The 144,179-nt window shown below is 46.9% G+C and overlaps 3 protein-coding genes, 2 long non-coding RNA genes and 1 pseudogene across 9 annotated transcripts; 3 read left to right on the top strand and 3 right to left on the bottom strand.

Annotated features, from left to right (window-relative positions):
* Positions 1-37,764: 37,764 nt before the first annotated feature.
* LOC133901234 (uncharacterized) lies at positions 37,765-38,644 on the top strand. The gene is made up of 3 exons (XR_009906691.1): positions 37,765-37,864; positions 37,930-38,250; positions 38,333-38,644. It is a non-coding gene; the product is annotated as an uncharacterized LOC133901234 (long non-coding RNA).
* A 7,825-nt stretch (positions 38,645-46,469) lies between these two features.
* On the bottom strand, positions 46,470-48,399 carry LOC133901857 (uncharacterized). The gene is made up of 2 exons (XR_009906781.1): positions 48,161-48,399; positions 46,470-46,685 (listed from the first exon to the last, which is right to left on the bottom strand). It is a non-coding gene; the product is annotated as an uncharacterized LOC133901857 (long non-coding RNA).
* A 1,980-nt stretch (positions 48,400-50,379) lies between these two features.
* On the top strand, positions 50,380-51,756 carry LOC133902450 (iron-sulfur assembly protein IscA-like 1, mitochondrial; annotated as a pseudogene).
* Positions 51,757-61,307: 9,551 nt separating this feature from the next.
* Positions 61,308-64,262, top strand: LOC133902003 (uncharacterized). Of its 3 annotated transcripts, none has more exons than XM_062343569.1 (4): positions 61,308-61,492; positions 61,668-62,299; positions 62,674-62,894; positions 63,477-64,262. In XM_062343569.1, the coding sequence occupies exons 2-4, from the start codon at positions 61,846-61,848 to the stop codon at positions 64,044-64,046; spliced, it is 1,245 nt and encodes a 414-aa protein (XP_062199553.1). In that variant the 5' UTR covers positions 61,308-61,492; positions 61,668-61,845; the 3' UTR covers positions 64,047-64,262. The 3 variants fall into 3 exon arrangements, with proteins under 3 accessions (XP_062199553.1, XP_062199551.1, XP_062199550.1); XM_062343567.1 differs by having other exon boundaries at positions 61,565-62,299; XM_062343566.1 differs by having other exon boundaries at positions 61,308-61,585.
* A 1,402-nt stretch (positions 64,263-65,664) lies between these two features.
* Positions 65,665-69,807, bottom strand: LOC133901769 (uncharacterized). The gene is made up of 4 exons (XM_062343254.1): positions 68,486-69,807; positions 67,782-67,978; positions 67,554-67,671; positions 65,665-65,954 (listed from the first exon to the last, which is right to left on the bottom strand). Exons 1-4 carry the CDS (start codon positions 69,743-69,745, stop codon positions 65,892-65,894), a joined length of 1,638 nt encoding a protein of 545 aa, XP_062199238.1. The 5' UTR covers positions 69,746-69,807; the 3' UTR covers positions 65,665-65,891.
* A 61,928-nt stretch (positions 69,808-131,735) lies between these two features.
* On the bottom strand, positions 131,736-137,479 carry LOC133902387 (uncharacterized). Of its 3 annotated transcripts, none has more exons than XR_009906859.1 (4): positions 136,050-137,479; positions 135,383-135,584; positions 135,066-135,244; positions 131,736-132,017 (listed from the first exon to the last, which is right to left on the bottom strand). XR_009906859.1 is itself a non-coding variant. In XM_062343972.1 (4 exons), the coding sequence occupies exons 1-3, from the start codon at positions 137,421-137,423 to the stop codon at positions 135,100-135,102; spliced, it is 1,716 nt and encodes a 571-aa protein (XP_062199956.1). In that variant the 5' UTR covers positions 137,424-137,479; the 3' UTR covers positions 131,736-132,017; positions 135,066-135,099. The 3 variants fall into 3 exon arrangements, 1 of the variants encoding a protein (XP_062199956.1); XR_009906858.1 differs by having other exon boundaries at positions 135,383-135,509; XM_062343972.1 differs by having other exon boundaries at positions 135,383-135,579.
* Positions 137,480-144,179: the final 6,700 nt, after the last annotated feature.

Genomic DNA, 144,179 nt, shown 5'->3' with positions numbered 1-144,179 from the left:
CTTTTTCTCTTACGCGTCATAGAGCTGCAAGGCAAGTGTCAGCACGGCATAAGATAATCGGCTTACCTTACCATTAGATCAGCATGTGGTGAGTACGGTAAGTGCTAGAGCCAACTATACTGACGGACGGCCTTAAACGATGCAAGCGGTCTATGGCATCCGGGTTCCTCTCCCGAACTACCCAGAGGACTCCTCCTGGGCAGAAGATACCCCTAACACCGCCCACATCTCATCTCAATCTCACATCTCAACCATTCATTTCAACCTTATCTTCGTATCTGTAAACAGTGATTAAGCCCTAAGCTCGCAAACAACGGCAACACCGTCGCTCGACTTCTACAGAGGACCTAAGCATTACTAAGCATTTCGAATAAACCTTGAAGCTAGACACCAACTATATCATCAAGGCTACAAGGATAAGGATTCATCAATAAGTCAAGGTAGAGATAATGCATCAACATAGGTTCTACCCATATTAGCCCAACACTGGACTCAACACATGCAAACGCATAAAGCATAATTTATCAATTTTAGACTCCATTTAATTTGAACAAAGGGTGCAGTATGCTTAGATGCTTGCCTATGGCACCGGGGTTTGCCTGATACTTCCCGAACAGAACTCGCAGAAATGGGGTGCCTCTGTGTCACCTTCGATCATACTCGTGTCACGCTCTGGACCTTCGTTCACTACTGAAGAACGCATGCAATCATGAGCACGAATGCTCCACAGTGCATGACAAGGTGGAGATGAAATGCATCATGACATGAGTTCAAAGCCTCAAGATTTTCTTCACTTGGATTAATGTTAAGCATCTACTCATTTCCTGGATTAATTAAGCTTAACACAAAGCTTAACCCTAAATAGGTATTTAATCATGTATAACATGAGGGTGATTATTTTTAATGATCAGGGAACAACTAACAAGATTTACAAAATTGATTTCATCAATTTTGTAGTTACCAATATTTAATTATGGATTAATAAATCTCAAATCTATTGTTTTTATTAACCCATGCAATTTAATACATATTTCATAGCTCCCAGTATTTTTAACATGTAGATAATGATCATATAAACCTAACAAAAATGGTTTCATGATTTTTGGAGCTATATACAATTTCCTATGCATTTTACAAATTCCAGCCGATTTAATATTGAACAAATATTCTATTTCGCATTTTCTGGAATTTCTCGATTATTAAAATGCCCGAAATACTCTTTGCACTCCCGGCTGGCTAGCCACTAAGGCTGACAGTGGGCCTGGCCGGTTTGACTCGGGTCAAAATCGAAATGGAGCCATGGCACGGCCCAGCACGGCCGGTCGGCGGCTCGGTCGGTGTTCACCAGCGGTGAGCAGCTGTGCTATCGGACCGGCCGAGGACTCCAACACAACCAGCGTGCGAAGAAGAACTCGACTGTACAAGGCTCAGCCAGTGGGCTCATCGAAGCATGGCCGGCGGCGAGAGGCCACGGGCGGCGGCGCTCGGTCGCCTTGGAAACCCGGGCCGGCGACGGGCAAACTTAAAACTACCGCGTGCAAAAGCAAGGAAACGGCGTGGGGGAGCTCACCAGTGATTCAGCTTGGACAGAGGCGGCTTAGAGCACTGGGTTAGCGGTGGAATCCTGGAGCTCTGCGCCGGAGTTGATGAAGAAGGGACGGCGTGACGTTGTAGCCAGTGAACGGCGGCGCCAAATGTTTGGTGGAGAGTGGAAGCGGCAACAGTCCACCACTGGGAACTCCTCTGGGTGGCACTTTGACCGGCGGGCTCAGCTAGAAGACGGTCGGTGGCGAGCGGAGAGGCACGATGGCGCAACGCGCATGAGAGCGGTCGTGCCGGCGTCGGGCGGAGGGCCAACAAGCACGCGCTAAAGCTTTCAGCGGTCGCGGGGAACCGGTTTGAGCATAGCTCGGCTGAAGAGCCCAGCCAGAAAGGTCTGGCGACGAATGCCCGACGCAACGGCGGTTAGAGCTCCGCGGACGGACACGCTGGCTGCAGGCCTAAGTCAAAGACACACGTGCCAAAGCTCCGGAGAGGTCCAGCGATGCTAGCCGAGCAGTGGATTTGGTCGGCGGAATGGCTCGGTGGGGCTTCGCGTGGAATTTGGCTCGGGGATGCTTCATGCGGTGGCGTGGCTGCGCGTGGAGAGGATGATGACCATGAGCTTCATGGTGAGGGACAGACCGGAGCTATGGTCACCGGCTCAACGGGGCGACGACTCTTCTAGACAACAGCTTCTCACAGCGGCGCTCGTGCGGCGGGGTCCTCAAGGATGAGCTCACGGTCTCGTGGGTGTGCTGTGTCGTGGTGCAGAGAGTCAGCAACGCTGGTGAACACGTGCGAGCGTGGCCAGCTGAGGCACTGACCATGCGCGAGCTGGTGAGGTGGTAGCTGCTTGGCTGAGCTAATGTAGTGAGCTACTGCTGCAAGTATGCCGGTGTGTGTGTGGCGTGGGTGATGGCTTGCAAGAGAAGGAAAAGGGAGGAGGAGAGCAAAAGGCTTTTGGCCAGTGACAAGGATCAGAGAGAGAGATAGCCTGCAGCTGGCCGGCTTGAAGTCAAGGAAAACGGCACCGTCCATGAGGTGGCCGAATCCACTGGAAGGAAGATCGGTGGCAGCCGGGATGAAGTCGCTCGAAGAACAGCCGTGGCCATGAACAGTAACCAAGAAAGAAGAAAGCTAGCAACTTCTGGTGTTAGTTTACTTTGTACTAGTGTCTTCATTTTCTCATTTATTTTCTTGAATTTCTCTAGTGGTTGAAAAGTCATCATAAAAATTGAGGATCAATTTTGCTGGATTCTATAATTCATGTGCAACCCATTTTAACTTGTTTGACCCATAATGGTTGAGCCAATTTCAAACTAAAATTCTCTAAACATGCAACCTTTTCTAATTTTTGGTAATTTCTATGCCTTCAAAACAATTCCCAAAAATTTATTAAAAATCACGAAAATTCTTTACATGTCACATACTAATTTCTAAAATTGTTTCCAACCCTATGTTGTATAGCAAAAAATGTGAGTTGCTTTACAAGGCATCATTTCATATTGATTTTAACAACTTACGTTTAATTTAAATTGCATGCCTAAAATTGCTCAAAACCATTAAACATGATGTTAATGATACTCATGATGCTTAATTATCTAATTAAGGATTTTGGGCTGTGACACTGGCTTGCCCCATGCATATCTCTTCCTACTGCAATGGAGTATGTAACGTAGTGAAAAACACAGGACATTGGTTAGGTAGGCATCGCGCGCCAGGGATCCCCTCTTGACTTAATAAATTTTCATCTCCATATCATTTTTTTGTCCCAACATGTCCAAATGCAGCCCATTGAGCTACTTATCATTTTCCCGCCCTTCTCCTGCATCGAGGGTAAATCCCTGACAGTGATTTCAGGGTATGCTGGATAGTAGGTGCGTGAAAGGTGTTTCAGGGACTAGGTGTGCCTGTGTGTAGATGGTGAATTCGGGGACACCAGAGGTTATACAGGTTTAGGTCTCCCAGAGGATAACAACCCTACGTCCTGTGTTTGTGTTATCGTAGATCTCACTTGGTTACAGACGGTGTTCTAGAAGTTTGCCAGAATTGATTTCCCTTGGTTACAGACGGTGTCCTCATCCCTTTATATAGTAGGGAGGGGGAGAACTTACATGTGGGCCCTACACAGATGGCCCCTGCTCATTCTAATATCTAACTCAAATCATTATTATGGAGAACCAAGCATGCCGACTTGCTCTGACAGCATTGTATGTCATGCTGCCGTGCGCCGTCATGCTTAGCTCGTAGAGCCCTACCTCGTAGCATTTAATATGACGGGATGGAACAATGCCCTTCTGCATTGTCCTTGTCCGCTTGCCTCTCCATGCCGTCCTTGTCCACTTGCCTCTCTGCGCCATCCCCGTCCACTTGCCTCTCCGCGCCGTCCCCATCCACTTGCCCTGTCGGGTGGCTAACAATGTCCCATCTGTCGTGCAGCACTGCGCCGGCCTGTAAAGTCTCACTCCATAGCCTTTAATGTTACGGGACAGGATAATGCCCCCCTGCACCGCCCATGACTTTATCTGCCAAAGCCGATGCCTGGTGAAGAGAAGCTTTCGAGCGGTACCAATAAAGGCGCTTCGGATGGGTTGCGTCTAATCCGGTCCCGTGACCAGTGGGGCTGGTCGCGGGTTTATGTGAAGGTGTAGCGAGATTGATCACTGGAGGCCTTGCACTGGTCGTGGTGACCCTACCTTGATCGCGCGACCGATCAGATTTTTAGGAGGCATGTTCCCCTGGCTGCTTACACCCTTCGCAAGGCCAGTTAGCCGGGGTACCCCTTTACTCAATACACCAACAGTAGCCCCCAAGCTCTCTCGTTATCACAGTTTGGCCTAATCCTACCACTTGGGTCCCAAGCCAAATGTAGTTCACCCCAGGAGTGGTCACTGACACTGTTTGTCCTAAAAGTTCAACTTTGAGTTCCACATCACAGGGGGAGGTTTAAGTGTCTTGGGAGAGAGAAAAAGGGGAGGCACATTTATTGCTATTGGACCTGAAGGACTCTTGGTTCTTTCGGCGGGCCCCCTCGGGTTTTGAGCGGTTTGAATGCTGTGTTGGTTGGGATGACGCTGTAGTCTTTTTAAAGGATGGGTGTTTGAGGGTCTTTCGAGTCCTCCTCTTGCATTCCTTCTTTCCTTCAAGCCTTTTGCGCCAAGAGTCCAGTTCTTTATCCTGTCTCATGTTCAGCTCCGTAGTGTAGGCACCCTGAGGCCATGGCGCGCTCCCCTCCTTTCTCGCCGGAGAGGGTGGCGGCCTCGGATGATTCAGCGAAGGGGGAGTTGCCCCCAGCTCTGGATCCACATGTTGTGGTGCTTTCGGATGTAGAGTTGTCCACAGGCGCATTTTGCAAGATCAAAGCTGATACTCGTAACATGGAAGCCGGTGACCATCAAGCTTCTGTTCCAAATAAGGCCGCCTCCTATCGATTCATCTCGCTCTCCCGCCCGGGTGGATCCCTCGACCGAGATCGTCGATGTTTTGGATGATGAGGGGATCGATTGGGACCTTCTGGAGAAGGAGAGCGATGAAGAGCAAGAGTCAGAGATGAAGCAGAATGGAGATCCTCGGGGTGCACTGGAGCTGGTCACTAGCTCTAGCAGGGCCTTTGCATCGGCCACCCTTCCTGGCCCTTATGCAGGTTGTCGTCCAATCCCCAGAGTGGTGAGTTGTCATTCTAGGGAGGAGTATAAGAGGTTCCTTGACTCGTTTAGGGGTAGATAGAGGCGAGAGTCCAGTGGACCCCTTCTGTTAACTATGCGCTAGCTGCTCGAGCTAGTCAGGATAGGACAAGCGTGTAGTAGGATAGTTACTCGATCAGATGTAACTAGCTGATTTGTAACCTATCCTCTTTATGAATGAAAAATGCTGGGGTTTTATGGTGCCCATCTTTATTCTGTCCCCCTTCCAGGGCCTTGCCGATGGTCGGAGGACAGAAATGGAGTCCCGCGGTTTTTTGGATGGATTGGCCTAGACTATTGCTTGGCATTTTTCGGGAAAACCTTCCCTGTGTTGATGCGGAGAATTGGCTCTGCTTGTCCCATCCTGCTCGCTAGTGAGGTTCTTGGCGTGTAGAACGGCCATAGCTCGACAAATCCATCGGTGGTGACCAGCGCTTAGCTCGAGTGAGGACTTGTGGCCTTGTTATCATATTTCCAGTCACTCATACCCCTATTATCGTGTGAGCATACAGGATGGGGCTTCAAACTGTTCTAGGGTCCCTGGCCGCCTTGTTGTTTGGCGCCCTTGTCACCAGGTTTGGTAGTGGTCATCAAGCATGGTCGCACGCTGTGGTCGGAGGACCAATTTGCGGGGAGTCCGTTGCTGGTCGGGAGGTCCTGCAAAACAAGGAGTTTGGTTTTTTGAATTTGAGAACTTACAAGTCATATTCCACGCTCATCCGGAAGGTCCTACAAAATAGAGAAAATAGGCCTATTTTCAAGCGGCCCTACACATAGAACTTGCGCAACAGGGCGATGTTCCAGGAGTTGTGTAATTCATGGCCATCCTCCATGGCTAACTTTACCACACCAGGTCGGGTGACATCGACCTCTTTGTAGGGTCCCTTCCATTTGGGGCAGAGTTTATTCTGACCGGCCTTATTCTGAATTTGCCTAAGGACGAGGTCGCTTAGACCAGTGTTCGTTGTTGTACCTTTCGGTCGTGGTAGCGTCTGAGGCTCTGCTGATACCGGGCGGTTCGAATCAGAGCACGACCACAGAACTCTTCAATCAAGTTTATGTCGTCCTCTCATCGCGCCACTTAGTTATCATCCGAGTAGTTGTTGACTCGGGGTGACTAGAGGGCGATTTCAGAGGGGAGCATGGCTTCCGTGCCAAAGACCAAGAAGAAAGGGGTTTCGGCCGTGGCCCGGCTAGGGGTTGTCCGTAGCGACCAGAGTACTGTGGGGAGTTCATCCACCCAATGTCTTGAATAGCTTTTAAGCTGATCAAAGACTAGGATTTTGATCCCTTGAAATATCATCCCATTTGCCCTCTCGACTTGTCCGTTGCTTTGGGAGTGAGCCACAAACGCATAGCAAACCTTGGTCCCGATTTCCTCGCAGTAGTCTTGGAAAGCACTACTGGCGAATTGAGTTTCGTTGTGTGTGATTATGCGGTTTGGACTGCCAAACCGCACTACCAGCCCTTGTATGAACTTAATCAATGTTGCGACGGTGATCTTCCTCACGGGTTCGGCCTCGATCCACTTAGTGAATTTGTTGATTTCCACGAATAGGAATTCAAAACCGCCTGGGGCTTTAGGAAACGGTCCCACGATATCGAGCCCCCAGACAGTGAAAGGCCAAGGGAGTGGTATGGTTTGCAGTGCCTGGGCTGGTAGGTTGGTATTTCGGCCATGGTACTGACACGACTCGCATTGTTTCACCAGCTCGCGAGCATCCTGGAGGGCAGTGGGCCAATTGAATCCTTGTTGGAACGCTTTTCTGACCAGGGTGCGGTATGAAGCATGGCTACCACATATGCCTCCATGGATATCAGAGAGCATTGTGCTCTCCTCTTCCTGAGTGATGCATTTCAGTAAGAGGCCATTGGTCCCTCAGTGGTAGAGGCGTCCCTCTACCAGGGAGTATCTGCGGGCTTGCTGTGGGACCTTTTCTACTGACACATCATCGTCAGGAACTGCTCAGTTTTGAAGGTAATCCAAGATCTGATACATCCAGGTCATACACGAAACGAGCAGGACGACCACATGATGGTCGCCCAAGGTCAACAGCACCGAAGGAGGCGATTCCTCCAAAGGTTTTGCCTCAGGTGCTCCATTTTCGAGTGGAGCATCCCCTTCACCTTGGCTCGAGACCATGATGGATGGTCATGAGACTCTTTCTTCAAAGACTCTGACTGGGATAGATTCTCGAGAAGAAGCTAGACAGGCCAGCTCCTCGGCTAGGAAGTTGTCCTTGCGAGGGATGTGCTTGACCTCGAAGCTGATGAAGCATCGCTCTAGTTTTCTCACTTCGGCAAGGTATGCTGCCATTGTAGGGTCAAAGCACTGAAACTCCTTTTGCACCTAGTTTACAACTAGTAGTGTGGAGGCTGCTCGCATTCCGGACAAGAGGCCCACATATTCAGCAGTGTTATTAGTGGCTGGAAAATACAATTGAATGACGTACCTGAGGATGTCACCAGTGGGTGAGGTAAAAACCACCCTAGCTCTGGCTCCCTTTAGCGTGAATAACCCGTCAAAATGCATGGTCCAGTGCTCATCGGCCTCCGGTTGCTACACCTGCTCAGGCTCGAAGGATGACCATTCAGCTACAAAATCAGCCAGCACCTGGGACTTGATCGAATCCCCCAAGCTCTACTGCCCACTTTGTTGTTCTCCTTGTTGCATCTTTATTAGGGAGAATTTCCCTAATTGGGAATGAGGAAATCACCTTGATTTTGTGAGCCTGGAAGTAGTGTTTGAGCTTGCGAGAGGCTATCATGATGGTGTATAGCAGTTTTCTGAGGTTGTGGGTACCGAGCCTTGGCATCGTGTAAGATCTCGTTGATGTAGTACACTAGTCACTGGAGGCCCTCTCGCCTGATGATTAGGACCGCGCTTGCGACCTGTGGTGTCGCGGCAACATAGAACAAGAGCTCCTCATTGAGCCGAGGTACGGTTAGTATGGGAGGGGTGGAGAGGTACCTTTTGAGTTCTTGAAATGTTGTTTCCACCTCCGGTGTCCACAGGAAGCTGTCGTTTTTCTTCAAGAGTTTGAAGAGTGGCAGTCCCTTTTGCCCCAGCCTTGAGATGAACCTGCTCAGAGCAACAATGCATCCCGTTAGTTTCTGAACTTCCTTGAACCTGGTCGGCGGCCGCATCTGGTCGATAGCTCTGATCTTGTTGGGGTTTGCCTCAATCCCCCGATGAGATACGAGCAATCCCAGCAGCTTTCCTGACTTAACCCTAATCGTACACATCTCTGGGTTCAGCTTCATGCGGTACTTCTAGAGATTATCAAATGTTTCTTGGAGATCGGCGACCAGATCCGTCTTGATCTAACTTTTGATGACCACATCATCCACGTATGCCTCGATGTTTCTCCCGAGCTGTGGTTAGAGAATGAGTTGAATGCACCATTGGTAAGTGGTGCCGGTGCTTTTTAGGCCAAAAGCATTTTTACATATTAAAAGACCCAAAGGGTGTAACAAAAGCCATTTTTTCTTCATCCCCTCTACACATGCTAATCTGATGGTACCCTAACTAGGCATCTAAGAAGCATAACAGGTCACTGTCGGCAGTTGAGTCAATCAGCTGGTCGATTCGGGGAAGGGGAAAACATCTTTCAGGCATGCCTTGTTCAGGTCAATGAAGTCGATGCACATCCTCCACTTACCATTGTGCTTTCAAACCATGATTGGTTTACCCAGCCATTCTGGGTACTACACCTCCCGGATGAAACCTGCCTCTAGGAGCTTGTCGATCTCCTATCAAAGTGCTTCCTTCTGGTTGGCCGCAAACCGACGCGCCTCCGACCGTATAGATAGCTTATGCTCGATCACATTCCTGGGGACGTCCACATTTGCCCGGAAAAAGGTGATGAGTGTGAGTTACTATTTGGGGTCCAGCGAGGCCCCAATCTGGACTGTCTTAGTCAAGTTGGTGTTGTCCCGGCTTATTACTTTGAGTCGATCGTCTGGGCTGGCAATGACTTAGACTTTTTTTGGCCGTCCGCTGGGTTCAGTGGTCTCAGGCTTCGACCCGGGAGTTAGCTCGACCATGTCGAGGCTCCTCTTGTCGTAGTGCAGGGCCATCTTGGCGTTGCTAGCAATGATGATGGCCCCTGTTGGCCTAGAGATCTTGATTGCCTGGTATGTGTAGTGAGCAACGGCCATGAAATAGGCCATTGCCAGTCGCCCGAGGATCACGTTATACGTAGTCCCAAAGTTGTCCAAATCGAAGAGGACCTTTTTGGTCCTGAAGTTATCCTACAAGCCGAAGGTGACCGGTAGCTCAATTTGTCCTAGCGGCTTGGCCGAGGAGCCCGGGGTGATCCCGAAGAAAGGTGGGGATGGCTTTAATGAGCTTCTTAGAATTTGCAGGGCATCTAATGCATCGGTGAAGAGAAGGTTGATTGAGCTCCCACTGTCGATGAGCATGAGGCCTAGCCGGATGTTCTATCCGTGGGTTCGACTACGATGGGGTAGCGACCAGGGCATCTGATGCATGCTGGATGGTCGGCATAGCTGAAGGTGAGTGGGACCTCCGACCACATGAGGTGTCGGCTCAGGTCTGATGCGGTTTCTCACACTTCCTGGACCACTGACTTGTATTCCCTATTAGAGGAATATGTCACTGCCCCTCCAAAGATGTGATGGACCATGTGATCAGCTTGCTGGTACCCTAGCGCCGATTGGTTGTGGGCAACCTGGTCTTCATCGTTGTTGCCGCGTTTGTGCTTGCACTCTTTGCGCTCTTGCTCGATGATGCCTCGTACGACCTTGCATTCGGTTAGATCATGGGTATCTGTACGGTGGATCGGGCAGTAGCCCTGACCCTTTTTTCGTCATTCTTTTCGAAGCGTCAGCGTGTAAGGCTAGCTTGTTCGACTGCCAAGACCTCGGGAGGTCCGACCTTTCGCTTGCTCTTCTTGTGTTTTCGGTCAGCTCCCTTGGAAGAGGCAGGCCGGTCGGACACCGGGCATGACCTAGAGTCGATCTGCCACACCCGGGCCTCGATGGCCTGTGCACATTTATTTGCAAGCTCGAAGAGCTCGGTGGTGTTTCGGATTACCCAAGTGGCCAGCTTCTTGACCATTTTCTGGACCTTGACCCCCTCTTGAATGCTATGACCACGGATTCTCCCATGATCCTCAGAATGGTGTTCTGGCGCTTAGTGAAGCACTAGATGTAGTCTTGTAATGACTCGTCTTGTCTCCGTTGGACCTGATATAGGTCATCCTCAACCCCTGGTCGGGCGTAGGTTCCCTGGAAGTTGGCGACGAACTGGTCGCACGGGTCCTCCCAGGAGTGAACCGACCCACGGAGGAGATTCATCAACCAAGACTGGGTGGAACCGGTTAGGGCAGTAGGGAAGTAGTTGGCCATAACCTTCCCGTGTCCTCCGGTGGCCTCCACCATGGTGGTGTAGATCTGCAGGAAATCTTTCGGGTTGGTTGAGCCATCATACTTTTTGGCTAGGACCGGCCAGAATTTGTCTAGCAAGCGCACCTCCTATAGCCTGGCGGACAAGGCGTTACACCTTGTCCCGTAATGGGGCGCTACTTGTTGCTGGGCGCGGCACGTGTCCTGTGGGGGAGACGGCGGTCTCTGGGTCATGGCGATGGGGTGGAGCCATCCGATGCCTCCCTGTAGGGGAAGGCGTATGGTAGGGTTGTTTCCCCTTTCTAGCACCTGTCGAGCCCTGTTCTCCTCCTCTCCAGTGGCCACCTGGCTCTAGATTATGCCATGAAGGTCATGTTGGCACAGGGAATCACGTAGATCGAAGGGTTGGCCACCCCGACATGGTGGTGGCCCACGGGTACTCCCTGTGGTTGGGGGAGCATGGGACCTATTCCTTCATGGGACTGGCTGTGACCCATGGCATCCGTGACCCTCACCAGACCTCTCGACAGGTGCGGTGCATGCCGGCATGGTCTAGCACTAGGCGGTCTTGACCAGGAGGGCGAGATCACATAGCCATGGTGCCACCAGCGAGCCCTCTGGTACGAGCACCGGCGGGTGGCTGAGGAGAACCTATAGGGTTTGGAGGTTCTACGCTGGCGTCATGGTCTCATAGTTGAGATGCTGGGTGTGGAGTAGCGATTGGTCGCGAGGTGGGGAGCACCCAGTGTTGGGGCAGTGTGATGGCCTAGGTGAAGACACCACCGTAGAAAATGCCCTATGCAGGGGCTCCTCAGGATGGTGCTGGGAATGCTGGGGCTGTCTTGGAGCACCTGCTAATTCGGCTCCAAGCTGGTTTCCCGCTGGGTGAAAGCCAGGGGTTCTCCACCGGTGTTTGAGGCGTGGGGCCCTCCAGCGCCCCCTACAGAATGGGCCACCATGCAGACCTCGCGTTGGGTCTCGGAGCTCCCTGATTCTGGCTCGGTGTCCCATGCCTAGAGTACACCGAGTCCTCGAAACGAAACTCAGCGGTTGCCGTGGATTCGGCCATGGGTAGCCTGATCAAGTTTTTTCAAACTTGCTGAAATGACGAAAATGCGCCCCCTACCTAGTGTGCCAAATGTTGAGGGTAAATCCCGGACAGTGATTCCAGGGTATGCTGGACAGTGGATGCGTGAACGGTGTTTCAAGGACTAGTTGTGTCTGTGTGTAGATGGTGGATTCGGGGACACCAAGGATAATACATGTTCGGGTCTCTCGGAGGATAACAACCCTACGTCATGTGTTTGTGTTGTCGTAGATCTCACTTGGTTACAGACGGTGTTCTAGCAGTTTGCCAGAATTGATTTCCCTTGGTTACAGATGGTATCCTCATCCCTTTATATAGTAGGGAGGGGAGAACTTACATGTGGGCCCTACACAGATGGCCCCTGCTCATTCTAATATCGAACTCAAATCATCATTGTGGAGGACCAGGCATGCCGACTTGCTCTGACGGCATTGTATGTCATGCTGTCGTGCATGTTGTACGTAGCCTATAGAGCCCTACCACACCGCATTTAATGCAATGGGAATGATGCCATTCTGCATCGTCCCCGTCCGCTTTCCTCTTCGCATTTTCCCCGTCCACTTGCCTCTCCGCGCCATCCCTGTCCACTTGCCTCTCTGCGCCATCCCCGTCCACTTGCCTTGTCGGGTGGCTGGCAATGTCCCATCTATCATGCGGCACTGTGCCGGCCTATAAAGTCTCACTCTGTAGCCTTTAATGCTACCGGACGGGATAATGCCCCCTGCACCACCCATGACCTTATCCGCCAGAGCTGGTGCCTGGTGAAGAGAAGCTTTCGAGCGGGTACCAATAAAGGCGCTTCAGATGGGTTGTGTCTAATCCGATCCCGCGACTAGTGGTGTTGGTTGTGGGTTTATGTGAAGGCATAGTGAGATTGATCGCTGGAGGCCTTGCGCTCGTCGTAGTAACCCTACCCTGATCGCATGACCGATCAGTTTTTTTAGGAGGCATGCTTTACCTGTCTGTGGGGCTTTGACTATGGTCCTGGTTGTTTACACCTTTTGCGGGGCCAGTTGGCCGGGGTACCCCTTTACTCAATACACCGACATGCTCCCTAATTATGGTTTCATACATGCGGAACAATTATTTGTACTGCTGGAACTTTTTTTCTTAAGTTGGAACATTACAAATTTGAAACGGGAGTATTAATAATTGTCAGAAAAATGATTAAGGAGGTGGAAGTGAAAGGGGGAATGGAAAAGATGATAATAATTGATCCAATGGAGGGATGCATGTTCTAGGTATGTGTTGGGGGTCGTTATTAAGGACCCCAGATGGCCCCTTAGCTTAACCAGCCCGGCCTCATGAAGGATCAACCTCCAAAAGGCTCGGCCTCTCGAAGGCTCCGCCTCCCAAAGCCCCGATCTTCTGAAGTCCTGCCTCCCGAAGGCTCACCCTCTCAAAGGCTTGGTCTCCCGAAGCCTCAGCCTCCCGAAGCCCCTGCCCTCGGAGTCCTACCTCCCGAAGGCTCAGCCTCCCAAAGGCACGGTATCCCAAGGCCTCAGCCTCCCGAAGCCCCAACCTTCAAGAGTCCTACCTCCCGGAGGCTCAGCCTCCCAAAGGCTCAATCTCTCGAGGCCTCGGCCTCCCACTGCCTGGGCCGGCTTCCCGGAGGCTACTGGGTGAGTCATTAGGCCTCAGGAAAGATCTGCCAAAAGGGAAGCATAGATCATAATTTGCCTGCAAGGAGGTGCCCAACATTAAATACCTAGGCTAGTGGACACCGCTCTGACACCCCGGCATGATAGAGGTTGTCCTGACACCCCTAACACTGCAGTGCCGAAAAGCAAGATGCCCACACCTTCGTTGTCGCTCCCAGGACAGCCGACCCGACTTCGACCCAAGCTCCACGAACAGACGAACCCCTCGGTGCAAGGACCTAGCCCGTTTGGTCCCCGGAGCCTCGGGGTCGGCATCATGAGGACCCCCTACAGGACCACGACTCTCCCCTACGGGGTGACCTGCAGGCCATGCCCTTCCCAGAGGGTTTTTGGACCCCAAAGTTGCCCATGCTTAAAGGTGATATGAACCCCGATGAGTTTGCCCGATCCTACACCCTAGCCATAGAGGCCAGCGGGGGCGGACCGGCCACCATGGCTAAATGCTTCCCCCTCACCCTAGAACGGGTGGCCATACGCTGGTTCTCGGTGTTGGACCCCGACACCATTCACACCTAGTCCCAACTCCGAGCTTCCGTAGCAACTTCCAGGGCACCTTCATGAAACTAGTAACCTCCAGATGCCTGTTCACTATCAGGCAGGAGCTAGATGAAACCCTTCGGGACTACTTCCGAAGGTTCTCCCAGACCAAAGCCAAGATTAGGGGCATATCAGACTCTTCAGTCATTGACGTCGCAACCCAAGGCCTGGCCGAAGGCCCCCTATATGATTAGCTGAACCGACACCCAATACACATGGTAAAAGTCCGCATGAGCAAGTTTAAGGAATATGCACAGGTGGAGGAGGAAAAACTCCACCAGAGGCGCTAACAAGCTAGCGAGGCTTCCCATGCCAATTCCGAGTGGCCGCACTCGCAGGCCAGATCGTCACACGCTGCCTCTCCCCCAACAAAGAGGAGCTTCGAGGAGGCCCTTACTGTCGGGTCCCAAAGGGGGCGGCAGTGAAAATGGCAAAAAGTCAGCAATATCAGCCCAAGTCACGGGGCTCCAAACCAAAGCCACCCCAGGGGACACAGCCAGGGATACTCCGGAGGCGTCCCAGAGAGAGGCCACGCTCCAAACCAGCATTCCGAGGAAGAATCCTAGTGCACTCTACACGGCGTAGGACGAGGACATAATACCGACAACTGCTGAACCCTCACCACCATCCGAGAGGAGTACCTCGTAGGCAGGTGGCCTTCACCTCAATTGATGGGGCCCCCAAGGGGTGGTCCGAAGATCACAGGCCATCGGCCAACCAACAGGTCGACCATCTGGCCCTACAGAATCCTTCACAGCTGGCCCTACTTTCACCACTCCAGTCATCCCTAGAGTGGTACAGTGACAAGGGGGTGCAGGGCAAATAGATCGTCCTCGCCATTACCGACAGAGGGAGCTCTGGTTGCACTTTGTAATGACTGCGACGAGAATATGCACCTGAGGTACACCACATCGGAGTGACTAGCATCCATTGACAGGCCCCTGACTGGACCGACGCCCCCATGACGTTCACCGTCGACGACTCCGAGGGGGTAAAATTTCCCCACTCCAATGCCCTGGTCATCTCAGCCAACATCGCCAAAGTTGAGGTCCAAAGAATACTAGTCAACGGAGGTAGCTCGGTGGACCTCCTATTCATGCATGCCTTCAAGCAACTGCGAATTCCATGAAGTCGGCTATCACCAAGCAGTAGACCCCTCCAGGGATTCAATGGGGCCCCCCTCAATGCCCTAGGACAGATAGAACTCCTGATCATCTTCGGTGAGGGCTCTGCATCACAATCCAAGGTTATCACCTTCAACGTCGTGGACATACCATACGCCTACAATGCCATCCTGGGACGGGGAACTCTGAACAGATTCGGAGTTGTACCCCATCACAATTACCTCTGCCTGAAGATGCCCAGACCCCAGGGGCTAAGAACCGTCCACGATGACCAAGACCTGGCTAGGCACATCGAATATGGGCACCCTACTTCGCTCCCCAGTCGCCATATCCACGCTATGACACAGGAGGACTCGAAGGACCCTCCATCGGCGCATCCCGAGCACCGGTGCCCTTCGAGGCCACAACCTGAGGGGGACATGAAGCTGGTCCCCATACACCAAGACCTACCTAACCAGACCTTCCGAATAGGGGCAGACCTCACCTCTGGGCAAGAAACCCAACTTCTGGCCGTCTTGTGGGGTAATCTCAACACCTTCGCATGGTCCCCGCAAGACCTCCCAGGAGTCGACCGTAGAATCATCGAGTACTCACTTCAGGTCGACCCAAAGGCAAGGCCCATATGCCAGGGGCTTCGCAAGCTCTCTCCAAAGCAGGCAGAAGCCGCAAAGGAAGAAGTCCAGAAGCTACTGAAAGTTGGTGTTATCCGAGAGGTCATCCACTCTGATTGGCTCTCCAACACCATCATGGTCAAGAAACACAGCAGGAAATGGCGTATATACGTCGATTTCATATCATTAAACAAAGTTTCCCCCGGGATCTGTACCACCTTCCTCGCATCGACTAGCTAGTGGGTTCCACCGCCAGCTACAAAATGCTGAGCTTCCTCGACGCCTACTCCAGGTACCACCAGGTGTCGATGGCAAAGGAGGATGAGAGCAGACCAGCTTCATTACCCCCTTCAGAGTGTACTGCTACGTCTGGATGCCCTTCAGTCTTAGGAATGCTGGGGCCACCTTCTCTCACCTAGTACACAAGGTGTTGCAGCAGCAGTTGGGCCGCAACGTCGAGGCCTACATGGATGATATCGTGGTAAAAAGCCAACTAGAAGCCAACCATGTTGCAGACCTGCAAGAAACATTAAACAACCTCCGGGCCGCTGGTGTGCTGCTAAACCCACAAAAATGCGTATTTGACGCTAAGGATGGGAAGATGCTAGGATATCTCATCTCCCGAAGAGGCATTGAGGCTAATCCGGGCAAAATTTGTGCCATCGTAGAAATGTCGCCTCTTGCCAATCCGAAAGAAGTACAACATCTAGCCGACTGCCTCGCGGTCAACTGCTTCCTTGCAAAATCTGTTGAGCACAACCTCCCTTTCTTCAAAACGCTGAGGGGCTTCGAGGCATTTAGCTGGATGCCAGACTGCCAGGTGGCATTCGAGGCCCTAAAGGCACACCTTTCCCACCTCAAAACACTTGTGATGACCCTCCCCGGCGAAGGAGTACTCCTACACCTATCCATATCTATGTCCGCCGTCAGCCCCGCCCTGGTACAGGAGAAAAAGAGTAACGGTCGCTCCACTAAAAGGGCTGTATACTATATCTTGGAGGCCTTAGCCGGGGCCAAGATACGCTATAGTGAGCTTAGAAAAATAGCCTACGCCTTGCTGATGACGCAAGCTCTGACACTACTTCCTTGCCTACGGCATCACTGTCCCAACCTCGTATCCGCTTGGCAACATGTTTCGCAACCAGGAGGCGACGGGATGCATTGGCAAGTGGGCGGTAGAGTTAGCCCCCTTCATGGTAAGGTTTTATCTTGGCAGACTTCATTGCCGAATGGACCCTGGCACCCACCGAACCCACCACTACACCCACCCAAGACATCTGGACCATCTACACTGACAGAGCATACTGCTCCATGGGCGCCAGAGCCAGCACGGTCCTCATATCTCCCACAGTCCAGCATGTCCAATACGCTGCTCACCTGGATTTCAAGACGACCAACAATATAGTCGAATACGAGGCCATCCTCTTAGGCCTCCGAAAGGCCCAAGCCTTGGGGGCAGCCAGAGTCATCATCCGTACCAACTCTCAGATCGTCGCCAGTCATGTCAATAAGAACTTCCAAGTTCAGCATCCGGACATGACAACATACCTCAAGGCCATTCGCAAGGCCGAGGCACACTTCCACGGCATATCAATACGAAGCATACCGCGGGCAGACAACAGTCAGGCAGACGCCCTAGCAAAGGCCGCAACCATGGGTAAAGACCCACCGATAGGCACCTTCCTCGAGACCCTACACCAGCCAACCGCTAGAGCTCTTGACGAGATGGCCACTGTCATCCTCCCCATCAAAGTCGCGGACTAGAGGGCCCCCCTCCTATCCTTCCTAAGAGGAACAGATGAACCGGATGACCCGATTGCACTCCGCCTCATCCAGCATCACGCCAGGGGCTACCATCTCATAAATGGCACCCTTTACAAGATAGGTATCCGCGCTCCCCTCCTTCGTTGCATTACTAAACAAGAAGGAGTCGACCACCTCCGAGAAATACACGAAGGCTTTTGCGGCAATCATCTAGCGCCTCGTGCCCTAGCCGGTAAGGCACTTTGCCAGGGGCTCCATTGGCCTATGATCATATACGATGCGAAAGACCGCGTCTGCCCCTGCCAAGGATGCCAATGGATGGGACACCGAAGCCATAGACCTCCAACTCCTTTGCAACCAATTGCCCCATCTGGCCCCTGGCTCGTTGGGGTATGGACCTCATCGGTCCATTTCCACGTGCCAAAGGCAACCTTTAGTACGCAGTGGTAGCATTGGAGTACTTCTCCAAATGAGTTGAGGCTGAACCCCTCACTGCAATCACATCAAAAAATATCCAGAAATTCTTCTGGAAAAACATAATCTGCCACTTCGACGTCCCATGACAGCTCATGGTGGACAACGACACACAATTTGACTCCCAGCCTTTCACACTATTCTGCGACGAGCTCAGCATCAAATTATGCTTCACAACAGTTTGACACCCTCAGTGCAATGGGGCCATCAAAAGGGCCAATGGCAACATCCTCTCTATTCTAAATCACCACCTTGTTGGCTTAGCTTGAGGCCTATGGGTCGAGGAACTTCTCAAGGTTTTGTGGTCCCTCCGCACCATTGCAACATGGGCCACTGGGTTCACACCCTTCCGCCTCCTGTACGGAGACGAGGCCATGACCCCCACCGAGGTCAAGGGCTTCTTACTTAGGGTACAACTTCCACAAACTGATGGAGAAAGGGAGCTCTCCCTCGACCTTACAGAAGGCACGTGGTTCCATGCCATTCAGAACCTCGATCACTACATCAAGAAAACTAAGGCCTGGTATGATCCAAGGGTTGCGTCGCAAAACTTCAAACCTGGTGAACTAGTGCTTCGATGTGCCCTAGCCCCAGGAAAGCTACGCAACAAATGGGAAGGCCCATACCTGGTCCTCAAGTCTAATAGGCCTCGGTCCTACCATTTGGTCAACACAAAAGGGACCCCCCTTGAACACAGTTGGAATGCGGAGACCCTCCAAAATTACTATGTATAGAGAGCCCTAGGCTCAGTCCTCTCTGAAGATACCCAAAAAAAGAAAAAACAAGAGACCCTCCAGCATCTTGAAGGCATAAGCCTCCATTCTCGATGGGCATTTCATCCGCCATCTTTAAGGTCTCGCCAACCTGCGTGGCGGATAGGCAAAGACCGCTCCAGCATCTTAAAGGCATAAGCTTTCGTGGTGGACAGGCATTCCGTTTGCCATCTATAAGGTCTCACTAACCTACATGGCAGATAGGCATAGACCGCTCTAGCATCTTGAAGGCATAAGCCTTCGTGCTGGACAGGCATTCCGCCTGCCATCTTTAAGGTCTAGCTAACCTATGTGGTGGATAGGTAAAGACCGCTCCAGCATCTTGAAGACCTAAGTCTCCATGTTGGACATGCATTATGTCTGTCATCCTTTGGGCCTAGCAAACCTAGAATGGTGGATAGGCAAACACCGCTCCGGCATCTTGAAGGTAGTGCCTTCATACCGGACAAGCACAACACCCTCCGTCATTTCTAAGGCCTGGTTGACCTAACATGGCGAAGGGATAAATACCTTGGCACCAGCATGACTAAAAGTCTCCATGCCAAAATCACCTAACCCTTCCGATATCCTAAAACCCTAAAACTTCAAGGTCCCCACTCCCACCTACTGCAACGCAATGCCCCTCGAAATCTCGCACCCTGTGGCTGCTAAGCAGAAATAGGATGCGAAGGGGTTGGGATAAGGGGCACAGGCAAAGCATCGATGCGATCAATCATAAAAGGAGAGAGAAAAAGAAACAAAACAACAAGCTAACACAATGCAAGTCATACATACATAACATACAAAGAGTCTTTTCATATAGCTAACCGTTGTACATCGAATCTATGACCAGCAAACTGGCTACCTTGCTACGCCTCCCTATACCACTACGTGAAGATGAGGGTGCCTAACCACCATGCCTCCTGGAAACACTGCGGGGTCTGGAGAGTTGTCCCCGACAACTGCGCACAAGAGGCCAATGCGAGCCCTCTCCACGAGAAGAGCTACTACCCGAAATGGAGACTCGGCCTTGGGAAGACGAAGGATCCACTGGGAAAGGATATGAGTCAAAGGCCGAGAAGTCTAGCTCTTCCTCCTCCTGCCCTTCCGGTGAGGCCTCCGCGGCCTGTACCTCCTCCACCTTCACCTCACCCACGATAGACTCAAGAATTTCCGAGGGCACTCTTCTGTTAGAACCCCAGGGAAGGACAAAGCATGTAAGAAGCATGAGCCAACAACCTCCCAGGCTATTCTGGCCGCACACCAATCATCCCTTGCAACAAAATATACATCCGGAGCAGACACCAGAGGATCCTGCAGCTCGACCTTAACCAAGACATTGGTGGCCACCTGTGGATCAATACGCCCCTCATAATCATGTGGCATAACGAAACGACTCTGCCAACGAACGAACGTAGTAGCCCCCGATGCTCTGAATGCACTCGATCCCTCCCCAGAGGCACTATCCAATGTACAGATGAGGCCTCCTCCGGCCTCAGGCCGCCATACCTATACACGTAGATTGGACTCCAGTTAAAACTCAAAGGCACAAACATTCTAGAAACAACACAGGCAAACCACAGGAAGATAGGCATGGTTCCATCAAATAAAGAAAAGATTATATACATGAAGCAGAAGGGGGTAGTCAACACGCTAAAACTTGACCCCCCCCCCCCCCCGGGGAAACAAAAGAAAACAAAAGACAGCCCGTGGCAAAGCTACACCTCCGGGGCATCCACGCATGGCTCCGGCGGGGCAACAGCTCCAGACAAAGAACATCCAGAGGTCCGCAAAGCGCCCGTAGACTCCGGGTGACAGATTGGACCTCCCAACGAAGGACTCAGGCAGAGGCCCCCCAAGGCACCTGGAGTCCCTTGACCGGCCATGTAGCGCAATGTCACGCTCCGGCCATGCTTCGCCCATACACCACGGTGGAAGCTCTCTAGGGCTACGCAAATCTCCGTTGGAGGTGCCTCAGGTCGAAAGGCCTTGACCACAGAGTCCAGCACCTGCTACTCCAATGCTTCGAGGGGGCCAACCCCCCACCTGGTGCAGCAGGGTCAGCTGAAGTGCAGCAGCCACATGAGCGCTGGACCTCGCATAGACCTCCACAGACCAAAGCAAGAAGAGTGGCATAACCGACGCCTTCAAGTCGGAGGCCATTGGCGGGCACCGAGCCCCAAGGCCACTCAAGGCATCAGAGGTAATCTGGGCCACCTCCGATGCAAGTACCATTAACTGCTGGCACTCCGAATGTAGTACCCCTCTGATGCCCAAGCCTCCACCAGCTCTCGCCAGATATTTACCATTACCACCCGAAGGGTGTCAACATCACCCTCAGTGGACACATGGGCTACGTTGGCCGTATCGGCAACCTCCTTCGCCTCCCAAAGGTCTTCGGCAGCCTTCCGCGCCTTAGCCTCCACATGCTCACGAAGCGCTATCTCCTCCCAAAGATGACACTCTGCAGACTCCACCTTCTTTTGGGCCTCTTCCAAAGCCTGGCGATGGCCCTCAACCTCGTCACAGGCTGCAGGAAAAGTCTCGCACCCTCCACCTCCCAGATCCCTCATCAAAATTACTTGCTACAAGGCACAATGGAAGAGGGAAAAAAGACAGAATGAGCTACTCAGGAGCCAACACTGGACCCGGAAAATCAAAACCAATACTACTGACCTGAAGGGCCGCCACTACCAACCATGCCTCCAGTTCCTCCAGAGGACGCTGGGCCAACGATCGCTCGACCTCTCCACTCCGAAGAAGATAGGAGGCTGCAGCAAAGGCACTTGACGCCTCCTGGCGCAGCACAAAGTCATCCAGGGTCAAGACCCTGAGGCCAGGGCTCCCCTCAACCGCTCTAAAGGGACCCTCGACAGAGGGCACGGTGCCTCCAGCACTAGCCGCCAAGGCAGGTCACCAGCTGGCTCCGGGCCCCTCAGAAATGAAGCCACATCCCCCGGGATGGCCTTCGGAGACCCCTCCGGAGTAGTCCCTGATACCTGCTGGGCCTTTGGGGCCTTGGGGGTGGAGTCAAGGACGCATCCACCTCGAGGGACGCTGCAAAAAAAGAAACACAAATCAAAAACCCAGTGCACGACCAAAATAGGATATGGCTAACAAAGCAAACCACACCTAGTTCCTGTGAACCTCTTATAGGAGGGCCTGTAATGTCCTCAACGTCCTAGCCGACGATACCAAAGTCGTAGTCCACGGAGACCACGCCTCTCCATCGGCTCTAGCCATGACTCGCAATATCCAGGGAGGCCCGACCCTTCCCCCTGTCATTTCCGCCACCCTGGCTCTCACCTCTGGACTGGTCACTCATGCTCCCAACCTGCCTCGGGCACTTCTTGCAAACTAGGGGCACCTTTGATGACTCGATCGTTGAACCGGTTTGCGAGCCTCCGAAGGCGGAAGGCCGTCGGGCCTGGAGCGTCCTCGCATGGATTGGGGGGCTACACACGCTCATTTCCAGCAGCCCTAGGCTCTGGAGGATCCTACCATGCCGAAGCCCCCACACCGAGGTAAAAGCAAACATGGTTGTACCGCTCCTAGCTCCGTGCTAGGGCCACCCGCCGCTCCTGCTCCGTGAGAGTAGGGGGCCCAGGATCACCTCCGCGATCTCTGCCGCGCACTCCAGCAGGAGGCAGCTCTCTTGAAAAAAAAAGACGGTTCACATCGGCAGATCAAAAACCAAACTACAAGGGGAACTCACCAGCACTAACAAGCGGGCCGGAGTACACCTTTGGCCACTCTTCTACACCTTGCTCATGATGTAGTTCCAGCCTGTTTGAAGGGGCCGAAGGCGCAACAAGGTGAACTCCTCAACAAGGTCACACATGCTCATCTTTTCGGCCACCCTTCAGAGAAGGGCCAGCCATGAGGGGAACTGGTCGTCCATAATCTCTGTCTCCTGCTCTTGAACATATGCAATATCCCAGTTCATGGAGCAAAGGGGCGATGCAGGGCCGACGTTGTAGTAGAACCACTGCTGCAACCAGGTGGTATACCACCGACCATTAATGGCCTTCGTCGGGAAGGCATTGTGATACTCCGGCCGTATCTGGAAGTTGACACTTCCGAAGCTAAGGGGCCTCTTCATCCCCTTGACCTTGATCAGCTCAGTTGGTAGCTGGCAAAGTGGAGGGCCACACAGAAATCCACCCTCCCTTCATACCCCTCCACTCGCATGGCCCACTCAAAGGTGGCCAGGCGGGCAATGGCATTGGCGTGGAGTTGTGGAAGCTCCACGTAGAAGTGGCGGAGCACCTCCTCGGGTAGCGGCATTGAGGGAAAACCCAGGCCCACCTCAAAGAAGGCCTCAAACACCATGACCTCATTTGCCAGAGGCTTCGGGACCTCCTCGCCCAGCGGAGGCCGAGCAACAGCTTTGGAAGGAATCTTCCCCTCCCTAACCATTCGATCGAGCTCCTCGTCACCGATGATAGACGCCCCCAGTGCAGTGGTTTGCTGGGAGTGACTTTTGCTGGCACGCCGGAGCTCCACTCCTGGAGGTGGCCCCATCAACGACGGGAAAGCAGGTGCCACCTGAGGGTCCCCCACCAGGGCTACTCCGGCAATCTCCCTTACCGCCCAAGTTCCAGCTTCACTCGGGGTACTCAAGGCAGCTATACGAACCACAAGAGGATGGCGAAAGGTGCTGGATTACGAGAGAGAGAAGAGCAGGGATCAAAGGATGACTCGCACAAAGCAAAAGACGCTAAAGACAAAGGCAGATGAGAACGAGGAGTTGGTAAAAAGTTCGCTCTGGGCAATCCCCCTGCTACAAATAAGGAGCAACTTGCCCCTAGGCGGCGGGCGCACGCCCAGACCTTTCGCCTGCCAGGTCAAAATCATGGGGGAGCGAAATTGACCCCCTTGACCCCTCAATGACAAGATGACATGTGTCCCATGCCTGTCTGACAGGGCAAGACCGTGCCTTTCCCCAGGGCACATTCAATGCCCCCTATCGCTGACGTCATCCAGCATATCGTTCAGTCACCCGGGTCAAACCGTCCCAAACAAGCCAAGCAATACTTAGACCACAAGCCATCAATCACAAGCCAGGGACTACCGGAGGCCCTACTCCGAAGGAACCGCGAGCCTGACCGCTCCGCTGGCCACCCTCGTGAGGGGCTACTATTGGGGGTCATTATTAAGGACCCCCGATGGCCCCTTGGCTTAACTAGCCCAACCTCCCGAAGGCTCAGCCTCCCGAAGGATCAGCCTCCCAAAGGCTTGGCCTCTCGAAGTCTCCGCCTCCCGAAACCCCAGTCTTCCGAAGTCCTGCCTCCCGAAGGCTCAGCCTCTCAAAGGCTCGGTCTCCTGAAGCCTCGGCCTCCCGAAGCCCCAGCCTTTCGGAGTCTTGCCTCTCAAAGGCTTGGTCTCCTGAAGGCTCAGCCTCCCAAAGGCTCGGTCTCCCAAGGCCTCGGCCTCCCAAAGCCCCAGCCTTCCGGAGTCCTACCTCCCAGAGGCTTAGCCTCCCAAAGGCTTGGTCTCCCGAAGCCTCGGCCTCTAGTTGCCCAGGTTGGCTTCCCGGAGGCTACTGGGTGAGTCATGAGGCCTCAGGAAAGATCTGCTAAAAGGGAAGCATCAGTCGTACTTTGCCTGCAAAGAGGTTACTGGCATTAAATACCTAGGCTAGTGGACGCTGCTCTGACACCCCGGCATGATGGAGGCTGTCTTGACACCCCTGACAGTGCAGCGTCGAACCACAGTTGGCGACCGGCTCACCCCCTTCAGGGGCAGGCACCACGATAATTACCACGGTGTGGATATTTATCTCCCCGATAGGGTAAAAGGTAGTTATCTGGGATAAGGCCTAGTAATTTGGTCAGATCCCAGATATTTGTACACTATGATAACTTGTGTGCCAAGCTACGCACGTCCCTATAAATAGGAGGCTATGGTCCTCTAGGTAGGGGACGAGCTAGATAGTAAAAAAGACACAAAGGTGAAAACACACCAAGCCATGCTGTGATACTCCTTCCAGAGCAAGCCATTTTTTCTACCATCAATACATTCATGGTGTTCCTTCCTCTTAAACTTCGTCTCCAAGCTTGAGTCTCCTCCTTAGAAGAAACTCTCGCCGTACTTGCTGGGGCAAGACGAACTCTTGCTCCAACAGTATGGAATAAAATTGTTCCATGAGTAAAAAAAATGTTCCACAACTATAAAGAAATGTTATAACTGTGATGAATAGGATAATGGGCTTTTAGATCTTATGAGGATATGGGCTTTTAGCAGAGGCCCAGCAGATGGGTGGTGGGAGCAACGCTCACGGTATTAGGCTAGCCCATCTCTCTTATTTGATGCAGCCAGCAAACTCTCTGAGAGTCGATCGGAGTGTTCTTCTGCAGACTGCTAATCTGCACAATCCATTTGCCCAATCTGTTGGTGTTTCTGGAAAATGAGTTGTTCTGTTGTAAGGCAAAGTTTGAGATTGACGACGAGGTGTTGTTTGTTCCAAATGACGAGCCTACCAATCAGCTTCCAATAAGCTGTGTTTGAGAGGGTTGGTGAAAAGGAGAATGGTAGGGTTCAGGATTGGGTGGGTGGAATTGCAGATTTTTTAGCAATGTGGATGAAGTAGGATTGGTTTGAAGATGGATAGTGGTGGCAACTGATGGGAATGGTTAGGTGTATTGGATGGATTTGGCTGCGGAGGTTGGTTTTGGGTGGGATTTTCAGCATCAGGGGCTTTTCCAGTAGTATTTGCATCAGCAGAACTGCTAGGATCGACAACACCACTAGCAGGAATAGCTTCAGGACCTTTAGGAATTGCAGCAGAATTTACCTCATCATATACTCTCCTGCTGACCTCTCAGAATTGAGGATCAGAGTTTTCAGCATGCTCTTAATTTCGTCCACCTCTTAACTGCATGTAAATTTGTTACAGGTGCGATGGATGACGTTAAACTGAGTGACCAGGCAAAAAAATGGGTGGAGAAGGCCCTTAAGGACTCATCAAGAAAGTCATTGAAGATTGTTAGAAAAGAAGCTCATTCTTTAGCCCGGAAACAGAATATAAGAGTGCAGTTGCAGTATGGTAAGTGGGAAGGGTATCGAATTTTGGACTATGCTGTGAGAAATGGACATGAGTTTCTTTTCACCGTTCTGCTTGAAGAATTTCAAACAGACCCAAATCTTCAGGACTCCTTCAATGGTAGAATTATTTTTCCCTTCCTTATTTTTGTTTTTTTACTTCTTCATTTTTAAATTTATATTATTTTAATACTAATTATATATGTCATTTTGTAGGCACAACTGCTCAATGCTGCAGCCACGGGCCAGATCAAAATGATTGACACCCTGGTGAAAAAAAATATGTATGTGGCATTGAGACTAAAGACCGTGGGGGTTCAACTCCATTGTGCTTTGCTATATCATTTGGTAAGCTTTGTTTTTATTTATTTAGTCCAGTGCATATTCCTTGAACATCTGGACCATCTTCTGTGCCACTTTTAGGTCAACTGTTCTGGTTGATATTGTCTTACCCATGCCCTCTTAACATAATATCTCCACCTATAAACTTAATGTGTCCTCTCTGTTTTCCATGTTAGCTCAAAATGCCTCACTACGTATGCTATTGAAGTATGGAGCTTCTGTTGAAGTGGAGAGCTTTGTTGGTATGCCAATCCACTTGGCTACCCACATAGGCAATATTGATGTGGTCCGCATATTGCACAAAGCAAATCCTGATGTAAGTAATAATTTTTAACTTTCTGTTCAAGTAATGTTTATAATTTTCTATTCGTTTCTTTTATTTTGCTTGGTTCTTGTTGGCGCGGAATTGAGCAACACCTCGCCAACACGGGTCCGTCAAGGATACTTGTCGCTTTTTGCAGCGACACGCGACATGTTTACAAGCAAACAAGCAAAGATTTCGACCGGTAACCTTGGGGATCGCCGCCCAGACGATTTATGAGAAAATTGACAAAGAACTGACACCGAACCATAGGGATTCAAAGTAGGAACAAAGAACTAACCCTAAATTGCAGGAAAGTAAAGGCAAAATGAAAAGTAGATGCGATTGACTAATGGACATGCAATCGGCCTCCACCCCTCGACTATTTATAACGGGGTATGGTCTTGACACTAGGGTACGCAATTCTTGTGATGTTTTATTGCATAGGAATGTGGGAGAAGCACCACAACCATACTCGGACATCACTCCTCGAAGGCCAAGTCTACTTGGACTCAAGACTGAGCTCTAGTCGTGGTCGTGATCATGGTCAAAGTCGTGGTCATGGTCGAAGTCGAGTTCTAGGATAGCACGTCAGTAAAATAGGCATAACTCTCTCATACAAAGTCCGTTTTAGGAAATCTTGGACATTCTGGAAAGCTTACGATGAACCATTTCCATTGGATATGAGCTCGACCAAATATTCCTTATAGTTTAGTCAGAGTCAAAGGAATAAGGTGCTGCATCACCATTTTGAACCCTGCCGGGTTTTGTAATCGTGTCGGAGTCGGAGTCCAGGTTGCTCATGCTCTCTCCACGGTTGCACAACCCTAGGTCAACCTCCTCATGCCCCCCTATATATACACAGTAGCCATCGCAGTTTAGGCTTGGGTTTAACTTAGATTATTCTATTTAATACAGTTTCGCCATTTATCAGTTTGTGGAACCCCAAACTTGAGTGCTTCATTGGTAATTAGCAATACTCAGATTGCATCTACCTATTCTTACTTGTGTTCCTGATTCGCTTGCAGGAAAAATGTTCTTGGTGAGGTCAACCGCGTCTTGGCACGGTTGATAACCATGGAGTAGTGGTGTAGTGGTTGCGAGGGTTCTTGATCTGTTCTGATCGGAGCCTTTGGATCATCAACGTCGAAACTCCACTAATCCACTTATCATATTACCTTCGGAAGATCGGCCAAACGCGTATCAAGTGGTATCAGAGCCTCGGTTGCCCGTTAGGTAATCTCGGTTATTCCTTTTGTTTCGTCGAGTTCCTTTACCTAGAGTCCAGAAAATTACCCCACAAAAAAAGATTTAGATCTTACTTTTCCACTGTCCAAACCACTTTGTGCCTTTCGTAATTTTGTTTTTAGTTTTCGTGTTGTTGAGTTTGAGTCCATTGTCAGTGTCTTGTTGCTGGTCGAGTCATCGTGTTCTAGTTTCTAATGTCGAGTCTTTGCTAATTTAGTCATCGAGTTACTCAGCTTGCCTAGTCTGCTATCACCGAGTTTGTGTCCCACTCGGGGTCCCAACCAGTCACTCTGACAACCCCTCGGGTCCCGACCACCCACTCGGGGTCCGACCAGTCACTCCGACCATCCACTCATTGTCCGATCAGTCACTCCGCCCACCTTCTCAGATCCGACCACTTAGTCGGAGTCGTCCACCTTCTCAGACCGACCACCATAGCCGAAACAGAGGTAGCCAGAGTTCAGAGAGAGAGAGAGAGTATCTTTTTATTACCTTTATACCCCTACTGTCCATAAAAAAACGTTTGTGACCCACATACCTCACTGGTCTTAGTAAAGGCAGTAGAAGAGTTTTGAGTTTGTGTCACATTCAAAAAAAAAGAAAGAAAAGAAAAGAAAAGAAAGAAAGAAGAAAAGAAAAAAAGAGAAGAAGCAAAGAGTGCAAAAAAAAAGAAGATTGAGAATTCAAAAAAAGGGAATCAGTTTGCATTGCGAATTTTGTTCTATTGTGCTGGTGTCTGTTATAGTTTTCGGCTTGCTTGAACTAGTTCTAGGAATGTGTTCGGCTAGCAACCGTGATGAGTACTGTGGACTTTTATTCAACTTTGCTAATTTGATTTCAATTATTGCTATTCCTTGCTACTAAATAATGCCTATCCAAGCTACACCCTCTCTCGATCAGAACAGTTTCTCCCCTTGCAACTACCTCACTAGCACCCGATAAGGTATCACGAACCAACCACCGGTTGTGCCAACTGCTGTGTATGGTAAGAACACTTGCAAGAGCGTGGTAAGACACTTGAGAGTGTGTGACTCCACCTCCACCACCTAGTAGTCGATAGGGATAATATCTTTTGTTATCTTCTGTCTACTACTAATCATGGCAGGTGAAACATCGGATGCGAAAGAGTGTGTTTTGAGAGAAGAACTCACAATGTTGTTGGATGATCATCGGCAAACTATTAGTGACGACATTGAAAAGAAGCTTGCGAGAGCCAATACCACATTGCAATGACTCAATGAAAGCATTGCAATACTCAATACACGCTTTGATCGATTGGTTAATCTGCCACCGAACAATGGTCGACTGGATCCTCATGTTGCAGCTCATGAACAAGAGGAGTCCGTCGTGGATGAAGAAATTTTGAGGCAAGAACGTGACACCTTTCATTCACAACAACAGAATCGATTGAATTTCAACCATCAAGGTATGAGAAGTAATGATTTTCAGCAACATAACCCACATGTTAATGCTGATCCATTTGCTAAGGTTAAGTTTACTATACCATCTTTTGCGGGTGCTTATGATGCTGAAAAGTATTTAGATTGGGAGATGACGGTCGAACAAAAGTTTAATGCTCATTTGGTTCCTAAAGTGTATAGAGTTAGGCAAGCCACTAGTGAATTTAAAGATTTTGCAATCATCTGGTGGAATAGAGTTTGTATGGATGGATCAGTGCCTATGACATGGAATGCTTTAAAGGTTGCTACGCGTAACATGATTTGCGTAAGAAATTGCACAGCTTAAACCAAGGTGATAGATCTGTAGAAGAATATTATCAGGAGCTACAAATTAGTATGTTGCGTTATGATATTACTGAGGATGAAGAGGCTGCAATGGCACACTTTTGTGGAGGGTTAAGGTGTGAAATTCAGGACATAGTTGATTACAAAGAATACGATAGTGTTTCTAGATTGTTCCAACTTGCGTGTTTGGCAGAAAAAGAATTGCAGGGATGATAACAAAGGCCAAGGAATAATTTTGGAAGCTCGACTTCTTCAAAATCAATGCCGGGTCAAGACAAAACAACCCCATGTTCAGTTTCACTGTCTGCTACCCCCTTCTCGAGTAGGGCGCGTTCAGCAGTATCCTCAACACCGTCACACGCTCCTGAGGTAAGCAAATCCGTAAGTGTGCAGGGTCTAGCCAAGAGCTCTTCTTCGGTTGTCTCGACAGGCCAATCGACCGGGATTGTATGCCACCGATGCAAGGGAATGGACCATGTCATGAAGGATTGCCCAAGGCAGGGAACATACATTGCAATAGAGGACGGTGGATATGTAAGTGCTAGTAATGTTGAGGATGAATATACTCATGCAGCTAACCTTGCAGGTAAAGAGGACGAACTCGAGATGGATATCGACCAAGAGGAAGAATTGAGTGCAGTTGCTACAGAGAATTATAGGACACTCATTGTGCAACGAGTGTTAAGTACTCAAATGGAGCAAGCGGAACAGTTACAATGCCATAATCTATTTTAGATGTTCTTCATAGTCAAGGACTTCCGTGTTTGAGTTATTATTGATGGAGGAAGCTACAACAATTTGGTAAGTTCAGGTTTGATCAAGAAACTTTCCTTGCTGACAAGAACACATCCTCATCCATACCACATTCAGTGGTTCAACAATAGCAATAAGGTAAAGGTAATGTAAGCAGCTAGGGTGCATTTTTATATTGGTTCATACCATAATTTTGCTGATTTTGATGTAGTTCCCATGCAAGCATGCTCTCTTTTGCTAGGACGACCATGGGAGTTTGATACTGATACAACACATCATGGTAGAAGTAATAAGTACACTCTTATGTATAAAGGAAAGAAAATAACTTTTCTACCTTTAACCCCTGTTGAAATTGTGAAATGTGAACAAGAGATAGCTAAAAATAAGAGAAAAGAGCTTGAGAATGAATCTGAAAATCAGCAAGTAGCGAAAAATGTTTTTTCACCCAAAAAGGAGAAAGCAACAACAACTTCTAAGTCTGATTGAATTAAACTGAAAGGGTATGTTATGCTTGCCACTAAATCTGACCTTGCTGAAATTTGTGATAATGAGCTAACATGCTATGCTTTGATATGCAAAGATTCTTTAGTTTCACTTGAGCATATATCTACCTCTTTGCCTCCTGCTGTTGCTAACCTTCTGCAGGAGTTTATGAATGTATTTTTAGCTGAGGTACCCCCAGGATTACCATATATTCAAGGGATTGAGCATCAAATTGATTTGATTTCAGGAGCAACTTTGCCAAACCGTGCTGCATATAGGACCAATCCGGAAGAGACTAAGAAAATTCAGCGACAAGTCCAAGACCTTTTGGACCGTGGGTATGTATGAGGAAGTCTTAGCCCTTGTGTTGTTCCCGTTCTTTTGGTTCCTAAGAAAGATGGTAGTTGGTGTTTGTGTATTGATTGTAAAGCCATCAATAATATTACTATCCGATATCGTCACTCTATCCCTAGGTTAGATGACATGCTTGATGAATTGAGTGGTTCTATAAAATTGACTTGCGAAGCGGATACCACCAGATTAGAATGAAACTTGGAGATGAATGGAAGACTACATTTAAAACTAAGTTTGGTTTGTATGAATGGTTAGTAATGCTTTTTGTGTTAACTAATGCACCTAGTACTTTCATACGATTGATGAACGAAGTTTTATGTGCTTTCATTGGAAGATTTGTGGTGGTTTATTTTAATGATATCTTGATTTACAGCAAGTCACAAGAACAACACTTTGATCATTTACGTGCTATTTTTAATGCTTTGAGAGATGCACGTTTGTTCGGTAACCTCGAAAAGTGCACCTTTTGCACGGATCGAGTTTGTTTTCTTGGCTATGTTGTTACTCCACAGGAAATAGAGGTGGATGAAGCAAAAATTGAAGTCATAAAGAGCTGGCCGACCCCTGAGACTGTTACTCAAGTAAGAAGCTTTCATGGTCTTGCGGGTTTCTATCGACGATTTGTACGGGATTTTAACACCATTGCCGCTCCATTAAATGAGTTGACAAAGAAAGAAGTAATTTTTAAATGGGGACCTGCACAAGAAAAAGCATTCAAGTTGTTGAAAGAGAAACTTACCCATGCTCCATTGCTCCAACTCCCTGATTTTGGTAAGACCTTTGAACTAGAATGTGATGCTAGTGGGATTGGAATTGGAGGTGTGCTAATTCAAGAAGGTAAACCTGCTGCTTATTTGAGCGAGAAATTAAGTGGGCCAAGTCTGAATTATTCCACTTATGATAAAGAATTGTATGCTTTAATTCGTGTTCTTGAAACTTGGCAACATTATCTATGGCCCAAAGAATTTGTTATACATTTTGATCATGAATCACGGAAACATGTTAGAAGTCAAGCTAACTGAATAAACGACATGCTAAATGGATAGAATTTATTGAGTCATTTCCATATGCCATAAAACATAAGAAAGCAAAAGACAATGTGATTGCTGATGCGCTTTCTAGGCGTTATACCATGTTATCTCAACTTGATTATAAGATTTTTGCTTTAGAGACCATTAAGGAATTATTGTACATAAGGGAAAGCATGGAATAAATATGTGCTGAATGACGGATTGCTCTATCGTGCTAACAAGCTATGCATTCTAGCTTGCTCCATTCGTCTTTTGTTGTTGCAGGAGGCGCATGGAGGATGATTGATGGCACATTTTGGAGCAAAGAAGACTGAAGATGTGCTTGCCGCTCATTTTTTTTGGCCAAAGATGAGACGTGACGTCGAGCACTACGTGTCATGTTGCACCACTTGCAATAAAGCTAAGTCTCACTTAAATCCACATGGCCTCTACATGCCTCTTCCTTTCCTAGTATATCTTGGGAGGATATTTCCATGGATTTTGTTTTAAAATGAGGAGGAGGGATAGCATATTTGTAGCTGTGGATCAATTCTCTAAAATGGCACATTTTATATCTTGTCACAAGAGCGATGATGCTACAAACATAGCTGATTTGTTTTTCGGGGAAAAATCGTTCAACTACATGGAGTGCCTAATACTATCGTCTCAGATCGTGACACAAAGTTTTTGAGTCACTTTTGGAGATCACTTTGGAATAAATTGGGGACAAAACTATTATTTTCTACTATGTGTCATCCTCAAATTGATGGTCAAACAGAGGTCATCAACCGCACATTATCGACCATGTTGCGGGCAATTCTAAAGAAGAATTTGAGGATGTGGGAAGAGTGTTTACCACATATTGAATTTGCTTACAATATGTCGGTACACTCCACCACCAAGTCAAGTCCGTTCCAGGTAGTGTATGGATCTAACCCCCGTGCTCCTACTAATTTACTACCTTTGCTTACTTTTGGAAGACTTAATTTAGATGCTAAGAAATGTGCTGAGTTTAATCTTAAGTTGCATGACACAACTAAAAAGAATATAGAGAGCATGACTGAAAAGTATAAGATTGCTGGAAGTAAAGGTAGGAAGGAAATAAAATTTGAACCGGGTGATTTAGTTTGGTTGAATTTGAGGAAGGATAGGGTTCCAAAACTAAGAAAAACAAAGTTGATGTCTAGAGCTGATGGACCATTTAAGATAATTGAGAAAATCAATGACAATGCATAAAATTGGACCTACCTGCAGATTTTGGGGTTAGTCCCATGTTTAACATTTCAGATTTGAAGCCATATTTGGGAGAAGAAGATGAGCTTGAGTCGAGGATGACTCCAATTCAAGATGGGGAGGATGATGAGCCCATGGCTCCTTTAGATACGATCAATACCACCAATAATCCTCAAATCATATAAGGTCCAATTACAAGAGCACGTGCACGATAATTAGACCACCAGGTGAACTCGTTCCTTGCTGTTCATGTTTCCTTGGATGGATTACTACTAAATTCTTGTGATGTTTTATTGCATAGGAATGTGGGAGAAGCACCACAACCTTACTCAGATGTCACTACTCGAAGGCCAAGTCTACTCGGACTCAAGGCTGAGCTCTAGTCGTGGTCGTGGTCGTGGTCAAAGTCGTGGTTGTGATCAAAGTCGAGTTCAAGACAACACGTCAGTAAAATGGGCATAACTCTCTCATACAAAGTCCATTTTAGGATATTTTGGATATTCTGGAAAGCTTACGATGAGCCCTTTCCAATAGATATGAGCTCAACCAAATATTCCTTATAGTTTAGTCAGAGTCAAAGGAATAAGGTGCTACATTACCGTTTTGAACCCTGTCGGGTTTTGTAATCGTGTCGGAGTCGGAGTCCAGTTTGTGCACGCATCTCTCCATGGTTGCACAACCCTATGTCAACCTGCTCACGCCCCCCTATATATACATAGTAGCCATTGTAGTTAGGCTTGGGTTTAGCTTTGATTATTCTATTTAATACAGTTTCACCATTTATCAGTTTGTTGAACCCCAAACTCAAGTGCTTCATTTGTAATTAGCAATACTCAGATTGCATCTACCTGTTCTTTCTTGTGTTCTCGATTCGCTTGCAGGAAAAGCCTTCTTGGCGAGGTCAACTGCGTCTTGGCACAGTTGTTAACCATGGAGTAGTGGTGTAGTGGTTGCGAGGGTTCTTGATCTGTTCTGATTGGAGCGTTTGGATCATCAACGTCGAAACTCCACTAATCGACTTATCATATTACCTTCGAAAGATCAGGCAAACGTGCATCATTTCTTGAGCCAGAGCCCCCTGCAAAACTTCGTTCACATCTAAAAATTCTTGCCCCTCTAACCTCTCTTTGATGTGTACAAGCAACCCAGCAAAAGCTAACTCAGCTAGATCTCTATCGGAGAGCGAAACATTGAAACATCAATTTTTAGTATCTCTAAATCTTCTAATGTATTCAGAAACAGACTCATTATACTTTTGTGTAACCGATATCAAAAGAATTAACCTCAACTCCATGTCTCTAGTATAAAAGTATTCATGAAACTTTTGCTCAAGTTGCACCCATGTATAAATAGAATTAGGTGCAAGCGAAGTAAACCAAGTAAATGCATTGCCGGAAAGTGATAAAGGAAATAAACACAAACGACAAGCATTGCTACTACTGGCTTCACCACATTGTGCAAGAAATTCCCCTATGCATTCCATTGTGGTTCTACTATCCTCCCCATTAAAGTTGGACAAAATCAGGAACCTTAAACTCACGGGGATATGGAATCGTATCATAATAATCAGGATATGGCTTTCGATAAACACGTGCCCTCCCTTTAGGATCTACCCCAAAGTGCTCCTTCAAAAGACTAGCCATCTCCTCTCTAATGCTCTCATGTCTCATAGGTTGTTCGGCCATGGGCCAAATAGGATTTGTACTTCTTTGTGGAATGCTTTGCGGAGGCACTATAGGCTACGCCTGTGTAGTATCTGGTGGAGACATATTGGAGTAAGTATCTGGTAATTGACCATAAAGGATGCCGGTACCTTTTGGAGGTATGGGAGGTGTGTTATATGCCACGGTATTGTATGGAACCAGCGGCGTGCTTGCTGAAATTTCAGTAGCTCAGTTATTAGCTATGTGTGGAAACGAACTAGTTATGCTAGATGAAACGCTTGGAACCAGAAAAACCAATGATGAAACCTCCGGTTTACTAGTATTCAATGTATTAAACGGAGGTGTCGCCGCATTAGCCGAACCCACATTGGTCCAGCTTTGAATTTGTCGCATTGGCATGTTTTGTTGCATAGGTGTGGTGTCATAGACTGTGCCAATGAACTAAACGGGACATCCTGAAATTTACCATAGTTATTAGGATTCGAAGCGCTAGCATCAAATGACAAAGGTTGTTTCAATGTGTCATTAATGTTTTGCATGTTGTCCTCACGTTAAAAGCTATAGAATCACATCGTCTATTAAGAGATAGATCTAAACCCTGAGCTAAAGCATCAATTTTATTACTCACTACAGCTCCTAAGGACTGATCAACCGTATGCACAATGTATTCTTGCAAAGCATGAGGAACATCACCTACATTGGGCTTTACCTGAACTTGGTCGGCGGGCGGTGGAGAGTCTTCTTTCTTGAACATGCCTTGTCAAGTCTTCACATAGCGCGAAAGGAGTTGTTGCCGATGTCGTTCCACATCGGCGTCGAGCGCCAAACGTGCCTCTTCCGACAACTCATCGTAGGGCGCTGTTATGATGTTGTCTTTGTCGATTTTCGAAGTAGACATGGCTAGGGTTTCAGAATTCAGCCAAGAGATAGCCCAAAAAAACTTTTTCCCCAGCGGAGTCGCCAATTTTTGTTGGTGGGGAATTGGGAAACACCTTGCCAACACAGGTCCATCAAGGATACTTGTTGCTTTTCGTAGCAACGCGCAACTTGTTTACAAGCAAACAAGCAAAGGTTTCGACCGGCAACCATGGGAATCACTGCCCAGACGATTTACAAGTAAATAGACAAAGAACTGCCACCCGAACCATAGGGATTCGAAGTAACAACGAAGAACTAACCCTAAATTGCAGGAAAGTAAAGGAAAATTGAAAAGTAGATGCAATAGATGCGATTGATTGATGGATATGCAATCGGCCGCCACCCCTTGACTATTTATAAGGGGGTATGGTCTTGACCCTAGGGAATCAAAATAGGACTCTATTCCAACTCTAAACACGCGAAAGAGATCCGAACAAATCCACGAATTTGCTTCGACTCAGTTTCGGACTGAACAACGGATGGTCCGGTGAGAACAAACTCCAGAACACCGGACCATCCGGTGAGTTCACTCAGCCGAAACTCTAAAACTCGGTCTTACACACACACCGGATATTCCAACGTCACATTTATACTCACCGGACCAATATTTGCAGAGAGCAACTTTGGACAAGAGAGCACACCTGCCCTCACCGGATGCTCCGGTGTATAGTAGACACCTTCACCGAACTAATATTTGCAAAGAACAATTTTTTTGCAAAGTTTTCCTTTTGAACACACGGGATGATCCGGCGATCACCAAAGACCTCACCGGACAATTTTCACCAAAGAACGTTTTTTCGGCTAAAAACCTTCTTCTTCTCACCAGATAGTCCGGTGATACCCCGGAATCTCCATCGGACTATTTCTTCCAGAGAGCAAGTTTTCAGCGCAAATTGACCTTCTACATACCAGATAGTCCGGCGTTTTCACTGGATCCATTCGCTGGACTATTTTATACAGAGAACCTGATTTGCTGCACCAAATTCTCATCCCATTCTTCGGATAGTCCGGCGTTCAATGAGCCCTCAACGGACTATTTTTTCTAGAAAGCATGTCTTCTGGCTGAAATCGAACTACAAGCACCGGATAGTCCGGTGATGACATGGCATTTATCACCGGACTATCCGGTGTATACAAAAAATCTGGCCATGCTATTTTTTGCTATCAACAGTTCCTAACCAAGTTCTTCGGATAAATAGGTAGTAAATTCTGAGGTGTATGGATTTTGTACTCCAACTTGTCGCCGCAGCATTTTATGCTTCAACTGATTGCTTCAATTATCTTGCTGAGGTAATTCAATTTTTTAAACCATTTGTTTATATTATTTGCAACCACTGGTAATGTTTTGTGTATAGTCCGTTATCCTTTTCTCAAAAAAGTTACAATTTTGTAGGCTGCTGATATAAATACGAAACACTTGATGTACAAGGTCATTTGCTACTCTGACTCTGAAGAACGTTCGCTGGAACACATTGACATTCTTCTGAAGCGTGAAGTGAGCCCGAATTTTTTTGATAAGGTCTCTCCCTTCCTCCCTGTAGTCAAGCCCACCTCTTCCCATGCAAGAGGACTGAACCCTCCAATGCAAAAGCTGGTAGTTCTGGAGAGTAGTCAGTAGTTTTTGTAGTGCATGTTGCGGTCATTCTATTCTGGTTCTGGTGGCATTTTGATGTATGAAAGGATGGTAAACATGTAGACTCTGGTTTGAACTTTGAACATCGCTTTGTGTCAAACTCCATGCCTCTTTATTTTTTTCATTCTTCTGCCTGCAGTGACAAACTGTATTTTCAGTTTCTTATGACACTTACCTTTTAATATAATATAGGATATACTATATGAGGAGCTACCTATTGTCTGTGCTGCAAAAAGGGGTTGGAAAAATGTGGTCAAGACCTTGTTGATTCATACGAATGAAATTCCTGGAGTTGAATGGTCTGTAGAGGGCATGATTCAATATGTCAACAGTGAGCAGTTCAAAGAAAAGGTATGGTTATGTGTTTATGCAGTCTGTTTTCTTTTCCCTGCTGGACTATGAATGTATGTTTGATTTGTGTTTTTGCTTCAGAATCGTGTAGAGAGAGAAATCTGAGTGGATGTTTTGAAGAAAAGATTGCTTCGAGAGCTAGAATTTAAGAATTATCTGGCCACAGATCTTATCTGCAAGGTAAGACGAATTTTTAGTTTTGGTGGTTTTATGTTCTATTTCCGATTCCTTTTCTCTTTCCATAGGCATTGCATGTGGACATGGACACAGAGCACTGGGATTGGTATCATAGCCTCTGTTCAATTTTGATCATGTATGGGTTGAGGTCTACATTTCTGGAGTGTAATGCTGAAGCAATTCATTATATTGGTATGGGGATGTTCAAACAGGTGGGTTATTATTGTCTACTTCAATCCTGGAGTACAGATCAGAAGGGTACCACTCTTGCCATTTTCTAATGGTAACTACTTTAATGTGTCACAGAATGATGACGAGATCGCTTTACTAGCAGCCAAGGCCTGTATGGCTTTAGATCCAGAGAATGAATCATGCAAAGCTTTTCATTTGTTAGTATTTCCTAGAAGAGCAAAATTTGGTTTGATGGTTATCTGGAATTGTTGATAACTCTCAGCCGCCCTTACATTGCAGTCTAGTCAAGGAGAAGATGAACAGGGCTGCAAGTGGCAGTAGGCGAATGCTTCAAACGCAACTTCCATATCCCCGACTTGGCATCTGTTAACTGGAGAAACCCGTCTGTGATGTCTGTAACATAACGTCTCACGGTTACTTTTGAGAATTGGTACTCAGTCATGACTGGATAATCTTGTAGTGATGCTGGTGCTATGAGGTAGGCAGGTAGCACGGTTGCTTTTACCTTTTGGCCTAAGCTGCTAGATTGTAAGCTGCCTGAGATGAGCGGCAGTTTGCCTGGATGTTTTCCCCCTGTGAAATGCGAAAAATATCATCTGACATGCTGCTGCTTACTTCTGTTTTCCGTTGCATGTGAGTGTATTTTTTTTTTTTTAGTTCGACTGGCGATTAGCAGAACGTAAAAGAACGGTTCCTACACCGGGACCAAGGATTATTGATGTGTTTCTTTGTGCTCTATTCCTGTGTAACGGAACAATTGGTGAAAATGCACATTTACAGTAACAACTGCGTGTGTGCCGGAATGGCTAGGCCACGCTTGTCGAGTTTGTTCAGTGTTTGACATTACAGAAGCTGTCCAGCGCTTGTGCCGAAAAACCACTTCGAGTTCGAACAAACAAAAGTTTGAGTTCAGTCCAACTCCCGATTGCAAGCACTCAAAACTTCAAAAGGGCGAACCAACTTGCCGAAAACTGGTATCAAAATTCCTGAACTGAACATAACTTCTGTTACACAGAACTACAATAATGTCAGTCCGTTCTCGGTTCAGAATAGAATACACGATTACCAATCACCTGCCCATCTTTTATACGTCCATTTTTTATTTTTATTTTTTGAAATGGTAAGACTTCCACTAACTTCAGGCTGATCTCAAGTCATCAGTCACCAGAAATTTTACATCACAGGGGACAGAATCCGGCCAGATAAGAACACCACCCGGCCCTAACTCACTACCCATGCTAGCTAGCGAGTGGGCTACAGAGTTACAGACTCGAGAAACATGCCGGACTCTGACATCCGAAAAGCAAGTATACATCACAAATTTGATCGCTCTAAACAAAGTACCACACGGCGCATAATCAAATGTCGAAGAACCAAGCGCTATCTTCACCACTTCGGCATCAGTCTCCAGTTCCGCATGTGCCATTCCAGCATCAGAAGCATAACGCAACGCCTGCAGACACGCTTCCGCTTCAGCTTGTACAGGTTCAGAAACATGAACGATGTTCCCTGCTCCAGAGGCTACTGCTTCACCTAGGCTGTCCCGGATGATGAAGCCCCAGCCGCCAGAGCTTGAATTGGCTCGAAAACTCCCATCCACATTAATCTTCAGATAGCCATCAGCAGGACGCTGCCATTTTTGAGCCGGCTGTGAAGTTTGGTGCTCGGTCCTAGCATATCTCTGAGCCTGAAAACACACCAGGCTATCAGGTTTGGTACTGTCGCCTGCATTAACACCATTTCTTTCAGTCCAGAGCACCCAGAGCAGGGTGGTTAACAGAGTTTGTTGATCATCAGGCCGATCCCAGATATAGCGTAGAACTTCCTTTGGAGATGGCAATGCTGCAAGTGCCAATCTATGACCTTTCCATAGCAGTTCACTCCAGACAGTCCGGGAAAATTTGCATTTGAAAAACAAATGACCGCCATCCTGTAAAATCACGGGCATTGAGTGTCCAATTCAATCCCTCTCCTCTCTATCTTCTGTCGAAGGGGTAGACTATTGTGTGCCGACCGCCAAGCAAACATTTTGACTTTGTTTGGGCATTGCATTTCCCAAATTTTCTTCCAAGGGAAGGAGCATCCCATTGTTGGAATGTGGACCATGGCCGGTTTGTTCACTGTCAATGCAAACTTTGTAAGCTGACTTCACGCTTAATAAGCCTTAGAATCAAAATGCCATGCCACAGAGTCCTCCATATCATCACAAAGTGGAATTGATAGAATGATCTCCACATCGTCTGCATGGAAAGTCTGCTTAACAAGTTCCTCGTCCCATCTTGCGGTGGTTGGATCAATGAGTTCGCTGATCCTATGCACATTAAACCTTCAATTCGCGAGAGACGGAGAAGTAATGTTAGCTACGCAACGCCTACAGCTCAACAAAAGCTTTACAGTAACCTAAAATAACTTTGACCTCCCATACAGTTGGTTAAGCAACTGTCTTTTGTCTTTTCTTTTTTGGCTGTGTGCATTTTTTGGAAAGGCCGGGAGAGTTCTTAGAACTATTGTATCACCTAAATGTAATTTTCTAAGATCAATAAAATCTTCCTTAATCGAAAAAACAGTTGGTTAAGCAGACTGGATTCACTTTTGCATCTCTCCAGGTTTCGCTTCATACGCAGCAGTCACGTTATTTTTCAGTATATAAATGAGCAACAGACAGAGTTTTAAGCCTACTCAACGCTGGAAACAGTTGGTGCTAATTCACATGTTAAACCAGAACATTGTTTTTTCAAGTGGCATTTTAACGAACAAGACTGTTTTGCAAGACGCAGTAGTAACATTTCAATCCTACAAAACTCCAACAAATTTACCTCATTGTACTATCTACAGTATAACCAGCTTAACATCACAATCTTTGTCATCCTTGTTCCACATACAGAGTTGCTATTTTCGGAGTTTAGTGATTTTCTTTCATATCAGTGAAGCTGCTCAGGTTTGACACTAGTGAAAGAATAGCCCTACTGCAAACGACCATATAAAGTTACAACTTACAAACCAAAAGCACCATAGGCACAAATCATGCGAAAAATATGAATGACAGTGTTAGAAATCAAATGATCTTCGCCTAACCATCGAGTGTTACTCCCGTACGGTTGTTCTGATCGAATGGGTGTCCGTTTGGGAGGGATGTCTCCACGAATGGACACCCCTCCAACATGTATAAGTATCTAACAATCATCAATGAAAGAATGAGTTCAAATCATTGTTGTCTCTCTACTTTATATTGCAATCTTAGTTTCAATATGTTATCAGCACGAGAATCTCCAATAAGCGATCAACACAAGAACAGGAGGCACGAAGGCCTCCATCAATAAATCAAAGAAGGTGAGACATGGCAAGGATGGGCTTATCTTCGATTGTCGCCGCTCTTCTTCGTGTCCTACGCCAGGCATGCCGTTGTCACCATCGTCCTCATCGGAATAGTGGTTGGCGTCGCCACGGCGCTCCTATGGATCGCAGCCACCATGGTTGCCACTCCCACGGATGTGGTTGTCGTGGCATGCATATGCCTCGCTATTCTACAATGGTGAGGAACCATGCTAGCTCAAGCCATCCTCCAATCCTGACTACGCCCGGTGATGATGCTCCTCCTCTTGCCCTTGGCTTTTGTTCGCACCACAGCCTTGTGCTATTCACATTCAGGCTGATGACCCGCTCGGCATCACCGCCACCACAGGAGGTCGTCGTTCCGTCGATGTAGAATCGACGCTCCCTTCACTGACACATGCGCCGACCACTTCGACAGCACCAGGCCCAAGTAGTCCTGGCCGACTTGCCACCACAGTGGTGTGCTACATCAGCAGCGGCACACCCGCTCCGGCGTGAGTCACGTTGGCAACCCGTGAAGTCACACCAACGCCCTCGGTTAACCCGAGCGGTACTATGGCAGCTCACCGTGGGTTACCCCCCTTCTTCAATGATCGGGCGATTGGATCCACCTCGGGTGCCTATTCTCCATGTGGTGCAGGCCCTATCCTCACCACTCCCGCACGCGAAGGGACCTCAACGATGGCTGGTCGCGTCCTCTATTGCTTTGCGACCACGGTGGCGAACCACCGGCCCGACCTTTGCCCAGGATCTTGGACCCCGCCGCCCTTAGGCTTCGGCTTCGGGCCCCACATCGATGGTGACATAGGCGACCCGTTCTCCTCCTCCAACGGGAAGGAATACACCCCACTCTAAAAGGCGAGGCGGCGCAACGACGCGTAGGTGGAGCAAAGGAGGTGGTGCGGTGGCGTGGCGAGCGAGGCATGGCAGGCGGGGTGGGGTGAAACCCTAACCGCTGAGCCGCACCACCCTTATACGCTGCACGTGCGCCCCTCCTCTGGGCCAGCGAAAAGGCCGCGCTGACCCAGGCCCATGCTACGGCCTAACTCCCTCTCCACGCTCGGGCGCACAAACTGAAAGGCTGCTTAGGCTTCGACCCAGGTTGCCTGGCCCCATGCGCCAGCGCCATCTACAGAGGCCATAGACCATTCTGCAGAAATCACCCCAGGTTTCTCACAATTTGGAAGATGGTCCAACTACTAGTACTGTGTATTAAGTACTTTTCATGTTTAGGCCCTTGATGTTTACTATAATTACATTCGGTACTGTTTACTGTTGTCATTTAACATTCCAGACCCTGTTTTTCTAGAAATTGTGCACTATTCAATGTGTTTGCTTCATGCAATACCTATAACATGCAATTATATTTACGACCACTTTAATTTTGCAATTAAGATTTATTTTCTTGCAAGATTATCCACCTTAATTAATCCCAAAGAGCTTTTATGCCCAAAAGTACTTAATTCAAATAGAATTACAATGCAAAATCAAATTAAGTGATTACCTCAATTTAATATTTGTGAAACACAAGGTAATGGGGATATGTATCTACTGCAAATTTGCAAATTATCCATCATTACCGTGAGGTCTACATTTTGTCATCTTGACAACATGACTACCTTCAATGTGCTCTTCCAAATATTATACTTAGCTTAACACAAGGTAATAGGAACATAGGCATCTACCGACAAATGTCAGATAATGCCTTCTACTATAGCGAGATCTACACCCTATTTGATGATTATCTTCAACGTGTTAGCTACATAATTTGAGATATACACTATGTAATTCAAGTCTATGGTTTAAATTTATGTAGGTCAAGATGACTAACAAAGGTTCGATATACTCGCACTCGATGGTCACAACTACCCAACATGGGCAATGGACGTCAAGGTCAGCCTTGCATCCCGCGGAATAGTAGCGGCACTCCAACCTCCCTAAGAGGGAGATCCACTGCTCACAGATCAAGTTAAATATGGTGCATTATACATAAGAAGGTACCATGTCTATCCGGATCTCAAATCTGAGTATCTGATAGAAGAAAATCCAAGCACGTTGCTAGCTCTCAAAATAAGATATGAACAACAAAAGACAGTCATTCTGCCTGATGCAAGTCATGAATGAACACATCTCCAACTCTAGGATTTCCAATCCGTCAGAGATTACAATCATGTTATTCATAAAATATGTTCTAAGTTGATTTTTTGTGAAAAAGAACCTACAGAAGCAGAAAAGATAGAGAAAACTTTATCTATTATGCTTCCCGCTGATAGGATCTTACAACAACAATATCATGCAAGAGAATACCAAGTTTATTCTGACATGATACATGTATTACTTCAGGCCAAAAATCATGATGAACTCCTTCAATGGAATCATCATCAGCGTCCAATAGGCGCTTCTCCTTTACCTGAAGTACATTCTAATGTCCAGAATAACAATAAGTTCAATGGCTCTTCTAGAAGCCAACCAACGAACTTTAAAGGTAAACACAGACGCAACAAGAAGCAGAAGCCAAGTGCACCAGAAAAGGAGAAAGGTGTATCTAAACCCAAATTTGACAATTCTAATGTTTGTCGCAAGTGTGCCTACTACAAACACACTACTAAGAAATGTCAAACCTCGAGACATTTAATTAATCTCTACTTACAATCCATGGGACATAACCGACCTACTCAAAGACAAAGATATAAAGCACAATTGCAATCAGTGGGACGTAATAATAATTTGTCATCATTATGTATTGTAGTCACAATATTTGTATCAGCACTTATGATACTAAATAACGTTTGTATATTCTATATATCTGATAAAGAATTTCATATTAAATTCTTCAATTATATATATAGATTTCTACGGGAGTCAGTCTGATAGAGGAGGAAATGTGCCTTGTGGAAAGTTGCACAAAAAATTCCATATTCAGGGAAACAAAATATTTCTAAACTCTTACTAAGAGACAAGAAAATGCTTTGACAATCGCTGGACGCAATACAGTAATTGTTGGCTCAGGTCGTGCCATATTTACACTCCCTATGGGTACTCAAGTTATAATCGAGGATGCTTTATTGTATCCTGATTTAACTCGTACCTTACTAAGTTATAGGGATATCTATTAGAATGGTTTCCATATTGAAACATATGATGACAACAAAGAGCAATGTCTCCTCTTAACGAAAAACAATGGATATGGCAAACAAGTACATGAAAAAATTACCTCTTTATCGTCAGGATTATACTACACATACATTAAACCCATAGCAAATGTTGCGTACAAGGTAATTTTTTAGAATGTTAATGCATTCCAAACTTGGCATGATCACCTTGGTCATCCTGGCATATGGATGATGAGAAAAGTTATCAGCAATTCCATTGGTCATGATTTAAGTGATGCTAAATTCCCTCAATCTTTGAATTTTATGTACACTGCATCTGCCACAGGAAAGCTAATTTTAAGACCATCTTACCTTAAAATTCATGCAGAACCACTCAAATTCCTTCAACGCATTCAAGGCAATATATGTGGTCCTATCCAACCATTAATCAGACTATTCAGGTATTTCATGGTTCTAATAGATGCATCTACACGATGGTCTTACGTGTGTCTCTTGTTCACACGAAACAATGCATTTGCCAAAATAATGGCTCAAATTATTAAATTATGAGCACATTATCTTAAACATCAAATTCAATCAATTCAAATGGACAATGCTGCAGAATTCTCCTCACGTGCCTTCAATGACTATTGTATAGCCCTAGGAATTCAAGTTCAGCATTTTGTCCCATATGTCCAAACTCAAAATGGTTTGGTAGAATCCCTTATCAAAAGAAGTAAGCTCATTGCATAACCCTTATTACAGAATTGCAATTTACCAACTTCTTGTTGGGGTCATGCATTTTTACACACTGCTGACTTAATTCAATTGTGACCTACTGCATATCATAGTACTTCCCATCTACAATTAATACATGGAAATCCACCAAGTATTTTCCATCTGCATTATCCCTACATGGTGGGACAACCATTTCATGAAAGTCTTCCAAACAAACACTAGTAGCTACATCCACCAATTATTCTGAAATAATTACATTATGTGAGGCATCACGTAAATGTGTGTGGCTTCACAGAATGATAAACCACATACAACAATTATGTGGAATTGGTTCCATTGAATCACCTACCATTATCTACGAAGATAATGCTACTTGTGTTGCTCAGATGCAAACATGTTACATAAAGAGCAATATCACTAAGCATATTGCCCCTAAATTGTTTTATCCTCATGAGTTACAACAAAGTAGGAAGATAAAAATCTTGCAAATTAAATCTTTTAATAATCTCGTAGATTTATTCACAAAGTTATTACCAACTTCGACATTTCAAAAATATGTTAATGATATTGGTATGCAAAGACTTCGAGATTTGCAAGAATTAGGGGAAGTCTCCTCCTGAATTTAACCTATTCATACATCATATTGTACTCTTTTCCCTTTATGAGTTTTACTTACAAAATTTCTCATAAAAGGCTTTTAATAAGGCAATATCTACATAAAATCATATGTCATACCTTTTATTTTCCTTACCGAGGTTTTAAAGGAGGTATACAAGACATATCTATTGTTCTCTAAACTCGCTTATAGGTTTTTTCTTTTACAAGGTTTTCTCGTATGAGTTAACAAAGAAATAATAATAAATATATGTTAGTATCATTTTCTCCTTATTTTCCCACTAGATTTTGAAAACAATTTAACAACATATCACTACTACTCTCCTCATATTTTCCCATAGGATTTTTAGAGGAGCTTTCAAGATGAAATATATAAGTACATGGACCGGCATCGATCAAAAAGAGTGTTAGAATCAAATGATCTTTGCCTAACCGTCGAGTGTTACTCACGAACAGTTGTTTTGATCGAATGGGTGTCCGTTCGGGAGGTATATCTCCACGAACGGATACCTCTCCAACATATATAAATATATAACAATCGTCAATGAAAGAATGAGTTCGAATCATTGTTGTCTCTTTACTTTATATTGCAACCTTAGTTTCAACAGACAGGAAACATGTTCTTCAGAATGCAGCCATAAACCAAAAGTACCATAGGCTCAAAGCATGCCAACAATTCACATGACAGGAAACATGTTCTTAAGGATGCAGTCATAATAGGTCTTGTTTACAGATGGCCCATGATAACTGGTGCCCATTTTTCACACCATCTACTCGAATAACAGGAGAAACAACAATGCAGTCACTGTTACAACCCCCTGCTAAATGCCTTTTGTTACTTCAATCACTGGACCCTGTCAGAATAACGAAAAAAGCTGTGTAAGAATCAATTTAAAAACACTATTACTCTATAAATTGCTCGGTGTATTAAGCTACTCTGGGTTAAAGGAATAGACATTTCTTTGCGCGAGGAAAGAACAAATCATGGTAAATGGTAAAGAAAACAAGAACCACGAACAACGACCACACTGATTAACATTCTTTCGTCTAAGAACAACAGAGAAACCAACATTTGATTGGGATTAGTCCTTTGACAATAGACTGTAAATTTATGGCACACAGTGCAGATTCAGTCTCTCTATACCTAAGGGAAGTGAGCAGCCATCATATTCCACAAATTTCCGGATACAGGCCACGGACTAATAACAATTGGAAGATCCAAGCTCTGTAGGCATCAGGACTCATCACAGTGGCTCTACCATGTGTAGTTTTTTCCCCACATGCTCCTAAGTATTTTGACCACGCCACCAGGCAGAAAGGAGAAACTTCAATGCAAAACCTAAGTATAAGAGGTTGAGTGGACAAAATCCTATCAGAACTACAATGTAAAACCAAATTATGAGGTTGACAAAACACAACTGAAAAAACAAGCAATAAATGAATAGATATATCTTAAAGATTGGAAAACAAAAAAAGATAGGAGCCAAGCATGGAAAAAGTAAATAATTGTCAAAACAAAAAACAGAAGGCCACCAATACAAAACACGTTGCACAAATCATACAGTAGGTATCAAAAAGTAATAGACAAAGACTTCCAGACAAAATGCATATTTTGGCCATATTTCAGAAAAGGATAGCTTTTATGATTCCCGTACACATTCCATTTTTGGATTATGGACCTCCCATTCTGGGACTTCTTTATTAAACCCTTCTACTAAGTCTACTATTATATGTCTCAGTAAACCATGCTCAATGGATAAGCATCACTTCTGTCTTTGCTCAGATAGCTTACAACATCGCACTTGCAATTATGGTAGGTAGTTAATTCCTCTTCTAAAAAAATACAATTGTGATACAATATATTAGGTTTGCATAATCACTGAGCTCACATTCGGACAGAATTATCTCCATGCGATGTCAGAGATTGTATAAAAAACTAGAGAACCAGACCAGCCAAACTTCTAACAAGAAAGCTACACGTATGGGCTCAAAACTATCACCATACTACACTTTCCAGATTATGTTACAATAAACTACACAAAGTCTAGCTATATAACAAGACAACACTTTTAAGGTCCTCCTGTAGTATGCAACATAACCTAACTGCTTTGTCCTAGGCGAGGTGATGAATATGATTTGCAACATAAATGCAATTGAGAAGTGAATGTTTAACTGAATCTATGCAACTAAAGAATTAGTAACATATCCACACTCTTACTATTGGTATGCAAGATCAAACTGCAAAATCACTAGTTTGGAAAACATAATTAGATCTGGAAGAAACAAGGTCACCACAACAATGAACAAGTGTTTACACATAAATCATTACTGACTAAACGGCAGCCTCAGCCTGGCACCCAAAGCCTTCTGCTAATCTTGGCTTCTTGCACTCTCGTTCACCTTAATTAGGGACTTGAAGCTGTCCATCAGTAGCAGGTTTATTGTCATCAACCATCAACTGAATAACCATTGATGTTATAAAGCTTAGTCAGAAGAACTAAGTAAAACCACCGAGCAAATCAAATGCAATATAATAAATTCTGCCAGCACTAAATCTAGTATTTTTAACATATGGAATTTAATAAAACTTTTTTTACCTTAAGTATCTCCTCGTCTTCACCCTTCTTGTCCTCCTCATCTTCACCGTCCTCCCCATCTTCATCCACATCGTCCTCATCTTCATCCACCTCGTCATCCTCGTCCTCGACATTGTCCTCCTCGCCCTCCTCTTCCTCGTCCTTGGCCTTGCCTTCGTCGGGGAATGCTCCAATGGCATTAGGCTTCTTGAATAATTCCAGATTCTGAATACATATTACAGGGGTGTATGTTAGTATTTTTTATTGCAGACGTAGTTTGGGGAATAAATGAGTGCACCAACTATAGGTAAAACAAGGATTAAGGTTGGATCTCACTGAAGTTCAAATGACTGATAACAACAAACATTTCAGTCACCGGCCTCCACCACATGATTGCCTTCTGTCCGCAACACGGGCGTGCAGCCTCCCACCGGCCCGCTGTCTGGCCATCCCGTTGCCTGATTACGCTATTAGTTTGGTACGCGACTACGACATCCAGGGCGTCACGACCATGTTGTCTAGCCTTGCTCATTGCTCGTTCGAGGTACATATTGAAGCCTTCAGTAAGGTGAGTTCAATTGCTTCTCTTACCTACCTAGCTTCTGTTTCTTTCGGATTTCAAGCTTCGGTTTATCAGATTCGATCCTTCGGTCGACGCGTCGGTGGCGAGGGTAGTGGTTAGTGTTCGGGGTTCACCGAATCCCTAGTCTTAAAGGGATGGTGGGGGAAGACGGAGGCAGTGGGCCGTGGCAACAATGCCGTATGCGGTAGTGGTAGCTCCAGGAGACGAGGACGGCGTCGGCCGTGAGGCGAGGGAGAGATGATGGCTGCAGGGGGAGGGTTCGGTGGGCTTTAACTGTCCGGCAACAGGAAGGATGGAGCTTGTGGCACCGCCGTTGCTTTCGCCTGGTCGGCTGTCAGCCATGCTTGCCTCAGATCGGCAGCAAGGAGGAGGGGATGGGGTATGGCTAGGGTTTTCTAGTGGAGAGGGTTGCGCATACTCATGCGTGGGAGTGGGTTCGATGCCGAAAGCCCCCTATGAGCCAATTTGTTTTTTGAGGGGTAGCCAATTTTATTTTGAAGTTATGTCCGAACATGGTTTAATGGTCATGTTATTTCTACTATTTAAAAATAAGTTGTGTTTCTTGTATCAAATAGTCACCCTCTATCTCAAGCTCTGATAGGTGGTCTCTCCGCTCCCATCTCTGCACACCCGTCCGCTCAACCCTAACCCACATCGAGCACCGCTCCCCGCCGCCACAAACTGGCACCGTGCTGCATCCCCACGTCACCACTCCCCTCAGTCGCTGCTTCATGCCTCTCCCCCACACCGTGCATCCTCTTAGTGACTCCACACGTCTCCCGTGCGCCGGCCATCACACCCCACGCTGCCTCGACAGATCTGGTGAGGGGTGCATAGGAGGGTGTGGTGTATGCTGTGGTGGGGAATGGGAGGATCAGAGAGTTAGGGGAGCTCTCTGCCGCGGGAAGGTCCGAATCCATCGTCCACCCTTTCCCTCCACAAGTGTCTCCATCCGTCGCCACTGCGTCCTCATCCTCGGCCCCGCCAACTCTATTGTTGCCTCCTACTTCACCAGCTCGACCATCATGCCGTCGTAGCGCACCACCGCGGTGCCAGACAACTTCGCCGCAGCCCCTTCACCGGTCAATGTCTATGACCCTATCCCCATCTCCCTTCCTTTGTTGAACCCTAACCCCATCCACATCTCCCTTCTCAGTCGCGCAACCCCCGCTTCTCAGGATGCACCCCCACTTTCGCTTGCAATTGAATCGATTCGATTTGAAGGGAATCAACACCCCATCGACCTGTTCCCCTTTCTCAGAATCTCCATTTCAAACTGATTTGATTCATCCAGAACGAACGAATATCCTCTTCTCCTCATTATTACCATGGATTTTGGACTCTGCAGTGTAGGTTGTTTCTAGAGGAGATAGGTTCCCAGAGAAGGCCATGTCGTCGTCTGTGCTGAGGTCTGCGGCCAATAGGGCCATCCGTAGGTAGGCCCTCACGGTGATGAACACCACGACGTCCAGGATCCGACAGCTCCTCAGCCTTAGGTAGAGGCCCTACCTATGGCTCGGCGTCAAAGCGTGAGGCAGCAATGGCCTCTCTTACACGCTCAACTACGCCGGTACGCTTTGCTTTCTTCTTATCTTGCCAAATGTTCTTGTACATGTTCATCATTTTCACTGTGATCAGCTATCATGTACTGCAACTTGAACATCCAGTCCTTGCTGTGTACAAGTTTCAGAGGGAGTAAAACAAATCAAAAAGTGATGATGATCTAAAATAATCCCAAACAAAAAGGGTGATGATTTCATAATCCATGGTTTATGTTCTGCGATTGCAAGATTTTTTAGGAAAACAATTGTTATGTTTCTACATGGTACTGCCCAGTAAACTAATCTACAGAATTCCATATTGGATATATTGCTGCTAAATGGTGGTTCTTGTGGAACCGACTCCAAGATGTCCAGTGATATAGTAGTACCATACTATCAAGTCTGCTGTTATTACCATCTGGTTGATATGTAGGTCAACTTGTTCAGTGGCATATTGGTATGCATGTTTAATTATTTTGTGTAATATCTGACTGGATGGTTTATACAGCCTCACTTGCCCATGGTATGCCTTTTCAACTTGTTCAGTGGCATACTGGTATGCATGTTTAATTATTTTTTGTAATATCTGAATGGATCGTTTATACAGTCTCACTTGCCCATGGTATGCTTTTTCACTACTGCATCAATGTTAGTCAGCGCTACGAAAAGCCTTGCTTATGTTTGCAAAGTTTTGGCTTCCAAGCATAACATTGCTGTTGGTCAAGTTCTTGTAGAAACTGGTGGCATGTAACATGTATGGCATGGTTCCTTGATTTTATCTACACAAATCAGTCCATGTATTGAGTTTGACCAATTATAATCAAGCATGCTTTTTAAATGGGGCACATAATATGTTGCATTGTATTGTAAATAATATTTAACTTTCTGCTTGTGGTTACTACTATCTGCTATTGCTCAAGAATCATAACTGCTAATTTCAGATGAAAAAGGGAAGTTTGGTGAGCTTGTCGAAGAGAAGGGAGTTAAAGTACTAATCGACCCTAAAGCTCTGATGCATGTTATCAGCACCAAGATGGACTATGTAAACGATCCACTAAAGTACAGTTCCTACATGAAACTATGCTTCCTCCTCCATTTACATATGTGAAGTAATAAGCCTTCCTGTTGCAGGTCTGAGTTTGTGTTCATAAACCCAAACTTCAAAGGGGAGTGTGACTGTGGTGAATCTTTCATGACTACAAGCAGCAAAGGGTCCACGTCATGATGCGGTATGCTGTGTAGATGTATAATAGTGTATTTGGAGGCTCTATCTACTAATTTTCATGAACCGTCTATAATTGTACCACAACTCATAACACACCAGTGCTTTCGCATCCATCTCAATTGTGATTGTACATGGAGTAATTACCCACATTTTGGTTATTTTTGTTGGCATTTAAGATCTGCAGTGTTCATCTATCATGTATACTGCATGGATTTGGTAGCACAAGCTTTGGAACCAGGTGTAGCTCTAGCCTCCTCTCCTTGAGTGTTATGAAGGAGATTGGCAGATTGTGTACTAACCATAGAACATCGAAATTCAAATGAGCCAAAGAGAACACAAATAGAGGATATATTGCCTGGAGATCTCCAATTTATGATGGATTAGTTTTGAGTACATATTGTGTTCTTTTGTCTTGTGTCTAGCTGACATGAATTAGTTTCCCCTAAAATTGGGTGGAGCCCAAACTCCATTCTCGTTGGTGATGTATGACATGCATGAAAGTGGCACTAGGCACTAGCAGATCTGCCATGTGGTAGCACAGAGAATCACTTTTTAATCTATTGATGTAAGCAATATCTATGCATATGCTTGATGTTATTTTGTGCAAATTTTGTTTCTGTTGCAATGCTGGGGCACTCAACTAGTTATTAATAATATATCTACTACTTAAAAGACCACTATCATTAATGCATAAATCACTAATGCATTGTATCTTCACACATCCGTTCCACTCTCGTCCCTTGTTCCCTCCCTGTCCACATGCACACCAACCCTACTCCTCTTTCATGCCGACACCTCGCTCTCCTCGCTCAAAAACCTAAACAGACTGACGCGTGGCCATCCCGCTTATCCTCGCTCGTTGACGCCGACCAATCGTGCCCCCAATTGCGTACAAATGCTATCGATACGCGATCCCTCGCCCCCCCCCCTAGTTGCCCATAGACGCTCGCACACTGCCACTCTTCTCGCCGTAGCACAAATCAACCCTGCTTTGGAGCCCCAGCCACTGCTCCTCCCCTCCTGTTCCACTCTTCCTTGTGCCAGGGCCACTGGATCAGGCTGTCCCAAGCGCCCACCGTGCGTGCACATCAAGGTGGCAGATTGGGCGGACACGGTTGTGCCTATTCGATAGGGCAAGGGTAGCATGGGTAGTCAAATCACAGGCTAACTCCACCTCCTCCAGTTGGTCAATGTTGAATTCGCTGCAACGACCATCAAATCGAGCTCCCCTCCACCTGATTTATTCTCTCTTCGTGCTAATCGGCGTTTGTGTCATCAATTTTGCCTCCCCTAAACCTAGAATCGTCCTCAACCGTGCTAGATTTCCACCTCTTCGGTGTGCCCCATCCCATCCTCATCGCCGCTTGTGTAAGACCCCATTACCGGGATCTCATGTGCCTCCTGTATCAGTCCCTGGATTAAGTAGCTGATACGCACAGTACAATAGTTGTAGTATCATAGTCAAACTTTGTATGTAAATAGTAAGATTTTGGGTACAAAAGGCTTACAAACCATACTAGATATTACACACCTGACCTAGTGGCCAGCAGAACACACAATGGAAGCAAAAGCCCAAGCCACAAGCAGCGAGGGGGGCGAATGCAGCCTCAGAGACTATTCTTCATCCCCGGCTTCACCTCCGGTAGAGTCAGCTTTGGGTTCTTCATCTGAAGGATAGCAAGATTGAGTACGGAAGATACTCAGCAAGCCATATACTACTTCAAGGTGTTAATAGATGCATAAAGGGGTTTATTCAAGAATAGGCTTTACGGTTTAGATTTAAGCATAAAGCATTTTATGCAGATTACCAATTGTATCAACTATGATTGATTTCAAGATATTTTAAGTAGTTCAAAACCAGTGACGAGCTGTTTCTGGGGTTTCTCGGTCCTGGGAGGGGCTACACCTCACTCCGTAGTCCCTTTTTATCACATCTGGTGTACCTCTAGTACCACACAGCTTTTGGCGGAGTGAGCCAGGAACCACATCACACGGACATCTAGTCCACACACTCACTCATCAAAACTCACGCACACGGAGTCTATTCAAGTGTGACCATGCCTTCGCATGTCCATGACCGTGGACATGACTATTCGAATAGATTTACACTCTGCAGAGGTTGTACAGCTTTACCCACGCGATATGCTCAGCCTCCAACCATTGCAAGCAGAGGAGCGAATCATACCGAGACTCTCCAAACACCTTTCCTGCTGGGCTTTTCCACGAGACACGCCAAGTCCCAGAGCTGCATGTTCCGAAGGCCAGCATCCCTTTTTAAGCCTAAGCTGGTCTCTGAAACCTCCAAACAGCGGGATAGATGGACCCTTGGCTGCTCGTTGCTCTCAGCCTCTTGGTATGATGCCCAACTCAGTCTAGTGAAGGAAAGTCAAGTCCTGCCCATACAGGACGCATGGTTGCACGGGGTGGCTAAGCATGACGGTGCAAGACTCGGTCCTTAAGCAGCCGGGCTAGGCATCTTCATGGGCAATGAATACCACCATGTAACTCAAGCCCCCAAGAGCATCCTACCCGGAGGACCACTCTACCCTTCATGATGCATGCTCGAACCTAGCTACCGCTTCTTTCTCAAAATAAGAACCGCACCTGCAAGCATCAAAATCACAGGCAGTTTATAACATCCAGAACGTACCCTTCGCGCTAGAAAGGGTAAGAGCGCGAACGGCCCTTGTACCACATGCCGTACAAGCGACAATCCATACGTCGACAACGACGTATTCACTTCCCGTAGACCCTACGAGACATCTCGTGTAATCGCCACACGAGTAGACGACCATGTCTCCCATCGCATGGTGGATGTTCATACGCTATCGCTAGCGTATTCACTTCCCGTACTGATCGCTGTACGGGACACACCGGGCCCCTGCCTCGCATCTGGCTGAGCCCTCGGTGATTAACCGCCACCGAGCATCGTACCTTACCTTCTGACGATGCAAAGCCGAAGATGCAATGCTCAACATGAATCAATGCAGGGTCGAAAGCGAAACAATGTGGTATAAGACATATGAACGCCACTCATAATACGTGTATTGACTTAGGGGCATAAACAATAACAGTTTCATACATATTAAGACATGCAGAGGCGTAAACATAAATTGGTGAGTTGATTAGTTGAAGTTGTCGACTTACTAAACAATGCACTAATTATGTTTAGGCTACTAAATTAAACCAAGCTCTGATACCAAACTGTGAGGAGCCGTCCAAATAGCATTCTAATTAATCATCAGGATGATCATTATTCATAATCACAACCTCGACGATTAACCAGAATGCCATTCCGGTAGTCCCGGCACGTGTTTTGTGCCCAGGATCGGAACACATGCCTTCCAACTCAAATATCACAACACAATTTAATAGAGAGCAAGTAATTAAGCTGTATTACAATACTTAAACATGCAACCGCTTCCACAATTTACAACAAAAGAGGAACAACAACAACTACGCAGCGGAAGATAAACCTATACAACAAAAGAGTATGGAGCCGTATGCCCTTAGGCTCCATACCAAAAGCGCCGAAGTTCGGAGTAGAAGGTGCTACTCCTGCCCGCCACCTTGATCGGCAGGTACAAAGTAGCCAAACACTGCCTCTTCCTCACCAACCTGCGAACCTGAAAGCAACTTAAGGGCAGCACCCCTTAGTACGAAGGTACTAGCAAGTCTTACAAAGTATGAGTATATATATATATATATATTCTCGACTCCAAGGATCATGCATTTAAAGCTGTAGCAAGGATTAAGACATGTTTAAGTTCATTAAGCGGTAAGCAACCTAGACTCTAGGTGTAAGCAACTGACTTAACCAACCACCGACTCAACCCCTGCCAACCAACTGATCATAACAGATATATAAACAACAAGTGTATAAAAGTAAACCCTTACCACCAAACCACCGACCACATACCGACCAAACCACCCAAACCAACCATGCCACAGCCCACATCGAAACTCTACGACCAAAACATGGTCGCTCGGTGGAGATAAGCGATAGCGATGCTCATGATCGAGAGCGCGGCAGTCCGAACTGATTATACACCCTGCAGGGGGATACTCCTGGACCCACACGACACAGGGACCATACGGCTTGTGCCACCCGCTAAGATGCACACAAGGGGGTACCTGTGACAACCTTTCCCAACCAGGCCCAACCATGTGGATCAACCATAGCTCGGTGCGGAGGTATTAGAACTACTCCCCGAGCAAACCAATACCGCTAAAAGCCCGGACTCACACCATCTATGACGAGGCCCACATGACCACGTCTGCGAAGGTAATTAGCTCGCCTACCATTATATCAGCATGTGGTGAGTAAGGTAAGTGCTAAAGCCGACTACACCGACGGTCGGTGCTTAACCGGTGCAAGTGGTCTACGGTGTCCGGGTTCCCTCCCCGAACTGCCTGAGGACTCCTCGTGAGCAGATGACACCCCTAACACCGCCCACACCTCGTCTCAACTCACCACTCACCAAACCGACTCATCATCAATACAACCACAAGTGTGAACAAGTAATAAGCCCTAGGCTCGCGACAACGGTGGTCGCCGTCGTCGACTTCTACCGGAAATCCTAAGTACCACTAAGCATAGCGAACTATAATTAGACCTTGACGACACCACTAGGCTCCAAGGAATAACACATGACACGTGACCGAAATGGGAGAATGCATCGGCATAGGTTCTACCCAACTCGGTACCCGACACATGCAATGTATACGTAAGCGTAGATAACATATTAGATTTTCAAGTAGACACGGTGCAATATGGACGATGCTTGCCTTGCTCCCCTGACTGCTGCCCGACACTACCCGAGTCACGACCACCACTGCGGGAACCTCCGGGGACAGCCTCGTTCGCCGGGTCGATGTTATCTATAAGAATAACGCGTGCAATGTAATGAATGTTATGAAAAGAATGATGCTTCATAGTATACGATAACAGTGTAAAGCGTCATGGCACGAGTTTAACGCACTAAACATTTCCTAATTGAGATTAGGGTTAACCATTCAATCATCTTTGGATTAATCAAAGCATAACCAAGGCTTAAACCAATTTAGAATGCTAACTGTGCTAAACATGAAAGTGCATATTTTTACTAAACAGGGAATAAATCAACAAGATTTACAGAATTGGAATCATCAATTTTGGAGTTACCCATATTTAACTATGAATTAACAAAGCTTAAACGCATTTCATTAATTCAATAATTCCCAGAACACATTTCATGGCTGCTGGTATTTTTAACATGTAGATCATGGTAATACGAAGCCAACAAAATTGGTTTCAATATTTTTGGAGCTATATACATTTTTCTACGCATTATACAAGCTATCAGCTGATTTATCAATACATATTTAAATCTATTTGCATTTTCCATTTAAACCGGATATTAAATAGCCCCAACCCTCTTTCTACCGGTGCTGATCTAGCTCAAGCCACTGACCGCGGGCCTGGCTCCCTTGACCGAAGTCAAAATCAGCCCACGGCCATGGCGCGCGCGCAACAGGGGATGGCCGGCAGCCCTTGCGGTGGCTGCCGGCGGCAAGCAGTGGCCTGAATGGCCCAGCCGAGGGCGGCAATAGCACTAGCATAAGCACACGGTTACGGTGGGGGCACACGTCGACGCCGGCGATGGCTGGAGCACGGTGAGCGGCGGCGAGGGGCAAAACTAGCACTGCGGCGGCATGGTTGGCGTCGCCGGCGGCGAAACCGTGGCGCAATAGACTCGGACGAGGGCGGCTATAGCTTCTACGAGGGCGCGTGGACCAAATGGCGCGGCCAAACGCCGAGGAGCTTGACGGTGGCATGGCCGGCGGCGAGAGCTGTGGCGCGGCGGCAGCCGGTCGTCGCGGACGCACGCGCCGGTGACGGGCTAGTGATGAAACAGCACGCGCTATACACTCTAGAGGGACAGGGAGCTCACCTAGGGGGCAGGTTCGGCCGGAGAAGCGAGGACGCGGTGGGTCGACGGAGGACGGCGGAGCTCGGTTGCCGCCGTTGGGGAAGAAAGCGCGGACGGCTCCAATCCGTGCGGGAAACGGCTGGGGAAGGAGGGGAAACGGCAGAGGAGGGCCTTGGCATCCTCCCTCAGTGCTCCACCCTACTCGGGCTCAGCGGGACACGCCAGTGGCACGCGTTTTTGGCCGGCGGCCGTGGCTCTGCTTTTTGCTCAGCGCTGCGCTGCTCTTTGGTGCTCGCTGGTGCCGCGCGAGAGGAGGAGCAGAGAGAGGGGAAAGAGAGAGGGAAAGCAGAGGGCAAGGGGAGGGGGATAAGGCCTGGGTGCTGATCTTTTGGCCGGCAACGTGGAGGTGGCCACCAAAGTCAAGTATGGCGGCGTCCACTTGCTCTGTGAGAGCGGGAAAAGGGGGAGCAGAGAGCTGTGTGTGCGAAGGGGATGACGGGTGGGGCCGTGAACAGTGCTGATAATGCAAATATCCCACTCCACAGACCTTAACCAAATGGAAGCCTTCCCATTGCCTAAAATTTGTGCAACAAAATTTGTGTCGAACCATAATTCGTGTGCAAACTGTTTCAACTTGTTCGACCTAAAAAGCTTGCGCCAAACTCTAACTAAAATTGTCCAAACATGCGATCTTTTCTAACTTGTTGCAATTTTTTATGCCATCAAGACGACACCCAAAAATTTGGTAAAATTCATTCGTAAACTTCACATGGCAGGTACTAAATTCGTAAACTTCACATGCTGTGATCGGCGGGGTGCATGGCCAGAAAGCCGGACCACCACGCACCCGCCGGGCCCTGAAGCTGATGGGTGGCAATGAGCGCCTTCTCGTGATCCTCACAGCGAAGAAGGGCGAGCTTCTGCTCGATCGTCCGGAGCCAGTGATCGGCATCCAGAGGATCCTCAGCTCGCGAGAAGACCGGCGGCTGAGCCCGCAAGAAGTCCGAGAAGTCGTCTCAGCGCACGGCTCCACCTCCTCCATGAGGAGCCATGTTGCGCACGAGAGCCTCCAAGAGCGCTTGGTTTGTCTGGAGGAGAGCGTGATTCGCTTGGCAGTTCTGCTCAATTTGCATGAGCACATCAGCCATCGTCGGCGGTGGAGGAGGGTCGTTCTGACCGGAACCCTCCGGACCATCCCCACCACGCCGAGTTACAACCATTCTGAAACGACAATCAAAAGGGAAACGTCAAACTCCGACTTAGCACAACACATTCGCCAGATACACTTGTTAGAACCTTGTAATACATGTATAAGTATGAATGCATGCATGAATGCCATGAAATGATGCATGCTCGAACCTAGCTACCGCTTCTTTCTCAAAATAAGAACCGCACCTGCAAGCATCAAAATCACAGGCAGTTTATAACATCCAGAACGTACCCTTCGCGCTAGAAAGGGTAAGAGCGCGAACGGCCCTTGTACCACATGCCGTACAAGTGACAATCCATACGTCGACAACGACGTATTCACTTCCCGTAGACCCTACGAGACATCTCGTGTAATCGCCACACGAGTAGACGACCATGTCTCCCATCGCATGGTGGATGTTCATACGCTATCACTAGCGTATTCACTTCCCGTACTGATCGCTGTACGGGACACACCGGGCCCCTGCCTCGCATCTGGCTGAGCCCTCGGTGATTAACCGCCACCGAGCGTCGTACCTTACCTTCTGACAATGCAAAGCCGAAGATGCAATGCTCAACATGAATCAATGCAGGGTCGAAAGCGAAACAATGTGGTATAAGACATATGAACGCCACTCATAATACGTGTATTGACTTAGGGGCATAAACAATAGCAGTTTCATACATATTAAGACATGCAGAGGCGTAAACATAAATTGGTGAGTTGATTAGTTGAAGTTGTCGACTTACTAAACAACGCACTAATTATGTTTAGGCTACTAAATTAAACCAAGCTCTGATACCAAACTGTGAGGAACCGTCCAAATAGCATTCTAATTAATCATCAGGATGATCATTATTCATAATCACAACCTCGACGATTAACCAGAATGCCATTCCGGTAGTCCCGGCACGTGTTTTGTGCCCAGGATCGGAACACATGCCTTCCAACTCAAATATCACAACACAGTTTAATAGAGAGCAAGTAATTAAGCTGTATTACAATACTTAAACATGCAACTGCTTCCACAATTTACAACAAAAGAGGAACAACAACAACTACGCAGCGAAAGATAAACCTATACAACAAAAGAGTATGGAGCCGTATGCCCTTAGGCTCCATACCAAAAGCGCCGAAGTTCGGAGTAGAAGGTGCTACTCCTGCCCGCCACCTTGATCGGCAGGCACAAAGTAGCCGAACACTGCCTCTTCCTCACCAACCTGCGAACCTGAAAGCAACTTAAGGGCAGCACCCCTTAGTACGAAGGTACTAGCAAGTCTTACACAGTATGAGTATATATATATATATATATTCATATATTCTCGACTCCAAGGATCATGCATTTAAAGCTGTAGCAAGGATTAAGACATGTTTAAGTTCATTAAGCGGTAAGCAACCTAGACTCTAGGTGTAAGCAACTGACTTAACCAACCACCGACTCAACCCCTGCCAACCAACTGATCATAACAGATATATAAACAACAAGTGTATAAAAGTAAACCCTTACCACCAAACCACCGACCACATACCGACCAAACCACCCAAACCAACCATGCCACAACCCACATCGAAACTCTACGACCAAAACATGGTCGCTCAGTGGAGATAAGCGATAGCGATGCTCATGACCGAGAGCGCGGCAGTCCGAACTGATTATACACCCTGCAGGGGGATACTCCTGGACCCACACGACACAGGGACCATACGGCTTGTGCCACCCGCTAAGATGCACACAAGGGGGTACCTGTGACAACCTTTCCTAATCAGGCCCAACCATGTGGATCAACCATAGCTCGGCGCGGAGGTATTAGAACTACTCCCCGAGCAAACCAAAAATATTAGGTCAAACTACAATCGCTCCACCCCACCCCATGTTTCATCCCCTCCGCCCTCGGCCGCACACCCCACCCCCACGTTCCACGTCCGCATATCCTGAGTTTTTGCTGGTACACAACATTCGGGGCTCCTTCTCGCTCTTACCAAGGTTGACTTGTGTAATGAAACCAAACCTTAATCTCTTCACCCATGATTAAGGCTTGAATTTGGCATCAGCATCCTTGTAGGGCGTGAGTTTTCACGAATTTGAGTCCAAATCTTTATTTAAGGATTGGTTGAACTCAAGTGGAAAGGGTAGCTTCTTAAGCAACTCCAAAATTTTCCACACAACTTGTGCCAACCAAAAATACTAGGTCAAACTACAATCCAAATAAGGATTTTTGATGATTTTTCCTGAATTTTTGGAGTATATTTTAATACCCTAAAATTCATGGGAAGTTATCAAGTAGCCCTATTATAACAATTTTAGTTTTTAATTCTTTTGCGCTTCTTGAGTGCAATCAAGTAAATGAGTTGCACATTGGCAAAAAATTGTACTGTACGTGGGAGGACCCACTTGTCATCCTTTCTTCTCCTCCGTGTACTATCCAACCTGGGAGCAGCCACATATCCTCATGTTGCACCGATCAAGATGACTCCCTCTCCCTGGAGAGCTCCAAGGTGCTCCCATTTGCTATGAAGACTTCCTCTCACTAGTTCCCTCCCTACTTCATCTCTTCAACCCAGCAAGAGCACAACTTGCTTCTTCCTTTCCTTCCAATCTCCATGGATGGTATTGGGAAGCTCAAGGTGGAAGAAGGTCAAGTGCTTACCCCCTTGCCCTTTCTATAATTTCCAATGGTGTGCAATGGGATCACAAGCATATGTGCAGGGGTTTCAAGCAAGAAGATTGGTAACTCGACAAGAATTTGGTTATAAATCATGGATGGGGTCGAGACAGTTGGGCTCGTTTGATTGATCCATCTAATCTGTAGGTGGAGATGGTAGGCCGGGCTGAAGCTCGTCGAGTAAAAGGAAGGCTAACCACTGGGCCTGATCCATAGAAATTCAGCATAAGAAGCCAGTCAGTACTTGTCGTCGTGAGATAGCCAGATAGCACTCGCAAACCCTAGATCGGAGCTTCACTTGGTCGGCGGCGGCTTCGTGTTCTTCATGGCAGAGGCGGAGGCGGAGGCGGAGGCGGAGGCGAAGGCGAAGGCCATGAGGGAGCACTTGGGCTTGATCCGGGAGCATATCCGGCTCCTCTCCGTGGTGAAGGATGTGGATCTCTCAGGCATGAGCGAGACTGAGCGAGCGGCAGAGGCGGAGGCGCAGACGAAGGCGAAGGAGGAACGCTTGGGCTTGATCCGGGACTATATCCAGCTCCGTTCTGTGATGAAGGATGAGGATTTCTCAGGCATGAGCGAGGCCGAGCGTGCGGCGGAGGCGGAGAGGCGGAGGCAAGAAAAGCTGCAGGAGGCGCGCCGTCTTCAGATGGAGGGCAACCCCCTCGGTCGGCGGCGGGAAGCGGAGGCTCGCATTCTCGACTTCGATCCCAAGCAGCGGGGCGTCTACTACAACCGATTATACTTCGTCGACCTCACAACATTCGACCACGACGAGGAGTGTAAGTTGCCCTTCTCAGTTCGATTCTGCATTCTACTACTAGTCTACTGCATCTTCTTCCACCCATTCAATCCATGATAAATTAATTAACACAACTATATATGTTGATTTATTGATTCTAGATACTGAAAATTATCCTTTTCTTTTTCTTTTTGGGGGAAAAAACTGATCCTTTATCGCGTTTGCACCTTCAATTATTATATTTCTATTTTTGGGGATTGGATTAGTTGGATGTAATTTCGGTCCTAGTTTCAGTCTTGTAACTCTAAGGGATTAACCTCCCTCTGCATGTGTATCATCTTCCATTGCAAGCATGAATCTAATCTGTATAGAACCTACCTTATTTCCTTTGTTTTTTGTTTTTCCGCACCACAGCACCCCTTGGTCCGATGGCATTTACTGATGCAGTCTACAAAAATAAGGGAGATTACGAGCTTTGTGAGGCAGTAAACATCTTTTCCGTCAAGATAGCCTCCTCGGATGTTGGCTTCCCAATCCATGTGTATGGCACTGTCATTGCCAGAGACAGCATTGACGAAAAGTGTCTTTACCTCTTCCACCGCAATAGAGACCATTGCCAACTCATCAACTCTGAGGTACAACTTCCTCTGTCTTTTCCCAAACAAAGAGCTCCTTTCTAGTATGCATTATGCGTGTGTTAACCTCAGATTCCACTCCTTTCTTTTGTAGAGAGAAAAGCTAAAATCTATATACTGACCTGCAATCGATTTCTAATGGTGGACAATGTAACCGCCAGTGGTTGTCAATAAGCATATGCAATTCCCTTGTTGATATGATATGCATACATGTTTCTTGTTTTGAATCCATATGGTGCTAAAAGTTGAAATTTTACACGCCACTGATTAATCATCAGAATATCAGATGACCTTATCGAAATGTTACTAAAATTACGATGCTCAGAATTAAGCATATACATGTTATGTGTTTGTTTTTAGTGCTTGTTTGTAGACACAGTGGGCACTCCATATGTGCATGGTAGTACTGGTACAACTAGATGATCCATATCTAGCTTCTGATCAAGCGCTTGGCCATTAACAGTCTCATCATCTATAGTAACAGCTTCCATATACTGTGAGGTGGAATTTCGTCTACTTTAATGGCAGCACTATATATTTGGAGAAATATGCCACTAACCTATCATGTAAACCTTTTCGTAGGATGAATCATTGATCTTGACTGGCCCAAAACGAGGTCTCGCATTATTAACTGACAATTATGTTGAGACTGATCTGAAGATCAAGGATCATCGAGGGCAGGACAGAGAACTTAGTAAAGGAATCTTAACGATCAGGGGCATAGCAGGTCGATCATTGAAGAAATGCGAGGTTGAAAGCAAATCTCTTGCTACCAGGCTCAGTACTGTGGATGTGATGTATGCAGTTGTGAAACGTGCAGTGGAGGCAACTATTGGAATTGAAGTTCTACAGGGAGATTTTTATGGAAAAATCGCTGCCCACACCACCAGCATCCAGAACAGCCTTGTGCTTTATGATAGCGAAGTGGCTGGTGCCATGACTGGTGATCGTAATGAAGTTATCCAACTTATGCGACCTGTTGTATCTGTTTATGTGAAGGATATGCTGATAATTGTTGCCCAGCCTGGTGATGGTAAATCTGAATGCACCATTCAATTTACTCCAAAGGTCAACAGCAGAGATGAAGATGAACTTACTGTTGGTGTCACTAAGCTGCGCTTCAAGGTTGCTTGGTCGATAATGGACCCCTGACTGAGATTTTGGATCGGCTCGTTGTTAAGCTTCATTGGCATGATCTGTAACCACATCTGACTCAGTAATGTTGCGGTTACCATTAAGTTATGGGGACTCTGTTGGATACTAGCTAAGTAATAGTGTGTGTAACTACTATTTGTCGTGTTGGGCTTGTTATGAACTACTGACTAACGTGCTAGGCTTGTTATGTAGTAATGATGAACGTATGCAGTATCTTGTTGCACTAAATTATTTTGGTGCATTGTTTGGTGTCGAATGTTCTTGCCTGTTCTGGTTTGGTTGGTGATTGCAATTTTTTTTGAGATGGAAACATTCTTCCATTAATCACGTGATCCGAACAACTCGCCGGACACCAGCAAGGCAGTAAGGTACCACATTATTCTGCCATATTGCAGGACCAACATTATAACCTAACCCTACAGCAGCTAAAGTATCTGTCATTGAATTGAAAAGTCTAGAGCAAAGAGATCCAACACGGTCAGAAAACTCTGTAAATAAAGCTGCCTTGATCTCTCTAAACATGGAACCTAATACTAATCTGTTAAAACAAGGGTCCCTAAGGGCCACAGTCGACACATCGGTCTCCAGCACGACTCGCTCCATGTCGAGCTGCTCTGCATGTCTAACAGGAAGTTTATTTGGCCTGCATCTGTAGCAATAAACTGGCCCTCCCAGTCTCTTATCACAAAACCCCAACCTCCCTTTTTAATCTCCGGTAAATACGCACCATCGCAGTTTACTTTGTAATAATCTTTCGAGGAAGGCCTCCATTTTTTTTGCCTGGCTTGCATGGATGAGTTACTGCTTGCTGTTAGATTGTTTAGAGGCACCTCCAAGTAGTAATGCACGTCCTTGACAACTTCATATGGGCTTCTCTTCCTTTCTTCAGTATTTACTTTATTCCTCGCAGACCACCAGCACCATAACAGGATAATAATTTTCCTCTGTGTTTCCTTATCAAAGCTCGATATTTTTTTCAGTACTACTGGTAGGGCCGATCCTTGCGACAGAAGATTAGTTCGCTATTGTTCCAATCCCAGCAGCAATCAGCAGTTCCTTGCCTCTTTACCCTTGAAAAAGAGATGGCCTAGATCTTCATGGTATCGATGACACATTGGACACAAGGTATCCAGAGTGATACCTCTTCTTGCAATGTTTGACTGGATAGGTAAACTATTTGCCCACCATACTAACATCTTCACCTTTTTTAATTTGTTGTTATTTCTGATTCAGAGAGAGAGAGAGTTGTGACTGAATGTGGGAATTTGTTTCCGTTGTACGTGGATGCGAAATACTAGCCATGCAGATTGAGACGTGCGGGAAGGAACCAACTAACTGCTTCGATCCATCTTGGCCGGAAATACAGGATCTCCATCATATCGATTTAGTTGTTGCTCAGCATAACATACCCAACTCAATCAGCATCCAACATTCAACGCCATGCATATTAATTCCATAAGAGCTATAGAATGCGAAGCCGCGGACGAACCTCCCTTTCCATTTTGAACCTCCTCCTGCGGCCGATGGCACCGCCATTGATGTCGCCGCCGTCCATCTTCACTTAGAACCACAGCATGCATGCATCAGATACAATTTCCGGAGATCATTATTCCACTTATAATTAACAAACGTGCTCATGATTATTGAAATAAACAAGCCATCTCTTCCAAGTTAATTAGCAGTTGCAGTTTACTTACAGGCAGCCTAGTAACCACATAAGACATAATAGAACTTTACACCAAGACGTTAGACTATCAGAAATAATAAGGGCCGTTCATAGCACCATATCACATTAAGGACCAAAATAATTAGAACACCAAAGCACAAAAGCACAACCAGTTCCTATGCCTTAGGGACAAGATTCCCTAGCTCGGTCACTGCAGGCTGCTGCGAATTTTGTGATCCCTGCAACGTGTAAACAATTTCAAATCATCACTGCAGCAGGGTTTAATATGTTTGCGGAAAAAACTGTTAATTTCTACTGTTGGTAAGGACAGTCACAATGCTCACCGCGTTTCACTCAAATTATAGCCAAGCACATCGCATTGCTTGTTACATTAAGCTAAAACTGGGAAGTGATGTAATGCCAGAGATTATATATAAAACAAGTAGAATGATTATCCAAGAATACACAAAACTACCACACTTCAGTTTTCTTTCAAAAGAAATGCTTCAGTGATGCATCCTTGATTGTTTGTGAAATTAAAGCAAATCGACCATCTTCATCAAACTTAATAGTCATCTATAAGAAGATTGGTATTGTTGAATCCTATGAAGATTATGCCAAAACTATTCCTTCCAATCCCAAAACATAACATACTGTCAGTGTCCTCTTTGCTCTCATCCTCCATTGCTGATCCGACCACAACCAGCTAGACACCCTTGCAGTTCTCATGAACGGAGTTGGCCGCCCAGGTAAAATTGACAATTCACCACTCCATTTAGGTGCACTTAAGTAGTCAAGGATTCATCACTCCATTGTCTCACTGACATGACCCACGTGCCAGTGAAACATCAAGTGACAAATCCTAATTCCTAAAGTGTCATTCTTTGCAGTGGTAAATCAATAGCTGTTCCCCATCTTGACACCCTTGTTGTGCTTAAGGAACAGTGGATCCAATATAGACTTTTTTACGAACAAGCAGGTAACACCACGGCCCTGTTCCTTATCGGGCTGGTCTCCTTTCTACTCTTTGACTGAAACCTCATTTACTCTTTGCCACTGGATAGGGTTTGGGTCCACATTTTAACAAGAGAAACAGTGGCAAAAGGGAAATTCTAAGTGACAAGGGAATTAAGGTTCCAAACAAGTGGTAAAAAGGAAATAGTTCCTGTTATTAAATGCACCAAAACACAGCATCAGGTTAACCCATCAGTAAAGAGAAAAACACACTATCAGCCTAAGCTCCACACAGGGTGGTAGCAGGGTAGCACCCAATGCATGAAACCCCGTAACCAAGGACTGCAGCCAGCGTTTTCAACAAACCATTGTACATATACAAAATAAAGATTATAAAACATCAAAACAACATAACTAGAAGTGACAATGGGATTCTGAAGCAAGTTCCTCTCACGATTTCCTTCTCTCAGGTCTTCCACTCAGAAGCTCCAATATGGATTAGTTGGATATACAGGGAATAAATAACATAATAATATCTAACAGACATCTGTTTCAGTTTAGGTCTCAGTTGAACTCTCTTAAGTTGCATATGCATATGCTTGCTTATTTAATCTGATACTATAATATATGTACAGATTTGTCCTCAACCTAGTACTAAATATTTTCGTTTAAATTTCTTGGTTTTCTCCTAGAGGTGCACCAAAGCAAATAACTATCAAGATGTTTATGAAAAGAATCAGACATCAAATTTTCCTCCAGCGGTGATGCATCCATGTATATTAATTTAGTAACGGCCATCCTCCAAGGAGCCATGAAAATTTACAATCTATGGTAGCTCAAAATAATGGAGCAATTCACGAAACATTTCTGTGCGGGATTACTACCTGAATCATGGGCAACTCAAAGCAGACATACTTCCAGTAGTCAACTAACTTGTGATCTTCAGGTACTACCTCTTTTGCCCTTCCAGCACAGAAGATTGCGTAAGCATCAGCTGCATACCTGGAGTAAGAGGCAACATTCAAATTACTAACACAGCGGGTTAAGAAACAGCGTTCTATGAATATCCTATGTACTATGGACGAGTTTAAGGTGGCACCCAACCCACTCACTTGCCAACACCACAAAGATCAGTAATATATTTCCATTCTTCTTCAACATAAGCCTTCGAGAATCTCTGGATTCTATTTGCTTTTACACGCTGCAATCCCAGAGGTGCCAGATACTCCGACATCTTTTCAGGATCAGCATTATATGCAGTCTGTGCATCAGGATAGCGTTTGAAGAAGCCCTTCACTTTCTTCTTAACCTGCATCAGTAAGCAGAAGGCATTGAATCCTTAAACTTATGCATCAACAAGTCACTGAGGCAGCACCCAGCAGGGGAATAGACTTGGTAAAACAAATGCAAATGCCTGTCAAGCTAAATCAGTGTTAGACTAGAAACACACAAGATTTCCTAAGTATTTTGATGAGCCAGCCTGCAGTGCACTATGGTAGTATCAAACCAAAATAGTACCTGTGTCATGTATAATTATAAGATGAATTTCACAAGTCAAGTCTGGTTCCCTCTTCTAATTGAAAGTTACCGCAAAAATACACAATCAACATTTTTCATAAACGAAAAAAGAAGGCACAGACAGTAATCACTAAGATCACTCATTATTCATGAACAACATAAGTGAGTCCTTTTTCTCCTTGATAGTTACAGAAACTGTTGCAATGAACGAAGTTACTTACTATGAATTTAGGTAATGGTTTGGTTTAGTAACAATTATCGGGAGGACATAAAGAAGCAAAAAGAATGGACAGCTCACCTGTTTTCCCTGTGTTAAGTTGAGCAGCATGCAGATTACAACGACCTTCCATGGGTCAGAAGCATACTTCTCCTGCAGGAGCTTATGGGGCGAGCGCGGCGGGGGTACCAGCTGATCCAGCGGCAGGCGACGATACTTGTCTGACCACTTCTCAGCTGCACTAAGCAATGGTGGTGGTTTCCTCGGCTTTGTCTTCCTACTTATCTTCTTCTCAGGCTTTGCCTTATCTTTTGCCTGTAAATTTTCTTGTGAACCTGAGTCTGAGGCTGCGTGTAGCCGCTTTGCATTCAAGGTTGTTGTCTTGGCAGCCTTGGAGGTCTCATTTGCCATATATGGGTGACCTCGAGGCTGCGGTCTAGCTGGATGATCGGGGGTTTTAGGAAAAGGCGGGGGGTTGCGGTCCTGCTGGCGCTCCGGTTTGTAGCAGAATTGGTCAAAGAATGCACGTATAAGTGAAGAATGATTGGGGTCCTGCTCAGTCGAATTGGGATTGGAGTTTGCAGCCATCGCCATGGCATTGAAAAGGCCTTCAGGCAGCGGCTGCTGCTTCCTCGTCTCAATCCTCTTCCTGATGATCTCGCGGGTGCTCAGTACGCGGGGCTTCTTGCTCCTGCTCCTCTTGACAGTGACACTCTCACACTTGGGCCCATCAGCTGCTTTTTCCTCTCCTCCTTGCGGATGGATATCAAATGGTAATGGTGACTGGCCGGATTGCTCCTGCTCCTTCCCCCGCCTGCGTTTCCTCCTCCCCTTCGCCGGCGCCTTGTCTTCTCCTTCCAAGATTGGGGCCCCGGCAACGGTGGACTGGGACGGAGACGCGGTCGCCTCCCAATGCTTCCTTCTCTTTCGCTTCTTCTTCTTCTCATCCTTTCTCCCGGCCTCCTCCACCTGCTCCGCCAATGGAGATGCCGCCGCCACCGCCGCCTGATTTTCGTCGTGTCTCTTCCTTTTGCACTCCTCCCTCCTCGCCGCTGCCTCGGAGGATAGGATTTCGGCAGCGAGCGGGACCAAAGACTCGATCTTGGGTTCCGGAGTCGCCGGAGGACGGGGAGACGGCGATGGAGCCACCACGACCTCCACCTGCTCCCTGTGTTTCTTCCTCCTCCGCTTCTTCTGCCGCGTTGCCTCCATCACAGCCGGCGCCGCCGCCGACATAACCAACTTCCGCGGCGAGAGCCAGACGGGACGGGGAGGGATGGGGATCACCTCGGCGACCGTCGGCGGGCCAGCGAGGCGATTGGGGATTTCTCTGCCTTCCATCTCGGATTGGGGAGAAAAATGGAAAAAAAGAAAGCGGGGAATAGATGGAAACTGAGCGATCTCCTCTCCCGAAATACAAAATTAGACGAAGAACGTATTTATCGAAATGGATAACATATCATTGTATTTACAATTTTAGTATTCATATTTGGCACCTCGTTTACCGAAAATTTACTTTCGATACACTGTACATCGAAATATCATATTCGGCACCCAGTATGCCGAAATAGCATTGTACACCGAAAATATCATATTCAGCACCCGATATGCCAAAAATAGCATTGTAGCACCGTATTCGACACACGATATGCCAAAAATAGAACAGTAGTACCGTATTTGACATACGGTGTGCCGAAAATAGGTGTGCCATTTTCGGAACACCAGGTCCCGAAAATAAACAAAACCGGCCATGAACAGTACAACAGCACATTTGAATTTCGCTTTCCTTCTTTTTCAAAACGGTGGTCTTCTGTTACTCCAAAAATTTTAAAACTTTTTTTACGTGTTTCATAATTCATGTGCAACCTATTTTAATTAGATTCACCGAAAAATCCTTTGTATATTTAAAACTAAAATTCTCAAAAAAAGACTACTTTTATAACTTGTAATAATTGTTAGTATCTCAAATAAATTCGCAAAACTCTAGAAAAATTCACTAATATTCTTCTTATATGATGGAATAATTTCTAAAATTATTTCCAGCCCTAGTTTATATGATAAAAAAGTGAGTTCCTTTGTACTACTTCATTTACATGAAATGATAAAAATGCATATAAATGAAGCATTACAAAAGAACTTACTTTTTCATCATATAAACTATGACTGAAAGTAATTTTAAAAATTAGTACATTACATAAGAAGAATATTAGTGAATTTTTCTAGATTTTTGGGAATTTATTTGAGACACTAACAATTATTACAAGTTATAAAAGTAGTCTTTTTTGAGAATTTTAGTTTTTAAATATACAAAGGATTTTTTGGTGAAGCTAATTAAAATGGGTTGCACATAGATTATGGAACACATAAAAAAAGGTTTAAAATTTTTGGAGTAACAGAAGACCACCGTTTTGAAAATTAGGAAAGCGAAATTCAAACGCAACGCTGTCACCATTCATGCGCAGGGCAGCCGAAAATGGCATTGTAGCTCTTTTTGGCACACCGTGTACCGAATACGGTGCTACAGTGCTATTTTCGGCACACCTTGTTCTGAATATGGTATTTTCGGTGTACGGTGTACCGAAAGTCAATTTTCTGTAAATGAGGTGCCGAATACGAATGCTAAAATTGTAAATACGATGATATGTTGTCTATTTCGATAAATACGGTCGCGTTGTCTAATTTTGTATTGTTGCCAAGTTTGGGCAATTTCAGATTTTGCCAGTGAGTAGCATGGGTTGTCCACTTTTGTGGGTCGCTGACATCATGCCATTCGGTAGCAAAATCTAAATTGTCCCGCTAGATGTAGCATATTATATTTTATCTATTGAGTAGAATTTTAGGACTATCAAATAAAATTTTAGTAGTAAAATACAATTCAATAGTTTTTACTGAAATTTTGTTCAGTATGTGTAGAACAATATGCTACATCATAGATGTAAAATAACACTACCGTGTATATATATACACACAGAGAATATTATTCTACACATAAAATATAGAATATTATTCTACACCTATCACCTAACCCACCCAACCGAGCCCTAGCCCACCCACACCACACCCGCCCGTAGGCATGCGCCCATGCTCGCTCCCTGCCACGCTTCTCGCGCCTGCCCTTGCGTGTCCGCACCCTGTATGGTGTGCCCCAGCTACACCATGCACCACTTGGTGAGTTGTGACGTCATGTTTGTCTGTGGAAGCGTGCAAGGGTACAACTCACATATGTCAGGTCGATTTGCGCACGTGGCCATGGGGCCTGCATGCAGGAGGCGCCACTCTTACTAGTCTAGATGCGTTGTCTTTCATTTATTATGGAGCGGCTGACTGCATCTATTCCTTTTCAATCACATCAATTTATTATATAGCTTCACAACTAGAATAACATTATTCTCAAATTGATACTTCGGATACTACCATGACACTACTTAACAAACCTATTGATCAATAACTATTGATACCAGTAAACAATTATTGATACTACTACTAACTACTAACCACTGGAACATGAACTAGCTACTGACAACTACTGAAACAAACTACTGAATAAAACTATTAACACTACTACAAAGACTACTAATACTACTGGCACTACTGAATGACACTGAATACTGACGATTACTAACACTACTGAATATTGATAACTACTGAATACTGACCACTACTAACATAAACTACTGAATAATTTTACTACCATAACACTACTTAACAACATACTGAACAAAAACTACTGATACTATTGAATAATTACTGGTACTACTAGCAACTACTAATAGTACTGATAACGATTGAAACAACTACCGAGCAAAAACTACTAACACTACTGAACAAACAACTAACAACTACTGACACAAACAATTGAATTATTTTTATTGTGACTTAAAACTACTAACATGTAACACCCAAAATTCAATTTTTTGCAATAATTTAAAATTTTGCTAGAAATTTAATCAAGTGTTGCAACTTAGTTCAAGAGAAAATTAATTTCTAAATTTAACCTGGCCTAAGATAAAATGTTTGAATGCATTCATACCGTTATCGATGCAATAAGGTTTTATTGGGTGGAAAAAGTTTGCAAAATTTCGCTAGGATTCGCCACTTTAAAACCTCATTTGAAAATATGTTGAAATTCAAATGGAAAAGGCTTTGAAATTAAGAAAATTCGATTTGGGCCGAATTCTCTTCCCCGGCCCAGTTTTTCCCACCTCCCCTCCCTTCTTCCCCTCCCGTGTGGGCCGGATTTCCTCTCAGTGCCGGCCCAAGCCAGCCCACCGAGCCAACCACTCTAGCCTGCCGCCGCCCCCGCTCTCGCCAACCAGTGGACCCAGCTCTGAGCCGAGCCGCGTGTTGCGCCGAGCCAGCCGCTGGCTCGCCTTCTCCCTCCTCTCGCCTCCCAGTGCCCGAGCCCCCTTTTGCCTCCGCCGTTTCAAATCGGAGCCGCCCCGCACATTGATTCGCGAAATCAATCGCATGGCCGTGATCCTCCCCCTCCCCTCTCTTGATTCCGGCCGTTTCCCCCTTGATTCCCCTCTCCCTTGCTTGGAAACCGATGTTTCGATTAAAATTGGGGCCGCCGGCCAATCTTCTCGATTCAGACTCCTCCAATCCCTCTCTCGGCTATATAAGCATCCCATCACTTTCCTTGCTCCATTTCCCACCAGAACCACCACTTTTCCCCTTCATTTGCACACAAAATCGAACTCTGAGCCGACAGCCACCATTGTTGCCGGTGAGAGCTCCGTCACAGACTTAATTTGGCCATGTCGAGCCACCATTGACCTCTTTTCTTTCTTCTTCAGTGTCACGGAGACTCGAGCGTCGTTTTCCGCAGCCGCTCGGAGCTCCTCTCGTCGCCGTCAGTTGCCACACCGAGCTTCAACCGCCATTGGCCTTCCTCTCCATCGCCGACCGCCCTCGAGTCTCCCTCCGTCACCGACAAGCCCACCGTGAGAACCCCCTCGCCCTCCTCTTTGTTTTGAGCCACTCTCCATCGAGTTTGGTCGCCGGTAGCATGTATTCATGCTACTCCGGCAAGCCTTTGCCCCCCCCCAGCCGGCGTTAGCCGCCGCCTCCCTATGCTAGCACCGCCGGCTGCCCCCCCTTTGAATCTCGGCCATCGGATCTCCGACCAACAGCCCGGATTAGACCGGTCGGTATCATACCCCTTCGGTCCACCATGGACCAATGGACCGGTGTGTCCTCCGTGGTCCACAAGCCCCGTGAACCTTTTCCATACCTTTTCTTTTAAGAAATAAAATTGTTTTGCTTTATGACATCATAAATCCAATTTTCCAGTGTAAAAACAATTCGGATTTTCTCTGATAATAAGGAAAATTTGCAGAAACACCCCTGTAACTTCAAACGCTCATAACTTTTCGCTCGTAGCTCCGTTTTAGGCGATCTTTGAGCTCATATTCTCGTAGGGATGTGTAGATTATGTTTATAGGGTTTTTCCCTAGTTTTAGGTTTGTTTGGTGTACTGTTCTTATGTTTGATTGTGTGCTCGTGTAGACGATTCAATCCAGGAGTTCAAAAACTTTCAGGAGGAAGATTTTGAAGGACCTGTGCATCACTTCGATGAAGGCAAGTGTCTTGACCATGTTGCAAACCCAGTTTTTATATAAAAATAGTCTTTATCCAATATGCATGCTATTTTACAAAATGGGTAGTATAGAAAATACTAGTGTTAGTTGTAGATGTTTTATCTTTAAAATATCATCATGTTTATGCTTAGCCTTGCTTTAGATGAGCAGGTAGCCTATAGGTGATGAATCATGAGTTATGAACTAAAAGTTGATATAGAAAGAATATCATGAAAACTGATGTTGTTAAGGGAGTTAACAACAAAGATAACTGGGGTTTGGGCAAGGAAGGGCTACTTTTCCCAGCATGGTTGGTTGTTTGGAAATGTTTGGTAATCTACCCTTATGGGGTTATTGGCGGTCTTGCCCAAACCATTTTAAGGACCGGTTTGTTGTCACGTCCTGAAATCCGTAATTGTGTGTTTTAATCCTAAAACATGCAATATCAGCTTCATGTTCCAGTTTGGGTCACTGGAGCACCTCACTTTGAATCAATGAGGTGGGAGAAGGAAAAAACTAAGAGAAATAAAAGAGCTAGAAGCAAGTCTGGACTTTCCTCTAGGTAAATGGGGCCCACTTGGGTGAAAAATATCTCTCTATAGGTAGGCAACAACACTCTCTCTCCCCCTAAAAAGCTTGCCCATACGTACTACTCACCCACTCCACCAGATAAGGCTTTTTGAGGAAGCAAGTTGGAGTTGGCTGTCTCTCACTCTTTCTCTTAGGCTCCCTTTTTCCCCTTTGGATCCCTACCTCTGGGAGCAAGATCAAGGTACGTATGTGGTACTCACGTGACCACCAGCTCAAGGACTACTCGTCCATCCAATTCGTTTTCAGTTTTCCCGAAGGAATTCGAGCTGGTTCTGAACTTGTTTGGTGTTCTTTGGGTGAAGCAAGGAAGCAGCAGTTTTTCCTCTCTTCTCCAAGCCATTTTCCGTCGTTTCCTCCTTCAACTGGCGGTCACCAATCTCAGCAAAGGACCTTGGGTGAGTCTGCTAGGCTCCCATGGCAAGTATGCTCATTTTTGGTTGGATAGATCTTGAATCTGGAACTAGGGTTGCAAAGTTCTTCAGTCTGGGAACAAATGAGGATTTATGTGGATTTGAGTTAGGAATCATGTTGCTAGACGGTTGAGCAAAGTCTAGACCCTGTACACCCTTCTAGGCATTTTTACCTTTGATTTAGAGAGACTCCCAGGTTAGTTTAGCCTAGTTTTTCCCTTCGTAATAGCTGCTATTCTGGAGCTGCACGAGGCTGATTTTACTGTAGCGCCCAAGTACTGTTCACCCGAGCACCCCGGGTACTGTTCACCGAGCACCCACTGTTTACCCCGAGCACACGAGCACTGTTCACCCCGAGCACCCGAGCACTGTCCACCCGAGCACCCGAGCACTCTTCACCCCGAGCACCCGAGCACGGTTCACCCCGAGCACCCGAGCACGGTTCACCCCCGAGTACCCCGCGAGTACTGTTCATCCCGGGCACCCTGAGCACGGTTTATCAGGCTTTCCTGATAGCTGATAGCTTGTAAAATTCGTAGTTAATTCGTACGAACTCAAAACTTTATGAGACCACTTGGAAAATTCTGGTTTGGATAGTGTGATCTGGGAAAAGTATTGTCATGTATTGTGGAGCATATTTTTCTTATATGGTCGCATTTCATACATGCTCATTACATTGCACGCGTTGCTCTCTATAGTGAACGCCGATCCGTCAATCCCGGAGGCCGTGGGCGATCGTGAGGCGTCCCACCTTTCTGATCCAGGGCAGCAAGGCAAGCATCGTTCATATTGCACCGTGTCTACTTGAAAATTTAATATGTTATCTACGCTTATGTATACATTGCATGTGTCGGGTACTGAGTTGGGTAGAACCTATGCCGATGCATTATCCCATTTCGGTCACGTGTCATGTGTTGTTCCTAGGAGCCTAGTGGTGTCATCGAGGTCTAATTTTAGTTCGCTATGCTTAGTGGTACTTAGGCTTTCCGGTAGAAGTCGACGACGGCGTCCACCGTTGTCGCGAGCCTAGGACTTATTACTTGTTCACACTTATGGTTGTGTTGATGATGAGTCGGTTTGGTGAGTGGTGAGTTGAGACGAGGTGTGGGCGGTGTTAGGGGTGTCATCTGCTCACGAGGAGTCCTCAGGCAGTTCAGGGAGGGAACCCGGACACCGTAGACCGCTTGCACCGGTTAAGCACCGATCATCGGTGTAGTCGGCTTTAGCACATACCTTACTCACCACATGCTGATATAATGGTAGGCGAGCTGATTACCTTCGCAGACGTGGTCATGTGGGCCTCATCATAGACGGTGTGAGTCCGGTTTGAGTCCGAGCTTTTAGCGGTATTAGTTTGCTCGGGGAGTAGTTCTAATACCGCCTCGCCGAGCTATGGTTGATCCACATGGTTGGGCCTGGTTGGGAAAGGTTGTCACGGGTACCCCCTTGTGTGCATCTTAGCGGGTGGCACAAGCCGTATGGTCCCTGTGTCGTGTGGGTCCAGGAGTATCCCCCTGCAGGGTGTATAACCAGTTCGAACTGCCGCGCTCTCGGTCATGAGCATCGCTATCGCTTATCTCCACCGAGCGACCATGTTTTGGTCGTAGAGTTTCGATGTGGGCTGTGGCATGGTTGGATTGGGGTGGTTTGGTCGGTATGTGGTTGGTGGTTTGGGGGGAATGGTTTGCTTTTATACACTTGTTGTTCATATATCTGTTCTGATCAGTTGGTTGGCAGTGTTTGAGTCGGTGGTTGGTTAAGTCAGTTGCTTACACCTAGAGTCTAGGTTGCTTACCGCTTAATGAACTTAAACATGTCTTAATCCTTGCTACAGCTTTAAATGCATGATCCTTGGAGTCGAGAATATATATACTCATACTGTGTAAGACTTGCTAGTACCTTCGTACTAAGGGGTGCTGCCCTTAAGTTGCTTTCAGGTTCGCAGGTTGGCGAGGAAGAGGTAGTGTTCGGCTACTTTGTGCCTGCCGATCAGGGTGGCGGGCAGGAGTAGCACCTTCTACTCCGAACTCCGGCGCTTTTGGTATGGAGCCTAAGGGCATACGGCTCCATATTCTTTTGTTGTATAGGTTTTTCTTCCGCTGCATAGTTGTTGTTGTTCCTCTTTTGTTGTAAATTGTGGAAGCAGTTGCATGTTTAATAATGGTAATCCAGTTTAATTATTTGCTCTCTATTAAACTGTGTTGTGATATTTGAGTTGGAAGGCATGTGTTCCGATCCTGGGCACAAAACACATGCCGGGACTACCGGAATGGTATTCTGGTTAATCGTCGAGGTTGTGATTATGAATAATGATCCTTCCGATGATTAATTAGAATACTATTTGGACGGTTCCTCACAGCTTGGTATCAGAGCCTGGTTTAATTTAGTAGCCTAAACATAATTAGTGCGTTGTTTAGTAAGTCGACAACTTCACCTAAACAACCCATAATTTATGTTTATGCCTCTTCATGTTTAATATGTATTAAACTGCTATCGTTTATGCCCCTAAGTTAAAATGCGTATTATGAGTGACGTTTATATATCTTATACCACATTGTTTTGCTTTCGACCCTGCATTGATTCTTGTTGAGCATTGCATCTTCGGCTTTGCATCGTCGGAAGGTAAGGTACGACGCTCGGTGGCAGGGGCCCGGCATGTTCCGTACGGTGATCCGTACGGGAAGTGAATACGCTAGCAATAGCGTATGAACATCCACCATGCGATGGGAGACATGGTCGTCTACTCGTGTGGCGTTTACACGAGATGTTCCGTAGGGTCTACGGGAAGTGAATACGTCGTTGTCGACGTATGGATTGTCGCTTGTACGGCATGTGGTACAAGGGCCGTTCGCGCTCTTACCCTTTCTAGCACGAAGGGTACGTTCTGGATGTTATAAACTGCCTGTGGTTTGATGTTTGCAGGTGCGGCTCTTATTTTGAGAAAGAAGCAGTAGTTAGGTTCGAGCATGCATCATTTCATGGCATTCATGCATGCATTCATATTTATACATGTATTACGGGATTCTAACAATATATCCGGCGAATGCATTGTGCTGAGTCGGAATTTGACGTTTCCCCTTTTAGTTTTACATTTTAGAATGGTTGTCACTCGGCGTGGTGGGGAGGTTCCGGAGGGTTCCGGTCAGAACAACCCTCCTCCACCGCCGACCATGGCGGATGTGCTCATGCAAATCGAGCAGAACCGCCAAGCGAATCACGCTCTCCTCCAGACGAACCAAGCGCTCCTGGAGGCTCTCGTGCGCAACGCGGCTCCTCATGGAGGAGGTGGGGCCGTGCGCCGAGACGACTTCTCGGACTTTTTGCGGACTCAGTCGCCGGCCTTCTCGCGAGCTGAGGATCCCCTGGATGCTGATCACTGGCTCCGGACGATCGAGCAGAAGCTCGCCCTTCTTCGCTGTGAAGATCACGAGAAGGCGCTCTTCGCCGCCCATCAGCTTCAGGGCCCGGCGGGTGCGTGGTGGTCCGGCTTTCTGGCCATGCACCCCGCCGATCACCGCGTGTCATGGGCGGAGTTTCGCGAGGCCTTCCGCTCGTTTCACATACCGAGTGGCCTCATGGAGGCTAAGAGGCGGGAGTTTGAGGACCTCAAGCAAGGAGGTCGGGCGGTGATGGAGTACGTGCAGGTGTTCAACCACCTTGCACAATATGCTACCGAGGAGGTCAGCACGGATGCGCGCAAGCAGCGCCGCTTTGTGAATGGCCTGAACTCGAAGATGCAGGACCGGTTGTCCGCGCATAGGTTCGCCGACTTCAACGAGTTGGTGAGCACGTCGATCACGGTGGAGCTCAAGTATAAGAGCCACCAAGAGGAGAAGAGGCGGAAGAGGGGTTCCTCGTCTTCTGTGGGTGGGAGCTCGCAGCGCGCCCGCACTGAGAGTCAGCCTCCACAGTCTCAGGTGCCGTCGGCTGGCTACCCACGACCGATGTGGTTTGTACCACGTCCTGCGTTCTCCGCCCCACAGGGGCAGGCTGCACGACCAGCCGGCTCCCAAGTGAGCGTGACTGGTGGCTCAGGCGGTCCGTGCTTCAACTGCGGCCGCGTCGGCCATTTCTCGAGGGAGTGCCCGTATCCGAGGCCGGGAGCCACAGTGAGTGCCCCGCGACCACCGCCGGCTCAGTCAGCACCGCAGTCTTCGCAGGCGACTCACGTTCCCAAGCGTGGTCGAGCTCGCCACACTACCGTCGACGAGGTTCAGGAGGGTGACACCGTCCTAATGGGTACGTTGGATATGAGTTTCAACTCTGACATCTTTTCTGCAGTGGTTTTGTTTGATTCAGGAGCCTCTCACTCCTTTATATCTTCGGATTATGTTTGGGAAAGTGGGTTGAGAGTCAGTGCTACCCACACGCCGTACCTTATAGACGCCCCAGGGGCCAAAGTTTTAATCAACCAGTGTGTGAATAAAGCGGCGGTAATTGTCAACGGAGTTCCCTTCTTTGTCAATCTGTTAGTGATGAACTCGAAGGGAATTGATGTTATTCTGGGAATGAATTGGCTCTCCAAGAACAAGGCTGTGTTGGACTGTGCTCGGTGGACCATCACCCTCAATGGTCTGTCAGGTACTCGGGTCCAGTTAAAGCTAGAGGATGTCAAATCCTGCCTGTTCGCCGTAAAGGCTGTCCCCACCAGGATTATGGAGACCATTCCTGTGGTGTGGGAATTTCCGGATGTCTTTCCGGATGAGTTGCCTGGAATGCCGCCTGGTAGGGCAGTGGAGTTCTCTATTGATCTCGTGCCCGGTGCGGCCCCGGTTTCGAAGAAGATGTATAAGATGTCGCCAGTTGAGCTAGTTGAGCTGAAGAAGCAGATCCAGGAGCTGCTGGCGAAGGGTTTCATTCGTCCTAGTTCCTCACCTTGGGGATGCTCGGCTCTATTCGTGAAGAAGAAGGACGCCACTCTCCGGATGTGTGTTGATTACCGTCCGCTGAATGCAGTCACGGTGAAGAATGTGTATCCGCTTCCTAGGATTGACATCTTGTTTGATCAGTTGACTGGAGCCCGAGTCTTCTCAAAGATTGACTTGAGGCTGGGCTATCACCAGATCAAGGTCCGACCAGAGGATATTCCAAAGACAGCGTTCTCTACTCGATACGGCTTGTATGAGTTCACCGTTATGTCGTTTGGCTCGACTAATGTGCCGGCTTTCTTTATGTACCTCATGAACTCGGTATTCATGGAGGAGTTGGACAAGTTTGTCATTGTTTTCATCGACGACATTCTAATATACTCCAAGACTGAACAAGAGCACATTGGGCACCTCCGTATTGTTCTGGGCAGGCTCCGAGAGCATCAGCTGTATGCCAAGTTCAGCAAGTGTGAGTCATGGCTCAGGGAGGTGGCTTTTCTGGGACATGTTCTATCAGAGAACGGGGTGGCAGTTGACCCGAGCAAGGTGCAGGATATGCTCGACTGGGTTCAGCCCCAGAATGTCAGTGAGATCCGGAGATCCTCTTTTGTTGTAAATTGTGGAAGCAGTTGCATGTTTAATAATGGTAATCCAGTTTAATTATTTGCTCTCTATTAAACTGTGTTGTGATATTTGAGTTGGAAGGCATGTGTTCCGATCCTGGGCACAAAACACATGCCGGGACTACCGGAATGGTATTCTGGTTAATCGTCGAGGTTGTGATTATGAATAATGATCCTCCTGATGATTAATTAGAATACTATTTGGACGGTTCCTCACATTTGTGGAGCGACCATCCATGGCAAACAGAACAACCACGAGACCAATATAGTACGGCTTGGCCTAGTAATTAGATGTTCTCCCAGTGTTGTATGAGTCAATTGGATGTGTAGATAAGGAAGGGTTACTTCCCGATTCTACCCGGCACAAGAGGGGGCTTCTGGGGTCGAGGGTTACTCCACTTATGTACGGCAGTGAAACCTCAGTGGGCAAGTGCATACTGGGAGACTCTTTGGAAAAGCCTCGTAGTGATCTCTTGGCGCACACCCCAGAAGTGTGTAAGGTACCAGTAGGTGCCGACAACAGAGAAGATCACGACTCGTGGGTAAAGTGTGCCAACTCTGCAGAGTGTCAAACTGAATATTCAGCCATGCTCACGGTTATGAGCAGCATGGACCCTCACATGATTAGTCGGGTGGTTGTTTTTCTTGGATTGAGAATTGGGTTGAATTTTCGGAGGTTAAAGAAAATCTTTGGTATGTCTTTTCCTGTTTAAAATAAAATTTGCTTTTCCATAGTTCAGGGATAAAATCGGCTTTTATGCAAATGAAACCCTAGAGAATAGGAAGTCTTGATTCAAGCCACCATATCAAATTAAAATTTTCCCCCACTTGTTGAGTATTGGAAATACTCACGCTTGCTGTTTCAGAAGGTGAAACTTTGAGGAATTCCTTGAGGACGACTTCCCTGAAGATGATGCCGAGTTCTAGGCTTGTGGAACTCTTGGTTGGCTGCTTGTTGGCTTGGAGCTGCGCCGTTCTTTTTCCGTTGTGGTCTACTTTTCTTTAGACCCGTGTGTAGTCATTTTGTAATAATTAGCGATGTAATAAGAAGCACTGTTTCTGTTATGCCCTAATAAATTTGCTATATGTATGAATAAACTAATCCTGGTATACATATAGTTTACATCTGGTTTTGGTCTTAAAATCGGGTGTGACATAACACTACTGAACAATAACTACTGATACTATTAACAACTACTAACACTACTCACCTAAACTACTGAATAATTTTATAGCGACTAGGAACTATTGAACAATTTTACAATTTTCAAAGTATGCATTGCAATTGCAAAAATAACTATACTGTTGAGAAGGATCGATGGGAACTAAAAGACCCATCAATGAATGCATGCATGCATGTGCATGGTGCCTCATCATGTTCTATATATTTTATTAACAAAGGTGAAGACACAAGGCACGTATGAGAGAGAGAAGAGAACGGCAAGCAGGTGAGTAGGCGTGGGCGCACGCGGGACAAGCGACCGACCCGAGGCACGTGGCGTGCATGGGAAAGCAGGCACGAGTGGGGCACATGGCACGCGCGGCGCGTGGGCGCAGTGGCGCGCTAGCTAGGCTTTGGGCCAGTTGGAAGGCTTGTGTTAGGCTGGCTAGGTGTTGGATAGGTTTTATTAGTTGGGAAAATTCATTATGTTGCTGTAGAAGAATGTGTTTGATTAGTGTAGTATAACACTTATATATATACACTTAGGTGTTGTCAACCACCAAGAGTAACAAGTCAATAGCTTCACTTGACCCAAATTAAGCCTAGATTACAACTAGATACACACTTCCTACTCTCCTTACACTAATGATATCTTTAATTTTCAATTAAGGACTTTGCAGATCACTCTAGTGCACTCCCTTGCCTCTTGATAACACACTAAGTGTTCATCTCTTTTGAATCTCAAGGTTGCCCAGGGAGACGAAATGAGGGGGTATATATAGGTTAGATGTCTAAAACTAGCCATTGCCTAACCACTCATATTTTTCATTAATGCCGGATGATCCGGCGCGCATAGGCTCCAAACACCGGACCATCTGGTGTGAATCCTCCACCCAAAACTAGCTGTTACTGTATTGAATCGTCCGGTGAAGCCTTTAATACATACATCGGACCATCTGGCATGTATGAGTCCAACTTCTATTTAACCAAAAGAAATTTCTCTAGATGTTACTCCGATGATGCTTCTGATATATCCACTGGACCATCCGGCGTGTATAAGTCCATTTTCCACTCAACAGAAAAATTTCTGGACTTTACTCCGATGAAGCATCCGGTGTATACACCGGACTATCCGGTGTGTATAAGCTTGAAGTTCATCTTCTGAAATATACTCCGGCGTAGCCAACCTCACACCATCAGATCATTCGACGTGTACAAGAGTGCCGAGATAAAACCTCCAACATGTATAACCACCTTAGCGCTAGACTATCCGGTGTGTACAAGCTTGAAGTTCATCTTCTAAAATATACTCTGGCATAGCCAACCTCACATCATAAAATCATCTGGTGTGTACAAGAGCGCCGAGATAAAAGCTCTGATGTGTATAAGCACCTCAGCGCCAGACCATCCAGCGTTTAGAGTTTTTCCAAAATTTGTCCAATTCAAACTTCTTTAATTTCTATCTTCACTTCAATTCATTCCTGGGCTTCTCTGAGCTACCTAGTGTTAGAATTTCATGAGTGTGCATCCAACCAAATCTAGACTCAACTAGGTCAAGCTACTACTCTTAGCCCCACTTTATAGTATGGTCAAAGAACAAAAGAGAACCTATGCTACTCTAAGTGTCATTCATCTCCTTGTGACATTTAGAACTAGAAGGTCCTTAATCTTGACGTTCACATACTTTGATCATTCAACCATTCAATTAAGGGTCCGAGATCATCCAAAAACATTGTGAACTAATCTTTTAATTGCCCTTCAAAACAAACTTATTAGTCACAATGATATGGTTGTCATTAATCATTGAAACACTTACCACTTACCTAGGGACCTAGATGCTACAATCTCTCCCCTTTTGGTGATTGATGACAACACAAATGAGTAGAAAAATTTGAATAAAATACACCCTATCATACTAGGCATACAACGACATATAACAATAAGTAAGGGAAAGCCTAGCACTATAACAACCTATCATGCTAGTTTGAAATAGAATTAAACCAAGCATGAATTAAACCACAATGATATGGCAAGCAAAATACACTAAAACAGATAACCAAAAGGCTTGTCATTACATCAAAAACCATTATGATCCATCATACTCCCAAGCTCCCCCTGTCTCTACTCCAAGGAAATGTATGAACCATATTGCCTATGAACTTGAAGATCGAAGCTCTAAATTCGCTAGGACATAACTCAATTGGCATTAAGCACAAACATTGATTTAAGCACACTTGTAGAGTTGTATGTTCACATTGAGAGCGAACAACATTCTCAAAGAGTGATATTCTCCTTAGTGATCTTACTACCGAATGCACATGCAATGCAAAACAAATGCATAAAGGTAGACATGAGTGCAAGCTATATGACAAGTGAATGCATAACATAAAACAAGTCTATCTTGTCATATTAATTCCCTTCTCAAGCTTATTCATGATGAACGCAACTACCTGCCTTGAGTGAAACGAGGAGGCCACTAACTCACCACTATCTTGAGATAGTTAGACAAGCACATATATGAAATGCATCTATATGACAAGGCATCACATGACGTTTGAAGCATCTATCACAAAGGAGTGGAACCTTCTCTAGACGAACACGTCTAAGCTAAGTGTATGCTTTAGGCGTCAAAGGATCCTTTTAAACCGCACTAAGATGAGACTCCTTAGGATTTGCTCAAGAACGAGCGCACATGCATGCACTAAACATAATATCAAGTCTAGATGCGGTAAGATAAAGAAGTGACCCAATCATAGAATGATAAAGCTTTTGATCAACCGGTTTATCTTTTTCATCCATGTAGAGATGTCCATTTATAGGCGTGGGAGTCTTTTCCGCATGTGGAAATTAGTTTTCACAGGCGGTCCACAGCCGCACGGGGACGTAGCCACTTTCTCAAGCGGTTTGTCCTACGAATCGCCTGTAGAAATGAAACCTAGGTGTATCAAAAAAATAGCTTTTGTAGTAGTGACTTTAGCTAATTATTCCAGGACTCGACTCAGTCATCCGGCTACTCGCCGCACAACTTGGGTCACAAAGCTGCGACTAGCTTAACCATCAAACTAACACCTACATGCTACACTTAGCTTGGAAACACATGTACTACATGTACATGCAACTGACCATGCATCTAAACATAACAACACTACAAAATGCATAAGTCAAGATTAGTGCCAACAGAGTGGTGGGTGGTTTTGGCGAGGAGTTGCCCTTACGCTCTTTGCTTGAGCTATCGCTGGTTTTGGCGGGGAGACGCTGCCCCAGACGTCCCTAGAGAGGAGTTAGAGGTGTTGCTCGTGGTCATCATCTAGCGACACCCTCTTCCTGGATTCGTGATCGTAGCGGTGCTTGAGGCTGTGTTATTTCTTGCCGACCTCCTTCACATCGATGCTTCTTGTCGAAGTGGCCGTCGAGGGCCGCAAAGTCGCTGGCAGGTCATCATGGTCTCAGTGGTGTGCCATAAGGGCCTCCAAGATCCAAACCTCATCCTTGGGAGGCCAGGTGTGCTAGAATGGCATAGGCTTCTGGCGCTTTGGCTCCACCTCTACTCCATTGGCATAGATCGACGGCTTCATTTTCCTCCTCTTGCACTCTAGGGACGGTGCCTTGCGGATCTTGGCGAGAAGCGTTGGGGCCTTACCCGACGGCGTCGGCTTCTCCTTGGCTCTCTTGTCCTTGAGCGAGGGTGAGGTCATCCTCCTCTTGTGCTCCGGTGATGATGGCGGGGGGGGGGGGAGCAGGTGAGGGCACCCTGCGCCTCTTGGCAAGAAGTTCGGGGCCATCTAATTTTTTATGGGAAGTTGGGGGGAAATCATTTTTTTTGCCACCGTTATGTTGGTGCTTTGAAGAATTGCCACCCAATTTATTTGTTTCGATCTTATACCACTAGAATGTATTTTCCATTAGGAGATTTGCCATTTTGGCCATTTTAACACAACGTTGAACCCTCTTCAACCTGAGCCCGTTCCCCCAACGATGAGCATGGCACCAACTCACGAACGGCGGCTTCAGCGCCTCCAAGGTTAGATCTCTCAAGCATTTCACCGATTAGAGTAGTTCTCTTTGTATTCCTCGTATTTGCACGCGTTCGATTTGAGTTCCCAATATTGTTATCTCCTCTTTTTGCTTGGAACACTAACTGTAGATTCCCCCCAATCTAGGGCATTTATCATGATTGCTATGTGTCCTCGAGGTTAGCTCCAAGATCTTCCCCAAACCGCATCTTAGTCAGTTTATTGGCAGTAACCCACAGCTATTGCGTCCCCCCGTTCGGCCAGAGCTGGCCCCAGCGACATCACCGCCTTCGAGTTCACCAAGTGCGAGAGGACAAAGGGAGAGGGGAAATAAATCGGGTCTGGAGTGGATGAATGCGAGTTCACAGGGAAATAGAAGGAGGAATAGAGCAAGGAGCAAAACGGCCACGCCATGTCACCCAAACAGTAAAAAATGAGCTGAAATGGTAAATCTCCAAACGGGAAATGCATTCTAGCGGTATAAGATCGAAGCAAACAAATTGGGTGGCAATTTTTTGAAACACCAACAAAACGGTGGCAAAATTTCAATTTTCTCGAAAGTTGGAGGGTACCAGGAGTGATGAGGGAGCGACTAGGAATGGTAGTTTCATGATATTATAATTTATTATATACATTATAAATATAACGGACCCATGGTCACTGATTTGCCACTAGGAACACACTAGTGCAATCGGGTGGAGTAGAGAACAGTGCAAATTGGAGAAGGAAGACTTTTGTGGTAGTAGTGTTCTGGTGTCGGGGATGCAAATTAAGGGGAAGTGCTCTTGAGACTAATGCAGTGTTGTAGGCAGTGGCTTCCTAGTAGAAGAGATAGTGCATGGCAGTGGCTTTAGTTAAAGATGAGAAAGAAGATGGATCCAAGGAGCCTATTTGGAACCTAGATATTGCACTGAACTTTTATAACACAAAATTTAAAGTAGTTAGTTTAATTTATATGGTAATAAAAAAAACCTTCGCCAGTTTGCCAGCCCCAAACCCAGTGACAGCCGATGAGAGCCCATGGCACCTAGCCACTGCAAACTGCTACCTTCCAAGTTGCTCCCCACCGCCACCTCCTCCTCCGACGAAGATGCCTTCTCAGGCGATGAACAACTGGAGCATGTAAGACCCCTTTCCCAGGATCTCATATGTCTCCTGTATCAGTCCCTGGATTAAGTAGCTGATACGCATAGTACAACATTTGTGGCATCACAGTCATACATCGTATATAAAAGATTAAGGTTGGATGAGTACAAAAGGATTAAACCATAGGGTACAATACAAACCTGGCAAACCAGCCAACAAAAGCACAGCGGAAAAGCAACCTAAAGCCACAGGCAGCTAGGCTGCGAACGTGACCGCTAAATCTACTCCTCATTCGTGCCTTCATCTCCCGCGAAGTCAGCATCCATCTCCTCATCTGAATGATATCAAGAATGAGATGGAAGGTACTCACACTACGTGAAAAATAGATATGGGTGACGGGTCATACCCATCATAGGTGATGGGTCCCGTACCTGTCACCCTGAACACGTCACTGATGACTAGTCATTGGTGATGACTAAGGACCCATCACCAATGAGGTCGTCGATGGTGGGTCATAACCTCGACCCGTCACCTTTGAGTGTCTCTCATGTGCTTTGATGGCAGACATCAGTGATGGCTAAGCTCTTCACCCATCACTTATGTCCCAATATAAGTGATGAGTAACTAGGTTACCTGTCACTTATGTCTGTCACACATGTGCTGGGGGGAATACATAAGTGACGGGTAACCTAAATTACTCGCCACTTATATTTAACTTAAGTAAAGGGTAAATATGTTACCCGTCACTTATGTTTATGGTGTCCTGCTGGATTGGCCTGCTTCCTGGCTGCATCCTGGAGCGTAGCTAGGATTTGGCAGCCATCTTCTCCCTGCAAACAATATCAACACTTCCAAATTCATAGCGACAAACACACTTATATAAGAATTCACTTCATCACAGAATCACAAAGGTTAAAAATTTCCAATCTATCCATTACATAATCACAAATGTTACAAAGTTTCGATCAACTTATATTACACAAGACATCACAAACTAGGGATTTTATAGTGGAACTCGCCGTGTGGGCTGATGACTTCAGACACCATGAACTCGGTGATCCGTCGTTGAATATCTGAGATTGCACCGTTGTCAAAAGAAGAGCATCAAATCCCTAGCATAATTTGACATGTAACCAATATCATGTTACCATAGAATTAAACTAATTACTGAAATTAGTTACGAATCATCTCGTATTGAACTTACATCAGGGGATTTGAGATCCTTCATGCAGAGCATGAGGAGCATGTTCCACGTAACATAGAATCCGCAGGCGTTACATGGTGGTTGTTGGTGGCACTGCTGAACAGAAAATTTAGTGTTAGATCAAAAGGAAAAAAATAGCAACAGAGAGCATTTTCTAATCTGTTAGGTAGGACTTACCGCGAACCCGATCTTGTGTGTCAGTCTACGGCCGTCTTTCTCGTTGCAGTCTGGTTAAGCTCGAAGGTACTTATCAAAAGCCATGCATAAAGAGAGATCGATTAGGGAGCATTTGAATGTTAGAAAAGTTAAATATGTAAACTAAGCCATGAGAACTTACGTGTTGAGGAGTCGTTTTACAGCACTATAATCACGCTCTGCAAGTTTGCTTTATCTTCCTACTGGTCTTGATGAGTCAAGGTACCACACCAAGTTCCACTTGAGGCAAATAACCAGTAAGATCCAATGGTCACCAGTGTTGTGGGCGCCCAACTAGTAGTGCATTTTGGAATATTATTGCATTGCCCTGGCCACTTAGTCCACAATGAATTCAGGGTGAAGTTGGATGACCGATATTGTAATAGCCTCAGGGTCAAGAAATGCGATGGAGTCCTTGTTCTTCTTTGTTTCTTTCATCAAGTGTCTACAGATAAGAACACAGTTAAATTCAAGGCTTAGTGGTATTAATTAATGAATATCCAGTTTCAAGGAACTTACAATGTGAAGACCCGTAATAACGATACGTCTAGGCCATCAAGGTTGAAGAGGTCGTATAAGTCATTGAAACCCACAATGAAGTAGCCGTCGTCTTCACTTAAGAAGTGTCGTCGTTTGTACTGTACGTGTTGGAACCGATGTCCCAAACAAAGAGAACCTTCGCTTGTAGGGAAAGTCGAAGGCTTCTAGGTGTGACACGTGTATGGGGGTAAATAGTATCAATTCATTCCGCCCATCTCGGGTACAGTATGGTCCTATTTATAGCCCGTACTCAACCACTCCACGTTGAGGTTTACAGTTTTACCCCCTCACCTGCTACATTCTTGGAATATTTGGGGGAATTATGGTACAATCAAGTGTATTTACATAATTACAACTCTGCCCTGGGTAGTTAAGTGGGCCTCGACATCCAATCGTGGTCTTCAGCCGATCCCATGACTGCGCCGAAGGCTTCTCAGCTATCAGCCGAAGGTTCACCATGGGCTTTGCTCCTCCCCTTTGGCACCATGAGTCGATCTTCGGTCTCCGGCCGAAGATGCGCTAGTACCTTCGCCCACTTCAGTCAGCAAAACTACTGGTGTAGCCTTCGGCTTCCAACTGAAGGTACTTTGTGATCTTCGCCCGTGCTCCCTGAAACGTCCCTGCAACACCCGAATGCGTAGCCACCGGTAGACTTCGAGTTACCCTACGAAGGGGGAGGGCGAGAGATCATCCCCAACAGTAGCCCCCTACGGGTAAGGTTCATCTTCGTTGGGCCGAGCCTGTAGACCTCAATATGTGTCTCAACGCCGTCCCCTTCGGCCCGTCGAAGGCTTGCGGGGGCAGATGTGCTTCGGGAAATTTCTGGATGAAGTGTTGGTTGCGGTAACAATCTACAATTTTTTTGGGGGTATGACCATGTTGCCCCTGAATAACTGTTTTGTTTATGGGCATTAAATGTCTTCGCCGGGCATCAAGACATCATTTCCGACTTTGTTTCGAATTCTGACGTGCCTCGTTTTAACCGCTCACCTTGCTATTATAAATACTGGTCCGTGGTGGTTTCTTTTTACCGTGCACCACTGCTCAGGCTGCAGCTCTCGTACGAAGCTTCTCATTCTCTCCTCTGAGTCTTTTGCCGTCTAAGGTTTTTCAAGTCAGCTCGATGGCGCTGAAGGCTAGTTCTAATCGCCCAAAGACATATTGGATTGGGCAATCGAAAGTGGATGACAAAGTGCTGGTCGGCCTCATGAAGGAGGGACTGATCAGTGATGTCTCAAAGGTTAGGCTCCCCGGGAACCAGGAGACACCGGAGCCTGCTGAAGACGAAGCTGTGGTTTTCGTTGACTATTTTCGATTAGGCCTTGGCTTGCCCTGCGATGACATGGTGGCCAAGGTACTGAAATTATTCGAAGTGTACCTACACCGGCTTACGCCCAATGAGGCTGGGGCTATTTGCCTGGGCTGCTCAATCTGAGGGAGCAAAAGCTTCGGCTATGGCCTTCGCTGCTGCCCACCGGCTTCATCACCAGCCGAAGCCCGTATTCTCCCGAAGCGTGCAGAGCCAAGCACATTACGGGTGCTTAAACTTCGCTTACCGCGCCAGGTTGTCCACACCTGCGATTGTGTACAAAAATAAATGGTCGAAGGACTGGACGCAGTGGTGGTTCTACCACAACATAGATCAATAGGAATTTCTCATTTTGAAATGTGAGGAGGTGAAGGGGAAGCGCGCTCCTGACGTGCAATTGAAAGTGTCCCAGCGGACTGCTCTCGAGGCCTTCGCTAGATGCGCAAAGTATTTATCCACCCGGGAGCTCGTAGAGGAGTGTGGCCCCTCAGCCAGAACTGGAGCATCTCAAAGTTTGGAGAGAAGGGGCTTGAGGGGCTTTGCCAACCCCATCCTTGCGGGCACGGCTTCACGGGTACACATTCATTTACTATTATTAATGTTTCTGGATGCACCTTCGCTGCTGTTTGCTTACGTTTTTTTTATCTTCGCCAGATTTGTCGATGTCCGAAGTTGAAAGTTGAAATGATGGCTATGACGCTTCTCGGGAAATTCATGCCAGGCGAAGGCCAGTTGTGCGTGGAGCAAGGTCTTGGCTGAAGGCTCAATCGAGTCTTGGAATACAAGGGCCTTTCCTACAGAGATAGGCTGAAGATTAGCGCGCTCCTGCAAGGTCTTGGAGAGGGCTCCCTAGCGGAAGATATCAGCGAAGAACTTCCCACTGGCGCTTCGAAGAAGCAAAGACACCTGGAATGCTTGCCGCAAGGAGGCCGGAAGAAAAAGCCATTGGCCCTTCAAAAAAGACTGCGCGAGGTTGCCACCGACGACACTAGTGAAGAGGCAACTCCTGAGGGTGTGGTGGCACTGCGCGCTGTGCCCTTAAGGCAAGAGGTGCCCGAGAGCAACCAGGATCCCCACCTCTCCCAAAAATCGGGGTTTTGCTCTCGCGTGGACCTTTCCACGCTAATCCTGAGTGACGACGAGGAGGATCTGGCCGAAACCCGAACCATCATCGAAACTACTGCCAAGGACGCCGATGTTGAAGGGGGTGAAAATACTGAAGCTGTAGCCGACTCTTCGCCCTCCTTGTCCTCTGGCACTGAGGAGTCTACGCCCACTACGCCCCACTGTGGCGGAAAGGGCTGATGAGCCACAGCGGGCTGATTGACACGACGGCTATAGAGCCTGAGGAGTTTAAGATTTCTTCGTTTGAACCAATCTCTGGGGAGGTTAGCGATGTGAAGAAGATTTTTAGCACCTTATTCCTGCCTGAGCTTGAGATTTCCCTTGCCCGGAAGCCCGCCGCTGAACTTCTCAATGCTTCCGTCGTGCCGATTGCGAAGGTATATCCGTATATTCTATTATGTTTGTATTTCCTTGTCATTTTATTACTCGCTCTCATATCTGTGCGATGTCCCAGGCTGTGCTTATCTCACGGGCTCAACGCAAACAAGTGGAAGATAACGAAGCCCGCGCCAGGAACGCGGAGGTGCAAATAGACATGTTGCAGAAGCGTGTGGAAAGAGCCGAAGGTCACAAATGTGAATTTGCACGCTGAGTGAGGGAAGCCGAGGCACGCCTGAAACAACTTGAGAAGGAACTAAGCACCCTCCGCTCGGAGAAACAGAGCGCCGAAGAGGAGGTCAAGTGCTTGCGACAAAAGTTGCAATCATCCGAAGCGCAAGTCTCTGACCTGCAGGCGCTCTGCACCGCTGAGACCGCTAAAGCACAGCGGTTGCAAGAAGAGCTGAACGAGATGAAGGCTTTGTCTAAAGATTCCTTAAATGCACTTGGGGAGCTGGAGCCGAAGGTCGTCGCCGCATGCGAAGCCATCAGCAGTACCTTTGAGGGGATTGGTGCTTCGGCCACGCCCCCAACACTCAATATTGTTGGGCTGGGTGGTCTTATAGGTTGGATTAATGAAACTAGCAGAAGCCTTCTCCTAGCAGCTCAATTGTATGGCAACTTCTGCGCATGGTCTCAGCTCGAAGCCTTGTCCAATCAATTGAAATGACTGGCTACAACCATCACACCGCACTCCAGAAGCACACCTTCCGGTATCCCACGAACATGTCTACTTTGAAGGCTACTGCCCGATCATTCACACCAATTATTGGTGCAGACATGGCCGCAATCTTGCCCTCCGAGAGGCGGAGATGAACAGCCAGCGAGTACGTTACTTCTTAATACCAATTTTATTTGATTGGTTCAGTCGTGTGCGCTTTGAAGAAATCTTTCTCTTACAGGCGAAGGCAAGAGACGATCCTTCGGCTAAGGCTACGACCGCGGTGGTCGAAGAGGCAAGGAAGGTGTGACGAATTAGCGCGAAGCGTGACATTGTCTATTGAAATTTTGTTTTAACCTGGGACAATGTAATATATATTAGCGATGTAATATATACTATTTTTACTTGTTGTGAAATGTTCTTGACTATTTGTGCTCCCTGCGCAGGTCCTCCCCTTGGACACTGCGCAGGTAGCCGAAGAGGCTGTTCCCGTTACTATGATGCAGGACAATTTTTTTGTCTCTTGGTCTTGCTGGGACTCCTTTCACCGCCGCCATCCAGATATTGAATTTGAGCGGTATTGGGTGGCAAAGTGTAGGGCATACGATGCGATGAATAACAGAACCAAAGCATTTTGGAGATCTTTTAGCCCTTCGGCTTTGGTTACCCGTAGGGCTGAGCGCAACTCACGTCAGATTGCGCGCGGCTCATCGAACAAAAGCCTGAGCCCGAAGACGATGACAGACTCCTACCTCGCCGCCTTAGATTTGCTACCACCGGGGGCCCTCTTCGCAGTTAGTACAACACACTAATTTGGGAGTGAGCTTATCAGACGTCAAATATTTTATATAGGCTTCACAACCCCAGATCTTAAGGAAAGACAACATGGGACACTTCCTGCCCTATATCTCATATGGCATCTCCTCCATAGACTTAGATGGAACCCTATTTTAATGTGAAAGCAATAATTTCTAGAGCGTATCCCAAAAAGACAATGGAAGATCAAATTGGCTCATCATACACCGAACAATATCCAACAAAGTACGGTTTGTCCATATAGACACCCATTTCATTGAGGTATGTCGTGCGAAGTCAACTGTGAAATAATTCCACATTGCTTTAGATGACCATCAAATCATGGCTCAAGTATTCATCTCCACGATCCAATCGCTGGAATGTAATTATATTGCCCATGTGATTTTGTACCTCATTATGAAACTCCTTGAACTTTTTGAAGGACTCATATTTGTACCGAGAACCACTTTTAGCTATAGAGCTCCTCAGCGCGCATACATTTGTATGTGCAAGAGCTAATAACTCACTCGCCTTTTCTCCTAGACTGGTGAAAAGCAACTTAGTCATCTTGCCAAGTAAACAAGATTCACATATGTCAAATGATTGCAAATCAAATGAATCTTGAAGACCATCTCTATGGAGCTTCTCCATGCGTCTATTATTCATATGACATAAGTAATAATGCCAAATAGAAGTGGAGCCAATCAATGTTATAGACTCACATATCCTCAAAATCCATTCACCAATGGATCGTGACTGGACCAAGTTGCTAGAAAGCTAAACAACATTTGTCCACAATCATCTACTTCCAAAGTAGATTTTATGGTCATAGTCAAGTTAAGATCAGAATAACAATTATTCCATTCAAAACTCTGAGGGTGATAATGAAGCTACAATGCCAATCGGCCAACAACCATTTGCTATATTGCCGATGCATATATCAACTTCACATTTTGCCAAAAACTCCAGTTTGATTCTAGTATCAACTACACAAGAGTTACAAGAGAAAACGGCAAGATCCAAGTATATATCATTGGTATCTAGGGCTAGAAGTCATACTTCCTTTCCTTTTCGCAAGAACTTCCAAGTATTCGTAGTTTCCCCTATCATCATATGATTATAGCTCTTTAAGTGTTATGCCCCACTTTCTGAACATGTACACAAGCGAGGCTTTCATGATCAAGTATCGTTTAGCCAAGCTTGGTTCTTCACAAAGCAATATGCCCTTCAATCATATTGAAGTCATATTCAATGTGAGGCAATGGACATAAAGTGATTAATCATGGCATTTCTCATAAACTCCATGAGTTACAAGATAGCATCTTTGAGCTAGTTCATCAGGACAAGAACCTCTAGAACACATCTAGTTCATCAGGATAAGAACCTCTAGAACACATCCTATGCATCATTGAGTGAGAACAATTCCCAATTTAATTTCATATTAATCATTACAATTTAATCCAAAATTGTAAGGGGAACTACTTCCAAAATCTACAATAAAAATATATGCAACGCTTCAACACCATGTTTGTGTGTATCTTCCAATAAACAATTTATCAGAAGATACTTCCACTGTATGTTTTGAAACTATTCCCCTCTAATGCCATACAATGGGACAAGATCCATATTCAACTAGGTTCTAGTGAGCTTTGATATCACCACTAGAAACCTAAGTGACATAGGTAAGCAACACATTGCTAATCACATCTCTATGTGACTCTTCTTTGTTGGGTGGCATCCAACGCCCTGGCGCCCAACACCATGCCCCAAGCCCAAAACTGTTTTGGTTTCTTGTTAAGTAGACCAACACTATGAGTGTAGATGTCTGACATCCACCCTAACTAGTTAAGATAAATGATGGCACCCTGCTTTGGCAGACCTACCAAACAATGATCAAAACCTATGTAGGTGCAGCTATTGGAAGGGCATCGGTTACTCTTAATTTTTCTGAGGGAAGATATTCTATTATGGCAATCATATCCACCGCATATAAAACATGAAGGAATAGTATGATAGAAACATAGATAAACACCATAGGCAATCATATTAACTGTGACATAGTATGGCCCCTTCATATGGGGATCTCGCCATGGTCCCTGTCCTCCGAGTCATCATACTTCAAGTCTTAATGACCATGTACTAGACTACTACACTTAATAGCTAGCAACAAATTACATGAGAATATGAAGCATCACAAGTTGGCACGCAAGTCGTTATACAATAACATGACAGCCTTTGGCTGCAATTAACCATGACACACAGGCCATAAAAATTGCACACATGCATCACATACATAATAAGGCCATACCAGTCACAACATTCACTGCAAAAATGAGTTAAGTGTGGAATCGGAATTCTAATGTCGCGATGTGAACGTGTTATTATAACAATATCTTAGAATTGTATATATGAAACCTCTATGAAAATCTCATCAGATTGATCATATCAAGCCGATTATGAGTCATTCACAATGCCTCAATTTCCACTAAGTCAATCATATTGATCATCGCGTGAGGTTTTACAGAAACGACGACAACACACAACCTCGATCTGTTGTTCTTCCAACCATGCAGTAGCACGCGCTGTTAGCCCCGATGGTGACTCTAGCCGGTAGGGGCAAGTCGCACGCACGGCCAGTGGGAGATCGAGCTAATCTTTTTGTCATGTTGTTCCATCGACTGACATCTCATTCCGATCCCAATTTCACCAAACCGTGCATCGACCAATCCATCACATGAACCGATCATAAGAACAATAATAGATCATATCTATTACTACCACATATCATCTACATGTGACCAATCTAGATAAAAAAAACTACGCATGTAGACTCTGATACCACTATTGGGGAATGGGTAGACTATGCTAGCATAAAACATTTTTCTCTACCGCGTTGAACCAAGGAACCATGGAGTAGGGGATCATAGATCGTTACCACTAGATGCGCTGTGCTATGGAAGAACAGCTACTGACCAAACGAACAGAGAGAGGGAGGTCGGTGGATGAACAGCTACTGACCAAGTGAAAATATCCCCTTCACTTCTGTGATAACAAAGCAGGTCTTCCCAAGCCCAAAATTTGTGGGAGAAATTTTGTGGGATACTATAAATCATGTGCAATCCACTTTAACTTGTTTGACCCAAAAAAACCTGGGCCAAAATTAAATTAAAATTCTTCAAAGTTGCAACATTTTCTAACTCGTATAGATTTTTAAGGCTTCCAAATAAAACCCTAAAATCTGGGAAATCGCTAATATTCTTTACATGTCCTAGACTAATTTCTAAAATTATTCCGAACCCTATGTTGCATAGCAAAATTATGAGTTCTTTCACAATGCATCAATTATTATTAAACTTAACAATTCGTGTTTAGAATTAAAAGCATTCAATTACTTGCTCAAAAAATTTAATTATGATGCTAATGATGCTCATGAATGCTTAATGATATGTTTATGAATTTTGGGTTGTTACATGCCCCGACGCTTGCCGCCCTGGTGCCCTGATGTCCGCCTTAAGGATTATGGGTTCGGCCTCGTCTCTTTGTGTAGTCTAAAAAACCATTTAGTCTGTAGTCTGAAAAACAATGTACTCCCTCCGTTCCAATTTACATGGCGTACAGAGTTTTTTGCAAAGACCAAGGAGGAGAAATTTGGTTGTAATCTTTCCAAACTTACCCCTAATTAAGTCCATAACGGAAATTAATTTGAGTGTAACTGCATGAGACATTTGCATGCCCATTTGTTAGCTATCAACATGCATGCCACACGCGCGCGGCACGCCCACGTCCAGGCGGCATTCATGGCCAAATCCGCTGCATGTGCTCCCGCGTCCATTGCGTGCCTAGCTCCGCATCCATCCCGACGTTTTGATGCCCAGAACAAAAAATAGCTTGGTCATGCGCGCGTAGCTCCCAGAGCGGCCTGAAAATTTTGGCCGAAGCCATGGCGCCCAGGAATTTTTTTTGATTTCATCCATGGCGCCCAGAAATTGGTGTATAAAGAGAAGACGAGCAGTTGGCAAATTTAATCCACAGAACCACTCTCTCCTCCTTTTGGTCTTCCATGGCGAAATTGGATCTAAACAAACCGATAAACTTTGAGGAGATAGACGAGTACGAGGGTCCAGTCATCGACTTAAACGTCGATCTGATGTGCGATGATGCTAGTGGTGAAGAAGGTGTGTTTCTACCCATACAGCAGCTTAGATTCAAGTTCCTTGCTTTAATTTGACCGATGGTTCTCACTACTTCTTCCTTGCACGAACAGAGGGAGAAGCCCAAAGTGATGTGCCGGCAAGGTTCATGGCATCCAAGCACATAGAGAAGAGGCAGGTGCTGGTTTTGTCGCAAGCCGCGGGCAAGTTAGTGCTGGTGTTCACGCGACCCAAGTGCGCGCTAGGCTCAGACTCTCCGGACGCGACCGCAGCGCTGGTTTTGACGCAAGCAGCGGGCACGCCGGTGCTGGTGTTCATGCCTATCACGGGCGCGCCAAGCTTGGACTTGCCGGGCTTGCTGTCACCCTGGCTGCTGTTGCTGGCCACCACGAACATCAAATCTTCAACGCGGACGCCATGGCCTAGCTCGCCGTCGCCATGGCTGTTTTTCCCGGCCACCACACACACCACATCTTCAGCGCGAACGCCATGGCCGAGCTCGCCGTCGCCCTGGCTGTTATTCTCAGTTGTAGTCTCTATACTCGCCATGCAGGCGTGCTTGCTGTTTGGCGGCGAATGGAGAAGAGGAAACAACAGCGTGAAGAGTGAACTTGCTTGTTGCGACGAGTGAGAAACGAGTACATGTAGGGAATCCTTGGGATTAAGGGAGTAGTAATGACTACACATTACGAGGGGTCACAGGAGTAAAAACTTAGAGGGTATTTCTGGAAACTAATCACCAAAAGTCTTAGGCGCCATCTAATATGAAACCTGCATGCAAAAGTAATATGCCATGTAAATAGGAACGGAGGGAGTAGTTTGTAGTCTAAAAAAACATGTATGCAACATTTTGCATTTGACGAGATGTGAAGAAACTTGTAGTCTTTGTGTGCTCATCCTTGTAGTCAGAACTTAGTCTAAGCTGGAAATAAGAAAAAAAACATTGTGGTGTCAATCTTGATGTAATTTTCATAAATGTATTTTTTTGCTATCATGAAGAAGTCCATTAGATGGAAATTAATTTGTACGTAGGAATGACACCTGCAAAAGCAAATTGCCCCTCATCGGACCAGGCTGTAGCCTCGGATGGAGATGGGCTCACAAACATTGAATAGACGAGAAATGAGAGCCCAAGAAGTGGCAGTAGACCGAGTGGGTACCTCAACTTGGATCACCTAGATGATCTAGAGGCTCAGACTGAGGTTCAGACAGAGGTTCAGAACTCGACTGATGGTACAGATTGTCAAACGTCCCAAGTACAGAGAAGGCATGACCAAGGTCCTAGCAAGTTTCCTACGGGACGCTTTGTCATCATGGAGGTTGACGTAGTCGGGGAGCCTTTGAAGCCTTCACATGTATTGGGGTCGTACAAAACAACATGCGGGGTTCTTGTCAGGGATCATGTCCCAATCATCTGTAGAATTTGGAGAGGCCGCCCAAATGACCAATGGGTCATTCCCAATGACATCAAGAACCTTTTGTGGGAGAAGTTGTCAGATAAGTTTGAGTTTGTCACGTCCCAAATTCTTAATCATGCAATTAAGCATAATCATGCTTTTAAACATTATGTTTAAATTTGCGTAATTATAATTCGAATTACTAATGGAATTCGTTTGAGATCATTTGGATGAGAGAAAGAAATTCGAGAGAGAAAAGAATTGATTTCGCAGCAAAAATGAACCCTTTTCACTTACTTGTGGGCCCCACATGTGAACCCACTCCTCACCCACCCTCTCTCTCATGTGGGCTGCAGCCCACCAGCTCCCTCCTCACTCTCCCCCACGTCCCACCCGTGCTCCCCTCCCCTCTCACCCTCCCTCTCACTCCCTCTCTCTTTTCTTCCAAAATTCGAGCTCAAGAGAGGGATTTGAGGTGAGTATGTGGTACCATTGCGATCACAAGCTCATGAGCTATCCATCCCCCACAATTTATTTTCGTTTTCCCGGAGGATTTGAGCCGGATTTGGTGTCTTTTGGTGTTAGGGTTGAAATGTGAAGAACACCAGATTTCTTCGTCTCCTGAGCTTTTCCCTCCGTTTCCTCCTTCAATCGATGGTCCACAACCTTGGTAAAGGACCTTGAGTGAGTCCCCTAAACTCCCATGGCAAGAATTCACCTTTTGGATGGTTGGATTTTGAATTTTGAGCTACGGGTTTGAAGTTCATGAGTTCTTGATGAATTAGAAGCAATAGCCGAGTTTTGGTCGATTTTGGCGTATGCATGTTATCCTATGCGGTAGAGGAAGTCAATGTGATGCTCTAGGTCCAAGTCCCCACTCCAAATGTCTCCGAAATCGTCGCCGGTGAGCTCCCAAAGTGCCTCCGGCGACCCCTAGCGGTCTGACCGCCACCCCAAGGTCGGTCAGACCGTCAGGGGCCAAAACTCTCTGTACGGGGGCAGTCTGACCCTGTTTTCGGTGGTCTAACCATGAGTCTTGGCGGTCTGACCGCCAGTATACCTCGGTCTGACCGCTGTATACCCAGACAGCACATTTACTGCTTACTGAAACTTGTAGAATTCATAATAAATTCTCTGTAGCTCCAAACATTATGAAACAAATTTTTTTGGTTTCAAAATAACCTACTCTACCTATTAAAAATATCCTCATTTATGAAATAGTGAATTAAGTTTCTGAGATTAATTAATTATGTTAAAGCTTCATTAATTCACCATTAATTCATCATAAGTCCAAAATTGATGAATCCAATTTTGCTAGTTTCCTTATGACTTGTTCTATCTAGGAAAAATGTTTTCATCTATTATATGCATGTTGTGTCATATATTTGCACTTCATTCATACTCATTGCATTGCACGCGTTATTCTTTTTAGAGATCGCCGAACCAATGATCCCGGCGAGCGAGGTCGATCCCGAGGCGCCGCAAATTTGTGAACCAGTGCATCAACGCAAGAATCTATCATATTGAACCCTGTCAGTTGTATTGAATGGAGTCTAAATATTGATAAATTATACTTATGTATAGGTTTGCATGTATAGGAAGTCAATGTTGGGTTTTGTTGGGTAGATCCTATGTTGAATTGCATTGTCTCTACCTTGATGTATTGTTGATCCATATCCTTGTAGCCTAGGTTTAATCATGCTAAGGTCTAACTTAAAAGTAATGCGAGATGCTTAGCAATGCATAGGTCCTCGGTAGAAGTCGAGCGGTGGAACGTCTCATCGTTCGCGAGCTGTAGGTTAATTACCTTCAAAATGATTACAATGTTGGGTTGTTGGTGTTGGTTGTATGAGTGGTGAGTATGAGACGAGATGTGGGCGGTGCTAGGACACCAGTTTTGTCCTGCCCGAATGTGGAGTTCCCCTGGGTAGGCCGGTAGAGGAAGACCGGACACCGTAGACCGCTTGCATCGTTTAAGGCCGATCATCGGGGTAGTTGGCTTTAGCACTTACCTTACTCACCACATGCTGATCTAATGGTAAGGCGAGCCGAATACCTTCGCAGTTGTGGCTTTGTGGGGCCTGAACAATGACGGTGTGAGCGGGCGGGCTTGTAAGCAGTACTAGTTTGCTCCGGGAGTAGTTCTGGTACCGCCACGCCGAGCGTTGCATGTCGCACACAGTTGGGGCTGGTTGGGAAAGGTTGACACGGGTACCCCCTTGTGTGCACTTTAGTGGGTGGCACAAGCCGTATGGTCCCCAAGTCGTGTGGGTCCTGGAGTATCCCCCTGCAGGGTGTATAAACAGTTCGAACTGCCGCGCTCTCGGTCATGAGCATGCTATTGTTTCATTTGCACCCGATCGTAGAGTTCTCGTGGTTGGTTCGGTTGTATGGTTCGGATATGTGGTTTGTGGTTCATATATATGGGAGGTGGTCGAGTTGGTACTTGTTATACATTGATACTAATGTGGTTTCAATTTCATATGATCAGTTGGTAGTTGCAGGGTAATTTCATATATGTTGGTTAAGTTAGTTGCTCACACATATGTCTAGGTTGCTTACCGCATATGTTTTACTTAACCTTGTGGCCTACTCTTGCCAACAGCTCAATGCATAATCCTTGGAGTCGGGATATTATATACCCATATTGTGTAAGACTTGCGAGCACCTTCGTACTCAGGGTGCTGCCCTTAAGTTGATGCAGGTTCACAGGTCGGCGAGGAAGAGGCGGTGTTTGGCTACTTTGTGCCTGCCGATCAAGGTGGCGGGCAGGAGTAGCACATTCTACTCCAAACTCGGTGTTCTTGATATGGAGCCTAAGGGCATGTGACTCCATATCCTTTTGTTGTATAGTTTATTTTCTTCCGCTGCATAGATCTTTTGTTGGTTAGGAGTTGAGGGATTTTATCTCCTCCTAGCTCGCTTTTGTTGTAAAACTGTTGGAATCAGTTGCATGCTTAACTTTGTAATATAAATGTTTATTGCTTGCTCTTTATTAAGCTATGTTGTGATGCACTATGTTGGAGGCATGTGTTCCGATCCTTGGGCACAAAACACGTGCCGGGACTGCTGGAATGGTATTCGGGTTAATCGTCGAGGTTGGATTATGAATAATGATCCGTCTGATGATTAATTTGAATACTGTTTGGATGGGTCCTCACAGAGTTCCCTGAAGGGTGCAACCTTGAATGAGCGAAGGCCCGTGCATTGACTATAATGGCCAACTCGTTTAAGAATTTCAAAGGTATGTTGTATAGACATTTTGTGAGGAATAACCAAGCACCAGACTTTAACATTTACCCTAAGATGCAAGAGTATTGAAATGAGTTCATGTAGTACAAGCAGTTGGAGGAATCAATTAGGAAAAGTGAGGCAAACAAGGTCAACTCCATAAAAAACATTTACCATCACAGACTAGGCACGCGTGGCTATGTGAAGAAATTACCGACTGGGAGAAGAAGGAAGAAGAACTAACCCGAAGCGGTGTTACACCTGTCACAGCTCAGTGGATTCCATGAGATAAACAATATTTGTATGTGAGGGGGTGAATCTCTCGGATGAAGGCCAACTATGCTTCAGAAACGAAAAAGATCAAGAGGTGACGCAAAGTATAGCAGATGCCCACACCCAGAGTTCCCAAGGCTCTTTTAGGGCAGATAGAGAGAAGGACGAGCTAACCTTGGCATTGGGAAACAAGAAGCACCCTGGTCGTACACGAGGACAAGGTTTGAGGCCTTGGAAAGACTCCTTCCAAAAAGACTCCAAGAGTTATAGGAGTTAGAAGAGAAGTACACAAGAAATGCAAGAGGTCTTGGCTCTTGTACGAGAAGAACTCCAACAAGAGAGACAGATGACGGACGCCAAAATACAGCAAGCTGTACAAGAAGCCATCGGCCAGCAACAATTGCAAGACAATGTTGATGTTCTCCACAGCCCTGGTACTCGTCGGAGTAGCTGTGCGTCCATGGCCATTCCCAAGATGACTTATGTCATTATCCCGTGGATGATATCAAAGACACCACAAAGTGCAATCTTGTCGTGCCCACTACAAACGTTACCATCAAGGAGGATTAACTCCTGTCGCAGGGATCCCGAGAGACCCCTTTTTAAAGATTTGGCCAGGGGGATGATCCTGAATAAGTTTGTCGGAGAAATAAATGGAAGTGGAAGTAAATGCAACGGCCGGTGGTGGGGGATGATCGACCTAGCGCAAAGGGAAGTAAGTGCACCGGAGTTTAGACAGGTTCGGGCCGCACGGGGGCGTAATACCCTACTCCTGTATGGATGCAATAACTTACCCTGAGGGGGATCCCTCAGGGATATATCTGGTTACAAGAATATAGTGTCTAACTAAGAGCTTGAGGCTCCTTGTTCTAGCTCTGCTCAGGCTTGCTTGCAATGTTTTCGTCTGAGTGTGGCACGGTCGACTGCTTGGGCTTGTCTCTTTTTCAATTGTCCTCTCCTTCAATCGGTATGCCGATCCTTTTATGCACTCGCCGGCCGTGACATACCCCGAACGGGAAGGAAGGGGCACAAGTTCCAAGACGCCACGACTGAGAAAGGCGTCATCATTTCCTCTGGGCAAAGTGAAAGGGGCGGTGGAAAAACGCGGCGCGCGTCCGGTCACTCGTCATTGTGGACGCCCGGGCGACGGGCGCCGTTGAGAGGGCCCACCAGGCAGCCACAGAGGCACCCGGCGTGCCCGCCCTGTCTTGTTCCTCTGCCATGGCAGGGCGGCAGGCGGAACGCCTTGATCCTGGCAACATTATCCCGAGATACACCGGATGATACGGGACGGGACCCGTGCAATTAATGGCCCCACGCCTCTCTGCCAAAGCATGGTAGGGACTGACACTGCGGCGAGAGCAGTTGGGGATGTCAGGCCGCGCACGCCCATTAAATGCGGCCTTGGACCTCTGACTGATTGACACCACATCGGCGGGCCCCTCGGGGGCCCTTCTGGGTCGTCGGGGCACCGAGTGCTCGGGGGTAGTGTTCACCTCCCCGAGCACTCTCTCCCGAGCACTCTCGCACGAACCTTCGGGGAACTGAGTGCTCGGGGGCTGCCACGTGCAACCCCGAGCACTCTCTCCCGAGCACTTTTGCACTGACCCTCAGGGAACCAGGCGCTCGGGGGCTGCCGCACGCAGCCCCCCGAGCGCTCTCTCCCGGAACTTAGCTCTTCTGATCGTCGGGGGACTAGGGTGCTCGAGGGCGACCGGGCACCTCCCCGAGCACTTTCTTCCCAGTACTTGGACTCTGCGGGTCATCGGGGAACTGGGGTGCTCGGGGACCAGAGGCTGTGGCCCCGAGCACCTTCTCCCGGAACTTAGATTTTCCTCATCCCGCAGGAGGGACCTCGTGGGATGGTGACACATGGTGGATGGCTGGCCTGGCCTCGGGATTCAAGGACCCCCGGTTCCTGATACACCGACAGTAGCCCCCGGGCCCATTGGCAGGTGATGACACGGAGACTGCGGATGGGTCATTCGTCGTGGACGAGGCCGAGGCTGGCGTGGACGCCACATGGCAGGCTTTCAAGAGGTGGCCCTTTAGACCTGGGCCTTTGGTACGGTCCAGCGGGGAGACAAGCGGACGCGTGGCCACACAACTCCCGAAGGGCATGACAATGGTACGAGCAGCACGCGCGGCTGCCGCGCAGATCGAGGAAAATACGCCTGGCAGCCGCTGATGCCGCACGACCAGCGGGATATTCGCCTGGTAGTTGCGTCGACCGAGGAAGCCGTTCCGCCGAGCGAACTGTTGGCAGGCGACGTTTGAACTCTGAGATACAAAGGGGGAGGGGATCGATCCGCCCCCCTCTTTACGCCTTCTTGCGATCTTGCTCTTGTCTCCTTCATGCTCCGGAGCCCTTAGAAACCCTTCAGGCGATCAGAGCGCTTCTCCCCCTTCCTCTCCACCACCAGACAACCTCCCCTCCCATCGGGATGCTGAGAGCCGGAGGAGGCCGTCGTGACAGGACTCCGGACAGCGTGCTGCCGGAGTCTCGCCTGAAGAATGAAGAAGCGGCTGATAAGATCAGGAAGCTGCTGGTCCCCGAGGGCCAGCAGGGAGCCGCGGTGGTGACGCCGGCGAACTTCCCGCCGACGACGACCGTTCCCGGGCGAATTGTCTTGTTCACGTCTTTCATGGCGGTGGGGTTGGTGCCGCTGTTTTCAACTTTCTTCCTCCAAGTCCTCGACACCTACGGCATCCAACTGGTGCACTTGAGCCCCAACTCCATCGTGGTGCTGGCGGTCTTCGCGCACCTCTGCGAGATGTTCGTGGGGGTGGTGCCTTCGGTGACGCTTCTCCGACATTTCTTCGTCCTGCGGCTGGCCGGGAAGAAGAGGGGGTACTCCAAGGTGGACATCGCGGGGTGCTGCAATCTTCGGCTGCGAGACGGCTTGGGGGAGCAGTACATCCCCCAGGTGCTGCGCAGCAAATGGGAGGAGTGGCGGCGGGACTGGTTCTTTGTCAACGTCGACCCCCATGATCGCCTCGCTCTACCAGAAGTGGCGGCGGAGCCCCGGAAGTCGACGTGGGAGGTGCCGCCGCCGGAGGACGCGAGGTTGGAGCCGGTGTTCGAGCGCATCAAATTCCTGCGTGACTCTGGGCTGACCTCGGTAATGGTGGTGGCGGACTTCTTGCGCCATCGCCTGGCGCCCCTGCGGGAGCAGGCCCGGCCGTGCTGGCTCTACACCGGGCCCGAAGATATCACCCGGACCCAAATCGGCGCAAGCTGGGATCTGGGCCCAGCGGAGCTGAGGGGTATGACCCGAGTTGTGACCGGCGTGGAGGACACGAGCCGGGCGGTGCTCCCGTGGCCGGAGATGGCGCTCTGCGCTAACCCCGAGCACGCGACAATCTTGGTGAAGCTGCTGGAGTTTGACGCCCAGGGGCTCGTCGACCGACCGAGGAGCCGGAGCCCCGAGGCCCCCGATCTCCCGGGGTTGGACGAGGTGGCTAGCGAGGAGGCTGCGAGCAGCCTGGTGCGGGCCGGTGGCCCGGGCGCGGGTGCAGCGAGCTGCAAGCCAGCGGTAGAGCCGCTGCGGGAAGCAGCCGCCGCACCGGAGAAGAGGGCACCGCTGACAGCACAGCGACGGTGGCGCCGGGAGACCGAGGGAAGCGCCCTCAAATCTACATCCCTGTGCCAGATTCCCCGCCGTCGCCATCGGCGGTGGCGGCGTTCCTGGCCCTGGAGCCGCGCCTTGTGAGGATGGGGCCTGACTCGGCACCTGGAGACCGCGCGACGACCCTGCCGAGCCCCCGGCGAAAGAGGCGGCAGGAGGATTCCAGGCCGGCACCGCCGGACCCGGAGTTCAGGCTCCCGGTGGCCAAATGGCAGTATCGGGGAACTACAACCGCGTAAGTTTCATTCTTTGCTTTTTCTTAGGCGCTCTTCGCCCGAACTAGACTTCGGTTTTGACCTTCGCCTATCTCCTGCAGGCCACCCACGGGCGTCGCCGAGGGCGAAGGAATGCCGGCGCTGGCGCCAGGGCCAAGCCCACCAGCCGAGCCGAGGCAGGCGGACGCAGCGATGGTGGGGGGGGGGGCAGCGGACGTGGCGGCCGAGGGCAGGACGGCGGAAGCGGCGGCCGAGGGCAGGACGGCGGAAGCGGTGGCCGAGGTGAGGACGGAGCCATCGCTCGAACCCTCGGCGCCGGTGGAACCTACCCCGGGCGTGCAGAGCCCGGGGCGGATGGTGGCGGAAGCAGCGGCCTTGCTGGGGCCGGCGGATGAGGCGGCCGAGGCAGGAATGTGGCCGTCGCCCGAGCGCCCGGCGCCGGTCCAACCTACCCCAGGCGTGCCGAGCCCGGGGCAGATGATCGTGTGGCGACCCTTGGGGACCCCGAACCCCCCGGAGGCGGATCGCGGGGAAACCAGCGCTCCACCGCCGCCCGGCCGGCCTGCCGACCCCTTCCTGGCCGCGATCGAGGGCGTCCAGGTGGCGATTGAGCGGCTGGGCGCGGCGGTGGACGCGAAGGAGGGGCAGCTCGAAGCGGAGCGCGCTCGGCTGGACTTGGAGAGGGCGCAGCTTGCGAACGCCCAGGAAGAGGCCCGCGCGGCGGCTGCGCGAGAGCAGAAGCTTTTGGAAGATACCCGCGCGGAGGTCGCACGAGAGCAGGAGATTTTGAAGACCGCCCGCGCCGAAGCCACGTGGGAGCGAGAAGACGCCTCCCGCCTGGCTGAGGCATCGTGGCAGCAGGCTGCCGAGGCCCTTGCCAGGGAGGCGCAGGCGCGGGAATGGGAGGAGGCGGTCGTCGGCCGCGAGAAGGCGGCGGATGACCTCCGAGCTGAGCTAACCCGACGAGAGGGCGAGGCTGAGCGGACGCGCGCCAGCCTCCAACGTTGGAAGGAGGAGCTACAGAGAACGGACGAAGATGTCCGCCGGTGGGAGGAGGACGTCTCCATCCGGGAGGTCGACAACGAGATTACGGTGGTGGAGCTGGGCGCCCAGGAATACTCGCTGACCCGCCGGGAGGGGGAGGCTGCCGCGGCGGCGGCGGCCGTTGCCGCCAGGGAGGAGGAGAACGCTAAACACGAGGCGGAGCTGACCGCCCCTGAACGCGTTTTTTCCGAACTAGTGGCACGGACGAAGCAAGCCGCCGGCCCGGCAACCGACACCGGCTCTTCTGGCGCGGCCGAGGGCTAGGGACTCGAGGAGCAGCTGCGGGCCGTGAAGGAGAAGCTCGAGGCTGCTTTTGTCTCGCGGGTCAACTTGCAGCAGATGCTGGAGGACGTACTTCGGCGGATGCGGCGGGCCGTGGAGAGGGCCGGCCTTGGGCGACTCGTCACGGACAAGAAGAGCGATAGCCCTGCACGACAAGTCCTAGGGCTTCAACAAGTCTGCGAGCGCCTCGAGTCGCTGCCCTGGGCCGTCCAGGAGCTCGACGCCCGGGAAGGACGCGGCTTGGCCCAGGCAGTGGCCGAGCACGTCCTGGTCTGCTACCGGAACAGAGACCCAAACTTCCTGCTGGAGCCAGCGCGGGAAGGAGTGGTCGAAGCCGAGGGAGAGGCCGCCTGGGAAGCAGTTTGGAGCACCGCTGCCGAGGTGGCGGCCGGCTTCAGGCGGGAAGTGCCGCCGCCACCAGCCCCCGACGATGGCCAAGATGACTCCGATGCCGACTCTGCCTCCGATTAGGCTTTTGCATTAGTTTCCTTTTCTTTTATTTTTGTCTTGGCTTGATGTAAATATGGGAGCGATCCCTTAGAAATGCTTGTACTTTCCTTGTGAATATAATGGAAGCTTTTCTTTGGGCTCGCAGCTCCGGTGCTCTTGAGTATTTAGCGTTTCTTCTAATATTTTGCCTTGAAGCCCCGGGGAGTACTCAGTCGGACCATTCCCGACCTTTTCGTCCTCGGGAACGAAGTCGTCCCGATCGTCTTTCTTGGCGCGTTCAGCCCCCGAGCCCTCGCGAGTCCGCATTGACTAAGTCAAGAGACAAAGACACGAACTTCCTTGCTCAGGAGATGGATCGATCCAGCACGGAACACGCCATGACCGGTGAATACTCTTTCACCTCGCAACCACTCAGTCAGCAGACCGGAGACACGCACGGGCGGGAATGTGACCAAGAGTCCCCATGGTTCGGTGGTGCCCGGGCTTAAGACGGACCGAACCGAGCACCGACAGCCCGCCCCTGAGGCCTAAGCTCCAGACTACTCGAGTGGCTCGAGCGATAGGATTACCCAGGGCACCCAGGGACTCGGTAGTGCTCAGGGCCCTTAAAAGCGGACCGAACACCACGACCACCATGAAGGACTTCGGTCGGACATTACCGCACGTGCGGTGCACCTTTCTACGGACTGTTCTGTCGTTCTAGGAAAAAGTAGACACACGGTAGGGTTTTGTGCGCGAGGAAATCATCTCACCGAGCAGATTAGAATACGAGGGCCCCTGAGGATAACTCGGGAATAGAATACTATTGAACGTAAATTTATCTGAATTTAACCACTCACCAGACAACTGTCGGCCTTCGGGCCAACCGATCCAGGAGGGGCATGTGCTTCCGATCTCGGGGTGCCCGGGGGCTTGGTTCCTTCAGCCGGGGCACCCGAGCGTCAAGGGGCACGCGAGGATCCCAGGGTCGGGTGATCTCGACCACTCATGCCTAAGCGGTAGGACCACCCGAGGACCCTTGGGGCCGATCAGTGACCTGGGCATCGAGGCCCTCGCGGTCGAGCTGCTTTTGCTTTGATTGTCGACCTGTGACTTAAGAGAGAATAGGGAATTTCTTTGCTTGGTGCGCTCTGTCAGTGCGGTACTTGTTATAGACTGCTCTCGTTTTCCACCCGAGACCTCTCGAATACCCAGACCGGCGGACAAGAGCGGGCAGAGGCATAACCCAGAGGTCCTATGGTTCGGTGGCGCCCGGGTATGACAGACCAGACCGAGCACCGACAGCCCGCCCCTGGGGCCTGAGCTCCGGACTACTCGAGCGGCTCAAGCGATAGGATTACCCAGAGCACCCAGGGACTCGGTAGTGCCCGGAGTATGCCAGGACACCGAACACCATAGCCTACCACATCGGAAGTAAGTCAGCGGCAGCTGCCCGCGCGCATACCGATCGGGATTCTTTTATCAGTGGGGAAAATGAGAGGGCGAACTTTTCTCGCACAACCGAGCACCTCACCAGAAAGATTAAACATATGGAACCTAGAAAAAAGAAATTGACATACGACTGCACATTAATATTTACATTGAATTGACAAATTTTACAAGGTTGGGCGACTTACCTACCCAGCTAGTGGTAGCCCCCGGTCAACTTGGGCGGGGGAGAAGCCCCCGGCCTGGTTAACCTGAGGCGCGAGCATGGCCATCTACGGGTAGAACCTGCGCAAGTGCTCGATGTTCCACGGGTTGGGAAGCGGTTGCCCGTCTTCTGCCGCCAGCCTGAAAGAACCTTCTCGCGGGACCCCGATCATGGTGAAGGGACCCTCCCACATAGGGGATAGCTTATTCTTTCCTTCGCGCGACTGGACGCGTCGGAGAACTAGATCCCCCACCTCAAAGGACCGTGCCCGGACGTGGCGCTGGTGGTAGCGCCGCAAACTTTGCTGGTACCGAGCCGCCCGGACGGCGGCACGCCTCCGGCACTCTTCCAGGTAGTCGACGTCGTCGCGCCTTTGCTGCTCTTGCTCACCCTCAGAATATGCATGCACCCGAGGGGAGCCTAGAGTGAGCTCGGAGGGGAGGACCGCCTCAGCGCTGTACACTAAGAAGAATGGAGCCTCCCTGGTGGCGCGGCTTGGCGTGGTCCGATTAGCACATAGCACGGCGGGCAGCTCGTCCACCCATCCCTTCCCGTGCTTTGCGAGCACGTCATAAGTCCGGGTTTTGAGGCCCTTCAGTATCTTCGCGTTGGCGCGGTCGACTTGCCCGTTACTCCGAGGATGAGCGACGGAGGCGAAGCAGAGCTTGATGCCGAGGTCTTCGCAGTAGTCCCTGAACAGGGCACTCGTGAACTGGGTGTCGTTGTCGGTGATGATCCGGTTCGGGACACCGAAGCGACTGGTGATGCCACGGATAAACTGGAGCGCCGTGTTCTTGGTCACCTTGATGACTGGGACCGCCTCCGGCCACTTGGTGAACTTGTCGATGGCGATGTAGAGGTACTCATAGCCTCCGATTGCTCGGTGGAATGGACCTAGAATGTCCAACCCCCAGACCGCGAAAGGCCATGACAGGGGGATGGTGTGAAGAGCCTGAGCTGGCTGGTGAATCTGCTTTGCGTGGAACTGGCACGCCCTGCAGCGCCGAACCAGCTCGGAAGCATCCTGGAGAGCTGTAGGCCAGTAGAAACCTTGCCGGAAGGCCTTCCCGACCAGCGTGCAGAACAATGAATGGCCACCGCACTCGCCCTCGTGGATCTCAGCGAGAAGCTCGCCGCCTTCTGCCCGGGAGATGCATTTCAGGAGGACACCTCCTGCGCTACGCCAGTAGAGATCCCCATCTACTATGGCATAGCGTCTAGACTGCCGAGCAACTCTTTCGGCAGACGCCTCATCCCCGGGGAGGGACTTTTCCTTCAAGTACCCTCGGATGTCGGACATCCACGAGGCATCTTGAGAACATTCAGCGAGTGCAGCACACTCGCCGGACGGTGGCACCCTGACGGGGCTTCCCACTGAGGGCACCGCCGGGGTCCCCTGAATTGAGTTCGAGGTTTCCCCTTTGTCCTGTTCGGCAGGCAGGACGGAAGGCCGTGTGAGTCTTTCTTCAAAGACTCCGGCAGGGACGCGCGCACGGGAGGAGGCCAGGCGGGAGAGCTCGTTGGCCAGAGTGTTGTCGCGGTGAGGGATGTACCGCAACTCCAGGCCATTGAAGCGCCTCTCTAGCTTCCTGACCGCTGCCACGTACGCCGCCATTTGAGGATCCGTGCACTGGTACTCTTTGGATACCTGGTTGACCACCAGCTAGGAGTCCCCTTTGACCAGGAGGCAATGAATCCCGAGCCCCACTGTAGCTCGGAGGCCGGCGATGAGACCTTCATATTCCGCCATGTTGTTGGATGCACGGAACTGCAACTGCACGACGTACCGGAGCTCTTCACCCGTTGGGGAGGTGAGAACCACTCCGGCCCCCGCGCCTTTCAGCGAGAGGGAACCGTCGAAGTACATGACCTAGTACCCGGGCGCGTCGTGCCCAGGATACGCAGAAACCTCTTCTGGGATGACCTCGGGGACAGGTGTCCACTCTGCTACGAAGTCGGAGAGCGCCTGGCTTTTGATCGCCTGGCTACTGACAAAGTGCAGGTCGAACTCCGCCAGCTCCACCGCCCACTTGACAACTCGCCCGGTGCCTTCTCGGTTCCGGAGGATGGGTCCCAGCGGATACGTGGTAACCACCGAGACCTTGTGCGCTTGAAAGTAATGGCGCAGCTTCCAGGAAGCGATGAGCACGGCGTAGACCAGTTTCTGAGCCTGGGGATATCTTGCTTTGGCCTCCCGGAGGACTTCACTGATGAAGTACACCGGTCGTTGTACCCGGCGGGACCGGGCGGTGGCTTCACCCAAGGGGCTGCTGCAGCCCCCAGGCTCGGCGGCGCGGTCGGGGTTGGCCGGGTGCCCAGGCTCGACTCCCTGGTCGGGAGGAGTAGAGTGCTCGGATTCAACCCCTTGCTCAGGGGGAGCCAAGTGCTCGGGCTCGACCCCCTGCTCGGGGCGAGCCGCGAGGACTGGGGAGCGCCCGGGGGCGGCCGGGAGCTGGGACCCAGCACCTGGCCCCGTGCACTCGTCGCGCTCCACCACCAACACCATGCTGACGACCTGAGGAGTGGCCGATACGTAGAGCAGTAGGGGCTCGCCTTCGAAGGGAGCCACCAGCACGGGTGGTGAGGTGAGGTACTTCTTCAGATCACGGAGGGCCTGTTCGGCCTCCGGCATCCAGTCAAAACGACCGGTCTTCTTCAGAAGCTTGAAGAGGGGGAGCCCTCGCTCCCCGAGCTTGGAGATGAAGCGCCCGAGGGCCGCCATGCAGCCGGCGAGACGCTGGACCTCTTTGAGTCGAGCCGGGGGTCGCATCTGCTCAATGGCCCAGATCTTCTCTGGATTGGCCTCGATTCCTCGACCGGAAACCAATAAACCGTGGAGCTTGCCCACTGGCACCCCGAAGACACACTTCTCGGGGTTGAGCTTGAGGCGGGTGGTGCGGAGACTGTTGAAAGTCTCGGCAAGGTCTTCGAGCAGGGTGGCGCGGTCTCGGGACTTGACCACGAGATCGTCGATGTAGGCCTCGATGTTGCGGCCAAACTGCGAATCAAGGGTAATGCGAATGGCGTGCTGGAAAGAAGACCCAGCATTGCGCAAACCAAAAGGCATTGACGCATAACAGTAAGTCCCCACCGAAGTGGTAAAAGCAGTTTTTTCTTCGTCCTCAACGGCCATGCGGATCTGGTGATACCCGGAGTTTGCATCTAAAAAACATAAAAGATCGTATCCTGTGGTTGCATCTACAATTTGATCAATGCGGGGCAAGGGAAAAGGATCTTTAGGGCAAGCCTTATTTAGATCGGTGTAGTCCACACACATGCGGAACTTGCCGTTGGCCTTCGGGACGATGACAGGATTTGCCAGCCAGTCGGGGTGGAGGACCTCTCGGATAAATCCGGCGTCAAGGAGTTTGCTGACCTATTCCCGGATGAACTCCTGGCGCTCAGGCGCCTGCCGCCGGACCTTCTGCTTCACCGGATGGGCGTCCGGGCGCACCGCCAAGTGATGCTCGATCACCTCCCTGGGGATCCCGGGCATGTCAGACGGTTGCCATGCAAACACGTCTGCATTCGCCCAGAGGAAGGTGACGAGCACGCTTTCCTATTTGCTACCCAGGTCACCGCCGATCCGGACGACCTGGGTAGCGCCTTCGCCCACCATGACCTCCTTCGTAGGAACAGAGGCGTTGGCGGCGAGTCGGGGTTTGGATGAAGAGGGTCCCGGGCCCCCTGTGCAGCCTTCAACTTCGGCCCGTGCTGAAACCAGAGCCATGTACGACTGCTCGGCGTAGGAGACGGCGCCGCCGGAGTCGGCAATCACGGAGATGGGGCCTGCTGGGCCCAGCATCTTAACCGTGAGATATGCATAATGCGCGGCCATCATGAATTTGGCGAGCGCCGGACGCCTGAGGATGGCGTTGTAGGGGAGGGGGAGCTCCGCGACGTCGAAGAGGACGTTCTCCGTGCGGAAGTTGTCCCGACTCCCAAAGGTCACGGGTAGCTCGACCTACCCGAGGGGCAGGGAGTGCCCGGGTGTCACTCCGCAGAATGGGAGCGACGGCCTTAGGCGCCTGGAGGACACCTACAGCTTTCCAAAAGCCTCCTTGGACAGGAGGTTGAGGCATGCACCACCATCAATCAGCACCCTGCCGACCTTGACATTGCAGATGGTGGGGGACACTACCAGGGGCAGTCGCCCCACGGCTGTAGTACTCGCGGGGTGAACGGCCTAAAGTGTTCTCGTTGCTGGCCTAAAGTGTTGCAAGTACCAAGTATGTGTGTTAAACAAGGTGGAGAAACAAGTATGATGGATAGCAAGAGCAACAGAAACAAAGAATTAAACAGCACACGCTAACACAGCTCACTTTGCCCTTCTCTATGTGCTCCTCTAGATATTGTTCCTCTTTTGTCCCTCTCTTTTTTCTATTTTTTTGGGCTGTCGTTGTTTTTTTGGGAAAATTCGACTTTTTCTTTTTATTTTTTTGATATTTTTTTTTCACTTAGGAGCACACAAGAGGGAACCACGGAAAATTTGAGCTTAAACAAGTGAAAGACGTGGCCTGTAGAATTTTCTGAAGTTCAGCCGCAAAATGAGAAAAATATTTGGAAATTGAAAACTCAAACTTCGGAGGCGAATTTGGGAATTCTGATTTCGCCGAACCCGACGAAGCGGGGGACGAACGGATCCGAAACGCTGTTTCGATGCGAAAAACTCTATGACTTTTCTGAAAACGGAGTTCGTATGCGAAAGTTATGCCCGATTTGAGAAACGACTCCGAATTAGAGGACAAAACGGGAAGAAAGTGGGGAAAATATGCGACGGAGGCTAGGGTTTGATGGAAACGGTGGGGGAAAACACACGAACTGGACTCTAACACGACCTAACCAGCAACAAGACCTTGACCAGGACACAAACTCAACACGACGAACTCTGAAACTGAAATATGCAAAAGCTAAAGGCGCGGAAGGGTTGTAGGACAGAAAAAAAAAACGATATGGCAGTGGACTATGGAACGAAGGCGAAAACACTCGAAACTAAGGGTAGATATGAACCTGACGGTATACCTGAAGCTCTGATACCACTTAATATGAACAAGGGTTCCCGATCTTCCGAAAGGTTCTGGTAACTCTCGATTTGGTGGAAACGAGACACAAGTCGATCCGGCTTCCGAACAACACGATCCAAAACCCCGCAATCGCAGCACCACGTCTCCTCTGGTTATCAACCGGCGTTGCACGGTTGACCTCGCCAAGAAGGCTAAAATCCTTGCCTGCGAATCGAAGAACACAAGCAAGAACAAGGAAAAATGCAACCAAATTGCAGATGAATGATTAATCTCACGAGTTGGGGTCTCACAAACCGACGAAACGGCGAAACTGTTCTTGACAGAATAATCTAAGCAAAACCCAACCCTAATTAGGGCAGCGGCTACTGTATATAAAGGATTAGGGTCGGCCAAGGACCCCTAGACGCGTCCCTAATGGACTCCAACACGATACATGGCCCAACGGACCAAAAACGGTGACGCAGCACCGGGACAGATTCTGGACGCTGACTTGTTTCGACGTTTCCCGTTGACTCGGAAGGAATTTGGACCTCAAACCAACGCCATTGGTTTCCTTATGAAATTATCTTTCCAACCATATGTGAATCGTCGAAAACGGAGTCCGGATGCGTCCTGGGCGTCCGTTTTATTGCTCGCTGGTCCTGGAGGCCGAGGCTGATTCGGACTCGAGTTGGACTGGACCTCCTGCTGTTGTTGGACGTCCTAGCTGCTCCTCCACGCCTCCAAGCCTTCCTCTATGTGTTTCCTTGTCCTCTCCATGATTCCTAAACAACACATAATCATTAGGTAGTAATCTATTCTCAAAATTATATAAAGAGTTGCTTAGGAACGAGCTCACCTCTAAATTTAATTGTCGTGCGCGAGCTCTTGTGATTGGACCTTGAAAGTTCAATGGAGGATCATTGTATGTATCCGAGGGAGTGATGTCCTCATCATCCTCCCCCTCTTGAATTGGAGTCGTCCTCGACTCAAGCTCATCATCGGCTCCCAAGTAAGGTTTCAAATCTGCAATGTTAAAAGAAGGACTAACCCCGAACTCGGGTGGCAACTCAAGTTTATATGCATTATCATTTATTTTCTCAATTATCTTATAAGGACCAGCAGCTCTTGGCATTAATTTAGACTTACGCAGCTCTGGAAACCTATCTTTTCTTAAATGTAACCACACTAAATCACCCGGTTCAAGTTTGACTTCTTTCCTACCTTCACTACCAGCAATTCTATACTTTTCATTCATCTTTTCGATATTTATTTTAGTTGTTTCATGCAACTTACGAATAAAATCAGCACGTGCACTAGCATCAATATGTGTTCTTTCAGTGGTAGGTAAAGGCAAAAGATCAATAGGAGCGCGAGGGGTAAAACCATACACTACCTGAAAAGGACTTACCTTGGTAGTAGAATGTGTTGCCCGATTATAAGCAAACTCCACGTGGGGCAAACATTCTTCCCACATCTTCAAATTTTTCTTCAAAATAGCTCTCAACATGGTACCCAAAGTGCGGTTCACTACCTCCGTTTGGCCATCAGTTTGTGGGTGGCAAGTAGTAGAAAACAATAGTTTTGTACCCAACTTATTCCATAGAGTGCGCCAAAAGTGACTCAAAAATTTAGCGTCGCGATCTGAAACAATAGTAGAAGGCATACCATGCAAGCGAACAATCTCTTTGAAAAAGAGGTCAGCAATATAAACGGCATCATCACTTTTATGACAAGGTATAAAATGTGCCATCTTAGAAAAAAGATCCACAACAACAAAAATGCTATCCCTCCCCCTCTTAGTCCTAGGCAATCCCAAAACAAAGTCCATCGAAATATCTGCCCAAGGAATAGAAGGAACAGGAAGAGGCATATACAAACCATGTGGATTCAAGCGAGACTTAGCCTTTTGACATGTGGTACAGCGTGCCACGAACCGCTCAACATCTCTCCTCATCTTTGGCCAAAAGAAATGTGTGGCCAACATATCCTCTGTCTTCTTAGCACCAAAATGTCCCATCAATCCTCCTCCATGTGCTTCCTGCAACAACAAAAGATGAACGGAACCAACTGGAATGCATAGACGGTTAGCTCTAAACACAAATCCATCATTGATCACAAACTTGTTCCATGTACGTCCCTCTTTACAGTTCAGCAATACATCTTTAAAATCAGGATCAAACACATATTGTTCTTTTATTGAGTCAAGTCCAAAAATTCTATAATCAAGTTGGGACAACAAAGCATATCGTCTAGACAAAGCATCAGCAATTATATTATCCTTCCCTTTCTTGTGTTTGATAACATAAGGAAAAGATTCAATAAATTCAACCCACTTAGCATGTCTACGATTCAGATTATTTTGAGAACGAAGATACTTAAGCGATTCATGATCTGAATGTATAACAAATTCTTTAGGCCACAAATAATGACGCCACGTCTCTAAAGAACGTACAAGTGCATACAATTCCTTATCATACGTAGAGTAATTAAGAACAGGGCCATGCAATTTTTCGCTAAAGTATGCAACGGGCTTACCTTCTTGCATCAAAACACCTCCAATGCCAACTCCACTAGCATCACATTCTAGCTCAAAGGTCTTACCAAAATTTGGAAGTTGCAGCAATGGCGCGTGCGTAAGCTTGTCCTTCAAAGTGTCAAAGGACTCCTCTTGTGCCTTACCCCAATGGAACACCACACCTTTCTTTGTCAACTCGTGTAAGGGGGCAGCAATGGCGCTGAAATCCTTCACGAAACGACGATAAAAACCTGCAAGTCCAAGAAAACTTCTCACCTGTTTGATGTTTTGGGGCACCGGCCAACTTTTTATGGCTTCAATTTTCATCTCATCCACCTCAATTCCCTGTGGAGTAATAACATAGCCAAGAAAAGAGACTCGATCCGTGCAAAAGATGCACTTCTCAAGGTTACCAAATAAACGTGCATCACGTAAAGCATTAAAAACAGCACGTAAGTGATCCATATGTTCATCCCAAGACTTGCTATAAATCAATATATCATCAAAGTAAACCACCACAAATCGTCCAATAAAAGCTCTTAAAACCTCATTCATCAAACGCATGAAAGTGCTAGGTGCATTAGTTAAACCAAAAGGCATTACTAACCACTCATATAATCCGAATTTAGTTTTGAAAGCTGTTTTCCATTCATCTCCAAGTTTCATTCTAATTTGGTGGTAACCACTACGCAAGTCGATCTTTGTAAAAATTACAGAGCCACACAACTCATCAAGCATATCATCAAGTCTAGGAATAGGATGGCGATATCGAATAGTAATGTTATTAATGGCTCTACAATCAACACACATACGCCAAGTACCATCTTTCTTAGGAACCAAAATCACAGGAACAGCACAAGGACTAAGGCTCTCACGTACATACCCGCGGTCCAAAAGCTCTTGGACTTGCTGCTGAATTTCCTTAGTCTCCTCGGGATTGGTTCGATACGCAGCACGATTTGGCAATGTTGCTCCCGGGATCAAATCGATTTGATGCTCTATCCCTCTCATAGGTGGCAGTCCCGGGGGTATCTCAGCTGGAAAAACATCCTCATACTCCTGCAAAAGGTTAGTGGCAGCAGGAGGTATCGAACTAATAACATCATCAAGCGAATACAAAACTCGTTTGCAAACCAAGGTGTAGCAAATATCATTATTAGAAATTTCAGCAAGGTCACTTTTTAGTGCAAGCATAACACCACCCTTCAATTTTATGCCATCTACCTTAGAACTAGGTGTAGACTTATCCTTTTTAGGTGGGTAAAGAGAATTAGCAACTTGCTGATTTTCAGATTTAGTATCACGCAAATTAGCAGCTCGTTCTTTATCAGCTTGTACAATTTCAGCAGGGGTCATAGGAACCAAAGTAATTTTCTTTCCTTTATGCATAAAAGTATATGTATTACTTCTACCATGGTGTATAGCATCATTATCAAATTCCCAAGGTCGACCCAATAAAAGTGAGCAAGCTTCCATAGGTACCACATCACAGTCAACATAATCAGCATAGGAACCAATGGAAAAAGAAACTCTGCAAGTTTGTGTTACCTTAGCTTTTCCAGCATCATTAAACCACTGAAGATTATATGGATGGGGGTGTTGGCGTGTGGTCAAGCCAAGCTTCTTGACCAAATCTGAACTCACCAAATTATTACAACTACCTCCATCGATGATGACACGTGCTCGCCGATTTTGGATGACGAAGAAAATCTGGAACAAGTTATGGCGTTGCAGCTTCTCTGGTTGTTGTACCTTTGTGCTGAGCGCCCGCTGCACAATGATGCTCCTATAGGTCGCTGTGTCATCACTGCCCAAGATTTCGTTGCTCTCCTCAACAACTGGTTCTTCTTCTTCTTCAATGTCAGAGGCGCTGATGTACCCATCTTCCGTTGCAATGTATGCCCGCTGACTTGGGCAATCCTTCTGCACATGACCGAATCCATGGCAGCGACGGCATTGAATGCCAGAGGTGCGTCCCGTTGATGCAACAGAGGAAGCACTCTTGGAAGGTCCCTGCAAAACAGAATTTTTACCTGAGCTTGAAGGTCGTGTAGTGACCAGATTTGGTGCCGTAGCTGCTTGTTGCTTGCTCGCTGGTGAGGGAGCCCTGTAAGTGGATGGTTTGGACAGCCCAAAGGATGGTCCTGTGCGTGGCGTGTATGTGGTGCTGGCCTTGTACTTGCCCTGCTGCTCACGCCCTTGCAACTCCTTCTCTGCAAGCATAGCAAACTGAAACAACTGGTTGACATTGTTAAATTCTTTATAATCAATAATATCCTGGATTTCACGTCTCAAACCCGAATAAAATCGACAAATAGAATCTTCGTTTCCCTCTACTATGCCACAGCGCATCAAGCCCTTTTGAAGCTCACCATAATAATCCTGCACAGATTTATCTCCCTGTTCTAAGCGCATCAATTTCTTACGCAAGTCTCTATGATAAGATGGGGGAACAAATCTATCACGCATAGCAACCTTAAGCTCTTCCCATGTACGAGGTGTGGCACCATCTGCAGCTAAACCAGTCCACCAAATAATAGCAAAATCTTTAAACTCACTAGTGGCTTGTCTAACTCTATGTTGTTCAGGTACTTGATGGGCACTAAATTTTTGCTCTACTGTCATCTCCCAATCAAGATATCCCTCAGCATCATAATGTCCCGAAAAAGAAGGTATAGTAAATTTAACCTTAGCATAAGGATCTTCAGGAGCTCGATTATACATACCTCGATGGTGGTGGTGATGTGGAACGCCACCCATACCTGTGGTGTTAGTGCGAAGACGACGCCGTAATCTGTTTTGCAATGTCGCCGCTGGATCAACATTAACATCGTCATCATACAACTCATCACCGGTGTTGCTGCCATTCACATCTTCGTTGTGCACAGGACGGTTTTCCAAAGCATTTACCCTGTCGGTGAGCTCGGATAACCGTTTGTCCACCCGCTCAACCGCGTTTGCGAGTTTCATCTCAATTATCGCTTCAGTGACAGCCTTGATGACTGTCTCCCTCATCTCCTTCTGAGCATTGTCTACAACAGCTTGTAGCTGCTCTTGGCTGACACACTCCTTGAAGTCCTTTGGCGTTTTATCTCCTTCAACTGACATTGTGGAAACAAACACAACAACAAATAGTGAAGGTTATCCCTAATAATCGTACTACAAAGGTGGAGTGGTGCCTCTCAATCAAGATCAGCAAAGGTAGACACCTTACCAAGCCCTTACCAGGGTTCTTACCAGCAAAGCAAAGGATACCTGGAAGGCGTGCGAGCGATTGCAGGGATGCAAACCAGTGCTGTTCAGAAGAATCTGTGGGGCTTGGAAGGCACACAAAGAGAACAAATATGTATATGTGGAACACAAATCAGAAACAGATAGTAATGCTGAATTATAGTCCCAAGTACTTGTTCTCGTTGCTGGCCTAAAGTGTTGCAAGTACCAAGTATGTGTGTTAAACAAGGTGGAGAAACAAGTATGATGGATAGCAAGAGCAACAGAAACAAAGAATTAAACAGCACACGCTAACACAGCTCACTTTGCCCTTCTCTATGTGCTCCTCTAGATATTGTTCCTCTTTTGCCCCTCTCTTTTTTCTATTTTTTTGGACTGTCGTTGTTTTTTTGGGAAAATTCGACTTTTTCTTTTTATTTTTTTGATATTTTTTTTTCACTTAGGAGCACACAAGAGGGAACCACGGAAAATTTGAGCTTAAACAAGTGAAAGATGTGGCCTGTAGAATTTTCTGAAGTTCAGCCGCAAAATGAGAAAAATATTTGGAAATTGAAAACTCAAACTTCGGAGGCGAATTTGGGAATTCTGATTTCGCCGAACCCGGCGAAGCGGGGGACGAACGGATCCGAAACGTTGTTTCGATGCGAAAAACTCTATGACTTTTCTGAAAACGGAGTTCGTATGCGAAAGTTATGCCCGATTTGAGAAACGACTCCGAATTAGAGGACAAAACGGGAAGAAAGTGGGGAAAATATGTGACGGAGGCTAGGGTTTGATGGAAACGGTGGGGGAAAACACACGAACTGGACTCTAACACGACCTAACCAGCAACAAGACCTTGACCAGGACACAAACTCAACACGACGAACTCTGAAACTGAAATATGCAAAAGCTAAAGGCGCGGAAGGGTTGTAGGACAGAAAAAAAAAACGATATGGCAGTGGACTATGGAACGAAGGCGAAAACACTCGAAACTAAGGGTAGATATGAACCTGACGGTATACCTGAAGCTCTGATACCACTTAATATGAACAAGGGTTCCCGATCTTCCGAAAGGTTCTGGTAACTCTCGATTTGGTGGAAACGAGACACAAGTCGATCCGGCTTCCGAACAACACGATCCGAAACCCCGCAATCGCAGCACCACGTCTCCTCTGGTTATCAACCGGCGTTGCACGGTTGACCTCGCCAAGAAGGCTAAAATCCTTGCCTGCGAATCGAAGAACACAAGCAAGAACAAGGAAGAATGCAACCAAATTGCAGATGAATGATTAATCTCACGAGTTGGGGTCTCACAAACCGACGAAACGGCGAAACTGTTCTTGACAGAATAATCTAAGCAAAACCCAACCCTAATTAGGGCGGCGGCTACTGTATATAAAGGATTAGGGTCGGCCAAGGACCCCTAGACGCGTCCCTAATGGACTCCAACACGATACATGGCCCAACGGACCAAAAACGGTGACGCAGCACCGGGACAGATTCTGGACGCTGACTTGTTTCGACGTTTCCCGTTGACTCGGAAGGAATTTGGACCTCAAACCAACGCCATTGGTTTCCTTATGAAATTATCTTTCCAACCATATGTGAATCGTCGAAAACGGAGTCCGGATGCGTCCTGGGCGTCCGTTTTATTGCTCGCTGGTCCTGGAGGCCGAGGCTGATTCGGACTCGAGTTGGACTGGACCTCCTGCTGTTGTTGGACGTCCTAGCTGCTCCTCCACGCCTCCAAGCCTTCCTCTATGTGTTTCCTTGTCCTCTCCATGATTCCTAAACAACACATAATCATTAGGTAGTAATCTATTCTCAAAATTATATAAAGAGTTGCTTAGGAACGAGCTCACCTCTAAATTTAATTGTCGTGCGCGAGCTCTTGTGATTGGACCTTAAAAGTTCAATGGAGGATCATTGTATGTATCCGAGGGAGTGATGTCCTCATCAAAGGGGCACAAGTTCCAAGATGCCACGACTGAGAAAGGCGTCATCATTTCCTCTGGGCGAAGTGACAGGGGCGGTGGAAAAACGCGGCGCACGTCCGGTCACTCGTCATTGTGGACGCCCTGGCGATGGGCGCCGTTGAGAGGGCCCACTGGGTAGCCACAGAGGCACCCGGCGTGCCCGCCCTGTCTTGTTCCCCTGCCACGGCAGGACGGTAGGCGGAATACCTTGATCCTGGCAACGTTATCCCGAGATACACCGGATGATACGGGACGGGACCCGTGCAATTAATGGCCCCACGCCTCTCTGCCAAAGCATGGCAGGGACTGACACTACGGCGGGAGCAGTTGGGGATGTCAGGCCGCGCACGCCCATTAAATGCGGCCTCGGACCTCTGACTGGTTAACACCTCATCGGCGGGCCCCTCGGGGGCCCTTCTGGGTCGTCGGGGCACCGAGTGCTCGGGGGTACTGTTCACCTCCCCGAGCACTCTCTCCCGAGCACTCTCGCACGAACCTTCGGGGAACCGAGTGCTCGGGGGCTACCACGTAAAACCCCGAGCACCCTCTCCCGAGCACTTTTGCACTGACCCTCGGGGAACCAGGCGCTCGGGGGCTGCCGCACGCAGCCCCCCGAGCGCTCTCTCCCGGAACTTAGCTCTTCTGATCGTCGGGGGACTAGGGTGCTCGGGGGCGACCGGGCACCTCCCCGAGCACTTTCTTCCCGGTACTTGGACTCTGCGGGTCATCGGGGAACTGGGGTGCTCGGGGACCAGAGGCTGTGGCCCCGAGCACCTTCTCCCGGAACTTAGATTTTCCTCATCCCGCAGGAGGGACCTCGCGGGATGGTGACACATGGCGGACGGCTGGCCTGGCCTCGGGATTCAGGGACCCCCGGTTCCCGATACACCGACAGATACTGTACTACCTAAGTACCACAAAATGAACATGGATATCACTGGAGAGATAGGGTAGAAGGAGCTGGGAGCAAAAATTGGTAATTTCATTCTGTGGCACAAGTGCTATATATTGTTTGGCGAAGACACAGACGATGAAGAAGAGGAGATGGACTCACATGGACACCTCCCTTTACTTAGAAGATCTTCTACCCCTGAGTCACCTCTAGGCAGAAGATCTACAACTCCTCCGCTGGCACCACCTGTACCAACAAGAGGTTTGAGTGCTCCGCGCCAACACCTGCACCATTAAGAGGTTCGAGTCCTCCAACGCCAGCACCTGCACCATCAAGAGGTCCGAGTCCTCCGCCGGCAGCACATGCAACGTCTAACAAGTCAATTTCATCTCAGAAATCGCTATCATCTAAGAAAACAATTTCATTTATGAAGCTACCGCCACCTCAAATGTCAACTCCTCCTCAACCGTTAGAACTAATTCCCAAGGAATTGAAGCGGATAGTTAACTCTAGTGTAACTGCACACTTCAAGCTGGCTCAGCCTAAGATGAAGGATCCAGTCGATCCTATAGCGTGGAAGTTTTTCATATCCATGGCGAAACAAAAACAAACAGGGATGCCAAATCCAAAGCCAAAATCGGACTACGAGCACATCAAGGAGAAGCCTTACCTAAAGAAAGCCTCGATCAAACATTTTGTTGCCGAAACTGAACTTACACCTGACCTAATTCTCGGCTGCGATGACAACATTGCCGTTCCAGAGCTTAGATGGGAGTTTGAGTTGGGCAAACAGCTGGTCAAACCAGATGCGATGGTCAACCTATCCTATCCAATGCGGAAATTCCATCAATGGTACATGATGGAGACGAGAAAGGGTAGAGAAATGGTCGCCATCAGGTACAAAGATGAAGATTTTCACAACGGCCCTGACATATTATGGTTGGAATTCAAGGAACTTTACAATGTTTACCAGCTAAACGCCCTATCCTAGTCTATCTTCAGTTGCTGCACACTGTAAGTGTCTTAGATTTACATTCTTCTACCTTTTAATTGCATCTCTAACTTATTTCTTATGTAGAATGGAGATACATAAATGCAGAAAAGAGTGCATTGACAAAGTAGGATTCCTCTACCCAACTCTTATCAACGAAGAGCTCGTTAGAGACAAATCGCACGAAACTGAGATCTATGCGTGGAAGGCTATGCTCAAGCTACAATACAAGACATACATAACTTCTTCCCTACAACTTTTTGTATGTGTTTCCTTACATGCTCGTTCTACTCTTTTATGCGCAAATTGATGTTAGGACTATGTTTTGGTGAGAGATTGAAACAATTTTTAACAGGCATCCCTTGGAAAAACCTTCAAGTTCAAAACTTTTCAATTTTTCTTAAAAAGTTTTGGACGGATTTGTTGAAGCGATTTTTAACATGCACCCTTTGGAAATGGGGTACTTGAATATTCTCCAAGGATTCTGGTGCATTTTGAACAAACTAACAAAATTTCAAAAAAAAAAAAAGAATAGCCTACTCTTCCGTGTCTCACATGGGTTTCATAATTATAGGAATTGGTTCCATAACTAACATTGGACTAAATGGAGCTATTTTACAAATATTATCCCATGGATTTATCGGTGCTACACTTTTTTTCTTGGCGAGAATAGCTTGTGATAGAATGCATCTTGTTTATCTCGAACAACTGGAGGGATATCTATCCCAATGCTGAAAAATTTTACCATGTTTAGTGTGTGTGTGTGTGTGTGTGTGTGTGTGTGTGTGTGTGTGTGTGTGTGTGTGTGTGTGTGTGTGTGTGTGTGTGTGTGTGTGTGTGTGTGTGTGTGTGTGTATTTGCAAGTATCACTGAATCCTCCCTGTCATCCAGCCCAGCATGAGCAAAATCATTGTATTTGACTCACAAAGGAGACCACAAACACGGTTTCAACCTGTAATAGACTTGCTAAACAAGTTAAGTCGATCATTTTGTTATTTGCTCTAGTAGTCTTCCATTCGATTGAATCTAAGTCTAGTAATATTATTCATAATCATGCACAGGGCATTCGCAAGATACTGTCAGGATAGTGTTCAATTCCGTCCATACCAGAAGACCTTCATTGTCCAGACCAACTTTCCGGTACGTGCGTAATATTCATGTCTCAAATTCCTACTAAATGACTACTTGCATGCTGCTAATATTTCATATCTTGTTTCAGTGTAATAAGCAGGAACAGGGCAACAATTTATGTAGCTTCTATGTATGTGAGTTCATGCACACATTACTGGTGACAGGGTGCTCCAAGATGATGCAGAGCTATGCAAATACATATTGATACGAGCTTCTCAGTTTCTACACATGTTCTGTAGGATTGATTTCTTCAATTCTTCTAATGGCACGTAATCAAGTTGAACACAAGTAAACTTCTACAATATCAACTCAATACCATTCAAAGACAACTTATCGGGTTCATCAATGATGAAGTGATAAGTCCAAAAGGTGAGTTTTATGAGCCGACATATAAAGCGGTTCCTTCATTGAGCACTCGGGACTTGCCAAGTTTGACAACTTCGGGTACCATGAGGTGAAATACAACATTCAAGGAACTTAGTTCAAAAATACCTTCAAACTGCTGAGCCTAAAGGGGTATGATGTCATATTGGGGGCTGATTGGCTCTATGAATACAGTCCTGTAAGTTTAGATCTGCAGAAGAGGGTTTTTGCCATTACCAAGGATGGACAGATGGTTTAGTTTTCAGATTATACCATTCCCAAGGACAATCACATAGTTAACACCACTAAGCTAGAGAAAATGTTCAGAACTAATGTGATGGGTGGCATCATTACGATATGCATGGTCCAAAGTCAGTCAAATGAGAAGGAAAGACTAGTGCCCAATTCCTGAAGGCTGTAATTGAGAGCTTTGCTAATGTGTTCCAAGCACCTAAGGGATTACCACCAGAGAGAAACTGTGATCATGCTATCCATCTTAAGCCAGGGGCTGAACCACCTAATTTGAGACCATATAGAGTTCCTCATTACAAGAGAGAAGCAATGGAAGAGCTGATCAAGACACTGATTGAAACCAGGGTGATAGGACCAAGTATCATCCCATATTCATCTCCTGCTGTCATGGTGAGGAAGAAAGATGGGTCTTGGAGGTTATGTGTAGATTTTAGAGAGCTAAACTCTCTAACCATTAAAAACAAGTTTCCCATGCCTATCATAGAGGATTTACTAGATGCTCTTTATGGAGTTGTTGTCTTCACAAAATTGGATTGATGGTCAGGTTACCACCAGATTAGAATGCCAGTGTATGCTATTCCTAAAAGAGAATTTACGACACATTTAGGCCATTATGAATATGCAGTGATGCCATTTGGTTTGACCAATGCCCCTGCCACTTTTCAAGCACTCATGGACTCCATTTTTGCACCTCATTTGGTAAAGTTTATTCTTGTGTTCTTTGATGACATATTGGTTTACAGCACAAATGAAGAATACAAGGAACATGTCAGACAGACATTGGAAATTCTCAAATGCAATCAATTATTTGCCAAGAAGAGCAAGTGTGTTTTTGCTATGGAACAGGTGGAATACTTGGGTCATATAATTAGTGGTGATGGTGTGGCTACTGATCCTTCAAAAGTGACTGACATTCTGAATTGGCCTATACTTGAAAATGTGACCAAGTTGAGAGGCTTTCTGGGGGTTAACAGGATATTATAGGAGGTTGTTAAGCGTTATGGACAAATCTGTAGACCCCTCTTTGATCTATTGAAGAAATGTTCCTTTGTGTGGGGAGCAGTTCAGACATAATCCTTTGATAAATTGAAACAAGCTATGACTACATGTCTTGTATTAGCATTACTAGATTTCAGTTTGCCTTTTGTGATTGAGTTTGATGCTTTCAATACAGAAATAGGTGTTGTTTTGATGCAATTAGGAAGACCAATAGCATATTTTAGTAAAAAACTTTATCCTAAAGCTGCTGCTCAATTAGTATATGATAAAGAAGCCTTGGCCATTTTGGAGGCTCTCAAGAAGTGGAGGCACTAATTGATGGGCAGCAGAGTTATTATAAAGACTGACCAACAGAGCTTAAAATATATTGCTACCCAAAGGTTAATTGATGAAATTCAGCACAAACTCCTGTTAAAGTGCTGAAATTTGATTACTCAATGGAGTACAAGAAGGGGAAAGAAAACTTGGTAGCTGATGCACTATCCAGAAAAGGGAATTCTTGTCAAGCCATCACTGTCTTGCAGCCTGACTAGGTAGAAGATGTAATATTTAGCTATATGGCTGATAATCAATGCCAAAAGATCCTTGAGCTTGCAGGACTAGGTTCAATTCAGGAAGGCCATATCATAGTAGGGAATGGCATCATCAAGTATAAGGGAAGATTGTATGTAGGAGGTGGTACTGATTTGAGAGATAAACTCATACACAATTTTCATGCATCAGCTATGGGAGGCCATTCTGGGATTAGAGCCACCTATCATAGACTTAAGTGAGTGTTCTATTGGCCAAAGATGAATGCTCAAGTAGAAAATTTCATAGCAGAATGCCCCACTTGCCAAGTCACCAAATCTAAACATGTAAGTCTTCCTAGGCTACTGAAACCTTTGGAAATTCTTGAGCAATCATGGACTCATTTGAGCATGGATTTCATTGAAGCTCTACCAAAATCAAAAGGGAATGATGTCATTCTTGTGGTGGTGGATATGCTGACCATGTATGCTCACTTCATGGCATTATCACACCCATACATAGTGCAGTAAGTAGTCCAATTATTTTTGGATCATGTCTTCAAATTGCATGGAGTGCCTCTTTCAATCATCAGTGACAGGGATATAAGTTTTACAAGCAAACTCTTTAAAGCAATATTACAATGTCTAAAGATTGATTTGAGATTTAGTATATCTCAACATCCACAAACCGATGGTCAAACTAAGCGAGTAAATCAATGCTTAGAATCCTATTTAAGTAATATGGTTTTCAGAGAGCCTAAGGACTGGTATATGTGGCTGCCAACAGTTGAATGGTTGTATAATACCACCTATCACACCTCTCTCAAATCTACACCCTTTCAAGCTTTGTATGGTTATCCTCCCCCACAAATTGGTGAATTTGCCATTCCTTGCAATATCTCTGAAGAGGCCAAGATCACTATCACACAAAAAGAAGAGATGTTGAGCGAACTCAAGAGAAATCTTCATGAAGTAGAAGAAAGAATCAAGAAGTTTGCTGATAAGAAAAGAAGTGAAAGAACCTTTTAAATTGGTGACATGGTTTACTTGAAAGTACAGCCATATAGACAGAATGCTCTAGGGTTGAGAGGTTCTTTAAAACTTAAATCCAAGTAGTATGGCCCCTTCAGAATTTTGGAGAAGATAGGGCAAATGGCTTATAAAATTTATTGCCCGAAGATGCAGCTATACATCATGTCTTCCATGTGAATCAACTGAAAAAGCATGTGGGAGGGAAGGCCATTCCATTACCAGGTGTTCCTCTGATGGGAGAAGATGGCAAGCTGAAAACTGAACCAGTTGTTCCAAGAAGAGGGGAGCCCATGGCTCAATGGCTCATATAGTGGCTCAACGTTTCTGCAAAAGATTGTACTTGGGAGGACGTCCCTTTCATACGCAAGGTTTTTCCTTCCTTTGCACCTTGAGGACAAGCTGCTATCTAAAGGGGAGGCATTGTCAGGACCTGAAGATTCAGAGTTCTGTCTGAAGTCTGAGAAATGGAGTTGGAGATGGTGGCAAGGATAAAAGTTAAAGGCATATCATCGGACGGCTAAGAAGAAAGGGACTTAATATCGAGTGGCTGGAGACATTTCTGTTTTTGCTATTGAAACACAGTTTTTGTATTCGCTGTTTACCTACTCGAGTTGCCGTCTATGCATTAGGGTGGCATGAGTTGTATTCATAAATTGAAACAGTTATGGTTGTCATGAATTAATGAAGAACATATTACTACTAGCTAGCGTAATTATCTGGGATCATGTGATTTCTCTTGTTCTTGCTTGATTTCCTGTAGTTGACCGAAAATTCTTACCCTGATTCTTCAGTCTGAGTTTTTCTCTAAAGTTTAGAGGCTTGTCACCCATGCTAGCCAAAAAGGAGGTAAAAATCAAGCCTTTGTCCCCCCAAAATCATGGTTGATGTTGATTCTGTATGTGCAGTTTGGAACGGGGGCAAGAAACAGAGAATTTCTTTGAGAAAGTTGCTCCATCGTGGGCACCTCCTCGACCAGCTAAGTGACAAAGTGGCCGCCCACACTCTCCGCCACCGCGAACGCTTGTCGGCTGCCGCCGTTGGGATGTTTGTGGGATCCTGTCTAGAAGAGATGGGAAAAATAGGAGGGAGGGGGGGGGAGTGAAAGGGGAAGAAAAGTACTGTGTCATCATCGAGCAATTTCCATATCAAATCTAAGTTAGGATGCCACATGTGTAAAACCACTCAGTTCAAAGTGGAGGGATGAGTGTTGCCCAGTTTTGAGAGTTGAGGGACCAACTATGTCCGGTATTAAAGTTTAGGGACCATTTTCAAACTGAGTGAAGAATTGAGGGACTAAATATGGACTTTTTCCTTATTGAAAACCAGCACCTTCTATTGTTGAGTGTTCATCATGTGAACATGAAGATTATGATTAACCCTCGTTGCATTCATCTGCTCCAGCTCCTGAGCCAACTACCAACAGAAAACGAAAAAACAAGATGCATAGATGAACAAAACCAAGAGAACAAAAAGGAAGCGACAGCATTATATACGGACAAACTATTCTGCTCAGTGCCCACACCACTGCGTTCCATGCCACCATCCTGCAAATGCAGACCCTATCGCGTTTCTCTGGCAAATGTCGTACAGCTGGTTGAGGAGCACAATGTGCACGGACATGAGGCTAGCATAAAAATTAATGTAACTACGAAATTTAGAATTTACTCAGCATAAACATAACATTTCAATTTTGTTTTCTGAAGAACAGTAGGGGAGAACCCTACTAGTCGTACAAAAGTTTTCAGGACAGAAGGAAGGAAAGAATAAAAAAGAAAAAGGAGAAAATTAGCTATAAGCCAATCCAATTGGCAAAAGCTATTTTTCAACAACTTCAAGACCAGAGAACTGCTTGCTGTCTTCTCCAACGGCAATGATTTGTTGGGATTCCTTTAAATATTTTTGTGATTTCTCTGCATTCAAACGTACCAGCAACTATAGTTAGAAATAAGAAATTCCTGAAAAGAAAACACAGAGGTACTTGGACAACTGAAGCTATCAAACATGTCGAGCGACAAATCTGTCCAGGTTCACCTAGGTGCGGCTACTCCAGTATCCTACACCATACATCATTCCTTGAGAATCGGACCTCTAAACACCCCCCTAATTAAGAAGGAAGAAATGGAGCCCTGGTCTTAACAGCACGTATTTCAGAGTATTGAAATGCTAAAACATGGGAACAACATGCAATGATTCTGGATGCTCCTTGTAGGCCTTTTTTAACTGGTATTTTTTCATATCCATTTACTACAGCATCACAATTCTGCAAAGAAACATCTATTAAAAAATAAAGGTGCAAGCTTCCTGTTAGGATGCTTCTTATCTCATCAATCGAAGTTCTTCGGGATTGAGATAGTTGGAAGTAGGCATGCCCCCCTTTACTCAAACCACCACAAACACGCCAAAGCGAATTGATATAGCAAGTGACGTTCAGTGATCATTGACGCTCTTGCTAACCCGACTGGCTAGGTAGAATTTCTAGCTGGAGTGAAATGACAGACATTAATGCTTCTAATGCTCTAAGGAAAAATATGTCGATTGGCTAGACAAAAACACGTGTTCCTTCTGATGATAACAGTGTTATAGAACAACCTGCAATCAACTGAGAATATACAAGACTGATGACTGAACCAATGTTCTGAGAATGTACAGCTTCAGTTTTTTCAGGTTAATTTGCTCGCTAGTGGCACATGATTACTAATATAGCTGATCATTTAATGATTGGCATACAGAACTTCTTAATGCAAAAAATCAGCTCAACATTGGCAAAGTAATGCATATCCTTATTTCTGGTGGTGAGATAACCATCTGAATGAACAACTCAAACACCAAAACAAGAATGCTCACCGATATTTATACGTACTTCTTGTCGTCGACTAGGTTTGAAATTCAGATTGTAACCCTAATGCCTGCCAGTACAAAAACTGCACACATCAGCTGCAAAGTTGCAAGCATGCACGGGAGTTTGAGAGGCCCACTATTCCTCATCCAAATCAATGAATAATCCACCATGTACCCCTTCTTAGCGACAATACGCTTCAGCTTACTTAAAAAGGCCGTTTCAGTTACAAAGCTTGATCATTGGATCCAGCCTAGGAGGGCCAAGGTTCACAGTGCAAATGTGAACAGTGCAAATGTGATCATTGGATTTGTTTGCCTTTAATAAAAAATTTGAACAGAAGAGTAAATAGTTCCTCACGGGCGAACAAACTTCACAGTGCAATAGGTGCATCGGATCACACCACAAATGAAGCCAAATGCAGAAAAGTTCTATACAGACATTGATAAATATATAGGCTGAGAACTCAACTCGACAGTTCCAGGTTTACTATAAAATTTCAAGTTGTTTTGGAAAAGTTTATCGCATTTGAATGAAGCAAACCTTAAAAAACCTTAAAATTGACCTAAAGCTAATGATTTTTCAATGAGAAACGGTCGTGCGTGCAGCTTTCTGGTTAAGTGCTAGTCCCCGCTCATTTTTTTCTAATTATAGTGTGCTTCTTAAAACTTTAGTACAACTCTGAACCTAAAAAACATTCTGATCAAAATCAAGTTCAACTCTGGACTAAATGAAGCCGTGAATACTGAAACCTGTACAGAAGATCTTAAGCAACATCTGGATGAAAATTTGGATTAAGACCTCAACAGCTTAAAGCCCAAAATATGTATAAACATCTTTACTGAGCGTCATTAGGAGAGATTGTTACTTCTTAACATAATCTTAGATAATTAGTTCCTATTAAATTAGCTTTAGTACCACTTGCTCACAATATTAACCACAGGTGTTGTTCCAAAACTAAATATAATTAACTCAAAAGGGGATGCTCATCAGTGCAGGGTAGAATCTCAACAGTACATGGTCCCCAGACCTGAACATGCTCTTGGGTGGCAACCTGCATAGAGTGGGTAAAAAATTAGTGGAGGCTCACTATTCGGTTTGCGATTCTATTGTTTAGTAACAAAAAAATTAGTGCTCGATGATTCTGGAATTAAAGACATCATACTGGATCATACTGCTTCAGAAAGTCAAGTGCCTGTGTTGACTTTCCAGTTCAACAAAAAGTAAGTAAATTATCAAATAGCTGGAAAGAACTTTTGCTCATACTTCATGTACGTTGAAATTGTTGCTCCTAATATTGAATGTACTAAAAATACGTAAGACCTTCACAAATAAATAATTTGCTTGAGATTGTTCTTATAAAAATCTGCTGAGCTGGAAGAATTTAGAGCTAAAAATAGGCTTTGCACAAGGGCCATGAAATATAATCTATCATCGTTGCTTTTAATGTCATTTGTGAGCGCTGCATGCCTATGATACAAATTCATCAATTATTTTCAATTTGGATTTTGACAAGCAGCATAAAAGTAGCATTTGCTAAACAGAGCACTTGGCAGGTCAGAAACAAAGAAAAAGGTTAACATTTAATCAAGAGTCAACTTTCATTCTTGGAATAAGACATAATTCTTTCCAAGATATTAAAACCTGGCTAGACAACTTTGATTGATTTTCCCCGTAGAGCTTGTAGCTTTCTCTTGTACATATCCATCTATTTGTTTTCACATGAAATGGGCATTCACATTGTTGTTAAATGTTAAACACATGAGACCAAGGTTGTCAGGAATGCGATCCTAGGTAGGATCTTTTTTCCGATAGGATCGGATTGTAAAATCATATTTCTATCAGATTGCGAACTGAGCAGTAGCTCAGTTGGTTAGTGCCTCCAGTAGAGGGGACGACCACCCTGGCTCAAACCCGGACGCACCAATTTGTGGGTACCTCCCTGAGAATCTGATTTCAGCGAGTTCCCTAGCCCGTTAAGGTTCAGTACTTCCCTACCTTAAAATTAAAAAATGCCCGAGGGGTGTCTCTCCTTGTGGCCGAGAAAAAAAAAACCCTATCAGATTTAGTTTCTTTACGGTATGTCAATCTACAATGTAAATTTTGAAGTATTTAATTAAATTTATCAACACTAGTACCTTTATTATCATTATTGTTTTCTCATCGTCTGTTTAGTTGGATCTTATGGATCTCATCTCTAGTCTACTCCAACTTGCTTAGGACAAAGGCTGTTGTTGTTGTTAACACAAGTGCACATATTCATACCACATTAATTTTTTTTAGAAAAACATTTAACCAACAGTTATTTTGTATTAATTAATATTAATCATTTAACGGCCCAATATGTGGACGGTAATAATAGTTAACTTAGAACAACATGTAAAAAAGACCAAAAAATAAGCAAATTAAACTGATATAAACTAAGTTAAAAAAAATGGTAATATCAAACTTATGTGGTGACATTTTGTTGTTACCATCATGACCCTACCCGATCCTTAATAATCCTCCGCCTACTGATCCTGCACAAATCCTATGCAATCCTACTTTTACGATAAAGATCCTATGATACTTCAATCCACATGCTGATCTGTGTTATGTGAGCTCCATGGGATCGACAATCCTACTATCGGTTTTGCAATCCAGACAACCTTGAGTGATACACGTACTTTACGTGGAAAACCTAAATTGGGATGTGGCCACAAGTACACAGAGGCAAAGATCCTCTATATTAGTGGAGTTACAAGCCAAAGAGTAACTATATACATGGTCCAAAACAACTACAAGTGAGAAAAGGAAACAAATCCAAAATATCTCTTAACCGTTCTGCGGTGGCTTCGCAGCCAACACACCCTAGTAGAGTTGGTATATAGGACTGTTTGTGTATGCTCTGGGCCTGCCAGCCCTCCAATCCCACAGCCTGTCTTATATAGGCTATACTAGCACACACACACAATTAACTAGGACACCATCCACTAAATGATGGAATTATTAGTAAAATCATGACGGAAATCTCCCACACGTGTATCTACAGTGGGAGTAATAGAGGCAACCAATGGTGGAACTATAACCAAGTCTGGAGACATGGCATCAGCATCACTATTAGACTACTCAGTGAACTACTGCAAACCTGAATGATCAAATCTCAATCCTGCCTAGACAACCAAAAACGCAGTTCTCAATTGCGTCGAAACTAAGTAACTGTATATGTAATACATAGTCTTCTCATAACATTCCAGAGAATACTGCTCAATAAATTGGGTTAAATTAGGTAAGCAAACATATATTGTAGTGTAGAAATCTGTAGTGATGGTGGTAAAGAGAACTTGCGGTTTGCGGATGATATCTGGTCTCATATGGATTATTTCTCATATGGGGTGGAGGAGTGAAGGGAATGAATAGGCCCTGGTCGGTAAGGACCAAACTAGCAGCCAGTGGAAGAGTCGTGCAATACTAAGTGGCATGACTTGGGCAACTAGGGTCATTATCAGTTAGTAAATTATTCACCTTTATGAAACCACATCTGAAATTAACCTTTCATTAGCCAACAGTTCTAAATTTAGTGAAGAGGAACCCCAAGTGCCTTCCATGTATTGTATAATCCTGTAGTCCTTGACGAATTCACGTGAATTTAACTTAGGATAAGAAATTTGCTTTGGAACTACTAACAGTGCACACATACATCTCCTTTTTCAAGAAAAAGGTAAAGAACATTGCACCCAAATCCACATCGCATCTAGCTCTCAATTGAAATGTTGGAAAACTGCAATTTTGTTGATTTAAAAAGACCCAACATGAAACAGACAAGGTAAAACAGGTTGAACTAACTATATAGAATAGATGAAACTATCAAGATAGTTAGGAAAAAAACATACAAAGTTACAAACCTTGAATCACATCTTACTCAGTTCCCTATTAGATATTTTGGTTTTACAATCAAATAATTAGGTGTTTAGACAAATTCTGTCCCCAACTGTTGCATATGTTTACCAACACATCTTCTCATTTTAGCAAGGCATCTCAATTCTCGCATAACTAAGATCCCACAGAGCTTCATGAGCTAAACAATCTAGCTCAATAACTGTAAAGCCATGAATCTAAATACCTTCTTGTGTGAATCGATCATCAGAATGGGCCACTCAAATTGCAAAACAAGAGTCTTCATCCTCCCAAGGTTCACCGATATTACAGACATACTTCCAGTAGTCTACTAACTTGTGATCTTCAGGTTCAACCTCCATCACCCTACCCGCGCAAAAGATTGCATATGCATCTGCTGCATACCTGCAACAAGGACAACCTTAGGGCTGCGATGTGCAGAACTAGCTGAGATACTATGTAAAAAACAGAAAAAAAAATATAAGAAAGAATTATATAAAATTGTACTGCACAAAAATTAAAAAGAATGGGATGCGCACTTACTTGCCAACACCATGGAGCTCGGTAACGTAAGTCCAATCTGAGCTGAGGTACGAAGAAGAGAATTTTTGAATTCTCACTGCTTTTTCAAGCTGTAAGCCCGTGGGCCTCAGGTACTCCACCATCCCTTCTAAATTAGCATTGCAAGCAGTTTGTGCATCAGGATACCGAGCAAAGAACCCCTCTATTAACTCTTTGATCTGTACTAATTGACAAAGGCATTGGATCAAACTTATGTTGATCTTGATTAAAGGTACAAAGGCATTGTGGTACAACAAAGATCTGTCAGAGTTTAACAAAATTACACAAAGAAAACCATACTACTATGACATGACAATGAACATCTAAAGCAAGATGCGAAGATGAACAATTTACAGGTCTTGTTTCTGCAGAGAGAGTGTAGATCAAAGGAATCATCAGTAGAAAACAGCTATAACAACCTGGAGTTTTCAAGCTTGGTTATTACTTTAAGTCGGAGCAAAGATGTGATCAGTTTTTTTATATGATGGAATGGCGTGGAAGCAAGGGTCAGATGGCGGATTTAAGCATGAGAGTAATGTAACTCATTCAGGATTCTAAGGTTGCCGTCATCCCTCAAGCAATTCTCAGATCGCAGTTGGCGTTTTAGTAAATAAAGGTATTCAAAGGGCAGTATACCAAAAAAAATTACCATTTTGCCTTTCGTGCGGTTTAGCAGCATACATATGACGATGACCTTCCAAGGATCAGGAGCATAGCGCTCCTGGAGGAGATTGTAAGGTGTGTAGCGGCGTGGAGCCACCAGTTGATCAGGTGGCAGGCGGCGGTACATATCCAACCGTTTCTCAGCAGCAGTGAGCACTGCAGATGATTTCTTATTAGGCTTCCGCTGAGAGACTGATTTCTTGTTCTTGGGCTTGCTGGCTGCAGAGACTGTCGCAGTCTTACTTCTCTTATCTGCACACTGATGTTGCCTCTTACTTCTCTTATCTGCACACTGATGTTGCCTGCCTTCTTGAGAGGTAGCCTGCACACTCTTCCTCCCCACTTTGAGACCACCAACACAAGGACAGCGTGCCAGCGACTGTGAGGATGCCCCCCATAAATTGGAAGTAGCAGTAGCAGACAGATCCTGATCTTTCCGCTCCGCGAAGGGGCTGTATCGGAACTTGTCAAAAGGGCTATGTGAATTATCAGCGCAAGAGAGGGGAGTGGACACTTGAGAGCTTGATTCTTCCTTCCTCTTCCCCCTGACTGCAGTGACGCCGACTGAATGAACACAACAACCATGGAAGAACTTGCCATCTGGACAGGACGCAGGGGTTGCACAACAATGTGTGGTGGTTCGGCTGTGACAACAAGAGCTTCCTTCCTGCTTCTGCTTCTGCTGCTGCTCCTGCTGCTTAATGGTTGTCTTCATGGCCACAGTGCTTCGGACTGTAGGGCAAAGATTGAGAAGGCAGGATTCGGCAGGCCGATCGCGAGGCGGTTTCCAGTTAGTGTTGGCCTTCCCGTGCCGCTGCTGCTGTACACTGCAAGCAGCCATGACCAGATCTTGTGCCTTCCCCTTGGTAAGAGGAATGTAGCGGAATTCCTCAAACAGATTGGGCCTGCCATCCGCGCCGGCAAGGGGAGGCCGCTGATTCTTGGCGATGGCCGCCATAGCGCAGCTCCGGGAAGCAGGAGCCTGAGACCGACCGGATGCCAGCCCCGCTCGAGTCCCATTGTTACCGGTGACGGGCTCCTTCTTCGCTATTACCGTCGGCCGCGGCCCTTGGAGATGGAGCTGGGCGGAGCTAGTGGCGGCGTGGGCGGGAAGAGGGCGGCGGCGGCGGCCAAGGTCGGGTAGCTGATGCTGCAGGGGAGGCGCCGGCCGGCACCGGGACCCGTGAGATGGCCCTAAACCCACCGGTGAATCTGCCACCGGGATCGGCGGCGGCGGCGGCGGCTGCTTGGGACACCTCGTCTCCGTTGGCTTGTAATCTTGCTCCGATGACATCGCCATTGCTTGCGGCGGCACACACGACCAAACCCCACTCTCGCTTTCTCTTGCCACCAAACGCATTTTTTCCCCACGGTTTGCCGCGAAGAAAAAGGGAAAATTCGTTCATGCCACCCGGTAAAAATGCCACTCTAAAGACTTTGCTACGTAGTACTATGCAATTATCCTCTCTCCTTCTCTATTTCGATTTTTTTCAGTCTAAAATGCAATGTGAATTTCGAATATTTACTTCTCTCTCCCACTTAAAAAATCACTGTATCATCAGTGTCTTGTTACGATTTGTCCTTTTCCGCTCCCCCGTCCCTCCATTCTCTGTGGAAAAACCGCGCCCACTTGGAAAAAGCTCGTGAACCATCAAAAGTTCCTCAACCTAAAAGTTCCAGATTGAATCCGGAAGTTTCGGTTAGTAAAAAAAGCTACATAACAGCTAGTTTCAGAAGGAAGGGTATAAATACCCTTTCAACCACTCCCTTCTTTTGTTGCTGAACAACCACGAGACAAAAGCCTTTAAAGTCATTCAATAGCTCTCCCCACTCCTTTATAGCATCAATTCTTGCAAAGATTTGAGAGTTGGGTGTGAGAGTAAAAGATTGAGTGCTAGTGAGTCACGTTCAAATCTTTGAACACTTGAGTTTATTGTCAAGCCAATCGAGCCGCATTTGTTACTTTTGGAGGTTCATCCTCCTAAATGGCTAGGCATCTCCCGGTGAGCATCCAAGATTGTAGAGTGTCGCAGAATATTTGTGAAGGCTATTCTCGCCTCTGCAAGGGAAGAGGACAATCATGTAAGCCTAAGCTCGATCTCTGTAGTCGCTTGGTGAGGATAAGGGTTGAAAGAGACCCAGCTCTGTGTGAGCACCTCAACGGAGACGTAAGATCGTTGGATCTGAACTTCGGGAAACAAATATGTGTCTCTTTAGCTTTCTTGTGTCCATTCTTGTTCTAGTTAACTTTTGGGCGATGTGCCCAATCTATGTTTTTGTGAGTTTGTGGCTGCAGGTATTCCGTTGAAAAACCTCTATAAGGAAAATGGCTCTATTAGGCCATGTTTATGATTTTAGTGATTAATGAAAATATAGTCAATAGGACTAACATGTTTGCCAACAACATATGTAAGTATGTCTCATTGATGCAATATATGAAGAAGCCATCGAAGCCGGGACAAAGTTTTGTTGATTTGGAGAAGTCCCAAGGGTTTTGTTCTCACCGGATGGTCAGATGTTGAATGTGTTGCACACACCGGATAATGAACAGTGCATACAGACAGAGGGAGTTTTGCGTTACTGGATGGTCCGGTGCTATGGAAGTGCACACACCGGATAATGAATAGTGCAAAGAGGAAGAAGAAGCAGAAGACGCCACCGGATAGTCCGGTGATAAAGCAAGAGTGCAGTAGACAAATACACAGGACAATAAACAGTACAAAGAAGAAGACAAAGCTCAAGCCATTGGATGGTCCGATGATGGAGGCTGTGTACACCGGAGTATTATTTCCAGAGAGGGTTGCAGAAGCTCGGCTGGCTGAAGATAACTCACCGTATAGTCCGGTGATGAATTGATAAGCACCGGAGAAGGCACCGGAGAAATTTATATAGAGAAGATGTTGGCTCGGATGGCTAAGGTATACTCATCGGAATGCCCGGTGACGATGTTGCAGTATACACCAGAGTGTCTGGTGTTCACAGTGGCTTGAGTGGGGTTCCAATAACTAGTTTGTGAGAGTGTACTCACTGGATGATCTGGTGTTAGTACTACTGTTCTCACCGGATCATCCGGTATTAACAGCTTTTAAGAGCCGTTGGGTTAACGGCTAGTGTGCGGGTTTGAGGCTATAAATACCCCTCCACTTAATCATTTGGTATTATTTGTTATTTGCCATTTGCTTTGGTTGTGTTGTCATCTATCGAGGGTAAATCCCTGACAGTGATTCTGGGGTATGTTGGATAGTGGGTGCGTGAACGGTGTTTCAGGGACTAGGTGTGTGTATGTAGATGGCAGATTCGGGGACACAAGGGGTTATACAGGTTTAGGTCTCCCGGAGGATAACAACCCTACGTCCTGTGTTTGTGTTATTGTAGGTCTCACTTTGTTACAGATGGTGTTCTAGCAGTTTGCAAGAATTGATTTCTCTACCTTACAAATGGGGTCCTCATCCCTTTATATAGTAAGGAAGGGGAGAACTTACATGTAGGCCCTACACAGATGGCCTCTGCTCATTCTAATATCTAACTCAAATCATCATTACGGAGAACCAGGTATGCCAATTTGCTCTGACAGCATTGTATGTCGTGCTGCCATACACTGTCGTGTTTAGCCCGTAGAGCCCTACCTTGCTGCATTTAATGCGACGGGACAGAATGGTGCCCTTCTGCACCGTCCCCGTCCGCTTGCCTCTCCGCGCTGTCGCCATCCCCGTCCACTTGCCTTTATGTGCCATTCCGATCCACTTGCCTCTCTGCGTTGTTCCCGTCCACTTGCCTCTATGCGTCGTTCCCGTCCACTTGCCTCTCTGCGTCGTTCCCGTCCACTTGCCCTGCCGAGTGGCTGACAACGTCCCATCTGTCGTGCGGCGCTACACCAGCCTATAAAGTCTCACTGCATAGCCTTTAATGCTACGGGATAGGACAACGCTCCCTGCATCGCCCACGACTTTATCCGCTGGAGCTGTTGCCTGGTGAAGAGAAGCGTTCGAGCGAGGGCCAAATAAAGGCGCTTCGGATGGGTTGCGTCTAATCTAGTCCCACGATCAGTGGGGCTGGTCACGGGTTTATGTGAAGGCGTATCGAGATTAGTCGCTGGAGGCTTTGCACTGGGCGTGGTAACCCTTCCCTGGTCGCACGATTGATCAGCATTTTAGGAGGCATGTTCCCCTAGCTGTTTACACCCTTCGTGGGGCCTGTTAGCCGAGGTACCCCTTTACTCAATACACCGATAGTAGCTCCTAAGCTCCCTCATGATCGCAATTCGGCCTGATCCGACCACTTGGGTCCCAGGCCAAACGTAGTTCACCCCAGGAGTCGTCATTATCAAAGTTTAACTTTTGAGTTCCGCATCATGGGGAGAGGTTTAAGTGTCCTGGGAGAGAGGAAAAAGGGGAGGCACATTGCCGTTGGACCTGAAGGACTCTTGGTTCTTTCTGCGTGCCCCCTCGGGTTTCGAGCTGTTTGAATGTTGTGTTGGTTGGGATGCCAATGTAGTCTTTTTAAAGGATGGGTGTTTGAGGATCCTTCGAGTCTTCCTTTTGCATTCCTTCTTTCCTTCAAGCCTTTTGCGCCTAGAGTCCAGTTCTTTATCCCGTCTCGTGCTCGGCTCTGTAGTGTAGGCAGACCCTGAGGCCATGGTGTGCTCCCCTCCCTTCTCGCCGGAGAGTGTCACACCCTGATTTTCGAATGTCTCAAATTTCTAAAATCTTCCAAGATTAGATTGTATGTTGAATAATTAGAATAGGAAAAAGCCTATTTTCCAAATTCAAATTCAAATTTGAATTAAGGTTTATTATTTTGTTTGTATGCATTTATGCTGAAAATAGGCATATAGGTTTTTATTGGATTTTATTTGAGCTCATTTGGATTTATTTGAATCTGTTTGAGTTAAAAAAAATGATTTCCAAAATGATTTCATAAGCTCAAAATATTTTGTTTTGTTTTCAAAATGTTTTATTAGGATTGTTGGATTTTCCTAGAATTTTTAGACTTTATTTGGTGTTTTATTTGAATTGTATTTGCTTTGTTCCTTTTTCTGAAATTCCTAAAACCCTAAAGCCTAGTTGGATCTATTCCTAAACCTGATCCAGCCCAGCCCTTTAGCCCGAACCGACCTATCTCTCTTCCCCCTCTCTTTTTCCTTTCTAGTTGGCCTGCTTTCCCAATCTTTCGGCCTGGCCCAGCTGCGCCAGCCAGCCTCTACTTTTCCTCCGCCTGAGCCTGGCCCGCTCCTCTTCCTCCCGCCTTCCTCTGCTTGGGCCACGTGCCAACTGCCTCGCCCTGGCCCACTCCCGCGCGCCTGCTGCCTCCACGCTGCTCGCACCTGATGGCGCCCCACGCCGAGCCGCCTTCATCCGAGTCACCACCACGTGGGGCCCGCACATCAGACTCGTCTTCCACCGCCGTATCCGAGCCGAGTTGCACCGCCACCCTTTTTCTTGGCGTGCGTGCCATGGATTCCTCGATCTCGCTGCCTATATATAGCACCCGACCCACCTCCGTCACTTTTCGCCGCAAGTCGCCACTCCCCGTGCTCTATTTCACCAAGTCATCGAATCCCTAGCTGCCGCTGCCATAGGAGCCCCTCGGTTGACCTCGCTGATTCACCGCTTCCCGACGCGCGTTGCCACCACAAAGCTACCTGAAAGCAACGCCGTCGACCACTGGGTTGTCCCGTACCCTTGCTTTCACTTTTCGGCTGCTAAGGACCTCACCTCGGCGAGATCCATCAGCCGCCGTATCACCTCGTTGTCGCCCTGACGCCTTGGTGATAGCCTGCCCTCGTTGACGCCTCAGACGAACTCATTGTGCTCCCGTGACCGCGTTATGCCGCTCGCCGTCGCCATTCACTCACCGAAACTCAATCCTGACGAGATCCCGAAACTTCTCCACCGTGCAGCATGTCGCCAGGCCCCCTCACTTTCTCCCTGAGCCGCCTATTGCCCTAAGTAAGCTCCCCGTCCACCTCTCTCTCTTCTCCACTTCTTGCCATCGATATCCGAGGCCGACGACGAGGTCTTTGGCTAACTCCGACGAACCTTTGCCGTCCCCAAGCTCAGTTCTGCCGTGGATTTCCTCCCCACCGGTGTCCATTTGTCCCCAAACTCCCAAGACGTCGGATCCAAAATCGAAGGCCCAGATTAGATCTAACTTACCCCTTCGCAGGCCAATCATCTTTTGCTACGTGTCCATACATAATGCAGTCAGCCAGGCTTGCCATCTCAGGGCCACGTCAGCATCTTTGCTGACATGTCAACTCAGTCACCATGTCACATCACCGATATGCCCAGTCATCATGTCCAGTCAGTAAGCCTTTTCTTTTTCTTTTTCTTTTATTTTCTTCTCTGATGACATCATAATTCCTTTGCCGAGGTCATAAATCTTCTTTTCCAGTACAAAAATAATTCCAAAAATTCCACAAAATAGCTCTTTTGCAATTAAGCCTTTCAACTTTTCTGTAATTACCTAAACTTACAGATTAATCCCTAGACTTTTCCAAAATTACAAATAGATCCCTCTATTTTTACAAAAAGGCCCCTGAACTTTCTATTTTATTCAAAATAAGTTCTTTTCTTTTTTTAGATAAAACCCTAAAAAATGTTTTAGCCATATCTTCTTCGTTTTAGCTCCGATTTGGGTGATTCTTGTGCTCAAATTTTCCTAAAAATATGATCTATCCAACCATGCTAGTTTCAAATAGCCATCCTGAGATCTTTACAGTAGTTATTCCTTAGTAACATCTGGATCTCTACAACCATATCTTTCCCCAGAAGAACTTCAGTCAATCTTTTCTATCATTTCATGTGAAGCCCTAGTTCCTAACTCTTCATCTTTCTTTGAAAGAAATCCAGTCAATTATGTTCTTCTTGTCCAACCCAACCAAATCCCAAATCCTTGTTCTATTTCTTTTATTTGCAATTTAGAGTTTATTCGGTGTTTATTCGATGTTGCTTTTGTTTGTCTATAGAATTCGCGATTAGTCGACAACGCTTCGGATCTGTTCGAGGGATTTCAAGATAAAGATTTCATGAACACTGAGCAGCATTGGGTAAAAGGCAAGTTTCCTTGATCATATTGAACCCATGTTTGTAAATGTTTTGTTTTACAAAATTGCATGCAGTGTCAATATGATGGGTAGTCACCTATGGTAGGGTTTTCCCTAGATTTTCCCTTATCACCTCTTGGAACTTAGATGGTTTATGGTTAGGTGTCTTTGTTGGGTAGATTGCTTAGCCATGCTTTTGGGATACTGGGAAGTGTCATAATCTTGACTAATGAACATATGCAACAATAGTCGTTAATGTGTTAATAGTCTAGCAACATGGAACCTTAGGCCTTGAGCAAAGTGGTTTTGATGGTTATCATGGTTATGATGTTGGTTTAGTGTTTGCTCAAGTAACCTAAGTAAGAACCGATTCGTGGAGCGACAACCCAAGAAGTAACGTACCAACCACGAGGCTGATATGGGTAAGGCGTGATATACTAATTAGAGTCTATCCAGTGTGTGTTGTGTCAGCACAAAAGGGGGCTTCTGGGTAGGAGTTTAGCTTGCGTAAAGCCTGGCGGTGAAACCTAGTGGGCAGACACATACTAGATTAGTCTCTGGTTAGTGGAAAATATCATTCAATGATTCTTGGTGGCACACCACTGGCGTGTGTTAAGTGTTTCGCGAACACGGCAACATGGAATTTACTGACTTGTGGGGAAAGCTAGACAACCTCTGCAGAGTGTAAAACTGTTATAACAGCCGTGCTCACGGTTATGAGAGACTTGGATCATCACATGATTAGTGGGTTGTGATTATGGATTTGGTTGTGGTTATGGGTTTGGTTGTGGTTATGGTTCTGGTACAGGGAGTACTAGATGGTTGTAGTTTTGGTTATAGTACAGGGAGTACTGGACAGTTATGGTGTGCAAGGTGGGGAGCCTTATATGTTGGGTGTTGAACTGTATGGGTTACATTCACTTAATAATTGCTTAATGCTTTTTTAGTCCAAATATATTTTCATTACTCGCATTTACGCAAATATACCATGTGTTAGCCTATTCTTGATATAAGCCTGCATATCATTATTTTTCCCACACTTGCTGAGCGCGTTATGTGCTCACACTTGCT

Source organism: Phragmites australis, chromosome 20 (assembly GCF_958298935.1).
Source record: "Phragmites australis chromosome 20, lpPhrAust1.1, whole genome shotgun sequence".
In the NCBI taxonomy this organism is placed as follows: Eukaryota; Viridiplantae; Streptophyta; class Magnoliopsida; order Poales; family Poaceae; genus Phragmites; species Phragmites australis.
This window is presented reverse-complemented; position numbering and strand designations above follow the sequence as displayed.

Coding starts and splice junctions, on each gene's coding strand:
- LOC133902387 (XM_062343972.1), bottom strand. CDS start 137,423: ATGCGTTTGGTGGCAAGAGAAAGCGAGAGTGGGGTTTGGTCGTGTGTG. Junction 135,580..136,049: donor ACCGCACGAAAGGCAAAATG/GTAATTTTTTTT, acceptor CAATTAGTACAG/ATCAAAGAGTTAATAGAGGG. Junction 135,245..135,382: donor GAGCTCCATGGTGTTGGCAA/GTAAGTGCGCAT, acceptor TCCTTGTTGCAG/GTATGCAGCAGATGCATATG.
- LOC133901769 (XM_062343254.1), bottom strand. CDS start 69,745: ATGGAAGGCAGAGAAATCCCCAATCGCCTCGCTGGCCCGCCGACGGTC. Junction 67,672..67,781: donor GATCTTTGTGGTGTTGGCAA/GTGAGTGGGTTG, acceptor CTCTTACTCCAG/GTATGCAGCTGATGCTTACG. Junction 65,955..67,553: donor TTGAGTTGCCCATGATTCAG/GTAGTAATCCCG, acceptor TACACGTTGCAG/GGATCACAAAATTCGCAGCA.
- LOC133902003 (XM_062343569.1), top strand. CDS start 61,846: ATGGCAGAGGCGGAGGCGGAGGCGGAGGCGGAGGCGAAGGCGAAGGCC. Junction 62,300..62,673: donor ATTCGACCACGACGAGGAGT/GTAAGTTGCCCT, acceptor TCCGCACCACAG/CACCCCTTGGTCCGATGGCA. Junction 62,895..63,476: donor GCCAACTCATCAACTCTGAG/GTACAACTTCCT, acceptor ACCTTTTCGTAG/GATGAATCATTGATCTTGAC.